This window comes from Diabrotica virgifera, chromosome 5 (assembly GCF_917563875.1).
Source record: "Diabrotica virgifera virgifera chromosome 5, PGI_DIABVI_V3a".
Taxonomy (NCBI): domain Eukaryota; kingdom Metazoa; phylum Arthropoda; class Insecta; order Coleoptera; family Chrysomelidae; genus Diabrotica; species Diabrotica virgifera.
In genome coordinates this window covers 100,434,517-100,578,695 of record NC_065447.1, presented here as the reverse complement: position 1 = coordinate 100,578,695, position 144,179 = coordinate 100,434,517, and the positions used below count along the sequence as shown (strand labels likewise).

At 32.5% G+C, this 144,179-nt stretch overlaps 1 protein-coding gene across 1 annotated transcript; it reads left to right on the top strand.

The window, feature by feature from the left end:
• The first annotated feature begins 69,090 nt into the window (after nt 1–69,090).
• On the top strand, nt 69,091–127,171 carry LOC126885071 (uncharacterized). The gene is made up of 4 exons (XM_050651502.1): nt 69,091–69,186; nt 94,071–94,169; nt 110,206–110,361; nt 126,780–127,171. Exons 1-4 carry the CDS (start codon nt 69,178–69,180, stop codon nt 126,828–126,830), a joined length of 315 nt encoding a protein of 104 aa, XP_050507459.1. The 5' UTR covers nt 69,091–69,177; the 3' UTR covers nt 126,831–127,171.
• Nucleotides 127,172–144,179: the final 17,008 nt, after the last annotated feature.

The following is a 144,179-nucleotide window of genomic DNA, read 5'->3' as shown; positions in this document are numbered from 1 at the left end:
GTCAACCATCCATTTTGGTCCAAGGGTGTAGATTTTACGGCCCTTCATATTTAGGGTCTGTTTTTCGTTCTCGTCCCCAAAACTCCCAAAAACTTTAAAAATTAAGTACAACCTTTATGGCTTCTAATAGAACTAATTATTACCTTTCCAACGCATGTCTAATTTTCAAAATCGGTTATACCATTCAAAAGTTATAGAGCTTAGAAATGTGACTCAATTTTTATTTAAAAAAGGGAAAATGTTTTTGGATATGTATGTATGTGTGTTTGAAAGTTAAACCGATTTGATATTTTTTCTCTGTGTTTGAAGAGGGGGTCAGGGCCGATTTAGAACCGGTGTAGTTTGTGACTTTTGACCACCCTTAAGCCAGCTATAGGACTTGGTAGGTACAAAACGGCATATTTTTTGGGGGTATATATATTCGGACCAAGACGAGGCAGGAGAACTGCAAATACATCAAATCAATAGTGTTGACTTAAGCTTTCAAATGGTGTTTAAGCTGTCAGGATCAGACATACACACAGCTCAGTATAGCCGAATAACTAAAAAACTAAACTTTGAAAATTTTGGTTTTTCGACAATTACTTAACATTTCAACCTACGAATTGCGCCAATAACTAAGAGTTTGTAGAAGGACTCAAGAGAAATCTAACGGTGTATACCTTATATCCGGAAAAGTTCGACTTTTTAGGTTATAGGCTTCATAAATATGATAAAATCTATTTCCTGTGGGAAAAACGGTTACTCAAGCTCTATAATTCCTGTAATAACTTCAGTTATTAACGATTATTCTCGATATATTTCGAATGGAAAAAAATCTAGTGTACATTCGATGGACACTAGATCATTTGGGATATAATGCAACAAAGGTGACCATTTATAAAGCTTGAAGTCTAATAGGGGAACATTGCGTTCAACTTCATACATTTAGTTTATAAATAACTTTGAAAAACTCCTGATACAAGAATAAAAACCGCTAAACGCCGTAAAAATGAGTGGCGCATAAAATATTCCAGCTACAAAAGCAATTTGATGCAAAACAAAATTCTAGTTTTATTTTAAAAGATTTTTCCATAATATTTGCTAAATTTGAAGTAAACGCGCCACAAAAGAGTTTCAAAATTCAAACTGTATCAAAGTTACTCTTTTGTGGCGCGTTTACTTCAAATTTAGCAAATATTATGGAAAACTCTTTTAAAATAAAACTAGAATTTTATTTTTCATCAAATGAAAATCCATTTTCGCGCCACCTAATATTCATATCAGATCTTTTGTAGCTGGAATATTTTATGCGCCACTCATTTTTACGGCGTTTAGCGGTTTTTTTATTCTTGTTTGTATAAAAATCAGAAATTTGGTAATATAGACTAAATTAATTAGGTAAAGAGTGTTCACCACCGAGTGTAGCTCCCACTGTGTCATTTCTTATATCTGTCATATTGTTATAATGATAAAAGATTGCAATAAATAAAGTTAAAAAAAGTTAAATTAATAAGTATTAAAGAAGTTCATAAAAATATTTAAGTGCTTAAATATTTTTTAGATAAAATATACATAAAAGTTATTGTTAAAAACTAACACAAAATATTAAAAATATTTGATTAGGCATGAGTGAAAAAGTCACTCTTAACCAATAAAAATTTGTCATTAAAATTAATATACTTAATTGATTATAATATGAATGTGTTCATGTAAGAGATTCATATAATAATTTCCATTTGACTAAAGAGACGTAAGCTGGAATACTTATGTCAGAAATACTTAGATATGAAACACCCTAAAAAATATGAACTTTTGCCTCTGATAATTCAGGGAAAGATCCAAGGCAAATGTGGTTCTGGTAGAATGAGAACATCATGCTGAACAATCTAAGACCATAGTATGGAAAATCGACTCCATCATCATTAGTTAGAGCTGCTGTCAATAAAGTCACAATAGAGAATATGGTAGCCAACATGATATCCAAAAATTGATAACAGTCATGGAACTAAAAAATAAAGAAATGTTTCATTAAAAACAGAGTTACATATAAATTGCTTGTGACAAAAAATGTATTATTAAAAGTGTTTATGTGTTAAATAGTAAGAGTGATTACATGATACATAACAAAAATATGATTCCTATCATCCAATATTACTTGGATGATAGGAAACAACTGGTTAGAACAAATGATACAGACTCTAGTATCAAAAACATTGTATGTGGGGTACCTCAAGGATCAGTATTGGGTCCTCTACTTTTCCTTATCTTTATTAATGACATCACTAGTTTAAAAATCGATGGAGGAATCTTTTTTTTTGCTGATGATATCAGTATCACTTGGAGCAACTAAAATATTGCAACTCTTCATGCTACTATAACGTCTGATCTACTTACAAAAAAACCTGGTCTGACTCTAATTTACGGTCGTATAACGTAGATAAAAGAGTAGCATTATCTTATAAAGGAGCTCTCTAACCTTTACCTCTTAATAACAGCCAGATCAGTACTGTTGATTCTGTAAAATTTCTCGGTATTTTTTTAGACAGCAACCTTAAATGGTCCCTCCATATTAATTTATTAAGGAAGAAACTATCTTCAGCTTGCTATGCTATAAGATCTGTTTCGAATGAACTCAATTGAGCATCTTCCAAAATAACATATTTTTCTTTGTTCGAGTCACATCTTCGTTACGGTCGTCCTTTTTGGGATTCTGGTACAGTTGCCCAATTCGATGTTATTTTCAAATTAAAAAAAAGAGCAATAAGATATCTGTTTGGCCTCAGAAGAACAACACATTGTAGAAGTTACTTCAAAGATCACAGAATTTTAACCCTTTCATCTTTATATATTTTAGAAACTGTTTGCCTAATTCGTAAACATCTATATTTATGTCTTTCCACCAAGACCTAATCATGACTACTTCACTAGAAATTCTACCTTTGACATCTATTTACCGACCCCGTCATCTGAGTTAGTAAAGAAATCTATATAATATTCCGCAAAAAAACTTTACAACCATCTCCCTCTACAACTTAAATCTGCAGCATCTTTCCCCAAATTCCGTGAACTGACAAAAGCCTACCTATCCGAAAGACCATATTATGCAGTAGAAGGTTTTCCTAATCAATAACTAAGAAATTACAGTACCCTTTGCACAAGTAGTATTTTATTGTTATTTTTCATCTGTATTTGGGTGTCACATGCAGCAGCTTAACTTTTAAACTTAATTACTAGGAAGACTATGCAATTTGAAATTTATTTAAATTTTTAAATTTTGCAATTGATTAACTGTTTAACTTCATTATTATTATTATTTTTTAATTTATACTGACGATTTATGTAATTTTAGTAAATTGAATTGTTATTGTTTTGTTTTCTTGACTTTTTGTAAGCTTTGTCGATAAAATTGTACAATTTTTCATAACAATAAAGCATATTTCTATTCTATTCTATGAAGATTTAACATAAAGCTTGTAATCCTATTATACTAAACTCAAAATAAAGATGCACTAGAAATAAACAAACCAAGATACGTTGAATGTTACAAATGGCACTCCCGAATCATGATTTATAATGTATAAACTTTGTAAATCATGATATTATGTGAGTGCTCCTCATAACATTCAATGTGTCTTGGTTTGTTTATTTCTAGTGCATCTTTTTTGTGATTGTAGTATTATAATTATTATATTACTATTTTTATAATAGAAAGATTATAATTTATAAAATGTGATGCTGTATATGATTTCAAATCTTAATTTTTTTATTACCATACAAAAAAGATATTGCTTTTATTCAAAAATATTTTTTCTACAACCGTGTTAAAAATGCAATTTTTAGCACTAAATATGAGCGTTAGAAATGTTACTTTTTTAAAAAAATTTTAAGGCACTGCAGGTCGTATTGACCGTATATGCAATTTTGATGTAATGTCAAAAAAATATAAAATTGAAATGTCAGTGAAGTTCAAGTAAAAGTTTTTGTAGATATTGTCCTGTAATTACGTTTGTAGAAAAAATATTGTATGATATGCGTGTTAAAAATAAGGCACTCATGTGAATTGCAGAACTCGCTTTCGCTCATTCTGCAAACTTACACATGCGTGCCTTAAACGTGTACTTTTAACACTTATATTATAAATAATTATTATTTATCATAAAATTTTTAAAAATACATATATTTTAAAAGTTCATATGGGCCATTCCACGAACATACGCCTGTTTTGGATTACTTCGACAACGAATTTTTACTGTGCAACATAAGAAGTACGAAAGTAAATGGCGCTAATAATTATTCCAATAAACAACAATGTAATTTGCAATTTACTTTCGTTCTTCTTATTTTGCACAGTAAAATATTCGTTGTCGAAGTAATCCAAAACAGGCGTATGTTCGTGGAATAGGGTATAAATAGGTATTAAGTAATATTAATTGAAACAAAAACATTAAATATTTTAGTTTTACTGGTTTATTATGGGTGTAAGGCGTCTCTGAATATTTTTCACTCTTTTATAAATAAGATTAAAATGTTTCGAAAATTGAAATATCTCTGAAAGTTTTTAATATTTAAAATCAGTTGTCATACATTTATCATCAGTTAATATGAGTATTAGAGATCTTAGGTTCACAGTGGCACAAACAACTAAAAATATCTTCTGCAAATAGAAGAAGAATAATAGCCATTTTACATACCAATGTATTAAATGCTTTTATTTAGTTGGTTGGATCTATCTATGTGTACTCAAACTTTGGCTACCTTCGTTGTAAGAATTGATTATTTCTTTGATAGTTGCTTCTTCTCCTTGAGGAATGATTGTCTTATACAGTGCCACTTATTCTTCAAACATGTTTGGTATATAAGGAAGCCTTTGTCTTCTTCTAAAAGGTTCATCAACTCACCCTGTTTAAATATTATAGTTGAATCACTTGCTCACCCACCGTATAGTTGACTAACAAAAATTATGTCAGCTGTTGGCACACTTGATATTATTTTTAAAATTTTTGCCCCTTTGTAGTAGGTAAGTTTTTTCTTAATTTTTCTCTTGATTGCCAAGGACTGAACACTTTCAAACTTTCACTTAAAGCTGGAATAATTTCTGTAAATATGAATGTACCACGTGAAGTTGATACACAATTAAAAATGATATAAAAAAAAAGCATAAATTGCCCGTTTTTCTTCAGTTTTTCATGGTTAAAAAATATTTATTATCTATTTTTTGGCCAAATTATGGTAAATTGTCACGTCTTTGGAATCCTTTCGTCTGGAATCCTACTTTATGATAGTAAGAAGTACATGATCAAGTGTTTTCATAACAAGTTTATCCCTTTCGAATCCCTATGTAGTAGCTATATTGACACTTTCAACAATCACATTTAGAAGTTCAAAGGATTCTATTTTTGTACCTCTACTTAATTCAGCATTGTTTTTAATTAGATCCATACATTTCATTGGTTAGGTAAAAAATTTGTTTCATTCAAAGATGACACATTCACAAATATAATATTTATCTACAGTCGGAAAAATGAAAGAATACCCATGAACGATCACATCAATCATATGTTTTGTATTTGCTATTTTTTTTTCATAAATAACAAACTAGAGAGGTAGATTATTAATAATCTGAATAATATGTGATTGATGTGATCGTTCATAGGTATTCTTTCATTTTTCCGACTGTATATGGCTTTGAGTTTCACTTTAATTACAAATTTGCATGCAACTTGCTTCACTTAAAACAGAATTTTTTTTGAAGATAATCTGGTTTTTACTCAAAATTTCGTAAGAATCGTTTTTACAACAATTCAAACAGGAATTCCATTTCCAATATCCTGGCTTTCTTTACATTCTCTAGTTTTTTCTGTTGTTGTATATTTTCATATCTTTTGAGATCTTTTTATTCTATTTTCATTAACTGTACTGGTAGTTTTTTTATAACTTTAGCGAAGGAATTGCATTTGGTTTAATCATGCATCTACAGTAGATAGACAACGTATGTTCTGGCGCAACCCCTAAATCGCAACCCTTAAATATTAATAAATGCCAAACGCCTTAACGTAGGATGACGTGTGACGTATCGTTGGAAAGGGGATGAAAAATGGGGTTGAACGTAGTATGTGGCGTGCGCATCAGAGTATGCCAAAAGGGCATTACATCATATCTTCGTTTATATTGATCCGATCGTGACGTAAGAGGGCTCGTTGGAACGGGGAGGGAATAATACGTTGAGACTAAAACAAAGATGGCGGCAGTGCTAAAACGGCATTACAGCATATCTTTGTTGCTATTGGCCCGATTTTGACGGCCCCGAAAAAGAAGAAGATTTGTCGGTGACAGACCGCAAAGAAGAAGAATTGACAGCATCATGACAAACTAAAAGAAGAGGAAGAATTGACCTCATACGTCACAATCGAACCGATAAAAGGTCACGTTTAATGTTTCACGTCAAATGTCACGTCCTTCGTCAACCGACACGTCCTGCGTCGAATGTCACGTTCTGCGACGAATTTCACGTCATTCACGTCATGTCATTCACGTCCTGCGTCAAATGTCACGTCCTACGTCAAATGTCATTCTTCTTTTCTATTGGTCCGATTTTGACGTAAGAGGGCTCGTCGGAACGGGGAGGGGGTAAAGAACACACAAAAAACAAAGATGGCGGCAGTGCCAAAAGGGCATTACGTCATATCTTCTTTTCTATTGGTCCGATTTTGACGTAAGAGGGCTCGTCGGAACGTGGAGGGGGTAACGAATAAGTTGAGACAAAAAACAAAGATGGCGCCAGTGCCAAAAGGGCATTACGTCATATCTTCTTTTCTATTGGTCCGATTTTGACGTAAGAGGGCTCGTCGGAACGGGGAGGGGGTAACGAATAAGTTGAGACAAAAAACAAAGATGGCGGCAGTGCCAAAACGGCATTACAGCATATCTTTGTTGCTATTGGTCCGATTTTGACGTATGGGGTGTCAAATAAAAGCGGTGGTGACACAGAAGCCAACTGTCAATTCTTCTTCTTCTTTTCGTTTGTCAATTCTTCTTCTTTTCCGTATAGTGCCTAACAGAACGTGACATTCGACATCTTTGTTGTCATTGGTCCGATTTTGACGTATGGGGTGTCAAATGAAAGCGGTAACGACACAGAAGCCAACTGTCAATTCTTCTTCTGTCAACGTTCAATATTAACTGTCAATTCTTCTTCTTTTCCGTATAGTGCCTAATAGAACGTGACATTTGACGTATGACGTGACATTTATGTGTGACGTGGCAAAGCGCTGACATTCGACGCAGAACGTGACATTTGACGTAGATATGTGACATTGTTCAGTTTTCCGTCCGACATTTGACGCAGAACGTGGCATTTATGAGACATTGTGACACTGAACATGTTCAGTATTGATATGAATCCCACCGAGTACATACATAGGGTTATGGAATTTCAAACTAAACTTAATCAGTTAAATAAAGATATTAAATCATATGAGGATATAAAACAAATTAAAAGACATTTCGATAGTCTGCATATTGAGGACAAAACGTGGAAGCCTGAAGAGTTGAATTTACAGCAGCAGCAGCAAGGTCTTTACGCTTTTAGAAAACTACCACAAGCTACATATCCATTGAGACGTATTCAGCCTACACCATGGGTGCCAGCAACAACACCAGCGAGTATGTGAAAAGTGAAATAGACAATGTCTTTGCAATGTCTTGTGTAATATTGCATCTATATTTATCTTAATTTTAAAAATTATGTTTGAAATTGTAAAGGGAAAATTTGAATCTTCATGTAATATAAGACTTGATCAGTAAATAAGGTGTTTAAATAAAAAAGCAAAAACCTCTATCTAAAAATATTTATTTATACATAGAAAAATTACAATGGTAATATTGTATAAGAAAACCAGTGACGTAGACGATCCACATTTCTTTCTGTACACGAAAATAGTCCAACGGCGTGACAGGGGTTTGTAGCAGGACCAACGTTTCCAGTAGCAAGAGGCGTGCCATCAAACTTGCAAACATCAATAATAAGGGGAAAAACTCCAAAAATGTGACATTTCTTGCTTAAAAATTCTGCTTTTTGTTCTCCTCGAACGTATATGTAATCGACTGCATACAACAACTTGGTTTCTAGTATTTCACTTATTTTGGACAATTCTACTGCTCCATCAGAATATCGAATGCCAAGCAGTTTTTTCTCCACGTATGATGCTGTCTTCTTATCATCATTACTTAGCGCATTGAATGGTTTCGGAGGTAAAAAGATGTAATGACTTCGTTTAAAACCTATTTCGATGGTAAGTTCTTTGGGAACAAACCACCCGTCCACAGCGAATCCCTGAATATCTACGAATGCTACTCTCATGATGACTGCTCTTGTACTACTGACACTTTATGCGTCTAATTTAGACTTTTTACAATTTCGGTAAGTGGGTAGTACTCCATTACGCAGTCGTGAATTATAATGCAGTAGGCCTTGGTATTTTCGGGAAAACCATTATGTGCTTCAATATCGAGTTTTACGTCAACAGTGGATGCTTTCATGCTTTCTTCTTGTTTTGAACAGTCGATGACGAACAATGCACGATTCTTGAAAGCTGAGAAATCGAGTAGAGGTCGCTTTTGTTGGGAATGTACGTAGCTGGGATAAAATTCGGTATAGTGGAAATAGGCCTCGTTGTAGTCAGTTTTGCTGAAATCCAACTGCATTCTCTCGTTTGGCCAATATTCTCCATTTAAGGATAATCTAATACTTTGGATGCTAACATTGCCAAATAAGGTAGGATCAGCTGTAATCGTGTTACGTTTGCCTGTTTGAAAGAAAACAATGACATAACGTGGTCTTTCAACTGATGTGCTAGTTTTAACGGCCCAAATTTCACGCCTAGCACCTTTGGTAATGGTAGGCAATTCGTGCAATTCCCACTTTCTAAATGGAATAACTATAGGTTGATCTTGTTGAATGGACTTCATTAGTTCTAATTTAATTTCGTCATTTGGAAATATGTGCTTCACTCTGAGTTCAATGTTGGTGATGTTAATCTTTGCTTTTGTAGTTTCATCAGTAATAATTAAACAATCGTTGTCGTTTCGAGCTCGAACTAGTCTTATTGTTTGACGACCACACGTAATCATTGGATAATCGTTGAAAATGTTAAAAATATGCTTAAGAGGTATCTGTGTGTTGAATGAATTATCTGCATCGTGTAGAATGGGATCATTAGGGTAATTCCAACCCGCCATAACCATATAATGGGAATCTTCTTGATTGTAACACGTCATGGCACGTACAGCACTTACGATACCAGGATCCCGCACTGTTTCCATCTCCCGTGCGCTTTCGCTGTACGTACACGAATCGAAAAGAAAAGCACCCACATTGTTGGCTAGTTTGACTACGCCAGATCCTTCTTTATCGACGAGTGATCCTTTAATGCACAACAAGGTTTCGCTCATTGCAAAAAACAAGTCAACTTGATTAATGCTAAATTCTACAATATCATTGCAGTTGAATGATTTGATGAATGGTGCATATGTTCGGTATTCGGCCTTTCGAATCGACTCATCAAACATTGGCTTACGATAAATATCGAATATTGAAGGCATTACGATGTTGTCTGAACATTCTTGTTTTTCATACATTGTTGTAATTTTTTAGTTTAAAACCAAGTGATTGCAAAAACAATTTTTTTGCGAACGTAAGAGGTTTCCGCTTCGACACAACTAATGGTGTTATTTTATTACGATGTTGTCGCTTGGACGGCTGCACAACTAATGGTGTCCTTCGAGCAGTAGATGACCTTATTACTAGTCCCATTTCCCTCTTGATCTAAGTTCCAGCACCAATGTGCTCTCTTCTCCTCTAAAGTTTACAGGTCGTCCTTCTTGATCGAGAGCCAAGACAGTGATATTGGTAAGTTCACGCTGCGACACAACGGGTAAATACAACAAATTGTGAGGAGTTTCGTCAATTGTGTACCCAGGATTTGATTGTATGACAAATTCGTAGATCGTATGAGCAGGTCTGTTACCGTCGAAGGCTCCAGTACTAATGTTACATTCAAAGCGTATGCTAGATACTTTAATAATCCTAACAGGTAGATTCGAAGAATGTATCCGTCCAGGATTGAGTATTGCCGGAGAAAATCCCAATACTGTACCAAGGCTATCAGGTTGCTTAAACGAAATCCTATATTTGCTAAATATTTGACACTGCAACGTGTTGTGGTTAGGTTTTAGACTAAATATCGATTCTGGTTTAAGCTCATTGTCAGCACCCAGTTTCTTTTGTATGTATTCTTCAATATCGGCAATTTCATAACATCCATCGGGAAAAGCAAAGTTTTGCCATTTGTTTTTGTCATTGCAGTAATAAAACTTGTTATTTTCAATGTTTGGTATACTGTTGTAGGAATGGAAGGCACGAAGAGCTATTTCGTAATCTTTTTTCGGATCCAACACGATTGGTGTGGGTGGTTGAAATGAAAATGTATAAGTGGTACTAACTACTCTCAACAACTGCGACATGATGACTGATTCAAGTCGATAGATTAATAGATTTATATATATAGGTGAATAAACACCATTTTTTTTTCACATATTTTTTATTTGTTCTAAAGCAAGTTTACATAAATGACAAGATGCTTGAGAATCGGGTGGTCCATCCCAGTGAGTCCTCCAATCTGGTCTGTTGTAATGTACGAAGCACGGAAGTAGTATCTGCAAGTTAAATTCTCCTCGATATTCCCCAGGCAATTTATGCCATACACTTAACAATTCTGAAGGTCTAACAGTCCGTATAATATACTCTAGCGGTATGTGTTTTAGTTCTTCTTCACTATATTCTGTAAAACATTTTTCGCGAAACATATGGGACATAAGCAATCTACTACTGTCCATTATATAAAAACTTTAAGCATAAATGCCCACAAACGATTTGATTGTAAGTTTGATACTGGTGATTATTGTAGAAAATTCTGGCACGTGCACCCAGATATTTCACAAGTTCTTTGGTCGGCTTCAAATTACCAAATGAATCGAAATATTCCACGTCGTTGTTTATCTTTCTATATGCTACCCAATGTGTTCCGTTATGCGCGGACACATCCAAGTTAACTATTGCACATTCTCGTTGTCGAGGACCGTCTCTAGGCAGAGCGTCATTCATGAAAACTCCTCGAAAATGTGGTATGTTAAGTATTTTCGCGTAATGTGCAATGTCCAAGTCATACAGCGGACGATTGGGCAGCTTTATTGGAAGTTTTTTTTCAAATACAAGCCGAATCCGCCTCTGGGTTTCTTACGTAGGTACAGGCCTGAACCGATATGTTCCATTGCCTTATTATGACGTATATCCTCTTCCAATTTCTTTTGGGCATTTTTTGCGTCGACCACAGTTTTTGCCACCCCCGCAGCACCACCCGCTAAAGCCCCCAATGCCGAAAGACCAGCAAAGAGAGGTATGAGTGGTAGGAAACCTCCAGATTTTAGTGGTAATACGCGAGGAACGTCAATTTCTTTTCGGCCGCCAAGTCTTTTGATTATGGATTTTGCAATTCGTACAGCAGTCAAAGCAGTATTGTGTAACGATGCTCCTCTCTTCATGGACTTTGCAATTTTTGAGACAACATCGCGATTGAAAGAGTAACGCCCCTTTCTTCCACGACGTAACTGACATCCCATTCCCAATTTTCTTTTCGTCTTCATTCCACCGGTTACAAGTAAGGCAGCAGTTTTTTCACCAAAGCTAGCGTCTTTCGACTTGAATCGCTCCCAGGCTCTATTTTCCAATTCCTTATCGGCCTTGTGACGTTCTTCGAGAGATGAATGTTGCGAGTAAGCGATATCGTGTTGTTTACAAGCTGCGTCTAATGGATTAATGCCTGGATCTCCACGTGCAAGACGTTTTTGTAGTTTTGTTCCAGCTATAAAGAACGTATTTTTTTTACTTATAAAACACAACAAAATTGTCGCAAAGTTACTTACGTCCACAGTACTGATAACCGCCAGGAATATGTAACTCAAATGGCAGTTTATTAATTAAAGAGTTCACGAGACCTCCTCCTTCGACGACCAACATTGGACTGATGCCATGCAAGTGATCACATCTATAATATATTGCCGTACTTATGTACTACACTTGCCACACGATGAAGATCGTTCAACAAGAGCAGACGTTGCCAATTGATAATCTGGACATTGTCCAGAAAGTGACAGTCAGTAAACATGGTAAATTGCTACCAAACTCATTTAGAGCCATTATTTGCGGTCCAAGTGGGTGCGGAAAAACGAATGTCATGCTATCACTTTTATTTAATCCGAATGGCGCCAAATTCAAAAATGTCTATGTTTATTCGAAATCCCTCTTTCAACCGAAATACCAACTACTGCAAGATGTAATAGCCCAAGTCAAAGGTGTTGGGTACTTTCCATACAAAGACAATGAAGAAATTATCAGTCCAGATGAAGCACAACCAAACTCAATTTTTTTATTTGACGATGTTGCATGTGATGGCCAACAGAAGATTCGCGAGTATTATTCCATGTGCAGACATAAAGATATTGATGCCGCTTATTTATGTCAAACATATTCAAAAATACCGAAGCAGCTAATAAGAGACAATTGTAACATGATTGTATTATTCAAGCAGGACGAGATAAATTTGAAGCATATATTTGATGAACACGTATCGCCAGACATGTCGTTTGATGAATTTAAAAAACTCTGTTCAGAATGTTGGACGACAGACCGCTATAGTACTTTGGACATTATGAAAGATTTTCCCCTTAACAATGGCCGATACCGCAAAGGATTTGATAAATATATAAAATTGTAAGTTGATGTATTGTTTAGTCGTCAACAAGATGTCTTATGATGCGGTCGCCATTGCCATGCGCAAAAAGAAAATTGCCGAATTGGCTAGATCAATTCGCAAAAAATATTTGGCATTGAAATTAGGCAAGACAGAACAAGATGAGTCACTAAATAAACTTTTTAAACCAATCTCGAAACCTCTCAAGGATATTGCGCAATCATCAAAAACGTTGCATCATGCTATCGATAACAAGTTTAGACAAGTTAAAAAAGAAGAAGATGTGAAAAAAGAAGAAGTAGGACTAAAAAAAGAGCCGAATATAGCAGAAAATCGTACACCAACACCACCAGTATCATTTATTAGTGATGGAGATGTGTTTGAAAACAACGATGAAGAAGATGAAGAATATGAAGATAGCATAGAAACGCACCAATCGCAAGATAACGAAACCGAACAAGTAATGTTTGATCCTGATAATATTTCTGAAGATGCTTTCAACGAATATATGGAGCAATATCCTCCGATGAGTCATGAGTATATAAAAGAATTTTGGATGAAGTCTGATAAAATCGATAAAAACTATGGACCTATTTACAATGATTTGTTGGGCTGGACGTGGGGTAAACGACGAATAAAGTTTAACAAAGACGGTGCCATAGAGGTTATGGATGACGCCAAAAATGGTCAAGGAGGATCGGTGCAGGAGACGCCTGGACTATATCACCTTATTTTCTATGATAATCCTGATCCTGAATACTACAATGAAGAAGATAAAAATTTATACAAAACGTTATTAGAGAAAACCGAAGTTCATCTGAATTCAATAGGCCGCCTTAAAGGTTCAAGTGGAGACAAATATCATTATATTATTAAGCCATTGTTTAGACCTGCATCTACATCAACGGTAGCAAAGAAACCGTCACAGTCTACATCAACGATAGTTCAGAATCTGTCACAGTCTACATTAACGGTATCACAGAATCCGTCACAGATAAATACTCGATCTACATCATCAGCACTAAAGCAACCACCACATAGTCGTTTACCAACTCGTTCAACATCATCTCAATCAGCGTCTCCACAGCTACCTTCGCCAGCTGCATCCTCCAAAGGATCAGGGCTTATCGATGACTCTCGTTTGATTTACAGTGAAACACCTAGGGAATATATTTACTGGGACGACCCAAATGAATTGGTGGAGCGTCTTCAACTCTTGGTGGCTTCGAAAGACGCCGGCAACACATCTCTCGACAACGAAATTGTAGCCATCATCAATGAACTAAAAGAAGCTAATATAATAGAGTAACTGGGAATGACAATATCATTTCCATTATGAGTGTGGACAAATTCGGTCATCATTCTCGTGGTGGTGGTGGTAGCGCTCAAAAGGTGACGCGAGTTACATTTCCACATACTTCTGACGGAAATATTAATGCCGAAAATGTGAAAATTTGCAATGTCAAGGACCCATTAGAAAATGGTGATGCTGCAACGAAAAAATACGTCGATGCACAAATAAATGAGTTGCGTAACATACAGTCACCGTTAATTCAAACACATGGTGAGTTGTTGATGAAAAAAACTGGGGAGATAGAAGGCTTAGCCATCGGACTAAATGAAGCAAGAGAAGAGCTCCATAAAACCACAGTTCCACTTCTCGAGCAAAAGTTGCAGAAAATAATGAAAAATGATTTGAATACACTAAAAAAGGATACGGAGAATATTGTAAATAAGTTGTTGAAGCAAAAAATTCGTGATATAAAGAATTTAACCATGGAACTAAACGAAGTAAGAAAAGAGCTTCATAAAACCACAGTTCCACTTCTCGAGCAAAAGTTGCAAAAAATATTCAAAGATGATTTGAATACACTAAAAAAGGATACGGATAAGAATATAAAATCGGCTGCAGAAACCATTGCACATCATGCGATATACGATATGAAGATGGAAAAGAAGATAAAAGAAATGAACCCGGCATTGCAGGATGTAGTAGACAACCTTCATTCGATGAATATAGATACCCGCCTAACAGCAATTGAAAGTCGTTTATAAAAATGTCTAAAGAAAAGGAACAGGTGGTGTATGAGTTGCATAAACCAGCACGAAAAAATTATCCTCGTCGACGAACAATAATCAAAGGAATCGATGACTTGTGGCAGATGGATTTGGCTGAAATGCGTCCTTATGCGCATCAAAATAAAAATTACAAACTAATACTAGTTGTAATTGATTGTTTTTCAAAATTTGTTTGGACACGCCCTCTAAAGAACAAAACAGGTGAGGAAATTACTCGGCCATTTTCGGATCTTCTCGCCCATACTCAACGAGTTCCGAAAAACCTACAATCTGATAAGGGAACCGAATTTTACAACAGAAAATTTCAAAATTTAATGAAAAAACACGAAATTAATCATTACAGCACCTACACGGTTAAGAAGGCTGCCATTTGTGAAAGAGTTATTAGAACGTTGAAATCAAAGTTGTACAAGTATTTCAGTTTACATGGATCATACAAATGGCTAGATGCACTACCTACAGTCACTGAGGAATACAACAATACAAAGCACCGTAAAACAGGATACAAGCCATCTCATGTCAACAAATCCAACGAAAAAGCCATTTTAAACAAAAGTTATAGTCATTTAAAGATTGCTGGTCCACGAAGATTTAAACTTGGCGACATTGTACGTATATCAAAGGCAAAACATTTCTTTGAAAAGGCCTACACGCCCAATTGGACTACAGAATTATTTAGAATTGTACAAGTTAAGATAACGAATCCTATAACGTATTTGCTCGAAGACATGCAAGGTACACTGATTAGCGGCGGGTTTTACGAAGAAGAATTACAGAAAACAAAAAATCCCGACATTTACTTGGTTGAAAAAGTACTTAGACGAAAAGGCAATAAGATGTATGTTAAATGGTTAGGATTGGATAGCAAACACAACAGCTGGATTACTAGTTCAGATGTAGTTTAAGAATCTATATTTCGATACGCCGCGTAGACATACATTTTTTGGAAAATGCTGACAATTACACGCAAAGAGTGGGGGATTGAAAAAGTATAAATTCTCTCAGCAACCATCCGTCACATTCAGTTTGAGTTTCTCCAACCGACTTGTGTATTCAGTTGCAACAGCAGTAATATGGCTTCTCAAGATAGCGGATACGAAAGTGAAGAGACAATTATCTACGACGCTGAATTAGATCGAGTACTGGAAAAATATGAAGAAGCTGCCAAAGATGAGCCATATTATCTATTGGAAACTATCTATCCAATAGGATGTTTTCACATAAAAATTGGTCTATCTCCAGCTCGACAGTTTTTTCCATCCATTATTCTGTACCAACATGGTAAATGTACAAGAATCAGTTTAAACACATTCGAGTGGACTACCCTAATTGAGATGTTTATACAAATTATGGAAGAATTTTTCATACCACCTTTGCCGACCTATGCCGATGAGTATGATCCAATCGAATTTGAGTGTGGTGATTTCTGCAAACTAAGACAATTGGTAATGGAAAATGTAAAGTTCCTGACTATCGAGAAACATGGAATCGGATATTATTTATGTGAAGATGATGTAAGCCAGATCCTGAGAGCAAACATTGATTTAGTGTCTCAACGAGTGTCGTTATTGGACAATTTACAGTTTTTCTCGTATTATAGAAATGTTGTATACTTTATTCAGCAAAATTGTCATAAGAGTAACAGTTTATATAGTCGACTTCACGCCTTAACTGCGTTTTGTGGAATTTTTCCAGATACTTTGTTAAGTCAAGCTTTGAATGAATATGTATGGTATTATAGCAATAAAGTTGTAAATGATTTGGATAATTGTTAATAAATAATATTAATAAAATATGTTGTCTTTTATTTTTTGACTTTAGAGAGTGTAACAGAGGTTATCAGAGGTCAGCAGAGGGTACCAGAGACGTACAGACGTCATCAGAGACAAGCTAACAGAAGGCACAGACGATCACAGAGCGGTATAAGGGGTCAGCAGAGTGTAGCAGAGCGGAGCAGAAGGTAATAGAGATTAGCTGTCATTCACGTCCTACGTCGAATGTCACATATCTACGTCAAATGTCACGTTCTGCTTCGAATTTCACGTCATTCACGTCACGTCATTTACGTCCTACGTCACATGTCACGTCATTCACGTTCTGCGTCGAATTTCACGTCATTCACGTCTTACGTCAAATGTCACATATCTACGTCACGTCATTCACGTTCTGCGTCTAATGTAACGTCATTCACGTCCTACGTCAAATGTCACGTTCTGCGTCAAATGTCACGTCGTTCATGTCACGTCCTATGCCAAATGACACGTCATACGTCAAATGTCACGTTCTCTTAGGCACTATACGGAAAAGAAGAAGAATTGACAGTTAATATTGAACGTTGACAGAAGAAGAATTGACAGTTGGCTTCTGTGTCGTTACCGCTTTCATTTGACACCCCATACGTCAAAATCGGACCAATGACAACAAAGATGTCGAATGTCACGTTCTGTTAGGCACTATCCGGAAAAGAAGAAGAATTGACAAACGAAAAGAAGAAGAAGAATTGACAGTTGGCTTCTGTGTCACCACCGCTTTTATTTGACACCCCATACGTCAAAATCGGACCAATAGAAAAGAAGATATGACATAATGCCCTTTTGGCACTGCCGCCATCTTTGTTTTTTTGTCTCAACTTATTCGTTACCCCCTCCCCGTTCCGACGAGCCCTCTTACGTCAAAATCGGACCAATAGAAAAGAAGATATGACGTAATGCCCTTTTGGCACTGCCGCCATCTTTGTTTTTTGTGTGTTCTTTACCCCCTCCCCGTTCCGACGAGCCCTCTTACGTCAAAATCGGACCAATAGAAAAGAAGATATGACGTAATGCCCTTTTGGCATATTCCGATGCGCACGCCACATACTGCGTTCAACCCCCTTTTTCATCCCCTTTCCAACGATACGTCACACGTCATCCTACGTTAAGCCGTTTGGCATTTATTAATATTTAAGGGTTGCGATTTAGGGGATGCGCCAGAACATACGTTGTCTATCTACTATCTACTGTTGTAAATCTAATTAATACAGAGGTTACATTTAATCATAAGCTTTTAAAACATATCAAAAGTACCTAGCAGTATAAAAATGTCTATTATATTATAATAATAATCTTTCTTAAAATGAAGTGAAGTCGTGTGTTAGGATAAACATGTTTTAATTGTAATACTTACAGTTACCCAGTCGTTTAATTGATAACTTTCCTTTTATTTTCAAAATAAGCAGTTAAAACCACATAACCACACAGGGCCCCCGTAACCGGGCGTGCAACGCGTGTAAAGGGGCGCCAAACCGAAGGTTTGGTGAAAAAGAAATATTTATTTTAAATGAGATAATCATTTTTTATATATAATTTTAATTATTTCATGAACAGCTAGAGTAATCTCAAAAATCAAATATTGTGTTATTACTGAAAAAATAATTATTCCCGTCCTGAAATGTTGAACTTACTCCGTCAAAAACATATTTTGTTGTTCCTTCCTAATCTTTTTCTTTGAAGTAGATTGAATTACGCTTGGCATACAATTAAATCAACTTTATGTTGTAATGTAAATTAACACGACACTCAAAATAGTCAACTAAACATCAAATCACACTCCTTGACGAGTAGAAACATAAATCATTAACACCCATAAAACTCAACTATCAGTTTACTCCATCAAAAACTCAACTTGCTGGATCAAGCAGTTTTACTCATATAAAGTGAATCTTTTACTCGAATTTATGATAATTACCCTTAAGTAAACCAATACTCTATGAATTATAATTATGTATTTGATTATTTCATTCATAGGCGATGCTGAACAATAGAAAGCTACAGAAATATAAATTAAATTGATAATTTTTGATAATTTCCCGTCGTCAATTATATTACGTCAGATGCGCTTCGTTACTACGAAAAAATACATTCAGTGACACTAATGACAATTAATGTTTTAAAAATTATAAAAGTGATGACCTTCAACCGTAAAATATTTATAAAAACTGCGTGTTTAATTGTACTAATTTTGTACTTACATAAATAAATTACAATAAAATTTTGGTTTTGATCAGTTTTATTCATGAAATAATCGCAATAAATTGCACTCGATGTCTAAAATAAATATAGAATGTTTGCCCTCGTGACACTTTGACATAATTTCACTCGCCTTCGGCTCGTGAAATTAAAACTGTCAAAGTGTCACTCGGGAAAAATTCAATAATTTTAGAGCTCTTGTGCAATTACTACTGATTATTTCATTCATAGGAGATTCTGACCAATAGAAAGCTACAGAAATCTAAATTAAATTATAATTTTTGATAGTTTCCCGTCGCCAAGTATATTACGTCAGATGTCCTTCGTTGCTACGAAAAAATACATTCAGTGACATTAATGACAATTAATGTTTTAAAAATTATAAAAGTGATGACCTTCAACCGTAAAATATTTATAACTGTGTGTTTAATTGTAGTAATTTATACTTACATAAATAAATTACAATAAAATTTTGGTTTTGAACAGTTTTATTCATGAAATATCGCAACAAATTGCACTCGATCTCTAAAATTAATATAGAATTTTTGCACTCGTGACACTTTGGACATAATTTCATTCGCCTTCGTCTCGTGAAATTAAAACTGTCAAAGTGTCACTCTGGAAAATTTCAATAATTTTAGAGCTCTTGTGCAATTACTACTGATAATACCTTTTCCCTTCTCGTCTATTAAGCACAAACATTATTTACTCTTACTGGTGAACGGGTGATTTCCTGCAGTGAAAGTTTTAAAATTTTATTTTATATTGAAGTTAATAATTACGACTATTATTGCAGTATCCGTTGGGTTTATTCTCCCCTGATTTTAAACTTTTGTTTTCGTGTAAAAAATATTGGACAAAATTTTTATTTGTTGTTATTTTAAATGGCGTGGAAATTAAATTAATAATTGTGAAAATGATAAGTATCACAATCATTACATAGACTAATAATAATTCATTTTAAATATTATCGGGTTTCCTCTAATAAAATCCACAATTTACAATTTATTTTGAAACAGAGAAAATTAATACATTTTGCTGCGTAACTTGGAACCATATGGGAAACTTTTTTATTTCAGTGGAACCTCGATAAGTCGGATCAATGGGGACCGCAGTCGATCCGGGTTATCGAATATCCGGGTTATCCGGAGAATATAGCAAAAATTAATACAATATGGTATACTTGCAAATAAACTCCATTATAATTGCAAAAACATGAAGTACAATATGCACAGTACATCTAAATTAGGTAAAGTTGTATACCCTGTATAAATAAAGTTGTATTCTTTATAAAAAGCTTTGCATGATCTAAAATTTAAAATGCAACCATCAAATCCTATCAAATTTTATCAATTTTATATGAGATATGTGTAAAAAAATATGAGTTTCGATCAAGAGTAAAGTGCCTTTCTAGATCACAATATTTTAATTAGAACGATGTATTTGCATATTATAGAAACATAGTTTTAATGCTGAACAACTTTTCATAACAACTTTTCAATATTGTGAAAACTAAACGTACTTTGCTCTTGAACGAAACTCATATTTTTTGACGTACCTCGTATAAGATTCCTAAAATTTGATATTTGATGGTTGTATTCTGAGTTCTAGACAATGCAGATCTTTTTATGAAGAATAAGTTTTTCTCGTAAAATTAATAATAAAACAGTTTCTCATATCGATGGCTTAGTGTGAAAACCTCGTATCTCAATTTTTTTCGAAAATGATATTTTTGTGGTTTTAGTTTGAAAACTTTGTCTCTCACAGTTTACAGCTGTTAGAAAAACTCCAAATACACCATGTTTTTTCTAGAGCCATAAAAAGAAAATACGTATATCAGGTGATTTCTTGATTTAGTGTGAAGACCACGTATATAGTCAAGAATGTGGTACTTAATTTGGAGTGTTTGTTTGAGAGTTTTGACTTGGAGAAGCGTTTTTTGTGAACAATGATAAGTTGTCATGCAAGTAGAAACATTTTATTTATTAATTCAAAAGATTTGTACTGTATTAACGTAGTATTTGGAGGTGTCCACTAGGATATTATAAATGAAAACCTCGTAAATAATCATGAACACACCATAACTATCTACGAAAAACACGTATATCAAGATATACGAGGATATCATAGTTACTTGAACAACGTCTATATGTACTGCAAGGATAATAATTACGAGTTTTTCATAGTTAATATTTGTGTCTTTTTAAAAGCAATATTTGAACCATATAACAAAATATTATCCTCAATATACCAATTTTTACAGCGCCTAAAAAACGCTAGAGGTCTAAGCGCAGCTGAAATTGACAACGGACCATATAACAATATTTTTCTGTAATAGAACGCTTTTTACGGTACCTAATAAACCCTAGAAATTTAAACGCATTTATTGTAATTAAATATTAACCGACCAGAAAGAAATAAAATTTAATTTGGATGGTTCATATGTTGACAAAACAATTATATTCTTCAAACACAACCGGAAACTAAATATAATACAGTAATATAAAAACCATCACCAATTCGATATAATTCAATACCTAAGCTAAATCTCCGACCCTATAGACGGAGAGCTAGAGGCGAGAAATCATCATCATAAGTAATATGGAGTTTGGCATGTGAAATATGTCTATTGTATATTGATAACTATGACCCCTTTCAGGCTGACACCTCAGTGGATACAGGAAGTAGCAATAAGGGATGAAAATGGAAAGTTGGTGCAGTCATTAAATGTTTTCACCTTCTATTTTGTTAAACCTCCATCGATTTGCATGAAAATTGGTGAGTAGTTAGAGCATAACTCAAGAAACAAAACTGATATGGTGCCAACGTGCGCTTTTACCCTGGGGTGGATGCCACCCCCTCTCGGGGGTGAAAACTATTTTATTAAAAATAACCCCACTAATCGATAGAGGTACAAATTTTAAGCAAAATTTGTCACTTCTAATTATTAAAATAAATCAATACTTTTTGAGTTATTAAAGATCAAAGATTTGAATTTTTCGTGAAATAAATGCATGATGTAAAGCGGTTTTTCGTGAATAATTCAAAAGCTGTAAGTTTTATCAAAATAGTTATGATTACCAAAATTGAATATAATAAAAAATAAAAGAGATTTTTCATTTGAAAAACCTTTGAGAATTAATAAAAAGTGAGTTATAGGTGATGGAATGTATATTTTTTTCGGCTAGTACCCAAATCTAAGTATTCAAGCTCAAATAACGGGAAAACGGTACATTTTATAAAATATATTTACTGAACACTTGTCAAAGTACTCAAGAATACTTATCAAGTGAGCTCCAGATGAAGTTTATAACATCAAAGCTAAGCAAGTGATGATGAAAATAAGAGAACCCTTTCGAGTTTTTAGGAAAAAGTGAAAATTAAAACATACGCTATTTATATATTTATTTTGAAATTTGTTAACAGGATAATTTTTAAAGGAATTTCGGGAATGAAGTTAGGATTATAATTTATTATCAAGTTCGTTTTATTACAATTTAAATATAACAAGTTAAAAATGCGAGCATTTTAATAACCAAAAACTTTGTTTTTTATGTATTTAAATTCCTAATATGGAAAATTGCTTTTATGAAAAGTTGTTTAGAATTAAAAATTATGTTTAATGTGCAATTATATCCTACTATTTAAATATTGTGAGCTATAAAGGCACTTTACTGAGCGAATTTCTTGAGCGAAATTCATATTTTTACACATCGACTAAAATCGATACAATTTTATATAATCTTATGTTTATGATTGCATCTTGGATTTTAGACCGTGCAGAGCTTTTTATTAAGAATAATTTTTGTTCGTAAAATTAATAATAAAAGAGTTATAAATGAAAATGATGATTGGTAGGTATCTCTAATTTGAGAAAAAAATTAAATATTTTCTTTTTATTAGAAGAATGTAGATAATAGTTACATTATTATAATAATTATTAATTATTTAATTATAATAATAACAACTATTGCATATATTAGAACACAGTTTTTAATTCCAAACAATTTTTCGTAGTAACAATAATTTACAACGGTGTGAAAAAAAGGTACTTTAATCTTGAGCGAAATTCATATTTTTTAAAATACCTCCTATAATATAGATACAATTTGCTACCTGATGATTGGATCGTAGGTTTTAGACGATGCAGAACTTTTTATGAATTTAGAATTATAACTTTATTTCGTAAAATTAAAAATAAAAAGTGTCCCATAATATATGTGTCCAACTTAAGTAGACACACTGTATATTATACAATATAATATACATAATACATAAATCATTGGGTAGACAGCACCAAAAATTTGTAACCTGCCATTTAACATTACTTACATTAAAATTAATAAGCAATATTTATTTATTTGATATTTCAATTCTTTTACAGTTTATATGAAGTAATATATTTTTGAAATAATATGAAATTTTCAGTAGTAATTGCACAAGAGCTCTGAAATTATTGAATTTCTCTCGAGTGACACTTTGACAGTTTTAATTTCACGAGCCGAAGGCGAGTGAAATTATGTCAAAGTGTCACGAGAGCAAAAATTCTATATTAATTTCAGAGGTCGAGTTCAATTTGTTGCGATTATTTCATGAATAAAACTGTTCAAAACCAAAATTTTATTGTAATTTATTTATGTAAGTAACATTAAACACACAGTTTTTATAAATATTTGACGATTGAATGTCATTACTTTTATAATTTTTAAAACATTAATTGTCATTAATGTCACTGAATGTATTTTTTCGTAGCAACGAAGGGCATCTGACCTAATATACTTAACGACGGGAGATTATCAAAAATTATCGATTTAATTCAGATTTCTGTAGCTTTCTATTGGTCAGAATCTCCTATGAATGAAATAATCATTAACATTTTTAAGTACAGTGTCTCCATGGTAGAATAATCTCGCTATTTAAAATTGCTAAAAAATCATAAATTGCTGTCCCGAGATGCAACTTGTCTTTGAGGTCGGTTATCTCGAAGATGGTGTGAGATATCGAAATGCCGTTTAAAGATTTGGATTCAGGAGACAAAACTACATTGACATCGGTACATAAGCTCCAGATATTGCAGGGGTGGCAACGCAGAAACGAACGAACGGACTTTGCGAATTTATAAACGAAATCAAAATTTTCGTTGAAAATACTATTTATTTTTCACTTTCGCTGTCACATTCACTAAAATCGCTATCATAATTATTTTCATCACTTTGGCTATTATGAATGTCATCATCAGCTTGCTCATCATCCATCTCATCGTCTGTTTCATTCTCAAAAATAATATCTCTAAAAATCTCTGGCATTTAAAGCCCTTCAAACCATTTGAATTTATATGTGTTATCTTCAGCAAGTTCCCAACCATTTTGTTCAATAACCAAATCTGTTGGATTTTTTTTATAGGCGTTCAACCAAATACTTGTAATGTATCGTGCTCGTAAGAGATGTTGATATAGCTCAGACTGAGATGGATATATTCAATACAAACGCCGACTCCGAAATGACAGTAGCAAGTACCTATACAATAGCGTCAATTTAAGAGCACATGCGTGAAGTTACGAATGATAAAAAGAACATATTATTATTAATTAAATGTATGTTACTAAAATATTCTTTTTATATTATTCGATAATTAATTGAATATTTTCTATCGACATAAATTTAGTGGCGGTTCTAGCCAGGGGCAGGGGGGCAGCTGCCCCCTCCCCTTCAGTTTTTACAGTACTTTTGTACTATAATTCTCGTTAAAAAGGCACGTTATCTTGTTTATTCAGCGGTTGTGTTCCCTTGCCCCCCACTTTTTTTGGTCTAGAACCGCCCCTGTATAAACTGAATATATACAGAAACTGAGGGTGTCCAATAATGGGCACATTTGACATAATATTCAAATACATTTTTGCTATATTTTATATAAATGTCTTAAAACAATTTTAAAAACTTATAAAAATAATATAATAATTAAGCTCCAAATTTTTGGAGCCTAAACTTTGAAAAATGTTTGTAGCATAATGTTTAATGGTATCAACTTTTCCGAGAGCTCATTTGATACATATTTCTAAGTACTTTGACAAGTGTTCAGTAAATATATTTTATAAAATGCACCGTTTTCCCGTTATTTGATCGAATACATAGATTTGGGTACTAGCCGAAAAAAAATATACATTCCATCACCTATAACTCACTTTTTATTAATTCTCAAAGGCTTTTCGAATAAGAAATCTCTTTAATTTTTTATTATTTTCAATTTTGGTAATCATAGCTATTTTGATAAAACTTACAGTTTTTGAATTATTTACGAAAAACCGCTTTACATCATGCATTTATTTCACGAAAAATTCAAATCTTTGATCTTTAATAACTCAAAAAGTATCGATTTATTTTAATAATTAGAGGTAATAAATTTTGCTTAAAATTTGTCCCTCTATAGATTAGTGGAGTTATTTTCAATAAAATTGTTTTCACCTCTGAGAAGGGGTGGCATCCACCCCCAGGGTAAAAGCGCACGTTGGCACCATATCAGTTTTATTTCTTGAGGTATGCTCTAACTGCTCACCCATTTTCATGTAAATCGATGGAGGTTTAACAAAATAGGAGGTGAAAACCTGTAATTACTGCGTTAACTTTCCCCTTTCATCCCTTATTGCTACTCCCTGTATCCACTGAGGTGTCAGCCTGAAAGGGGTCATAATTATCATCATACAATAGACACATTTCACATGCCAAAGTCCATATTACTTATGACGATGATTTCTCGCCTCTAGCTCTTAGACTACTATAATACCATCCTTTTCACAATAATCCCATTTCACAATCATTGGAACATTTTTAAAACGTAAGCTCTATCTCAGTATCGATAGTACCTGATTAAGAATATGGGAGCTGTGTCAATTGACTTGTGTTCGTTCAGAAAAATTAGATTAATTTATAGCCTAGATTTAGGATGGAGTAATAATGAAGGTATGTTATTTGTTACCAGAAAAATCTATATGCTCTAATCTAATATATTTGTCTTATAGCTAATAATGTCAAGAAAAAGTTTAATAAACCTTGCCCTCAAAGGGAAAACAGTTAACGCAGATCGTGTTCGTAGCAGTTCTAATACATTCCAGTTAACAAAAAGTTTACTCAAGGTAAGTTACAAACTAATAGGCCCAGTACTAAGCCTACTTATACACTAAATGTGTATGATGTTATCAAAAAAATCATAGGCCATTTTGCTACATCTTAACCTTCCGATGACCAAGAGGGTGAATTTTGACCCCAATGCATGTTTTTATTTAATTAATTCAGACATTTTCAATTTTAAACTCATTATTTTTTTATCTGACTTTAATATCATTCTAGGTGCCCTCATATTTTGTAATAAAAAATATTTTCCATATTTTACGAAAAAAAAAATATTTTCAGAATTTGAGGGGAACGGACTCCTTTGGCCTTCCATGTTTCAATTTTATATTAAGTAAATACCACCTATTATGTGGAATTCTATGTAAGAAACATTCCAGTATTGAAAAAAATTGTTTGTTAAACCTGTGGCAACGTAAATTAGTGTATATTTTAAAACACTTTAGTTATTAGTTCAGAATGACGATTCCTGTTTTTCTTCAATTGTAATTAAAAATATGTTTTACTAATGTTTATTTATGATTTATTTATACAATAGTAACATAAAAATTACGAATACATACATTATTTTATTTTTTAAGACAACTTAATTTTTTTGTCAAATGTCATTTTTTTACTTGGGTCATTTTTCCCCCGTTGGTCACCCGTATAACAAAAAAGGTTGGTCATTGGAAGGTTAACTGAATAATTATATTCCTTATTATTATTACTATAGTTTTTTAATTGTTTCAGACGAAGAAAGTCAATCCTACTATGTAGGGCTAAAAAAAATAATGAGTGCGCCTGTATTCTTCAGGTAAGAGTGGACTCTAAACAAAGTACAGACTGACATAATTAAGAAATAATTAAAAGACTGAGATAATTAAGACATTTTGTTATAGCATTGAGTTTGTTATTTAGAATAAAATTCAATGATTTTATTGTTTCAAAAATCAATATATAATAATTTCGTCGTTTAATGTTAATTTTGTAAAATATGTCAATAAACTAAATAAATAACTTTTTTATATAACCCTTTTAGTATTCAAAATTATGTTAGACAGATATACATGAATCAATAATTAATTTGAAAAAATCGTATATTTTAAATATCTAATATGAAAACCACTTATATATAGAACTTAAGAATGGATACCTCGTAGGTCAGGTAAAAAATTAAATAATAATTACTTAGAATAAATAAAAAGTTTGTTTTGAATTAAATATTTACAATTAACCCGGGAACAGTCGTGCCCTTTTCTGTCACGTAATCGGTGGCGCGTTAGATTTTATCTAGCAAAACGAATTTAAATACAAATTTACAACAAATTTTTAGTTTATAGTATTTTTATTTACTTGTTACGCTAGAAATGTTATTTCTAACATGTATTTTCTACAAATGTATTTTCTATATGTAAACATTGTAAATGTCAGTACAATAGGTCACGACGGCCGCTATGACACTTTGGCAATGTGGAGGGGGTACGATTACGGTTTATCCCAATAGGTACGTATTGATCAAGAAATATATTCCAGGTTTTGGTTAAGTGTTTTTTACTTACATAAATGCACCGTCCCATTATTGGGACGATGAATTAAAAATATAAAATAAATATTATTATTAAATATATATTAACCCGCCATTACACGCGCTATGAGGGAATCCCTCACCATATTTGTTTATAAGCAATGAAATTGTGTAAACTAATACGATAACCTTAAGCACCCAGGAATGCCTTTAGCATGGTTCATGAGAGGGTATGAAAAAGTTAATGAATATTTCAGGCGGTGAGTGTGCTGTGTGATAGTTGAAAGAAGAGACATCCCTCTTCAGGTGAGGGAATTCCTCACTGCGCGTGCAATCACGGTGAAATCACGTTTCTGTTATCTCAAAGAAACTTTTAGGTTTTTATTTAATATTTAGGTAGGTTTAATTAAAATATTATTGTTTGGATTAGGTTAGGAACAGTGGCACACCGAGGGGGGGGAGTTTTGGGGGTTAAAATCCCACCCAGAGCATATAGAAATATATATAAAAGAAGGTAGGAAAATGTAACTTGTCTTTCACAAATAAGACAAAAAACTTTCGGTGCCCAAGCAAACCCCCCTCCCCCCCAAAGGAAAATTCTAGGTGCGCCACTGGTTAAGAACCCATTTTTAAATTTACCTATTCTAATTGGGAAATAAGCCACAATTTAACTTGAAAAATTAATTTTATTGACGTTTCGAATTCCACCTCGGACGTCGTTGTCAAAATACAAAATATTAATAGTTAATTACATAAATGCCACAAAGAAATAGCTTCAGAACAGTTGTTAATTTTAATTTGTATTTTTAGTAAAATCAATTCGCGTAAAAAACGTTAATTTCTTCAGTGGCTTGCTGAAATTGAAAATTAAGAAAACTTGTTTTTGATCTATATTATTTTTACTTTTATTTTGTTAAACTAATAAAAAAAAATTGGTTTACGAGTCTTTCTATAATATGTGAGTACAACCCATTTTATATTTATACATGTTGACATCCATTCTTTCTCGAAATAAGTCGAATTGATGTAGGTGAGGGCGACGCTCATACGCGTGCAACCACGTCACAATAGAAGACGCGTGTAACGGCGGGTTAAAAATATTTTTTTAAAAATATTTTTTAAACATATGTTCACAGGAGTTTTTAACAATTTCTGAAATTACGGCTATTGTAAAAGACGAAAATGTTTGGAATGAACAACAAAACAAACACAAAACAAAATTTCTGATTTAGATTAATTTGGAGATCATATTTTTCATAGGCCTGGACCCCGCAAAAAGTTTATTAATAGCAAGCTGAAAATTTGTTAATAGCTTAACGGAGTCTAGTCGTACAAACTTTGATGTACGAGAACACTGGAACAGAAAAAGTTTCAATTGTGCAACAGTTTACAGGTTTCAAACCTAATACTACGAAACGTCCCATCTATTTTGTCGGACATAACTTCCAACTAATGTGTTACCCTTTCATTAAACTCTCATGCAAAAATCAGACTGCTATTTACCACCGATATAATTCCTGTCATTTGATATTTATGTTCTAGGTTACGGATTTATTAAAATGGCCAGCATATTTGTTGGAAAAACATTTTTTTACATATTATATTATAAGGACTGTTATTAAATAAACTTAAAAACAGCCTGCTACCTTCCCAATCATAAACATGTCAGGATGACACGTTCCACAATTAAAACTTCCCAAGTTTCAGTGTTCTCATACATCAAAATTTGTCCGACTAGACATAGTTAATCTAATAACAAATTTTCAGCTTGCTATTAATCAACTTTGTTTTGGTACGCGGGATCCAGGCCTATTAGAATTGTACTTTTATGAGCCTTGATAAAGAATAAGCAGGCATAGAAAAATCAGTATTAACATATTTTACAGTTCAAGTTGATTTTAACTGACTATGCCTAGTTCGAGTCAACTCCAACTAAAACGAGCAGTTAGAGTGGATTTGAATAATTTTATTCATAGTCTAGTAAAATAAAATTACACTACATGTAAATCAAAATGTAATTTCGTACAGGTTGAAACAAATTTTATATCAAAGTTTAGGTGGGTACAAAAGATATTTTCACAAAAGTATCCAAATCATACAAGGGGATCACAAAAAAAATTACTTTTTTAACTGCTGAGGTCATTCAATTACTAATGAAGGTCTATAGGATTGTTTTCTGTAAAGCTGAAGGGTAAATTTTTCACATAAGTCTTACTAAATTAAATTTGACCCCCTATTTATATAAATAATTATACATAAAACTTTAAAAACAAATTTGCAAAAAATTATTTTTAGCGTTTTAAATAAGCACTATAAGATATCTTATTTTACAGGATAATCTGTGCTATGTTATCAGCATTAAGCAAAAAAAATTGGTCGAAAAATATTTAATATTTTTTGAGATATGGAATTTGATTACTAAATGTTACTATATTTTCAATTGCAAAAACGCGGTTGTTGTCAAAGAAATATTCACCTGTAGTAAATCTTATTATTTTTATTTTTATGTTTATTTTTGATAAATGTATGGATAAATTTAAATTTCAATTAAACTGCCCCCTGAAATTGCATTTGAAAATAATTCAAATTTGTTTATAATTTGTTGTTTTAATAACGTCGCGGTGATTAAATATTTTAAAATGCCGTTTCGATAATTGGGTTCCTGGGAATTTTTCACTAATTAACAAATTTTTTTGTCTTTTTTTCCTCTTCTTTTTTTTTTCTTGGCATTGTATTACTACGGGCCCTTTTTGGGTTGTTTCATTAAGAATGTCGAATCTCTAAGTTGTAGATTCTAGACCTAAAAATATCAAGATTGGTCTAAGATCACTTAAATAAAATGTGGCTACTTACTGAGTTACAGGGTGTTTTATTTAAAAATTTAAAAATTATTTCCACCAAGTACTTTCAAACTATTTGACGTATCCTTATCATACTTTACACAAAGTGTGGGTATTATACAGTCTACTAAATTGTGATAAATAAAAGTTTCTAGCTACCACCAGAGGCGTACAACAGGGGCCAGTTAATGGTTGACCCTTCCCAAATTCTACGCCACTGAGGGAATTACTATTTTAGTGAAATTTTTCGATTCTCCAATACTTTCTATGTAAATAATATACTCTTTACTGTTAATGATTAAGTCATTAGTTTTCGAGATATTGGACGTTAAACATGAAACAGCATAGTTATTTTGATTCATCCATTCATTCATTCATTTCAAAACTTCCAATATCTCTCAAACTGATGACTTTATCAATACCAATAAAGTTATTTACATACAAAGTATTGGAGAATCAAAAAATTTCGCTACAATAGTAATTCACTCAGTGGCGTAGAATTTGGGAAGGGTCAATCATCCACTATCCCCTGTCGTACGTCTCTGGCACTAGCTAGAAAGGTTTATTAATAACAATTTAATAGGGTGTATAATAGCCACACTTTCTGCCAAGTATGATAAGGATACGTCAAATAGTTTTAAAGTACTTGGTAGCAATATTTATTAAATTTTTAAATAAAACACCCCGTAACTCAGTAAGTAGTCACATTTTATTTAAAAGATTTTAGTTAAATCTTAATATTTTTAGGTCTAGAATCTACAACTCAGAGATTCTACATTCTTAATAAAATTAACCCTAAAAGGGCCCGTATTAATATAACTCCAAGAAGAAAAAGAAGAAGAAAAAACGACAAAAAATTTTGTTAATTAGCAAAAAAATCTGAGGAACCCAATGATAGAAACGGCATTTCAAAATACTTAATCCCTGCGACGTTATTAAAAAAACAAATTATAAACAAATTTGAATAATTTTCAAATGCCATTATAGGGGGAGTTTAACTGAAATTTGAATTTATCAATACATTTATCGAAAACATACATAAAAATAAAAATATTGAGATCTTAAGCAGGTGATTATTTCTTTGGCAACAACCGCGTTTTTGCAATTGAAAATATAGTAACATTTAATAAACAAATTCAATATCTCAAAAATTATTAAATATTTTTCGACCAATTTTTTTTTGCTTGATACTGGTAACATAGCGCAACTTAGTCTGTAAAATAAGATATTTTATATTGCTTATTTAAAACGCTAAAAATAATTTTTTGCAAATTTGTTTTTAAAGATTTATATATAATTATTTAAATAAATAGGGGGTCAAATTTAATTTAGTATGTCTTATGAGAAATATTTGCTCTTCAACTTTGCAGAAAAAAATCCTATAGACCTTCGTTGCTAATTGAATGACCTCAGGAGTTAAAAAAGTAATTTTTTTGCAAAAATGACCCCTTTTTTTTAATTATTTATACAATGATCCCCTTGTATGATTTGGATACTTTCTTGAAAATATCTTTTGTACCCACCTAAACTTTGATATAAAGTTTGTTTTAACCTGTACGAATTTACATATTGACTTTTTTTTATTTTATTAGGCTATCAACTTACTAGTTTGAGTTGACTATTCCTGAATCGATTCAGTAAATGTTGATTATACGAGTATAATCTCACGTGATTTTTTGATGAGTGTGCGTCTCTTGGTTTTGACCGTTTTAACTACTTATCATGATTTGAACATAATATAGGCCAGGAAATGAAGCTGAAAAAATGGCAAAACATCGCAATTTTTTCGTCCAGCATCGATTTGTACAAATACCTTGGGATTAGGCTCATTTTACCCTTTAGTTAATTTTCTCTATTGAGCCGTTGCACGTTTGTGGTTTTTTAAGGGTGATAACTACCCGTAATTGTAAAAAATTATAATATAAGACTTTTTTCTGAACATTATATGGACCATATAGAACAATTTGGTGTTGGAGGAGAACTTTCACATGTTCTGGGTTATGCCATCTTTTGGATCAATCTTATCATACTACACGTATATTTTAGTTTTTCGATTTGACGTTAATTTCTCGAAATATTCGCTTTTTCTTGTGAAATTTTGTGATTCCCCCATTTCCTGACGCCCCGCTCAAATCGTCAGATTTTTGAAATATACACTCTTGTGCATGTACTTAACTTACCTTATCTTAATCTGACAATTTCGAGTTTTTCTAAGGATAGCTTCATTTTTCGGAACCCCCTTAACGAACTCCCCTGTGTTAAGAGCCAATATATGGTGGAGGTACATCTGTATGATACAAGCCCCATATGATAATCTGACGCGCTCGAGTAACTGCAAAAATCCCCGCTTGGGCTCCCCTACCATAATAAATTCTTGCCATCAACCAATTTGTCCAGAATATTTTTGTTAAATTTTTGTAAAGTGCGGTGCCGTAAATTATGAAGTTACGGAGATTCATTAATATTGGTTTAATTCCGATCATTTTTTTTTGTATCTTATCATATTATTATGTATATTATGTTTGGGAGATTATGTATATTCTGTTATATTATTATGTTCTTATTAGTAGTTAATAATAAAAAAAGTTTAAAATCTGTTTTAAAAATTTGTTTTGTAAAAAAGGCAAAAGTTGGATGTGTGAGAGAAAATCTCACGCGCGACCACTCGCGTACAGACCTACTTAGCGACCAAAGCTGGGTTAAATAATTATTGCTTTAGTAATAATTGTTTAGTAATAATGCTTTAGTATATAATATAATCATAATATTTCAACTCCTAAAACCACCCTTGTTGGAGCTATATATAAAAAATTTATTTATTTTGCATAGATTTATTTATTGCATCCATTTATTTGCATAGATGATAATTTGTGATTAGGATCATCTCAACCTGTACTTCATTTTCTATATTATGCTGAAGGGCGTTGATTTATTTTTAGGGATGTAAACTATCCCTGATTTTCAAAAATTATATAAAATCATTGTAAACCTTAATATGGGTAAAATTTGGTTTTGATTGGTTAATAATAAATGATTGTTTTATGCTTTAATATAATATCATAATATTTCAACCCTTAAAAGTTACCCTTAATAACATTGCAATTTTTATAAGTAATTTAATTGATATAGACAGAAAAAAAGGAGAATTACGTACAAAAACATTTTTATTTACACGAAAATACGAATTTACAAATACAAATACAAATAGTTCTTTAGTCATATTCATAGAGATCGGTGTCATCTTAGTCATATTTTATAACTAATTTGTACGTGGGCTACTGTTGCAATTGTCCCCCGAGCACCCAGAACAAGTGGGATTGCAGTATAACTGCAATTTCAAAGAAAACAACCAATTATTTATTTCCAACTGTAAAAACAAAGCAAGGGACAGAACAGAATTGCGGAAAATCCTAGAACAAGCCAGGACCCAGAAAGGGTTGTCGAGCTACTGATTATGATGATGAACCAATTTATTTACTATAATTCAATTGAATAATTCTACAAAAATTGTCAGAGCACATGATATTTCCTTCGAGCTGTAGAACACACTGACAAGGAATCAACGAAATACACACACAGGAGCAGTGAGCAGATGTTTCTTATTTTCTGTCTTTCGATTTGAATGGAGAAGGTGGAATATAATTTAAAGTATTACTGCCAAAGAACCCGGTTCTGTGGTATTATATACATTGAAAATGCTCTATTACACTCTCAATCGGACTATTCGAATTTTCGAAAAAAAATTCGTTTTATAACATAGCTCCTTCATTTTTGATAATAAAAAGTAAAAAAAATGATTTTGTAGGGTTTTTGGAGAGATATAAGACAATGTAAATTCAATTCCGGCTATGTAAATTATAAGATTCCTTAGTTTTTAAGTAAGATGAATTTAAAGGGCTCGAATAAGGAGGAGTTTGCTTGTAAATAGAGGTTTTAAACAGCTATACCTCGCTAAATATTCACTGTAAAGAAAATCTATGCACAGGTTAATTGTTATTAGAAGAGATACAATTTAGTACTCTATCATTTTTTTCGCATCTCTTATATTTTTGAAGATTTTGAAAAAAAAATGGGTGAAAATTACGAACTTGTAAAAAATCATTTTATCTTTAAACTACAATTTTTTTTAAATTTTAAATAGCTCAAACTTCTTGGGTGTATTGATAATACATATTATATAAAAAAAAATATAGAAGGGTGAAGATCAATTTTAATTACGGGTGTAGTTAGGGGGTTATTCTCACTGATTTTTTCGTAGAAAAAGTCAATTTTTAAGTCGCTCAATTTTTAACCCGCGAGTAGTCGCGCGGTGAGATAGAATCTCAATTTTTATCCTTTTTCGCTTGATGAAAAATTTTGCAATTTTGAAAAAAATTCGTAAGTGCCTCGAGGAAGGGTGTAGTAATGCGTAGGAATTTTATTTCTACTTCTTCTTTTTGTGGAATTTATGGCTTTGGGGAGGGCCAATTAGTTTTAACCCGCGAGTAGTCGCGCTCTTAGATAGAATCTCACATTTCATCCTTTTTCGTAATACAGTTAAACCTGTCAGTAACGGCCACTAAAAATAAAAGAACTATTGGTCGATATAGAAAGGTGGCCGCTATTGCCAGTTTTTGTAATCTACATATAATTGGTTTGGGAAATTTTTAAACTGGCCGTTAGGACTGGTTGCCGATGTTGGAAGGTGGCCGTTAACACAGGTTTTACTGTACAGTAAAATTTGTCAGTAACGGCCACTAAAAATGAAAGAACTATTGGCCGATATAGAAAGGTGGATGGTATTGCCAGTTTTTGTAGTCTACATTTGGTTTGGGAAAATTTTTAAACTGGCCGTTAAGACAGGTGGCCGTTAACACAGGTTTTTTAATAAAATTGTTAGAAATATATATTTTCAATATAAAAAGTAGATAAAAATTGTACAAAATAAAAATTTGTTTTAAATTCCTATTTTGAGATAGAACTGACACGCGACTATTGACGTTACAGAAGTGAGCGCGACTACTCCCGGGTTAAGCTTCAAATTTGTTCCTTGGGCTACTGCCCACCTTTTATGAAAAGTAATTGCATGCTGGACGACAAAATTGCGAACCAAAATGCTTCATTTCCTGGCTTAATATCCAGTAAACTTTTAATTTCTAGAAAATCGGTTGTTTATGTAAATTAACTCTTATTAAATGGCATTAGGAAGGAAATAATTTTTCTAGTTGGAGTCTAATTATACTAGTAAATGCTGAATAAAAATCTTCATTTTATATTTATAATCAATACTAAATCCAGCCGTTTGAGTTGACTCGAACTAGAAATAGTCAAATCCAACTGGATAATCAACTTGAACTGTAATATATACATATAAGGTGTCAATTTGAAAAGTTGCCACCTCCTTTAATTTGATCCCTATAGAAAATCTAAAAATATACAAAAACACGTCAAAGGACATCGCACACATCTTATGGAAAATATAATGTCACTCAAATTCAATAAAATTTATACGAGTAGATTCGTTTTAAATTAACGATCAAATCTTATCATTGCGCCAACTCTTAATTATGATTAATTACGGCGCAAATTGCAATTAAAGTTTATCAAAATCATATTTTGGGAGTTCATAAAAATGTCAGTTACAATTACTATTACTCAGGGTGCTATTCAAAGCAGCTTAAACCCAGCGGGTCCTAAAAGCGGATTAGTGAAACTATTTATACTTTCCTACTTCTCACCAAATATTTAATTATTACATAGGCGTTCGTTAAAAATTATCAATGGTGAGTGGTTCGTCTGTTTAAATGTTGTGGAATACTAATCAATTTTCTATTATTTATGTATGGTAAGTATACATAAAATCTGTAACTAATTTCGATTAAATAATGCATTCATTAGTGAGTGGTTCGTCTGTGTAAATGTTGTGCAATACTAATCATTTTTTATTATTTATGTATGGTAAGTATACATAAAATCTGTAGCTAATTTCGATTAAATAATGCATTCATTTCTCCACCACCATTGAGGTAAAATTCAAGGCGCGTTTTTTTGCATGGTTTCCCCATTAGACCTAATCCATGTTGTAATTAATTATTAAAAATATATATAAACAAATTAAAAACCAAGTTGTGGTATTCAAAAAGTCAACAATTACTGATTCAAATGCACGTCTCTATTAGGAGCGTCTAAGACAGAATGTAATAACTGTGTTGATGGATACCTTACATTTGCGTCATGCCTTGCATACCCTAGATACCATAATACACTTGCAACATGAGCACAGCATCCAACAGTTCGTGCACCAGTTTTGCAAGTGCAATAGTAGCCGTCGATTGGTATATTGTCACCGTCATTTTCTAGATGGAGTGGTTGAAAAGCTATCCATAATTGATGTTTAGTCGCCTGACGAAATCTAGAGTAAACTCGAGCTGTAAGAAGACCCTGTTCTTCTAAAAGTGCTTGAAATGTAAAATGTTCAATGTTTTCTCTCTGTAATTTATCTTGAATGTAACTGGGTGCAAGTTTTACTTGGTAGATTCCAATAGTCAAATCTCTAATCTCTTGTAACGACAAAATGGGCAATTTTGGTCAAATAAGTTCATCTAAATTCACCCATGCATCGTCTTGAATACGTTGTAAGTCCAAACGGTCAACTTCAACACGAGCTTTTGCGACATTTTCATATGCAGCCAATTCCTGCATTGTTTCTGCCAATTCTGCAGTTGCACCTTGCATTTGAATAGGTGGAAAATATTTATTAATTAAACTGCACCCAATTTTTAAAAACATTCTAATATTAGGCACATGATGAACCGGTATTAATCCACAAAACAATTTAAAAATACTTTTTAAATGTCCATTCCGAGCTTCAACTATCCATCTTGTTTTAGTAATTAATCGCGCTTTATTAGCATCTTCAGTAGACAACTGTCTTTGTCCTCTTGGTAGAAGTGGTGGCATATGACATTCTAGGCCTAAATAATTTAATAAATGAATAGAATCACGATAGCCTCTATCTACAATTACAATATCATTTGGTTGCAGCCAGTTACGCAAGTTATTTACTTCGTCTTGTTCCTCATCTTCAAGGTTATGTTGTAAAATTGCAGCATCGTTATTTCTTAAATCAGAAAAATAGGGGCCTTGTACGTCCAAAATATATCCGTCAGGTCCGACTATTAAAAAAGGTTTGATTAAATGATAACCCTTATGTAGACAGTAAGTTTGGCGAAGACTTCGAGAATTAGACGATTTGGGAATTTTGATTCATCTATGTAAATAATGGCTTGAGGATTGTCAGGATTCGGATTGTACAAAGAGTTAGCAAAATCTGTAACATGGGTTCTAATAAATTCTTGGCGACCAATTGCTTCTAAACCCAGATTTTCTCTAACAAATCGTTGACAAAGACTTGTACGTACTGCAGTTATTGTCAGACTAACGTTGGATCTGCTAGAATATGAGCACAAAATTTTTAATAAATCGTCACTTAAATTGTATTTTAATTTCATAAGAAATGTAATTAAATCCTTTTTAGTAATAACTCTAGTTCTATCATAAACTACGACCTCATCGCAATAAGTATAAAGATCTTGAAAATTATTTTTGCTTAAGTTTTTCAATGCTTTGAAGTCGTCCTCTTGAATACCCGTGTCTGTCTCGAAACGATTAGTAGTATTTTCAATTGCTGTCAGACGTAACGCTTGAAACCACTCTGAAACTTCTTTCGGGCTTAACCCTTAAACGCCCAACCTTTTTTAGGTTCCATGTACGCCCAAGGGTGGATAAAAAATGTCCACCTCGAAAATAGCTAATATATTTATTGAGAGTTGTAAGAAATGGATTAAACTTAAGAATCGAATGCTTAATAAACACAGCATCTTCTAAAATATTAATATAAACAATTTACAAACCTTACAACAAAATTACAATGTACATCAAAATTAACATACCAGTAAAAGCCAGCAATCCTGATTTGTCGATTTTCTCCACATTCTTCCTTTCAACCTCCTCATTGGAGGATAATTGTGTAGATTATTTAATTAAACGTCGATAATTATATGGATTATCTTCCTGCCAACCAGAAATTATATAGAAACCTTTAGTAACAAGTTTTACCAAGGGTGGACTTTTTATGCCTATCCATAATTTAACTCAAGATGCTACTTTTGTTTTCAAAAATATCGGTAGAACCAAATTAACATTCGTCTTTTTAACAATAAATAATTTTTTAAAAATTGTTAAACCCGTAATAAATATTTTACAAGGGAACACGCATTAGGTGGACATTTTTTACTTACCCTTGGGCGTTTAAGGGTTAAGTTAACATTACGCATATTACCACGCAAATTCTCTATTATATTATGATCTAACATACTGTCATCATTTATGTGATCACTGCAATATAAAGCACCCTTTCCTACAAAAATATCTCGTTTCATGTAGATATCTACTCTAGCTTCTAATGACAAACGTTCAAGATTTCTAGCTCTATCACATACAAAATATAAATTATTTCTTTGTAATACACACTTGAATCTACAAGCATTCACATTATCATCATTACCTTTTTCAATTTCTTCAATGATGTATCTGTAGCAGTTTATGTGGATCACAATCCCAATATCAAAATTGGCTTCCGGTAGATTGTTGTTCATGCGGCGACCCAATTCAATCTCCTGAAATCTTGGTGGAAGATTATCTAAGTTCTCAACTCGACGAAAACCTCTAGCACGAACTCGAACATCACAAATATAACACTGCATTTTCACTAATTAAAATAGTTAATAGTAGAACAACAGTTCGACAAAAACTAACCATTTGGCGGAACGTAACGACCCTTTATAATAATTACTAGTTTACAATAATTACCAGATAAAGTTGACTAGTGACAAAAACTTTTGATTCTTTCTAAAGCAAACGATTTGCCTAATTTTCTTTTAATTGATCGATAATGTTAAAACACAGTAGAATGCAATTTAAGTCGTAATTCGATAGTGTTAATTAAATAAAATTCTGTTAAATTCTCATTAGTGCGTTAAATACCATTGTGCGTCACTGGAAGTGCGTTGTCATTTATGATTTACAAGGTAAGAGGCTTAATAATCTTAGAAGATTTATGAAGTCCAGATAATTTGAATATCTTAAAATATTTTTTCTCTCTCTAACTTATGTACCTACCCATATGATTTCAGATTAATTTATATCAATTCCTGCTCTTATTACTGAAAATTCAGAGTTGGCGCAGTGATAATAAATGACCGTTACATTGAAACGAATCTATTCATGGTTTTATTGAATTTGAGTGACATTATATTTTCCATAAGATGTGTGCGATGTCCTTTATTTGTGATGGGTTCATTTTGTACACAAATTTTCAACTAAATTACATTAACCCTCTAGCGGGGGCGGATACAATCCCCAAAATCTTTAATGGAAAGGGGGGTTGAGTGATACCTCATTTTAAAGATTGTTCGATTACCTTTTCAAAAAGACCACATACATTATATTTATTTTCAGTACTTTTGGAAAAATCAAGTAAAACCGTATAGATATTAAGTATCAACTTCAGAACTCCAAAACTTTTTTTGGAGTATTGAACTCCAAATTGAATTTTTTTGGGTATTTAGAGTATTTTTTTAAGTATTTTTGGAAAAATAAAGTAAAACCGTAAAGATATTAAGTATCGAGTTCAGAACTCCAAAATTTTTTAGAGCATTGAGTCCAAGATTTTTCCAAAAGTAGGTACTAAAAAGAAATATAAGGTATGTGGTATTTTTGAAAAGGTAATTGAATGACCTCCAAAATGAGGTATCACTCAACCCCCATTTTCATTATATATTTTGGGGGTTGTGTCCGCCCCCGCTAGAGGGTTGATGTAATTTCGTTGAAAACTGGCCTACAAAATGTCCCCCTTACAAATAAATTTGACGTGTTTTTGCATATTCTGCATATATTGACCAAATTTTATTGCATGGCAACTTTTCAAATTGACACACTGTATAAATACCACTTTTGTTTTAGAAGACCCATTAAAGAAGATGAGAATTCTTTTAGGCCTAAACTTCGTTAGTAAACGGTGGGCTAAAGTTATGTCATTGACCTTGGTTACTGTACACTGCTTAATAAACTGGGTAGGATTTCAAGTATTAAGGATGGAGTCTAGTTTATTGCTTATTTTTATTGGATTGCCCGTAAGTTCGCTTAATATATTTATAAAAATATGTTTTTCGTTCGCAGAAATATTGTTCATAGATTTATAGGCCTGGATCCCGCGTACCAAAAAAAAGTTGATTAATAGCAAGCTGAAAATTTGTTAAAAGCTTAAAGGTGTCTAGTCAGACAAACTTTGATGAACGGGAACACTGGAACAGGGGAAGTTTTAATATTGTAGAACAGGTTAAAAATTTGGAACGTCAAACTACGAAAACGTCGCATGTATTTTGTCAGACAGAACTTCCAATTGACTTGTTGACCTTTCATTAAACTCTCATGCAAAAATCGCACTGCTATTTATCACCAACATAATTCCTGTCATTTAATATGTTCTACGTGTTGGACTTATTAAAATTCCCAGTTGGTCTTAAATACCAGTCTGATTTTTGGGTAAAAATTTAATGAAAGGGTAACAAATCAACTGGAAGTTCTGTCCGACAAAGTACATGTGACATTTTCGTAGTCTGATGTTTCAAATTTTAACCCTGTTCCACAATTAAAACTTCCCCTATTCCAGTGTTCCCATACATCAAAGTTTGTCCGACTAGACACCGTTAAAATATTAACAAATTTTCAGCTTGCTATTAATCAACTATTTTTTGGTACGCGGGATCCAGGCCTATTAATTGGTCGTAAGCGACCGCGTCCTCTTAACAAGGGAAGAGTCCCGCACGTTTCTGTCACACGATCAGTCGCGCGTTAGTTTATAATATCTACCAATATGTATTTAAAACCAATTTTTCTTTTATGGTATTTTTCTTTACTTGTTATGTTGATAAAATCTGTTTCTATATTAAAAGAATGTAAATTTAAATGAAAATTCAAGGCATACACGAAAGCGGAACAAAAGCTAAAATAAAAATATAACATAAAGAAATGAAACAAATACTAACATACAACCACAGTATGTAATTCCGCTGATATTCGGGCTAATTTTTCCGCAAAGATTAAAAATACAGAGACTGTTTTGATAATCCTATACAGAGTTCGGATAAAGTATGGAACAAAGCAAATATCTTTGACACGAAAAGAACAATATTTATGAAACTCTGCATGAAAGTACAGTGACGCAAAAGGCATATGATCCCATATTTTTTGTTACTACTCCACTTCCAGTTTCACCGAAAATACCCTTAACTTATTTACTTTAAACGGGATACCCTGTATATTTTTGCAGATTTTAAAAGAACTTGTTATTTTTAATTCATACATACCAAGTTTGGAAGAAAAAACTATTAAAACAAGAAATAAATCTCTTTGCAGTTTAAAAATAGGTTAATTTATTTAGGTTAGACCAATGATATTAAAAATAAAAAAAAATAATTTCAAATGTTGAAAATGTTTGCTGTTCACCTCCTGACAACGTGCAAGCCTATAAATAAATTCGTGAGTCACTTTTTGCAAGATTTTTCCACGTATTAGTTCACATTCATCAATTATTCTTTGTCTCATATCCTGTAAGCATGTTGGTCGCCTAACGTAAACACGTGATCTTAGATAACCCCAAAAAAAAATCTAACGGGTTGAGATCCTGAGAACGAGCGGGCTACTCTATGAACCCTCTACGCCCAATCCAACGATTTGGAAAATTCACTTCCAAAAAATGAAAATTCACCGTAACCGATTATCATTAATATTTCAATACGACATTTTTCACTTAAATGAACCATTTTTAATACAACGTATTTTGGTCAATTTAGTTCAGTAACAGCTTTACCTACTATACTAAATTCAAATAAGTCACGCAGTGCATGTAAACAACAATTTTAGTCTACAGTCTACAGTATAGATTAGATGGTACTCGTTTATTTCCTACTACGTTGTATTAACACAAAAAACTATCTACAGACACTTTTTAACAAATTTTTTCTACCAAATTTGGTATGTGTAAATTAAAAATAACAAGTTCTTTTAAAATCCGCAAAAATATACAGGGTGTCCCATTTAAATTAAGTAAGTTAAGGGTATTTCCGGTGAAACCGGAAGTAGAGTAGTAACAAAAAATATGGCGACAGATGCCTTTTGCATCACTGTACTTGCGTGCAAACTTTAATAAATATTGTTCTTTTCGTTTCAAAGATATTTACTTGGTCCCATACTTTATCCCAACCCAGTATAGATAACTTAGACACAGTACTAGAAATTTTATACTTGAAAATTTTTGACCTATGTTTTCAGCCACGTCGTTAGATTTTATCTATAGTCGATTCGCTAATTTGAGACCCAGTTTTCTACACTACAATCAGAATAAAGATTCACTAGAAATAAACAAGCATGATGAGCAATACCACATCATGATATGGGAGTGCTCCTCAAAGATTCAACATGTCCTGGTTTGTTTATTTCTATATAGTGCATTTTTATTGAGATTATAATGTAGACAAGACAGCTGTGTCTCAGATTAACGAATCTACTATAACAAACGTCATTTGTACTCCTATTTAATTACGCTGTCCTGTATCCTCGTACATGGATATTATTACACTCTTCTTCGAGGTTCTTACTAGTGGAAAGATATTTGTTGCCAAATTTTTCATCGACTTATCAGGGAAAAGGATAAAATGTTATATGTTTTCTAACAGCGCGATCGATTCCGGGTTAATTATTATCAGATAATGTTTATAACCCTTTCACTAGGGCTTTTCATCGATTGTCATTTGTTTAGCCCTATTGCAAATGCAAAGCATTATTTATACTAATCAATACAGGATATAATTATTTTCTGTATACATTCCTTGAGGTAACGCTCTCGAGATATTTTTTGTTTTATGCTTATTATTTGTTCAACAATAATAAATATACGTCCATTTTCTGTTGGAATTTACCAGCTGAACAGACGGGGTCGTGAATTGTAAGTTTTTTAAATTCCCTTTTGTCTTCTTCGCTTCAGCATCCATTTGGCTTGCAAATTTTAGAAGCCTTGGAGGTGTTACCAAGGAAATGGACCAATAAGTTTTCAATTTAAAAATCTTTTAGTAATATTTTAATATTTTCTAAATATTATTAATAATGCTATTAGGATTGAAAACTTCATCTTTTAATTGCCAGATGACGCTAATCACCTAATATTTTCACTTCAGTTGTAATAGGTGAGAAAACCTCTCAGTGCTGATCAATTGGGGTATGGAGAACAAGCCTACGTTCTCACCGATGAGGCTCCAATAAGAGCCGAAAATCGCGATTCAGAGGACTGGACTGCGCTCCGTATTCTAATTGAAATGTAGGATTGTAAATTTTTATTTTATTTTTAATAATAAATATGTTGATGTTCACCCTTTTTTGAAAACAAATTCGTTGTTTTGGCTTCCGAGTAATATCTAAAAATCAAAAGTCGATAAAACTAAAAAAATTCGACAGATTTAGGATTAGTGTTGTTCCTAAAATTGTTATTTTTAAGCGATAAAACAAAGTTATAAATTGTGAATTTATGCATAATTATAGTCAATAACTGTAAGTGTAAAAGATTAAATTAATTTACTTGTAAAAACGTTATGAATTTAATATATTGGGACAGTTTATTAATTCTATTATAAACAATTTCTCGATATCAGTGGTTTCACCTTAAATACACCTGTCGTGGTACAGACCCATATACCTGTTTTTGCAGGTGGTCAGGGTCGGATCCTTTTTATTGACAAAGAGTGTTTAATGAAATTAATTAACCATGGAAAATAATGTTACCACAATGCAATCCAATATCCAAAATCAACAAAATGTCTCACAAAAATATTCTTCAGCAACATCAAGTTCAGTTTCTATCAAAATTTCAGGCAATCATTTTTCATGTACTAGACAATACCAAACTCCAAGACTATCTTATCCCATTGAAAAATATAATTCAACCCAAAAATATTATATTCTGTTCTCGACTGTCTAAGAATCGCATCTGTATATACGTATCTAGCAAACAACTGGTGGAAAATTTTATAACCAACAGTGGATACATTGAAATTCAAGGTGAAATTGTTCGAGCTTGGAAATTAATAACAGCAACAGAGAGGATTGTTCTCTCCAACGTATGCCCTACCATACCCATGAAATAATAATCAACGAATTACAAAATATGGGTATAGTACCGGCTGCACCTATGACATTCCTTAAAATTAGTGCCAGCTTATCTGAATATAACCATATTCTCAGCTTTACAGGACAAATATAATATCAGTCCCCATAATTTAACACTTCCGGAATCATTTCTAAATGAGTTTGATAATACGTCCTATAGGATTTTTATATCACAAGGTGGTTTGGTCTGCTACAACTGCAAGAAGCCTGGCTACAAAGCATCTCAGTATTCCGGATCAACAGTTCTAGAAGATCAATATTCAAATAATGAAAAATCTTTACCCAGCCTTGATAATGCAGTTTCAAAACAAACACATACACTATCAGAAGAAATGTAGATCTCCCACGTTTCCAGCAATGCAGATTTTCAACTTGTACATCAACTATTAGAAGAACTAATGTTAGCAGCATCCCACGATTCAAACAGAACAACCACGATAACAAACATTGCTTAAGAATCCAACTCTCATAAGCGCACCGTTGATGATATAACTTTACCTGAAATCGAGTCTCCTTCAGCAGAATGCAAGTTGTTCCTTGTGCCTAAAATTCTGCCAAAAATCAGGAAAACTCAAACTGTTTCAACGGAAAGTATTTGTAACTCTGTATCACTGCTATTAGAACCCGCAAAAACGTTTAATGAAAATCATTCTCCATCTTTCGCTCTTGATTACAACCAACTGGATATGCTTCTAACTAGCATTACCGGTTCTGCTGATCCCTTGAGTATCATTTAACCCGCGAGTAGTCGCGCGGTGAGATAGAATCTCAATTTTTATCCTTTTTCGCGATAACTTGATGAAAAATTTTGCAATTTTGAAAAAATTTCGTATGTGCCTCGAGGAAGGGTGTAGTAAGGCGTAGGAATTTTTTTTCTTCTTCTGCTTCTTCTTCTTTTTGTGGAATTAATGGCTTTGGGGAGAGCCAATTAGCTTTAACCCGCGAGTAGCCGCGCCGTTAGATAGAATCTCACATTTCATCCTTTTTCGTAATACAGTAAAACCTGTCAGTAACGGCCACTAAAAATGAAAGAACCATTGGCCGATATAGAAAGGTGGCCGCTATTGCCAGTTTTTGTAGTCTACATATAATTGGTTTGGGAAATTTTTAAACTGGCCGTTAGGACAGGTGGCCGATGTTGGCAGGTGGCCGTTAACACAGGTTTTACTGTACAGTATAATTTGTCAGTAACGGTCACTAAAAATGAAAGAACTATTGGCCGATATAGAAAGGTGGACGGTATTGCCAATTTTTGTATTCTACATATAATTGGTTTGGGAAATTTTTAAACTGGCCGTTAGGACAGGTGGCCGATGTTGGCAGGTGACCGTTAAGACAGGTTTTTTTAATAAAATTGTTAGAAATACATATTTTCAATATAAAAAGTAGATAAAAATAGTACAAAATAAAAATTTGTTTTAAATTCGTATTTTGAGATAGAATCTCACACGCGACTATCGACGTTACAGAAGTGAGCGCGACTACTCCCGGGTTAAGAATACACAAGAGATTACGTCGCGTCGGTCTAACTGATATGTTCACAAACGTATAATATGCTCACATAAAAGATAGAAGTATAAAGCTCAAATTAACGTCTATTAAGATGAAAATGTATGCTCAACTTGGTATAGTATATTGTGCAACAAGTGCTGCACGTGTTACACATTATACTTTTTCTACAACCACAGTTCTTGCTAAAAATTAAAATCACAATTTCTAAACGAAGATTATTACTATAATATATTATATATATATAACAGCCCTACAGGCCTTAGAGGCCCTTGGCTTCGATAGTCTTGACTAATTTCTTCCACTTTTTGCGGTCCTGTACTTGTCCTCTCCAGTCTCTTGTACCCATTTCTTCTAGGTCAGTCCGGACGGCATCAAATCACTTCCTTCGTGGTCTCCCTCTTCTTTTCTTCCCTTGTTCTCCTGCTGATAAAACTCTTAGGAAGTTTCTTTCTTGTGGCACTCGCAAAACATGGCCCAACCATCTAACTCTCTGTGCCTTGATTTTCTGAGTTATTTTAGGTTTCTTATACATCTCCATTAGCTCCTGGTTTGTTCTTCTGCGCCATTCCCCGTTCTCCTCCTTTATACCACCAAAAACTTTTCTCAATATTTTTCTCTCCCAAATCTCTAGCTTCTTTTCTACTTTCTGGTTCATTGTCCAAGTTTCACATGCATACAGCACCGTTGGTCTCACTATTGCTTCATACGCTCGGATCTTGGCTGCCCTGGACACGTTTTTTGCCTTCAACAGTGCGTTTAATGAACCTACTGCTTTGCTACCTTTTAACAACCGTTTATCTATCTCTCTCTCTCTCTTCGTCTCTTCTACTTGTAACTGTGACTCCAAGGTACTCAAATTCAGTTACCTTCTCAAATTTAAAATCTTTGTCATTTGTCCTTAGAGTAATCCACTTATTTTCTTCAGCATTTTCTCCTCTCATTTCCATATACTTGGTTTTTCCTTGGTTTATAGTCAGGCCATATTTTTTTACTTCTTCTTCAAATTGCTTGAACATTTTTTGAAGTTCTATTCTTGAATGCGTCAGAAACACCAAGTCATCTGCAAAACCTATACACTGTTGTCTTCTGTTAAGAATCGTGCCGCTTGTCTGGATATTAGCTCCTCTAATTATATTTTCTAGTACTAGATTGAATAAGTCTGTTGACAGGGGGTCCCCTTGTTTTAATCCTCTGTTGACGTTAAACTGATTTGAAAAAATGCCTTCTATTATGACTTTATTGACTGTGTTGGTTAATGTCATTTTAACTAATCGTGTCAGTTTCTCTGATATTCCTAGTGCTCTCATTGCTTCGTATAGCCCGTTTCGTGAGATTGAGTCGTAAGCCTGTTTAAAATCGACAAAGAGCATATGCAATCCTAGATTTTGTTCATAACTATTGTTTTGCAATAACTTTAGCAAAAAAATTTGATCGGTTGTTCCTCTTCCCTGTCTGAAACCAGCCTGGTATTCTCCTATTATCTCTGATTCATAAGCTTTCAATCTAGTTCTTATAATTTTTGGTAATACCTTATACACCACTTCTAACAGTGCGATTCCTCTGTAATTTTCACATATGGTCTTATCACCTTTCTTGTGAATTGGGCAGATGAGTGCTGTGTTCCATTGCTCCGGCATTTTTTCGTTGTCCCATATTTTCTTTATAAGTCCAGCTATTTTTTGCTGCAGTATATTTCCTCCTACCTTTAATATCTCTGCTGGAACTCCGCTTTCTCCGGCACTTTTATTATTTTTTAGGTCCTTTATTACTGTTATTATCTCCCTTTCTGTCGGTGCTTGTGTTTGTTGTGGTTACGCTTCTTGTATTTTTTGTTGTTCGATTTCTTGCCCTCACTGTTGCATTTCTGTTTCTGTTTGGGATTTATCGTTTAATAATTCTCCGAAGTATTCTGCCCATCTATTCAATTTTTCTGTCTTGTCTCCCAGCAACATACCATCTTTATTTCTGCAAAACATTATGCATTTATTTTGAGTCCCTCGTGTTTTTTTACTCCTTGATAAAAATTTTTAACTTCTTTTTGGACATAGTTTTCTTCTCTTATTTCTAGTTGCTTTTCCAGTGCTTTTCTCTTCTTTTGCCTACATAATCGCTTAGCTTCTCTTCTCTTTTCTTTATAATACTCGTTACTTTTTTCTGTATTGTTTCTAATATTTTCCATTTTTGCGTTGTTTCTCTGCTCTAGAATTCTTTTGCAGTCCTCATCAAACCATTGTTCTCTATTTTCTTTTTCTGCTTTCCCAATGCTAAGGTCTGCCGCGTCTATCACAGCTGCTTGTATTTGTTCCCATTCCTCTTCTAGGTTCCCGGTCGTGATTCTTTCCAATCTCTTGTTTATCTCTTCCTCTGTTCTTTTTGCTACCTCTTTATCTTGGAGTCGCTCTAATTGGTATTTTTTCCGTTGTGTTCCTTTTCTGGTTAGCTTGGGAATTTCTTGCTTAAGTTTGACTATAGTCAATATATGATCGCTATCCGCGTCTGCTCCTCTGTAACTTCTACAATCAGTCACATATTTGTTGTGTTTTCTTTCAATGAGGACATGGTCTATTTGGTTTCTCGTTTTTCCATCAGGAGGGATCCAGGTTATTTTGTGTATATCTTTATGATCAAGTTGTGTACTTACTATCTTAAGGTTATGTTCCATTGAAAGTTCTATTAGTTTTTTGCCATTGTCATTACTCTCTTTATGTAGGCTTTTACCTCCTGTTATATTCATATAAATTTCTTCTCTTCCTAGTTTCGCATTCATATCTCCCACAATTATTTTTATATCATATTTTGGTATTTTTCCAATTAGCTCACCGAATTGTTCATAGAACTCATTTTTTGTTTCCATGTCTTTCTCTTCTGTAGGAGCATGTGCATTAATTATGCTAATTTTTCTATACTTTCCGCGAAATCTTAAATAGCACAGTCTTTCTGATATTGCTTGGAAATCAGTTACTACTCGTCTTATTCTGTCTGATACTATAAAACCAGTCCCCAATTATCCCCCATTTTCAATTTGTTTATTTCCTTTCTTATCTTCTTTTCCTTTTTCCGAATTCATCGTCCTTATTGTAGCCATGTCGTTACCATTTTCTCATGTTGATTATTATTTTTTACTTTTTTGACCCCCCTGGTGCAGCTTCTCCTTTTTTTTTATTTCGTATAGCTGCTCCTTCTCTTCATCCCATCTCCATTCTCTACCGTCTACTATTAACTTTTTGTATCCAATTCTTGCCATTTTTCCTTTTTCTCTTTCTTCTTTCGCCACCTTGCTTAATTGTTTCTGTATTTCTTTTTCTTTCATCGTTAGGTCACTGTTTATGTAAATGCGTTCGTTGTGGTTTTTTATCTTTCTCTTGTTATTCAATATCTCCATTTTTTCAGTCATTGTTTCCGTTTCTATAACACAAAGATTCTCTCCAATTTTTGTGGCGTTCCTTAATTTCACTTTAACTTGCAGTTCTCTGACTAGGAAATTTTCCATTTCTTCTCTAATGTTTCTATCGTCGTTTGTGTCCATTTTTAATCCTGATATTATCAGGTTTTTCCTCTTACTGTATTTTTTTATGTATTCGATTCTTTCCTGTAGTTGCTTTACTTCTCTTTTCAAGTTCTGATTCTCTTGCCTCATTTCCATTAATTGCTTATTGTTTTCGGCTTGTTCCTTCCTGACCTGTTTTATTTCATTCATCATTTCTTCATTTTTCTCCATAAGTTCTTTCATCATTCTAATCATGACTGCATTTGTATCTTTGTCTGCTTCATTTTTCTGTTGTGTTCTCTTTGCTTTTTTACTTCTTTCAAAACTGTCATCGTTTCCTTCCGTTCTTTTCCGTTTAGTTTCTTCGTCTGTTTCTACCTCGCTTCCAGTTTCGCTTCTATGCTCACTCATTGTGTTTTTATTTAGAGACCTATTTCTGTATTTACTTATTACTATGTATTAATATTATTGTTATTTTATTTATTAATTATTTAATTTTTAAATTTTTATTTTACTTTTAAAATTATTTAAAAATTGTTTAATTATCGGTTATTTATTTATATCAACAATAATATTTCGACTCTGTATTCCGACTTTCCCACTTATTCCACCATAAATACTCATCAGAACGTTTTGCTTAGAGTGTTATTCTTTCCGATTGCCTCTCTACAATTAAACATTTTGCAAAATCTCTACCCGAAATATCCCATAGGGAAAATGGTAAAATTGGAACTTCAGAGAGCTCAAGAAAATCTCAGAACAGTAAGCTTTATGTGGATACCTTTGCCCATTGTTATCGAAGGCTATGAATTGGCAGATGTAAGTGCTCGCGATGCTATTGGTAATGACGAATCGGAGGTCGAACATCGGAGTGTGGCAAGTGATTTAAAAGCCTTTTTTAAAAATAAAGTGTTGAGTCCGTGGAACCGGGAAGGGCAAAATTCTGTTTCGAAACTAAAACTGGGTAAAAGTGACATTTCTCCGTGTCAACCGACAGCAATATGCAGAGAATCCCAAATAATCTCAACACGTCTATGACTGGGCCATACTACATAGGTATACACACGGATACCTATTTACAAACAGCGAAGCGTTCCGTTTATAATGTAGCAGAGAGTATAGATCATTTCTTAATTGATTTTTCTAAATACATCATTGAAAGATGTCTATATGGCATCCCAAACAGCTTGCAAACGTTACTGTGAAAGAATTTGATTACAGACAACTAATTGGATATTTATCTTGTACCAATATGTTGTACACAATTTAATCATGTAAGTACTAGATATTACTGATATTTCTATACATTGTAAATTGTAACCGTTATGTCGCTAATATCCTTCGGGAGGATGCGGCTTCGTTTTGAATAAAAAAAAAATTTCATCCGGCAAGCAGATGGGTACAGATCGACCTATATTCGGATCTTAGACTAGGTAGATAAAATATTAGAAAATAATTTGGTAAGTACAAATTTTATTGGATAAAGCTAGGAAGAAAATTAGGCGACAAAAGTTCTATAGTCTGTCCCACCTTGACTTTACAGTAAAGGAAACATACCAGACAATTCAGCCTTATGAGAGTTCTTAGCGTGGTGATGCCGATTTTATCAAAAATAATTTACAATCGAACATTAGAGAGATTAAACTAAAACTGAAAGATTTCTTAGTACTCAACAGGAGTAGTACTCAACAGTAAAGGACACAGCTTGGTAATCGGTCTAATGAAAATAACTTCCTTGGTTCGCAACTTTACTGCGCGAACCTTACCATCTAATCCTGGTATAACGTCAATTACGCGTGCGAGAGGCCACCGCAAGGGCGGAACGTTGTCCTCTTTCAATATCACTAAGTCATCAATTTGCAGGTTTTTGGAAGCATATTTCCATTTTTGTCTGGTTTGGAGGCGGCTCAAGTACTCAACAGACCAACGCCAAATGAAAGTCGGTTTTCAAGAATCTCAGCGAGATTGTGTTCAGAATAAGCAGTCAGGCTACGCCCAATTAAGAAATGGCCAGGAGTAAGGGATTCGAAGTCAGTAGGGTCATTTGGCAGTGGACAAAGGGGTCGAGAATTTAATATGGCTTCAATGCGGGCGAGAACGGTGCTCCGCTCCTCAAAGGTAAGCTTTGCATTGCCCATTAACCTATACAGATGGTATTTGGTGCTTTTGACGGCTGCTTCCGAAATACCACCCTAGTGAGGACTACGTGGGGGAATTAGTTTCCATAGGAAATTGTTTTCGGAAGCAAATATCTTTACTTGGTCAGCGACCGTAGAGTTTCGAAGAAAGTCTCTTAGTTCCTTTAATTGGTTTCGAGCTCCAAGGAAGTTGGATCCATTGTCGCTATAAAGAGTAGAGGGTGTTCCTCTACAAGAAATAAATCGGTTTAATGTTAGAAAAAATGCCTCGCTTGTCAGAAAGGAAACACCAATTCAATGTGCGTTGCCTTAGTGGCCATGCACACGAATATTGTCATGTAACACTTAGTGACACGTGCCTTTCGGAGTCTGGAAGCTTTGATGAAAATCGAGACCAACATTTTCAAAAGGACGGGAAATAGAAACTCTGTCCTTAGGCAGATCGGACATAATTTGATGAGCGCGTTGCGCTGAAAACCGGAAGCAGGTTTTACAATTATAAATTATTCCTTTAATACATCTTAGCCCATTAAGTGGCCAATATCGCAAACGGAAATTAGAAAACACACATTGAGCACCGGCGTGACCTAGTCGGATGTGCTCTGGCTTCAATAGAAGGGAAACTACAGGGTGTTTAGAAGGAAGCAATATCGGATGCTTTTGGCTATAGCTAACATTTGCGTAATGTAAACGTCCACCAACAAAAAGAAAGCCTTCATCATTTATGAACGGATTCAGGGACAGGATGTGTTTTTCAGAAATAGTTTTGTTAGGTCTTATCTCGTCTATCTCCTTTGAAAAGGTTTGTGATTGAATTTGTCGAAGAACCAGCCCTAGCGCAGAATTGGTTTCGTGGATAATTATTGGGCCTGTAGATTTGTTACCCACTCGTTTCGAATTAGAAATGAATCTTAGTATATACGCTAAATAAGAAGTAACCTAATAATTTGGGAACATTTGTTAAACAATTTTGTACAAAACTCATTTGACGGACTTACCTCGGAAATCAGTACATTGGGAGTCGAAGACATTTGTTCTGGTACGATTTTAGGAAGAGTAGCTTCAAAGTTGAAATCGGATAAGTTCAAGTCTATCTGGGAAAGGAAATTTGGACCATGCCACCATAACTCAGAGCTTATCAGTTGAGGGGCCAACACCCCTCTGGATAGGAGGTCTGCGGGATTTTTTTAGGAAGTGACATGCCGCCACGCTGCCTTAAATGTACAACCTCGAATCGATGCGACTCTATTGGCTACGAAAATCTGCCAACGAGATGGATGAGAATTTATTCAGTATAGGGCCACCTGAGAGTCAGTCCACAAGTTTATGGAATCGAAATTTATTTTATTTTGAAATATTTCAAGAACCCTGTGCGTGAGTTTCGCCAAAAAAAAACATGGCGCAGAGTGCGAGTCTGGGAAGGGAGGTAGTTTTAAGAGGAGTCACTCTGCATTTGGAAGTTATTAAGTTACATGAAATTGTAGTATCTGAATAAGCGGCTCTTAAGTATATACATGCGCCAAAAGCTTTTTGACTGCTGTCTGCGAATCTGTGGATTTGGACTGAGGTCATTGTACCCTTTTAAAAAGGAAATCTAGGAACCCTTAACTCTCTAAGGGATGATATCAAATTAGCAAATGCTCTCCATTCCTTTGCTAGATCTGCAGTAAGTGGGTCGTCCCATGACAATTTGGATTGCCACAATTTTTGTAAAAATATTTTACCTATCACTACGAAAGGTCCAAGGAATCCCAAAGGATCATACATTTGAGCAATGGTACTCAGCGCCTTGCGTTTAGAAATATTATCGTTGGAAGGAGATTTTGGTAACGATATTGAGAAGTTGTCGTTTGCTGGATTTCAAGAAAGGTTTAAGACCTTGTTGGGAATATTTTCTAAGTCGATTTCAATGGAAGTCGGATGCGTTTGTTCGCAAAATAATTGTCTAAAATGGGAGGAGTTAGAGAACCACTTATGCAAGTGGAAACCAGCCGAGCTTAGAAGTTGTGTTAACTCATAATAGGAATTTTTTAACTCTGACAGCGTGGAGCAACCATACAGAATATCATCCACGTATGTTTGATATAATAGAGCATCGCTCGCGAGAGGATATTTCTCGTGGGAAGACGAAGCTAATTCTTTCAGAACTCTGGTGGAGAGAAATGCATAACAATTAACACCGTACGTCACGGTGGAAAGCTGAATACATTGAAGGGATTCTTCTGGAGAATTTCACAATAGAATATTTTGAAGGTGCCTCTGATTGGGATTGATTTGAACCTGACGATACATGTCCTCGGTATCGCAAGTAGGAACATATGGATGCAACCGGAATCTACAAAGGATATCGTACAGGTCAAACTGAACTTGATAACCCTTGTGAAGAATGTCATTTAACGAAGTATTAGTAGATGGAAAAAGACTAAGTTTTCACTCTAATGGCATATAGAACATCCCACCAGAATGAAAACAATGGGAACCTTCTCTGGTTACACCTCCGAGGCTTCTACAATTTGCAAGCCATACGGATGCTGAGACTAAGGAAGATGAGGGAATTCTACAATTTAAAATTCACGTCCCATCTGCTCAGCGCGGTAAAGTTCCAACGAGAATGGTTCCCTTCATACTCCACACAGAGTAAATGTAAATAAAAAATGAATAACCATTTTCAATTTCGTTGCAAAACGAAAATACAGCCGAACCATATTCTAGTCCAATCAGAGAGTGCTGCAAGCACCTCTACCGGTTTCGAAACTTATTAGTCTCTCATCAGGAGGCACATATGCTGCTCTCCCTTATCCAGCCAAAACAAACCCAAGCGTGCAGTCCCGAATTGCAACGAACGAAATGGCATAGATGCCCTAGCGGCAACTGCTAGCAAAAAGACTAAGTTTTCACTCTAATGGCATATAGAATATCCCAGCAGAATGAAAACAATGGGAACCTTCTCTGGTTACACCCCCGAGGCTTCTACAATTTGCAAGCCATACGGATGCTGAGACTAAGGAAGATGAGGGAATTCTACAATTTACAATTCACGTCCCATCTGCTCAGCGCGGTAAAGTTCCAACGAGAATGGTTCCCTTCATACTCCACACAGAGTAAATGTAAATAAAAAATGAATAACCATTTTCAATTTCGTTGCAAAACGAACATACAGCCGAACCATATTCTAGTCCAATCAGAGAGTGCTGCAAGCACATCTACCGGTTTCGAAACTTATTAGTCTCTCATCAGGAGGCACATATGCTGCTCTCCCTGATCCAACCAAAACAAACCCCAGCGTGCAGTCCCGAATTGCAACGAACGAAATGGCATAGATGCCCTAGCGGTAACTGCTAGCAAAAATATGGTGGGTTCATTCTGGTGGGATGTTCTATGTTCCATTAGAGTGAAAACTTAGTCTTTTTGTTAGCAGCTGGGGTTTGTTTTGGTTGGATCAGGGAGAGCAGCATATGTGCCTCCAGATGAGAGACTAATAAGTTTCGAAACCGGTAGAGGTGCTTGCAGCACTCTCTGATTGGACTAGAATATGGTTCGGCTGTATTTTCGTTTTGCAACGAAATTGAAAATGGTTATTCATTTTTTATTAGTAGATGTTTTGCAGGAGCCATCGAACACTACTCTAAGCTTGGTAGTTTCACTGGATTCTTTTATCACACAGTGATGAGGAAGAAAATATTTAAAATCAGAATTATGATTGTGGGAATTAACCGCGACAATTGAAGCATGGTTTAAGGACAAATATTCTTCTATGAACCTTCCGTATTCGGAAAACAACTTAAGATCGGAACACAATATTTTTTCTAGGTGTAGGAATCATCTTTTAGCAACATGGAAAGAATCACCAAGTTCATTTTGACCGTGGGAGACTTTCAGTGAAACCTGAAAGACTCCATTTTCTAGGCGTTTGTGCGACTGTAGGAAATGATTTTCAGCTTGCTCTGCTTCTAAGGAATGAATGCGATCTTCGGGAATATTTTAGATTTCCCAGAATTTTGGAAGGAAACTCTGCAAGATATCGTCGGTAGTTTGATTTTGACAAAACAACGTAGTCCTTTCACTCGAAATGACAGTAAATTGCGAAGGCATGTGACCTCCGATGATCCAACCGAGCTGCTTCAATTGCAGCGTGGGAGGGTTTTTGCCTAACCGGTATATATTTGGAAGGATTATTTCATAAAATCCATCTGCACCAGTAAGTAAATCGATTTCAGCTGGAATGTGGAATTCAGGATCGGCTAGGCTAAATTCAGAAGGAATATTTAAGTACTGTGGATTTATCGAAATTCTAGGTAAATTGGAGGTGATCGTGGGGAGGATAGCACAAGATAGTTTGAGCTGGAAATTTTGTACAGTGTTGGAATTAATGACAACTTCTACCATTTTATTGGACGTAACTGGGATGCGTTCTATACCGCAAAATCTCTACGATTTTCGATAAGGCTTTGCATTGAGGAAGGATAGTAGACGTTCAGAGATGAAGGATAACTGTGAACCATTATCTATCACAGCTCTAACCTTTATAAATTGGCTAGAAGCGAAAATAATTGTAACGACCGCTGTCGACAACAACACTTCAGGGTTTCCTTTGCCTACAAATAGGGATGATGCTAAGAAGTCGGAATCTGGAGTGGCCGTGGGAATATTTGTTTTATTATGGAAAGTTTGGCGATCATTGTTAGGATGTCTTCAGTTTTGATTAGAAGAAGAGTTATCTTGGTCAGAGTGATGACCTCGTGTCCCTGGAGGATTATGAGAAACCTTGGGTTTGGTGCCCGTAGCATTATGTACATGAGAAGAGTAATGATTCACTTCAGAATTTTGAAATTGAGGACTTGTAGTATTTGTAGCGTTAGCTCCCTTACTATCAGGAGCCGTTGAAATATTTTCCCTGTTAGAATTAAAACTATTTGGATATCTATGGATAAGCGTGTGGTGTCTTCTCCCACACACAGAACAACTTTTAGACTTACATTCAGACGACGAATGCTTGCCACCAATGCAATTGAAACATAGTGTACGTGATTTTAAGAAATTATGTTATTCATCAATTGACATTTTAGAAAATATATGACATCTGTAAATGTCATGCTCTGGAGTTCTGCAATACCAACATTGTCTAGTATTACCTTTGGTATTGTTTGGAGAATTACTTCTGACATGAAGGGATGTGTCGTTGTGCCTGTGACTAACTTTCTCCTTTTTAATCTCACCCACAGAAATAGTGGGTACATTCAAATATTCTAAAGTGTTACATCTTAATTCAATTATTTTGTAAAACTCTCCCAAAGTAGGAGTTTGATCAATTTTTCTACTAATTTGGTATTCCTTTTTGGAACCATAATCTAATTTTCTTAAAAGAATATTTATGATGATTAAATCCCAATGTTGTGTAGGACATTTGAGGTTGTTTAATGACTCTAAATTCTTTTTGATATTGACTATGAAGTCTCTGAGGGAGGTGGAAGTGCAATTTGTAATGTTTGGAATATCCAGTATTGCGTTTAAGTGTGCATTGATGATGGCTAGATTGCTTTCGTATCTCTTTTCTAGTATAGTTATGCCAATCGGCAAATTCCCATGACTTATGTCTAGGGACTCTATGAGTGATAAGGGTTCTCCCTTTAAGTAGGATTTTAGATAAATGAATATTTGGACATCGATTAGTTCCGGCTTATCTTTTATTAGGGCACTAAAGAGTTGACAGAAGGAAGTCCATTTTTGGTAGTCTCCAACGAATGTGGGTAGCGATCAGGGGAAGCTTAACTCCTGTTCTTGGAGTGACGGGAATAATTGAAGTATTTTGGGTTTCACTGTTATTTGGCGGAGAAGCGGGTAGCGGTGACGCGGAGAGCTGATGGATTTTCTTTTTGATTGCGCCTACTAACTCGTGATAGTTATCCTCTACCTCACCCCTGTTCTCCTAATCCTTACCCTCGGAATCTAAATGCTCTATGTTATTCTGTAGGTCTGAATACGTATTAAATTTTTCAATAAGTGACTCTAATTGTGATTCAAGAATGAAAAAATTGGTTTCTATATCAATTTTACTTGTTACTGAATTGCGAATTCGCGTTATGGCCGCTTTAGCTTGTGTGGGCGATTTTTTTAAATCCACCTTATTGTTTGTGTGTTTGTGGAGCGCACAAATCTGTTAAAATCTTATAATGGTTTACAAGTATTTTAGGAAATATTTAAACAAAATATTTAAACAATTTAAATATTACTAAACAAAACCCTATTAATATATTTAATATAAAATATATATTTAAAAATGTTTAAACAAATGCCCGAATGAAATATTACTAAACAAAACCCTATTAATATATTTAATATAAAATAAACATTTAAAAATGTTTAAACAAATTCCTGAATGAAATATTACTAAACAAAAACCTAATATAGCATGGAAAATAGAAAAATAATAAAACACTCATACAATTGGTGCACCACTGGAACTCAAAAGGGCATAAAAAGCAGGTTCTGAAATTAACTATAGTCAAACTTGAACTGTCAAAACGGGTTCCGGAATTCTGAACCGTCTCGGAAATGGGAACTGGAACTCGTTGGATTTGAAGCGTGTTACATGAATATTAAAATGCAGTATTTGCACTTTAAGGAAATAGAAAATGCACAAAAAGTACTGTTCTTACATCCAGCTCGATGGAACAATGAATAAAGAGGTATGCCGTTGAGACATCCTACTTCTTCTCGGAGTATTATCTATTTGTTTGTTCTTCTTCTTCGACGTGGACCTGCACTAGCTGGCCATTGATTAAGAACAGGTATCTTTAAACATCTATTAGAACTAAATGTACCTATATACCTTGTGTGACATGTAATGCACTTACGCTAATATTGCGCCCTCCACATACACTTAAAACTGATTATTTTTGAACTCACTTTGAAAACTTTCTCATAATGACCAGGTCGTCCCGCTTAATCTTAGGTAATTAAAAAAAGGGTTTATTACGCAACGCAAACCAAAGCATTTGGCGCGCGACAAGAAAGGCATGCATTTCAGTTAAAAAAGGGACAACAGTGGCGTAGCAGAAAAACAAAAAATAGAATTTGAGCAAAATACTACGAATATCTACGATATCACCAAAAACCGAAACAAACACGTTTTAATTTTTTGTGGGGTTATGGGTAAAGCTAGGTGTCTAATTTTTTTTTTCTGTCGATTACTCTTTGATTTATAACAACATGGTATTTTTTTTGGAATATAGCTGCTTTTAATTTACGTAATAAAATGCACGAGTAAATAATATATAATAATTAATATATAATTAAATTTAGAAATTTGAGACGCAATAAGTACACTGTAAATGAGAAATAGGAAGTCCCAGATCTAAACAATAAATCTGAAACTTGTCGTGGCACCACATTCTGGTAATATCCTTAATCTCCGCTTTTTACAATTTGGAAAAAAGTCAAGAAATTGTAAAAGGCACAGATTAAGGATATTATCAAACTATCGTTCCACGAGGAGTTGCAGATTTATTGTTTAGATCTTGGACTTTTCATTTCTCTTTAACATATGTCGCTACAGAGCGTCTGACACGCTTTGAACCAAAATGAAACATAACAAGCTGTTTTTAATAAACTGTATATGTTGGAAGGTTAATTTTGGCAAGACGTTTTTTGTTATTTTTTGTTCTAGCCAATGGTTGTTGCTGTAATAAATACTTTACAAAATTTGTCTCAGTTTCCAAATCTCGTCTACAAATACTGTATGTCCTTTAGAAGCCTCAACCAAAGATTAAAAATTAATATAGAGAGAGAAAGTGAGGCAACTATTTACATTGCAATTACAAACACACTCATATTACAGTTTTCTGTGGCTTCTATCTTCTGGATATTCTCTCGAAAAGATTTTGAAGTGATTGATATGAAAGTTTATGCCAAGTTTCAAAATTGTTTGGGAAGATATGTGATCTTATTTTTAGATGTCGCTACAATAGTGTATCTTCAAGCGGCCGCTTGGGCTCTAGCACAAATAGCCAATGGGACTGTTTATATATATAAACAAATAAAATTTCAAACACTTGCATTAATTTCCTGGATGGACGATCTACATCAGTGTGATAATAAGATTGTAGATCCCTATAATGAGACATATCAAAAGAAAGTAAACTCCACTCTAAACAAAATTATTTTGAGATATTTAGAAATAATAAAGTAAGTCATAATTTGTTTTTACTAGTATTAATTTTTTTTATTGTTACCCCACTTTTCTTATTTAAATTACGTCTTAGCGTATTTTTATTCAATTTTCAAAAAGGCTCCTATTTTAAATTTTACAATGGCGCAGCATCAACGGTTTTAAATATTGATCTGACTTGCCTGGGGTACATAGATTGTACTCAGCTTTATTAAAATATTTGAAAATCTTACTCTTTTAAAAGAATGAGCCAAGTACAGTTGGTATTCTGTTTTTTAAATCAGAGGAAATACTGTTCAAGTTAATACTATCGACATTTTCGGAAGCCAATGAGGTTGTACTTCGATTAATGTCATTCCCAATAATATTTGAAATATAATGGCACTCCCAACAAGTTTGAGAAAAAGTGGAGCATTAATTTTTTATTTATTATCACTGTCGTGTGATTTTCGTAAGGTTATTTTTAAAACTTACGTATAAAATTCAAGGCTTGGTATAAAAACATTCAGTGACATTGATTCCAATTAATGTGACACACATTTTTCAACTTGTCAAAGTGAACACCACACTTTAGCAAATATTTAGACGAATATATTAATAAAAAACTTGTTAAAATTATTTATAAATAGGTAACGGGTACAGTGATTGGCCACTTAAGGGATTTCAAATTGAATTAAAATTGTAAATTGGTATATTTTAATGTGAGATATTTTGTAAGGGTTTTTCAATCACAATGAAACATCAAATTTTATAAAAGCTCAGGTTATTTTAGTAAAAATAATGATGTACATAAAAATTAACACAAATTTAAAAACATACAAAATTACAAAGTTATTGGCCATTCAAACATAGTTATTGGCATATAGAATTACAGTTATTGGCCACTCATAAAATTCCTAATTTTCTTTTTTTGTTTGTGCAGTTAGGGCACACAAAACTATTTAGATTTTCAATTTCTTGTTGTTTTTTAACACAACTACACATATGAGAGCCTCTGACACAAAATAAACATTTTATTCCAACTTTTGATTTAGAAATATTTTAGGAACAAGAATAGCACAATCCTGTATACAAAAGATTATTATTTACAGATATGTTAGTGTTGTCTGATTGTTTTACCAATATATCTGAGAGAATTTGTATTTTTTCATGTTCTGGATATCCCTCTGTTTCGAAAAACAACTTTCTTTTAGCCGACTCACCAGCACGTTTTTCTTTGCAGGTTTCCAAATTTGTACATTTGCTTTGGGAAGTATTCCTCAAATTTGATGAATTCTTATTGTTGGAGACATCAAAAGATACGTTATCAATTGAGGGCAGAATAGCGTTTTCCTCTACAGAATCAGGAAATTGGTTTCGTGGCAGTTCGTGGTTTTCTTTGGCGTTAATCACTTCTGGTATATGTACTCTAACTCCACTTCTCAAGGTAGTGCTTTTAATTGTATGACCAAGAAGTGTGTCTGATTTAAAAGTATTTGTATCTACAATATCACCTGTATTTAGTGTAACATTTTCTTTATTCTTCACAACATTTTGACATTTTTTGCTCTCGGAATTGGCTCTTGTGGCAATTTTTTTTATTACTTTCTTCTTGGTTTCTTTATTTTGTTTACCTTTATTGTTTGCTTTTGCGTCAATTCGCTTTTGTTTTCGTTCTAATTTTATTTTTTCTTGTTCGTCTTTCTCTTCAATTTTACGCGTCTCTGCATTTTGACGATCTGAAGAAGTGAGCACGAAAGGCAAGAGTTCGGTTTGCTTTTTACCCTTTCTTTCTGGGGTTTTTGGCCAAAAAAGAATTTGTCAATTGAGGTGTCAATTTCTTTATATAATGAGTTGTCTTGATTTACTAAAGGTAGATTATCGGATGTTGATTGAATATCTAAAGTCATTGTATCTTCTGTGACAATAGTATCTTTTTGTTTGGGTTTTCTCGTCTAAACCTTAATACTGCCCGGTTCCAATTTTCCTTTAATGGTTTAAATGCAGCAACATCTGCAGACTGTATAATTCTGGTCGTATTGGGATATAATGCCACTAAAATAATTTGTAACTTTGAGCATAATTCACTGGTTTGAATGGTTAAGTGAGTTTTATGTCCATCAACGAACAAAATAACTGGAAATTTAGTATTTTTTGCAACTAGGCACTTATATAAGACGTTTCCTATGTATTCATAGAAGTTTTCATTCTTCATCCATCCCGTATCGCTACAGCCTATGCCCCATTCTCGAGGAACTGAATTTATAACATTGCTAGGAAGTCGTTTGTATGGGTAAATAATCATCGGTGCTGTTATTTCTTCAGATGCTGCAAACCTAAACATAACCGTCAAATTAACTTTTGGAGTGATGTTCTATTTGATATACATTTTTGCTTCCCTTTACAGCCAACACTCGTTTATTTTTGGGACACAAGAGGAAGCAGGTTTCATCCCCATTAAAAACACGTGAAGGGTCTTGAAGAATATCAATGTAACGTTTACGGTGTAAATATTCTTGAACACCGGTGAACCATTTTCTTATATCTTTTTCAGACACAACTGAACTTGCTGCTGTTACCGCTTCTGGAGTTCGCTTGCTTAAATATGGATGTCTCTTTAAAAAGGATCTATACCAACCTCTTCCGGGCCGATTGTCAGTAAAAGGATTAGCACGTGGATTTGCATCAAGAAAACCTTTAACCGAGTCTTGTATATTTTCCACTCTTACTGGAAAACCTTTGTCTTGGCATGTTACGATCCAATTCTTTAAACGATTCTCTTCCTCCAAAGAAAGAATAGGATTCGGACCAAGGTTAGTTTTTTCATTAAATTTTTCGCTTGCTCTAGACTGCAGTGTTGCTCTTGACACATTAAATTGTTCAGCGGCTTTCCGTTGGCTCATGCCATTTTCTATGGCCTGAAAAGCAGACTGAAGGTCTTGTTCTGTATATTTTTTGTGATACGTTTTATCTTTCCGGATATTTGGCATTTTTTATTCTAAAAATAAAAATTATTTAATAGTATCTAATAATGTTATCTACAATACGGACGTTTCAATTTGATTCAGATTGCCCGCATTGGCATTAATTTTATAACAACTAAAATAATTGTTTATAAAAACGAATCCGGACAAAAAATATATTCTTATTACACATTACAGTTATTGGCCACTCTGTGGTTTAGTGATTGGCACTCGGCCAACCACTAGTTATTGCCATAAAAAATAAAAAAAATGCTTGAAATATGTTGTGTTGGGCCAAACTAAGCTAAAAGAGCCTAAATTATAATAAATAATTTAATTTAAAGTAGGTACAGTAATTGGCCGGTAGGCCAATCATTATAATGCGGACATATTTAAGATACAGTGCTTGGCCACTAAAATTTACCGCCAAAAAATTATAACCTTACTATTAAAACCACCGATAACGTAAGATGTACCCCACTAAATCAGCACAAAACATTAATATAAGCAGATACACAATATTATTAGCCAAGATAACTCACCTCATGAATGCCTTCCTTAACAAATTCTTTAAAAAACTCTTAAAACTGGACCCGTGTTGAGCTGCCCCCCCCCCACTTGCAAAAATTAAAAAAAAATAGCCCTGATTTATGAGCTATTTATGAGCTCTCATATTCCGCAAACTAAAAATTTTGAGCTCGTTCCACTGAGCAGGAATTTAATACCTTAGTGGGGGGGGGCTGAGTCAGCCCCCCCTTACTACTTAAAAATAGGAATATTGAATCGGTTTTTGCGGCAGAATTACGAGCTATTTATGAGCTCTTGAAATTATATACTTTCGATTTTTGAGCTCAACCCCTTCACCCCCAATCAACCCTTTAATTGATTTAACTTAAGAGAAAGATGCTGAGAAAACTTAAAATATATCGTATTGCGGATATAATTCATAGAGCTTGTATACTCTAAGAATAAACTATTAAATCAAGAGCATTTCGATTATTGAGCTACAACCTTTCCGCAAGAAAACCACCCTATTTTCCCGGCTTAAGAGGAAGTTGTACTTAAAATGCATTAAACTATTTATTTGGCGACTACATATCATTTAATAATTTATAACCTTCCAAATTACGCGCATTTAGATCAGTAAATTGCAATTTATTTTGTATAGTGCAGTCACTGAAGGTAAAAATCAACGATTACCTTCAATTTCGGTGAACCTTCATCGATTTTCACGAAAATTGGTCAGTAGTTAGAGGATACGTCAAGAAACAAAGGTGACATGGTACCACCTTGCGCCTTTACCCTGAGGGTGGATACCGCCCCTTCTCGGGGGTGAAAATTATTTTATAAAAAATAAATGCACAAATCAATAAAAGAACAAATTAAAAGCAAAATTTATTATATAAAGTTAATAAAATAAGTCAATACTTTTTAAGTTTTTAAAGATCAAAGATTTTAATTATTTGTGAAAAAAATGCATGTTTGAAGAGGTTTTTTGTAAATCACTGAAAAACTTTAAGTTTTTACAAAAAAGTTAATAGTAGTTTAATTCGTATAGCTTATATTCTAAGTTGTTCTTAAAATAATTTAAATTAATTATTTGGCGACTACATATCGTTTAATAATTTATGAGCTTGCAAAGTATACGCATCTCAATTATTGAATTGCCATTTTCTTTCTATAGTGCAGTCACTGAAGGTAAAAATCAACTATTACCTTCGATTTCGGTAAATCGCCATTTATTTTCACGAATTGACAATAACAAGTTGGGGTTTTAGCCTGGGGTATATGTCACCCCTTCTCGGGAGTGAAAATTACTTTATTAAAAATAACCCCACAAATCGAGAGAGGGACAAATTGTAAGCAAAATTTGTTATATAATGTGATTAAAATTAATCAATACTTTTTGAGTTATTAAAGATCAAATATTTTAATTTTTGGAAAGAAAATGCATGCTTTAGGGCGATTTTTCATAAATGACTCAAAAACTGTAAGTTTGTACAAAAAAGTTTTCATCACTAAAATTGAAGCTAATAAAAAATATAATAAATTGCTTACTTGAAAAACCCTTTAATGTTAATTTAAAGTAAGTTATTGGAAATTAAATGTATATTTTTTTCCGCGACTGTTCAAATCTAAGGGTTCAAGCTTAAGTAACGGGAAAGAGATGCCTTTTATAACACTTAGGTACTAAATAATTGTCAAAGTACTTAGAAATACCTATGAAAAATAAGGTCCAGAAAAAGTTGATAGTATCAAAATCCGCTCACCAATTTTCGTGAAAATGAATGTAGATTTACCGAAATCGAAGGTCATAGTTGATTTTTACCTTCAGAGACTGCACTATGGAAAGAAAATGGCAATTCAATAATTGAGATGCGTATATTTTGCGAGCTCATAAATTATTAAACAATATATTATAGTCGACAAATAATTAATTTAATTTGTTTTAAGTACAACCCTCTCTTAAGCCGGGAATATGGGATGGTTTTCTTGCGAAGGGGTTGTAGTTCAATAATCGAAAGGCGCGTGATTTTAGAGTTTATTCTTAGAATATAAGCTATACGAATTAAACTACTATTAACTTTTTTGTAAAAACTTACAGTTTTTCAGTGATTTACAAAAAACCTCTTCAAAACATACATTTTTTTCACAAATAATTAAAATATTTGATCTTTAATAACTTAAAAAGTATTTACTTATTTTATTAACTTTATATAATAAATTTTGCTTTTAATTTGTTCTTTTATTGATTTGTGAATTTATTTTTTATAAAATAATTTTCACCCCCGAGAAGGGGCGGTATCCACCCTCAGGGTAAAGGCGCAAGGTGGTACCATGTCACCTTTGTTTCTTGACGTATCCTCTAACCACTGACCAATTTTCGTGAAAATCGATGAAGGTTCACCAAAATTGAAGGTAATCGTTTATTTTTACCTTCAGTGACTGCACTATACAAAATAAATTGCAATTTACTGATCTTAATGCGCGTAATTTGGAAGCTTATAAATTATTAAATGATATGTAGTCGCCAAATAATTAGTTTAACGCATTTTAAGTACAACTTTTTCTCAAGCCGGGAAGATAGGGTGGTTTTCTGGCGAAGGGGTTGTAGCTCAATAATCGAAATGCTCTTGATTTAATAGTTTATTCTTAGAGTATACAAGCTCTATGAATTATATCCGCAATACGATATATTTTAAGTTTTCTCAGCATCTTTCTCTTAACTTAAATCAATTAAAGGGTTGATTGGGGGTGAAGGGGTTGAGCTCAAAAATCGAAAGTATATAATTTCAAGAGCTCATAAATAGCTCGTAATTCTGCCGCAAAAACCGATTCAATATTCCTATTTTTAAGTAGTGGGGGGGGCTGACTCAGCCCCCCGCCCCCACTAGGGTATTAAATTCCTGCTCAGTGGAACGAGCTCAAAATTTTTAGTTTGCAGAATATGAGGGCTCATAAATAGCTCATAAATCAGGGCTATTTGTTTTTTAATTTTTGCAAGTGGGGGGGGGGGGCAGCTCAACACGGGTTAAAACTGGATGCACCTGTTAAGCTTCGAACAACACACGCTGTCACAACTAGACAATATTAACTGAGAGAGATAATGGCTAGACCAAATATATAGCAATGTTGCCGAATTGCAATGCAAATACATTTATATATATATATCGGGTGTTCTACAGCATTCGCCGTTTCCCGCATCCTATTCGCCATGCTTTTCGGTCACGAATATCTTCCTCGTTGAGTTGTCTACTGTTCATTGCTTTCTCTACATCTTGTATCCATGTTCTCTTCGGTCTGCCTCTTTTTCTTCTCTCGGGTGGTACATACTGGATCATTTTCTTGGGCCATCTTGTTGGTCCCATTCTCTGGACATGCCCGTACCATATTAATCTTTTTTGTTCTATTCTGTCTATAATATCCTTTTCTACTTCCATTCTTTCTTTTATTTCTTCGTTTGGGATATGCTGCAGTTTAGATATTCTGCAGCTTCTTCTAAGCGCGTCCATTTCTAAAGCTTGAAGTCTTTTATTTTGTCGGTCTTTTACTTCCCACACTTCCGAGTTGTACAGGACAATTCCTTCCACGATAGTTTGGTAGATTTTTTTCTTTGTCTGATTTTGCAGTCCTGTACTCCACCAAATGCCATTTAGCTGTTTTATAGCTTTTCTTCCTTGGCTTATTCGATATTCTATATCTTGATCGCATGTGGAGTTTTTGTCAAAAATTGAACCTAGATATTTAAATTCATCACATCCTTTTATGTATTCCCCTTCTAATTCTAAGTCTTCAGTATCACCTCCGACTACAAGGTATTCAGTTTTCTCCATGCTCATTTCCAAACCCCATTTTTGGTACTCCTCTTTCAATTTTCTAATCATGTAACTGGCGTCATCTTTATCAGCAGCAATCACAACTTGGTCGTCAGCAAATAGCAACGTATACAAATAAGAATCTCCTACTGGTATCCCCATTGTTTGGCATTTCCTAGTCCAATATTTTAACACATGTGTAAGGTAAATTTTAAATAAAGTGGGCGACAGACAGCATCCCTGCAAAAGGCCTTTCGAAGTTTCAAAGGTATTTGAAAGTTTCGTTCCAATTTTAATTGCTGTTGTTGCATTAGCATAGAGATCTTTTATTGTTTGGATGTATTTTCTATTTAAAGTGGTTTGTTGTAATACCTCAAACATTTTTCCTCTGGGAACGGTATCGTATGCTTTTTTTAAGTCTACAAATACCATGTGAGTTTCTAGATTTCTAGCAGAACGTTTTTCTAGTAATTGCCTTATGCAGAAAATGTTATCTGTGCATGATCTACCTGCCCTAAATCCACTTTGTTCTTCGGAATCTTGCCACTCCTTTTCTATCCGTTTCTTTATTATTCGTCCGTACAGTCTTCCAACTGAGCTGGTCACACTAATGCCTCTGTAATTATTACAATTTTTTCTACCACCCTTTTTGTATATAGGGGTAGTTATGGAGTTTTTCCACTCAGAGGGCACGCCACTATTGCCTGAAAGGCATCCGTTGAATATTTCAACTAAAATTTCTTTTGCCTGTGTCGTGCTGTGCTTAATGAGTTCAATTGGAATACCTCCGGGACCAGGAGCTTTATTGTTTTTCATTTCTCTTAACGTTAGTTCTAGTTCTCGAATAGTTATATCTTCTAGTTTAGTTCATTTATTTCCTTATATTTTCTAAAAATCTTAATATTTCGGATTTTTGTGAAAGTGACCAATCACTAGTGACCTGCCAACAACTGTACCCGTTACCCTACACTTTTATTCATGAAATAATCTTACAGAAGTAAACCCGAGCGCTTAAATTCGCCGATTTTTGTTCTACTCGGAACAATTTGACATTGGATGCAGAACTAAAAGTTTATTATGAGCAAACAGTAGCGATCAACTGGTACCAACAAACGCGTTCCAATATTGCGGTTTTAATTTTGCATATTTTGTCGATATAATTGGCACACATATTCGTAATATAATAAAGAATGGCGGTACAGAGCCAAATTTCAGAAATATGTTAGTATGTGGAAATTACTCTATAACTAAATAAAATATTGAAAAAAGGAGCCTGTACCGCCATAAGGAAAGACAAAAAATACACTTTCTTCAAATAAACTTTTTTATCCCGTCCCTAGATTTTGTGTCACATTGGAACTACTAAAAATCGACTTTTTTATAACAAGAAATCGAACTTTACTGACTTGGCAACATTTCGCGCCTATGTGTGTAAAAATTATTGTTTTTGATAGTATAAACGTCACTGTCAGTTTCGAATTACCGACACACTGTTACCTCACTTTTGAAAGTTCGCAGAACTTTCGCAATCTTGGACCGCGTTTGTTGCTACCTGTTGATTGCTACTGTGTGTTCTTATAGATATTTTCTTAAATGTGACAGTTGTCAAAACTAGAAAACTGGTTGCAATTAAACAGAAATAATCTACTTAAAACAATTCCCCCCATAATTTTGTACAGTAGAAAATTACCGATGTAATAATAATCTAACTGGACAGAATTAAACACGCGATTAAAATTTTTACTACGCGATTGGAAGTTAAAATCATTAAAAAATAATCGCTTTAATTTTTATTTATGTAGATTTTTATTGGCCTATGAGACCTATTCTATAGATTCCCCTATGAATGAAATAATCATCAAGAAATTACTTTCTACGTAATCATACTCTTGTCCGTTACATTTTTTTAATTATTTTAGATATTATAAGGATATAAATAACTCACAACACATACTTATATATGGTCTTCTCAGTTCTGGATTTGCCGCTTTGATATCTGGAATTGTAATTATGTTACTCGTAAGTACAAAAAATTTAATATAAATTTTGTTATTATTATAATAATATGCTAAAAAATAAATAAATTATTAAATATTCCATTTTTTAACGTAACTGCAATTAAAATTAGAGGTTATAATATATGTATAATGTTACAAAAACTACTGAAACTGTAAAAAACTAAAATTAGAGATTATAATATATGTATAATGTTACAAAAACTATTAAAACATTATGTTACAATAGATTTTTTAAATTCAATATTTTTGCAATTTGTCCTACTACAAACAAGAAGTTTCTAAAATTAAAGACACAATTTAATAAATATAGACCAATAGCACTGGTAATACATATGAGTATTTTGTTTTATTGTAGGTTTTTGAAATGATAAATAATCTCACAATCGTTTGCAATTTTTTATTCCAAATAAATTAGGGCAGTCGATGAGGGTATTTGGCTCCGAATTCCATCCTACTACATCGATTTACTTGATATTTTCAGAGTAAGTAGGGAATAGCACAAAAAACAAAGTCTACCCTATGCCGATGTGCGCTTCTCTCTTAAGGGTGGTTCCCACCCCTTCTCGGGGATGGAAAATTTTTTGGTTAAAATAACCCCGGAAGTGACTAGAGAACCCAACTCTAAGCCAAAAATTTTCTATATATTTTTTTGAGAACTCCATACCTTTTGAGTTATTCGTGGTTGAAAATTAGCCATTTTCATTGAAAAATGACACCTCTTCGCACGGTTTTTTTGCGAGTACCTTAAAAACTATGCCTCTAATAAAAAAAACTGTATAAAATATTTTTGTGGCTCATAAAAAAACAAAGAGGTTCTTTCCTTCACAAATCTTCTAGTGATAATACAAAAAGAGATATGTTAGGTGAGAAGAGGTTGTTTTTTTGGTGCATGATCAAATCGGTGTATTTAACTTGAAATAACAGAGCAACGGTCGATTTTATGTGTGTGATGCAATGGCTTTTGTAGCGCTTAAAATGACCATTAAAATGAGCTATATAAAATGTCGATTCCATTCAAACTAAGCGAGATATGCTTCAAAAAACATGGATGACTAATGTATTTTAAGAAAAAATGAGAAGTGTATTTAACCCCTCAACCATTAGAATTTAAATAATTTTCCTTCTACCATACTTTTTAATATAGTGTTATTTCTATGTTCAAAATATTGGACGGGTTTATAATGAATGGGTTTTGAAAAAAATAAGTTCAAATAATTATAGAGCGCACTTTTGTGTTTTATTAGAAATCTTCATTTTTCTCCATGTAACTCGAAAATGATAAGATATCCGAAAAAAGGTACCTCGCAGAACTGTATGGTTGTTTTAGATATATTTTTTTTACTTTTCATTACTGTATCTCTCATCATTTTTGAGTTACATGGAGAGAAAGAAGATTTTTAAGAAAATTTAAAATTGCGCTCTATAATTTGATTTTTTTTCAAAAATCATTCGCTTTAAACCCATCGAAATTTTTGAACACATAAATAACACTATAATAAAAATCCACAAGGAAAAAGTTTTCCTGTAGTTGGCTGTATACCATGTGATACAAAAAACAGTAAATCCTGTATAAAAGGTATATTTAAAGAACCCTAAAAAGGGCCACATCAAATTCACATAACTAGTTTTCGACTGGTTTACCAGTCATCATCAGTGCTTACGTGCAATATACCGGGTGTCCCAATAATCTCTCGGCCATATCTCAGGAACCGTTTATACTACAGCTTTGGGAAAAAAAAATTATAACAAAAGTTGCCTCGAGAATAGCCTGGAAATTATTTTCATAATTTTAAGTCCACCGCTAGAGGGCGTAATTGAATATCAAAAATTAAAAAAATCGAAATTTTACAAAATTTGCCAAATGAAAGGGCACTGTAAATCCGATTATCGTATTCTTCATAAAATCCTGCGCATATTTTATTTCACAAGTTTAAATCTACCTGTCCAAATAAGAGGTGGGGGTGAGTGGGAACCTTGTTATGAAAAAATCGCTGTAAGTCCGGTTCTGCTTAATCGATTTTTGCAAACTTGGTCTTGTTGAAAAGAGTTCTTTTTAATCAATGTAACAGTTATAATTTGGTAACAGCCTATTACGTAATATGCCGGCTAGTAGGCGCTATTTATTTTCTTTTTAGAAATCTAGTGTTGTTTTTAAAATATTAAATACAAGTATGTATTTTTTCCATGTATTACAAAATTAGACTAAATTAGCAACAGAATACCGAAAACCGCATGTCCGTACCTTTTTTGTATCTTAAGATATCTTAAGAAACGTGTAAATTTTAAACATAACTGTTGCTGTGATATAAGTGGAAATATATAGAAGCACGTAGTGTGCTATGGAAAAAAAACCAAGGAACATTGACCAGATGTCACCGTATATAATGAATCAAAACAACAATAAGACAATCAACACTATAAAATATAACAAAAAAAGAGTGTGTGTACTTTGTACGCGAGTAAGAAGTTATACCTCTATTATTATGATTTTAACGAAATAAATATATTTTAAACAGTTTAATTTTATTTTTATTTAAATATTACACTAATTTTAATACTTAAAATAATACCAAAAAAAATAGCGTTAATATGTAAAATTTTATGAATTGTTGCCACCGCGCATTTGCTTTTCTCTCGATGAATCGTAGAAAATGTAAAAACGTCAGATTTTCTACACAAATTTTTAATGTTTATTTCATTATATTTTAATATCAATTATCCTATTTCCCACTAAGATAAATACATAACTGTTATTGTCACCGGTAAACTAAGTTAAGGAAGTCAAAGTGGAAACAAGTAGTGTGCTATGGAAAAAATAGAACTATTAGAAGTATTAACTTCAAAAAGTCATCATGTGTCAAATTATGTGTCAAATCAGCAAAATATAAAAATTTATTCATTGGTGGGTTGTTGCGGTTTGTTTCTATTAAAGTTTATATAAAATTTATACAGAGTGAAATTCAAGATGATTATTACAAACGAAGACGCATTTGACATGATAGCCACATTCTTTGAATGCATAAGAAATGCAACTGCTGCGGCTAGAATATATGCAATGAAATATCCCCAAAGACGTCACCCCAGTAGTAGAGATTTTCATATTTTGTTTTGATTTATTATATACGGTGACATCTGGAAAATGTTTCTTTGTTTTTTCCATAGCCCACTAATTGCTGCTATATATTTCCACTTATATCACAGCAACAGTTATGTTTAAAATTTACACGTTTCTTAAGATATCTCGAGATAGAAAAAATGAATATGTGTGTACTTTGTACGCACGTTAGAAGTTATACTTCTACCACATATTATGTGATTTTAAGACAATACCAAAAATTTAAAAAAATAAAAGAATAAAACGCACACAAACACATTGAAAAATGCCACAAAGAAAAAATTATTTCTGAACGATAATAATTGTTGGCAAAAATTTTAAATACGCATTTTCTGAAAAAAAAAAATTATATAACAAATATACTTACAATCATAAAATTCATAAAAAAATAAAAAAATAAAAACTTGCATCGGAAATCGAACCCGTGAATTTCTGGGCGCTTTGATTCGTAATCGAAGCCTAGACTCACTCGTCCAATTCCACATTATTTGTCATGTGGGAAAATAGGGTAACTGAACGTTTACTGTTTGACAGTTGTTTTGAATATAATTATGTAGTTTAAATTTTGTGGAAGAAAATATTAAAATATAACAAAACAGTAAGAAAACAATATATTAGATGAAGATTGGTAGAACTTTTGTTGGTAATCAAATTAAGTATGTAAATCAAAGCATTACATACCTACTAGATAAATAAATCTACGCCAAAAAATCATAATTTAAAAATAAAAATCGGACCTAATTTGGGATTTCCCTCTAAAATCCCCATTCTTGAGAAAATAAATGTACAGTAGAGCGTCGATTATCCGAGCAAGCGTTAGTAATTGACGCTTAAAATATCTTCAATTTTCTTCAATATTGTATCCAAAAATAATTAGGTTGTTTCAAAGACTGCACTTTTTTGTTTAGTTGCTAGTTGACATTATCAAGATATAAATAAATATGTAGGTATATAAATATGGCTTTTATTCACTTGTGGATAAATATGTATGACTATAAATATGTACCAATGTATTGTAGTTCGATTATCCGAACAAATCGGTTTTCCGAACACATATGTCCCCCAATTAGTTCGGATAATCGACGCTCTACTGTATTTCAACCTAATCCAAATGTATAATTACACTATGATTATAATAAAAGCTACATACCAAATTAGAATGAGTTTTCATTGTCCAAAATAGTCCAAAAGTCCAAAAATATAGGTATATGAAAACTATTTAAAAAGGCAGTATAACTATTAACTAACTTTTGTTTGTTGTTTCTTTTCACACAAATTTTAAAACGCAACAACCATAAATAATCTAACTACAGCTGTGCCACAGCCGCCAGATTGAATAATTTTTGACATGTCATTTGAACATCCAATCAGAACAAAGTTATAATGCGCATGCGCCGGGATCATAGGTTTTCACATATAAAAATTCACCCTCATATCGCCGGTAAAGAAGTATAACTTCAAAAAGGCGTCGACATGAGGTTTTCGGGATTCTGTTGCTAATTTGATCTAATTTTGTAATACAGGAAAAAAATACATACTTGTATTTAGTATTTTCCAAAGAAAGCTAGATTTCTAAAAAGAAAACAAATGGCGCCTACTAGCCGGCATATTACGTAATAGGCTGTTTCCAAATTATAACTATTACATTGACGAAAAGGAGCTGTTTTAAACAAGACCAAGATTGCAAAAATCGATTAAGCAGAACCGGACTTACAGCGATTTTTTCGTAACAAGGTTCCCACTCACCCCCACCTCTTATTTGCACAGGTAGACTTAAACTTGTGAAATAAAATATGCGCAGAATTTTATGAAGAATACGATAATCGGATTTACAGTGCCCTTTCATTAGGCAAATTTTGTAAAATTTCGATTTTTTAATTTTTGATATTCAATTACGCCCTCTAGTGGTGGACTTACAATTATGAAAAGGCTTTTCTCGAGGCAACTTTTGTTATAAAAATTTTTTTCCCAAAGCTGTACTATAAACGGTTCCTGAGAAATGGCCGAGCGCCATTCTTATTGGGACACCCGGTACATGCTAACCACCAAGATAGTATTATACAAAAATATGTGAATCAAAGCCCAGTAAAAGTAGTCCGTCAAGGAAACATAGGTATAAAATGCTACCTTAAGCCTGGATGTCTAAAATATTGTCTAATTTGCCCTAGATAACATCTGAGATCTAGATATGACTTGTTCACATGTTGGAAGTGAAGTTTTTTTTTACTATAATAAAAGGTACTGCAGAAGGAAAACGATGAATTTAAATTCTGGTGGATAAGGGGTTAACTACACTTCTAATTTTTTTCTTAAAATACATTAGTCATCATTTTTTTTGCAGCATATCTCACTTAGTTTCAATGTAATCGACATTTAATATTGCTCATTTTAAAGGTCTTTTTAAGAACTACAAAAGGTATTGGCAACATTATACACCCAAAATCAACAGTCTCTCTGACATTTTAAGTTAAATACACCGATTTGAGCATGCACCAAAAAACAAACTCCTCTCATCTATCATATATTCTCTTTTTGTGTTATAACTAGAAGATTTACGAGGGAACGAATCTCTTTGTTTTTTTTTAAAGCTACAAAAATGTTTTATATAGTTTTTGTATTTAGCTACATAGTTTTTAAAGTATTGGAAAAAAAACCGCTCGAAAAGATGTTATGTCTCAATGAAAATGGCCAATTTTCAACCACGAATAACTCAAAAATATTGAGTTTTCAAAAAAAATTATAGAACATTTTTTGCTTAGAATAAGATTCTCTAGCTACTTCCATGGATATTTAAACAAAAAATTTTCCACCTTCGAGAAGGGGTGGGAACCACCCCCAAGATAAAAGCACACATCGGCATAGGGTAGACTTTGAATTGGGAGATAAGTAGAGGCTATTCCCAAAATTTCATTAAAATTCATGCAGTAGGATATAATTCGGAGGAAATATCGTATTCTTGCTCCCATTGAATGGTTAGTCCAGAGAAATAATGTTTTTGTCTGGGCATTTGAGCAGAAAGGTTGCAAATGGATATTTTGGGTTCTATACATTCCTAAATCATTATTATTTTCTGAACAATAACATTGCGAAAAAAAAGCTCTTTGGGATAAACAAATTGAATAAAATTTAAACTAATTGACAAATCGACTTAAAATTTTTTGTGCATTATATGGACAGTTTGACTCAACTTCTCGTGCAATATGAAAATCTTATGATCATTTTTAAAAAAGATATAGCAATTTTTTTATTTTAGAAATTTTAGTTTTATTTTGCATTTTCCGAAGCAACAAATGATGGGACCAAAATTAACAAACTGCCATTTTATACCTTGGATCATCAACTAAAAGGAGAATACTAGAAGTAAGACATTTAATTACCCTATTTTTACCTGCAGCGATTTAAACGAAAAAACTGCCATTTTTGACCCTTACTTGTTAATAACTAGAGCTCGGGAAATATGCAAAATGCATATTAAGTGCATATTTGCATATTTTGGATAAATTGTATAAATGCATATGCATTTATTAAAAGTGCATATTTTCAGATATATCACAATATTGACAAACATCTGAGGACATAAGTAATGCAATGTAGCGAGGTATCTGTGTTAACTCTAGATGGGTAACATGGTCAAAATTCTGTAAATTTCATAACCGATAATTTTGAGGGAATTGTGCTCTAAAAAAATGTGCGGTTATTAAAAAAAACCGTTATTAAAAAGTATTTTGGCACATATTCAAACCATTTTTGTAAATATTGCTGAATCAATTACTAAATTAGAAAAGCAAAAAATTTCATTAGACGAAAGTATTCAAATTACTAATTCATTAGGTGAAAAGCCTAAATGCCTTGGGGAAACCAACAAAGGATGCCTATCAAAAATTTTGCACGGTCTTAAAGAAAAATGAGGAATATCAAACAATAATTCAAATAAAAATATTATTAAGGAGAAAGGCGCAAAATGTCGCCTGTCAAAATTTTCAATGTGTTTTAAATGTATTCATTTTTTTCGAATCCAGAGAAAAATAATAAATATTTTTGGAAAATTGAAACGCAGAATGGAAGATTACCTTATTACCGAAGAAATAAAGTTCCTTAGAATAAATAAAAAGGTTCTGTTGAAGGAAATATTTGCAACTAAAAATCACACTAAATTTTCTCTTTTATTTTCACCCCTGTAACTTATTTAAAATAAACATTATAAAAGCATTCAGGAACTTTCTGGCTTGAGTAATAATGTAATCTTTCATTCTAAGTTTAAAATTTTTAAAAATGTGTGTCAGTCTTCTCAGGATTCGAAAAAAATTAATTCATTTAAAACACATTAAACATTTTGACAGGCGAAATTTTGCGCCTAAGTGCTTAAGATGGGGAATTATGAAGATTATTTCATTCATAGGAGATTCTGACCAATAGACAGCTACAGAAATAAAAATTAAAGTGATAATTTTTGATAATATCTCGTCGTCAATTATATTACGTCAGACGCTCTTCGTTACTACGAAAAAATACATTCAGTGACATAATGACAATTAATGTTTTAAAAGTTATAAAAGTGATGACTTCCAACCGTCAAATATTTATAGCAACTGTGTGTTTAATTGTACTAATTTGTACGTACATAAATAAATTACAATAAAATTTCAAACAGTTTTATTCATGAAATAATCGCAACAAATTGCACTCGATCTCTAAAATTATTATCAAATTTTTGCCCTCGTGACACTTTGATATAATTTCACTGTCAAAGTGTCACTCGGGAAAACTTCGATAATTTTAGAGCTTTTGTGCAATTACTATCTACTGATAATTTAATTTTTCAGGTAGAACTTCCAATTATACAATATTTTATGTTTGCTCCTTTAACGTCATTTGAAGTAGAAAGTTTTTCCACATAAAAAAATTATTATCTGAAAGACGGCACAGTTTTTCCCTAGAAAATTTAGAAAAACGTTTAATAATATAATAGTTTTAACTGTAATGGATAATAATATAATAAATGACCGCATATGAAATGCCTCCCGAAATAGGATTTCTTACCTGTCGCTAAAATGGTCACATACGAATTGCCTCCCAAGCTTTAAATAAATTACACGCTTCTAATCTTTATGTGAAGGTGAGACGTTGTCACATCTTCGTCCCTTTGTAAATTTTTGGCAAAATTGGTATTTTGTTATTTAATTTATTTTATTTTCAACCTTTATGTATTAAACATTATTGACACTAGGCGGTATTTATATATTATTATTTCAACTAACTTATACATAATATATAATTAGTTTTATAACCATTATAATATATATTTTATAATAACCATTATTTTTTATTATTAATAATTTAACAAAAAATAAAGAACATACTAAGTATTTTATAGGTTTATTAAAAATAACATCACAAAAAAACTTAATTTGGAAAATATTACAAAATTTGTAGAAATATAAAATTACAAATAGTCCATAAAGCCACTGCGCATCCGCTAGGAAAAATATTCTAATTCTGATTTTTTGCACAATCTTACTCAGAAAGGACTCCTTTTAGCAAATTTACATGTTGCCAGGACCAAAAGGTGGTCAAAAATTTTTTAAACGTTTTTTTTTTTGTTTTTTTCCTAAAATTATTTTTTTTGCATGGAAAAAAGTTTTTTTAGGTTTTTTGGATCATTCCAAACAGAAAAGGTCTTTAGTGACTTTTCTCTAAAAATGATAGTTTTTGACATATAAGCGATTAAAAATTGAAAAATTGCGAAATCGGCCATTTTTAACCCTCAAAAACTATGTGAAAATCTGAAAATTTTAATATTGCCAAGGTAGGTACATATTCTTTAAACATCGATTGATGAAATCCCGAAGAGTCTTCTGCAACACAATATTCAAAACTCCTTTGTTTTTTAATTGCTAATCAAGCGTGCGCGACACTATTTTCCTCCGACAGTATGGTGCAAATGAAAGGAATAAATTCGTTATTTCGTAAACCGGCGACTTTAAGGAAAAATCACGAAACAGGTCGATTTTTATTTTTAAGTTACGATATTGTGGCATATATGGTATACTAGTGACGTCATCCATCTGGACGTGATGACGTAATCGATGATTTTTTAAATGAGAATAGGGGTCGTGTGCTAGCTCATTTGAAAGGTTCTTCAATTTTCTATTCAGTAATATAAACATTTATATAATTATTTATACAGGGTGTCCAAAAATTATTATTAAATTAAATTATTTGACAAAAAAAAGAAGTACAAGGACACCCTGTATAAATAATTATGTAAATGTTTACATTACTGAATAGAGAATTGAAGAACCTTTCAAATGAGCTACCACACGGCCCCTATTATTATTTAAAAAAATCATCGATTACGTCATCACGCCCAGACGGATGACGTCACTAGTATACCATATATGCCACAATATCACAACATAAAAATAAAAATCGACCTGTTTCGGGACTTTTCCTTAAAGTCGGCGGTTTACGAAATAACGAATTTATTCCTTTCATTTGCACCATACTGTCGGTGGAAAATAGTGTCGCGCACGCTTGATTAGCAATTAAAAAAAAACAAAAAAAAACAAAAAAAAACGTTTAAAAAATTTTTGACCACCTTTTGGTCCTGGCAACATGCAAATTTGTTAAAAGGAGTCCTTTTTGAGTAAGATTGTGCAAAAAATCCGAATTAGAATATTTTTCCTAGCGGATGCGCAGTGGCTTTCTGGACTAAAAATATTTTTCCTAAATTTATATGATACTACTTTGACAAATTCTAATCTATTTATTTTACATTCTCTTAATTCTAAAATTTTTTCATTTAGAAAATTTATTTTTGCTGTACTTTCAGCAACATTTTTTTTTGTGTAAAATTATATCAATAAAATTATTAATGTTAGGATAAGGCAGTAGAAAAAAGCATTATACCTACTTGAAATGAAAACTTTCGCATGGGTTTGTGGTTCTTTGTAAGGATCATAGTGCTAAGCCCTAAGATGTGGAGGAAATGTCGAATTTTCAGATATGTAACTATCAACAAAGTAAATACCAAAACTGGGTTACTCTTTCATCGACTGGTTTAATTTCTGCCAAATCTATAGCAAAAAAATCACTAACATCTTCAGGATGTAATAATGAAAAACCAAAAATATAAATAAGAACATGCGTAATATCGGTTGAGTCAACACCTTTTTTCTGGTATTCTGGAGCTAATCCCAGAGTGCTTGACCTTTCTATACCATGCCTGACCCAAATGAAAACGACATCCATGAAGATCTGCTTCAGGTAATGCCATACGAATACCATTATGAATGGAAATTTCAAAGTCTATTACTTTAGGGGATACAGGACAATTAATTTTAAAACATCTTCTATGATATATTTAAAAGCGAGATAAATATGAAGATGACATTTTATCTTGAATTATACAAAAGACAAGAGGAATATAATGTCCATTTTTCAAGACATGTATACTAAACAATAGGGTGGAACGAAAAAATTGTTTTTATAATATCAATGTATAATAGTAATAAAAAGTTGCCTATAGCCATTGTTAAGCCACAAATAAAATATTTTTCCAAACAAAATATTTTTAGAGGTGCCGCAAAAGGGTTGAATATTAGAATTTTTAGTTAAATTTTGCAAATTTTGATGATTTTGGTTTGGTAAAAAATAGCTATTGTAATGTCTTAATTCCTATTTTAAATGATAAATACACACTCTAAACCTACTCTTTTAAGATAATTTTAGTTTTAACTTTCAACAATCCAATATTTCTTTTTACTAAAACTGGCAAAGTTTGAACTTGAATTTCACATTTAAAGAAATATTTAATAGTAAATATTTACTTCATTCATTAATATAATTTAACATTATATCTATAGTAGAAGAGCAAATTTCAATAGTAGAGGAACCTGAATCAACTTTCCTGGTGCATATAACTCCTGCTTCCGGAACGGGTGATGCTATAAAACAGGGGTGGGCAAACTTTTTTTAGTAAGGGCCACAAAATGTTTTTGGTCTATTACCGAGGGCCGCAATATTAAATTTGTTACCTTAGCATGTTCGAATTCTTAACTCTTTACTAATTTTGTTTAAGGGGGGAGGATATGGTTTGAAATCAACATTTCAAGCACATTTTTGTGAATTTTGTTTGAAACTATGGTAGAATTATTTTATTTTTAAATGAAATAAGCATATTCGGTACAATTCAAAGAATATTCAAAAAAATTCAAGACTAAATATTGAAAAGCAAGTTAACGTTGGCAAATTTTTACAGACACCTAAAAAAAGGATTTTGCAGCAGACATCAACAAAAAATTCAAAAATATTTTATTAGCTTATGAGTTTATCGAGGTAACGCTGTCAAGTTTTTTTAGTTTTAATGATTTTTGAGTTTTTGATATCACTCAGAAGTCAAAATAAGACAATTTTTTGTAAAAAAGGGGTGCAAAACAAACTTATTTGTTATTGTTAAAGAAAAAATATCTCGACAGCATTACCTCACGAAATGTCTAAAAAAATCTATAAAAAATTTCAGGTGGATTTATCAAGTAGCTTTTGAGTTGCAATGTCCACCGCCTTAGAAAAAAGCAGATTTGAGAAAAACGCGTTTAAAGTTTTGACAACTTTTAGTTTCAATTTCTTTTTTGTCTGTCAAATCGTAAAGTGATGAACACCTAAATATGTTTTTGAATCGCTTTGTGTGTTTTTATTTTTATAACGATTTCCGAAGTGGAAATCGAAACGTCCAATAAATTTAATATCAAACTTAAATTGTGGTTTATTTTCCGGCTGAATGTAGACTGGTACCGAATCAATTTGAACTGAAAAATGATTTCTTAGAAATGGCAATGAAAAATTTATCTTCAAAATCTTTGAAATAATTTTCAAATTCCGTCAGAAAATTACAAAGTTTTTCTTCATAAATTTTAAACTTATTTTATGGTACATTATTTAATGATTTTAATGAGCGAAATAATTGGACGAATTCTTGCTCTTTGGATGATCAATGAATAGTTTGAGTTTCATTTTAAAAGTTTCATTTTGCGTTCAAAACTTATAAATTTAGCAAATTGTTCGCAGTTTTTTATTTCTAAGAATAATGCAATTTCCTCCCCTAATTCACAGCATATTTTAAGAACCTTTTCTAAACTTTAACCATCAAATATGATTGTGGTATAAGACATCAGTATGTTCTGTTTCTATAACTCTTCAAAAATGCTATGAATGCACGATGCTTTATTCCTCTTGAACGAATAAATCCAAAAATATTAGCTATAATTGAAATGAAATGTCTACTTGCAAAACATTTTTGAACAATACCTGCTGATGGATTATCAGTGACAAAATAATAAATCATATTCTGGAGATTGTTCATGAACGTAATCTTTAAGTTTACAAAATTTGCTTCTGTTTTTGGTGATCCATCAGGTGTTACACTTACTAGGTGGTTACGAGTTAGTTTAAAAATTTCCAAACAGTTTCTGACTACTTCAAAAATATCGTTTCCATTTGTTCAAATTTCATGGATTTCATTGAGAGAGCCGACAAAACTGTGCCGGAAACCCAAATAATTTCCCGCGTTATTTTGAAAGTTTGCGCAAAAATCATCCGCTGCGAAAGTGTTAATAGCTGTGTTATTTATATTTAATTATTAATAATTAAAAAAAAATTTTAAATGAAAATAATTCACTTGTTTTCGCGGGCCGCAAAAAGATGTCTAAAGGGCCGCATGCGGCTCACGGGCCGCACTTTGCCCACCCCTGCTATAAAAGATAGCATAATAGAGAATTTTAAAGGTGACAATCCTTTGAGCATTTTAAATATAACAGCTGTTGACTGTGATGGAACTGTCACTAACACCGGTGTTAATAATGATGTAATTGCTTTAATAGAACAAAGCCTAAATCGCTGAAGTGGCTGATTTGTTTGTTCTATGCCAATGAATTGCCTTTGCGCCATTTGTTTTGCATACTGGATGGAAAAACTAAAGGCCCTAATGAATTTGGAGGGCTTTTAGGCAAAGAACTTGAAATCAGCTTCCTGTGGTTAATTTCGCTCCCATACAAAACAATCTCCCTATTTTAGTGATTAAGTGTGATCTAAGCACACATAAAAAATATTTACTTGAAATGTGGAAATAAATCTCCAGTGGTGCATGTCTTTCTGATCTTTCTTTTAAAGGGAAATTAGCTTATTCACGATGGCTTACGTTAGGCAATCGCCTTCTTCCGTTATATGTTGCAGCAGAGAATCCTTCAAACAGTCTGGTTTCAGATAAAACTGAAACCATTTTGCATAAATATATCAAAAGATCTATGCAGGCTCATCAAATTTTCACGTTATTTTTGTGAGGAATGTCTCCAAATAATTGATCCAGTAATTCAAAGGAATGATTACTTCTCTCGCCCACAAAATTTGCTTTTCTTCATGTTATGTGACAAGAGAAAACACATAAGGGAGCTATGTCTGCGGCGACTTTTGAAGGCAAGATCGTAACTCATAACTGGTGTAAGGAAGTTTGCTTTTTCCGAAGCTTAACTTTAATGCCAATGACTACATTGATATAATTAACTGAACGAAAGGAGAAATTACTGAGCCTCCTGTGACAAAACAGATAACTGACGAGGGCTTAAAAAAGTATATAAGTGAAGCAAGAGACCATAGTTGTCAGGTGCAGTGTGTGGATTTTCCGTATTTTCCCTGTCATACACAGGCAGTGAAAAGACTCATAAAGCTTGTGTCTGAGTCATCTCTTAGTTTGTGTGGTCTTGAAGCAAAAATAGAGCAAATATTGCTTCCCAAAAATTATGCCCAAATTTGAGACAAAAAAACAATTTATTTAAGTATTGATATGAATATTGTAACTAAAGAAATATTATAGCAATGTATACATATAGCAATGATAGCAATGTTAATTGTTATTATAAACAATATTTGACTAAGATATGATAGCTAAGGCACCAGGTTAAATATATAAAATATTTTAAATTTTCTGTTAAAAACCTATCTCTTCAGAGCTCTTGCGGCACCTCAAGATGTAAACCTAGAACAAAAATATTTTGTAGTTTTATTGTAGACATGATAAGGCAACTTTCGAGTGCTATTAGAAAGTTCTTTGAAAAAGAAATTGTTTTTTCCTATCTTTTCGTTCCACCCTACTAAACAATTCAGTGAAAAAACGAGGACAGTATTCAAAAGTTCCGTCAACATACCAATTGGAAACAGTCGAAAGAAAACGAAGATTTGAAAAACATGTTAATATAACAATATGATTTTCTTTGTCATTTTTAATTATAAAATTTTCATTTCTATTTGTAATAATAGAAGATGAATCGAGAGCCTTATGAAATTCAGATATATTTTTGCGAAGTTTAATTAAAGAATTTGTGGTTCTAGCATAATATAAATTTTGTCTCACCCTATTAATATCATTGATAGTAAATGTCTCTATATTTATCTTCTTAAGTTCTTTACAGATGAGTTTCATTGGTTTTTCACTGAGATCTTCCACGGCTGCTCTTTTTATTGAATTGCTTACGACTTTTCTATTGTAAACTTCGGCAGACAACTTCTCGTGGTTATGATCTAATATTGATTCAATTATCGTATTTTCACATCCCCGTGTTTTCACAAATACTTTGCAGATTTTTTTAGCACATGTTCACCGTTTTACTGTACCTTTGGCCAACATTTTTTGAAAACCGAATGTAAAACCATCAATTGATACATAGTAAAGGTTTACCCTTTTGACTGACACTTATCGTTGATTCCATTATTTCGGATGTTATAACTTAAACACAATTTGATCTTGAAATCGACGAACTGACAAGCTTGAAATAGACAAACTGACTGATGCAGGAACTAATCTTTCAAGTATTTTTACATTTAGCCCATTACCACAATTTACAAAAGAGAATATAAACAAATAAAAAGATTAAGGTAAAAGTACCTATTCATGGAATCGTGAAGAAGAGATTAGAATCGCAATTGGAATTACCCAGAAAAGCTGGATATTAGATTGTCGGGTAACAACTTTCTTTTCTAAAAAGAAATATGTATGTCGTACTATGAATTATTTATGTGAAACAAATTTTATGAACACTGCATTAAGAATTAGAAAAATCAAAATAAATAGATACTACCTATTTAAATTATGATTTGGCAACATTTTGTCATTATACAGAGATTAAATATACAAAATATCAGCTTAAATGATTAACAAAACGGAGGCATTTCGATTGTACCTGGGAGGCATTTCATGTATGAAAATATTTACCTGAAAAAGTGGGAGGCATTTCGATAACGCCGTAATAAATACCGATGATGATGATGAATATAAAGAAAAAATGAATATATTGATGTAGGAAGTAGGTAACGTATGTAATAGAAATTTCAATAAACCTCTTTTGTGACTTTAGTATAAAGTAAATGAAATACTTTATAAAAGGATTACTGCTGGGTTTTTATTTATATGCATTAAATTCATAAAAGCATATTTTAGTGCATATTTCAACTGTTTTTGGTGCATATTTGCATGCATATTTTACGGTTTTTTAAGTGCATATTTCCCGAGCTCTATTGATAACTAAGTTTCTCGTCCGAACCTTGACGGGAATTTTTGTATTTATAATGTATTAGGTATGTAGTACCCAAAAAACCCATTTGCAACATGGCTGCTCAAGTGTCCCGAACATGGTATATTTTTGCCTTATTTCCCTGGCGTAGGTGTAAATTGGCTTTATCCAAATGCGTTAAAATATTAGCTAATGCGGTATGCGACAAAATAAACAGTACTAAAATGCGTATGCCTCAAACTTGTATATGTTATGCGTCGAAACGCACTGAGTTGTTCTCGAACGTTGTTATAACGTATATGAATGTTGTGTTAATATTAGGCGCGTCAGTATAATATTCAGTTTTTCAGAAAAAAATTTTATCGTGGAGTACCTACTATTTTCGGTCATACGGAAAATGTTGCAAAAATGGTTCAAACTTTTAATCAACAATGATTTCAGAGGGATGGGGCAACCTGTCACACAGCCAATGAGTCTCTTCAAATACTGCTCAATCATTTTGGAGATCGTCGTATTTCGCGTGACAGCGATTTTATATAAAACCTGATGCTTACATGTATATGGAGTACGCTAAAGAGGCAGACCTATCCACCGACTGACATTCGAGTATGTATTGCGGACTAGAATTAAAGATTTTTTCGTGACAAAGGGTGCCTTTAACATCTGTTTTATCGGCAACGTCCTCCTGAATATTGTTTGCAAGGTTATATCATGACTGTATACTAAATAAATTATCAAATTCAGTACTGTTTCCTTTACCGCATACTGAATACTGATGCCAATATCTTAAAACGGAAAGAGGTATGATTATAGTTTTGCGTTTTTTATATACTTCAAATAGCTAGAAATTTTCTTGGCCAATTGTGCACATAAAATTTTGCTAACTTTAAAGCATCGACGATATAGAGCGCGCTACACCCAATTTCACAAAGAGTTACTTTTGCCATTACGTTACGGCTTATTTAACACAGCTGCAAATGACACCAAATATAAAATATATATTTTTTCTACGAGCGTGCAAAAATGTCTACTTTCGCGCACGCATTTTAGTTTTGAAAGTTTTACTTTTCCGCACGCGTGTTACTTTTCCGCACGCGTTTTACTTTTCCGCACGCGTTTTAATTTAGTATTGTTAATATGGCCTTAAAGTAATTATAATACATGCAATAAACTAATATTTAGATATTATTTATTAATTTATTTCAAATATATCTTATTGTGTTCATGTTTTAATGAAATTAACGCGAGAATTCGATGAAATAAAATAATTTTGACATAATATTCCAAAGTCAAATCAGTAGACAATAGCAGTGGTTTTGAATCGTCGTCATGGAAACCAAGATTATCGTCATGTTAACCAATTATGCTGAAACTTTGGTTTTGACAACCTTGTCAAAGAATTAATTTGTGTATGTATTTTCATATTAATTAAATTAATTGATTAAGATTTGGTCATTAACAGCCGGTTTCCGAAACGTTATTCAAATCTCCGATCATCTAATCGGCTGTCAGATTTGATCAACTGTTAACCTGTGTTGGGTTTCTCAAACGCCAATTATTGTAAAATTGCATGATCATAGATCATGTAATCGATGATCTGACATACGATTTGTTAGCGATACTGTCACAATTGGCTGTTATCCTTCAAAATTTCAATTATATTAACCTCTAAATCCAAACTTGTATCTTTAGATTCTAAAGGTGCATTCTCTCTTACGTACTGTCACTTTTGTTTGGAGCAAGAATTGAACAAGAGCCTTTTAAAAATGAGGCTATGTAATGTGACGAGAGTTGGAGATATAAAACAGTTTATTTATGATCTATAATATTTTATAATCGTATTTTTATTTTTGGTCTATATATTTACTTTTTATATTTATTTTTAATGTATTTACCGTTTTCACAAGTTTTCACAAGTTTTCCCTCTTATTTACATCGCTATAATCATTATGTTCTGCTTTTTAGAGCTCTGGCCTCTCAAAAAATAGCTCTATGAGTCTAGCATCCTTGTTATCTCACATTTTTAAAAGAAAAAAATATAAATTATATAATCAAATATAAAAAAGTCCGAGATATCCATGTTCTGCAAGTTAAATAAATATTTTAAATTATTTCTTCCATAAAAAAATCTTATTTTTATTGAATAATATGATTTATATAATTTATATAAATATGTGTTATTTGACAATTTTTTCCCGGTATTTGTTAATTACAGTTATTAAAAAACTAAAAAAAAACTCTTAACAGCCAGTTAATCGACGGGTAGTCGCAGATTAGGTAACAGTCCATTTTTACCGCCGTTTGACAAGCGAAACTGGTTAATCGACCTTTCGGAGACTTAAAACACTCATGATCGGCTGTTAACTAGCGATTAATCTTTTGTCAGGTGATCGACTGTTGTTAAAACTAGTTTGGTTGACGTTTCTGACGCATTTAATCTATTTTAATTGTCGATTACATAATTTTTGAGATGATCATCCTTTCGGAAACCGGGCGTAAGACTCGTAGAAAAAATATTGTTCCTAACGCATGCAGAAAGTCTCTTTTCCGCACTCGACTGCTTGCCGAACTCTCGTTTCGCGTCGTTCGGCAAACTGCAGTCGCATGCGGAAAAGTATGACTTTCTGCACTTGTTAGGAAAATAACTATATAAGCAATACTATATTATCCATAGGTATTGCGCTACTGTGTGTATTATCCTCATTATCCTAGAAAATTCATAAAATTAGTTAAAATAATATTACCAGCAATAACAAATAAAAGGACTTAATAACAAATAAAGGGACTGATTAATAAAATTTAGTGATTACCCTATAAATTTTTAAAACTTACTGTTGTAGAATATTTTTTAATATTGTTTACCAAATTTATGCCTTATTCAAAGTACTTAATAAAAAAAGATAAGTAGGTAGGCACAAAATTTGCTTGCAATGCTTAAATGCATTCATTGTTTTTCGAATTCTGAGAAAGCTAATTAGTATTTTTGAAAAATTCAAACGCAGAATAAAAGACTACATTTTTACCGAGGGCAGAAAGTTTCTGAAAACTAATATAATGTTTATTTGACTAAGTTACAGGGGTGAAAAAAAAAGAGAAAGTTGAGTGTAATTTTTAGTTTCAAATATCCTATTCATATAAGAAACCTTCTGTTTATTCTAAGAGACTTTGGGCCCTCGGTAATAATGTAATCTTTTAATCTGCGTTTAAAATTTTCAAAAATATGTATTAGTTTTTTCAGTATTCGAAAGATATGAATGCATTTAAACAGCATTTCACGCAAATTTTATGCCTATGATCTTGAAACACAATACTTTCTTCAAATAAATAAACAAAATAATGGATACAATACCGTACTCGATGTATAAAAAATTGCATTTTGAATACCACAATTTTGTTCTATTATGGCACAAATCAAATTCACCTATTCATCTAGTATGTGGAATCACCAAATGGTTGAGTTTTCGTCTAGAAACTGTTCGCGACTCTTATAGCTTATCGATTATTTTCTGACTTAACAAGCTGTATAAATTCATTATCAAAGAAAAGGGAAAATTATTGAAGGCGACTATTAGGATAACATTCGTAAAATTCTGCAGCAATGATTTTTCTTTCCTTTAATCTCATTATCTTCTTTAATCTAGTGATTCTTTCCCCTACTTTTTATTCTAAACGGTAATAATGGAATGTTATCTTGATAATCAGGTAATAATGTGTCGTTGTAATCATTTTACATAATAATTTCAGCAGCAGCTTGTAATTGTTGCCAGGTCAAATATCTATCGCCAGTGTCTTCGTCATGTAGGATATCACATGCATTTGACAGGGGCACCAAAGTAATACTGTCTACAATTGCTTCAAAGCTTGTTTATGGTGTATCTACAATTTATGTTAAAACTTCTATTTTCCCGACAGTAATTTTGAGTACCACCAAATTAGGGTACCCTTATATCCCAAGTGTTGACGTAGATTTTTATGAGAATGTTGTGTTAAATATCATTTATTATTTAACAGCTGATGTTTATTACTTCAAGTATCATTCAAACGATTTCGTGTTAAAAACTCAATAAGATATATATGTAGATACTCAAAATACTCATATTATTTATAGGTACTCAAAAGGGTCATTAAAAAAAAACTACGATTTTAGCTTATTTTAAAAAGTTGTAACCGAAACAAGTAATTGGACTTCGTAATCCAAGATTTTCACCCAAAGTAATCGAAAGTAGAACTGGAAGTCAATATTTGAACCCTTCGTGTATCTTTACGTCGATTTATATAAGATTTTACTAATTTTGAGTAATTTTTACAAAATTTTGATTATTCTGATTTGATTTGATTTTCATTACAATTTGATTGATGTGTTGCATGTACTATTTCTGCGACTATAACGGCACTTCTGGTTAGAACTTTTTAACCGGAAATTATATTAAAACAAAATTTTACATTTTTTCTCATCTTGCTAAGGCACGCCGAATGGTATATCACTTATACTATTTCGGTGACTCTAAAACAGTACTTTTGGTAGCTTTTCTAAAACCAGGAGTCTTCGGTCAAATTTATCACCTTTTGTACCGTTCTTGGATTATAAGCTATTTGTTATTCTACCTGGTATAATAACGGAGGAGTTATATTCGCGGTCGGACGGACAGACGAACAGACAACCTTGGTCAAATTTCTCACCTTTATTACCATCCTTGGATTATAAGCTTTCATTTGACACCTCATTTGTCATTCTACGTGGTATAATGACGGAGGAGTTGTGTTCACAGACAGACAGATAGACAGACAGACAGACGGACGGACAGACTGACGTGGATAATTCTGAGTTTTCACATTTTTTCAAAATTGGGTGAAAACAAAAATAAGGCGGACTTAACAGTACTGTGGGTAAGTAACTGTCAAAAAAAATTTAACGTAGTGAGAGACTAAGGGTTAAGTCAGGCGAATCTAGGTTGAAAGCATTTCTTTTGGTATAAGGTTGTATGTACCTAGCATGTTTCGTTTTGTAGATATTTTTAAAAAAAAACTATAGATTTTATGTTTTTGCGGATTTTTTATTAAAAAATTGTTTAAAAAAAAAGAATAATTATAATCTGTTTTTAGAAACATACACTAAAATATCAAATATGAAAATAAAAATGTAATTAAAGAATAAAATAAATCGTATGCTAGTATTTTTTGTACAATTCAATTGAATTTAATAACTATAAATTATTTTACAAAAAATATTTTACTATACTAATGAATGCACAAATTAGTTACTAAATTAAATAAATAACCAAATTTTAAATCTACCTTAGTAATTTTTCTATCACAGCAACTTTCCTGTACCAAATTAATTGTTAGTTATATTGTACTTACGAGTAAGATCAGTTAAAATTTTAATTTGCCTTTTTTACTTACATTTTGAGAACATAATAATTATAAAGTAAGCTTTGAAATAAATGAATGTTAAATGTATCAGCCCAATTATTTATTAATATAAATAGTATTTACTGGTGTCAAAAAAGCTGGTAATATTTTGTAGTTGAAATTTTTCTAACAATTTTTTTTATTTTAAATTTTAATTTTTCAACCGAACAATTGGTTGATATGACATTATTTATTTTGGGCGAAACCATTTGAAATTATTACCAGCTTTTGTGACACGAGTAGGTACATAGGTACTATTTATTTCTTAATAAATATACTTCCATAACGTTCATTTGTTTCAAAGCATATTTTATACGTTCTCAAGATGTAGGTAAATTAAAAAGTTATTAACTGATCTTACTCGTAATTACACTATAACTAACAATTAATTTGGTACAGGAAAGTTGCTGCGGTAGAAAAATTACTAGGGTAGATTTAAAATTTGGTTGTTTATTTAAGTTAGTAACTAATTTATGCATTCATTAGTATAGTAATAGCTATTTGTATAACAAGCGAGGAAAGTGCTACTTTTCCTCCCGAGAATGAAGTTTACTGCCCGACGCGTAGCGGAGGGCAGTAATCATTCAAGGGAGGAAAAGGCACTTTACTCCCATGTTATACATATGCTTTTTCCACCTTCCTCAAATAACAAGTCACTTTTTCCTTTTTACTTAATTTATTTATGTTTAGCTAATCAACAAAATGTATTAGAACTAAAACTAACAAGTATGTACAATATAACTGTCAACTGTCAAATATAAGTCAAATTATTAATGTAAACATTGTTAAATCAAAATAAAAATTTACTGTTTTTTACCATTCTGCGCAATACAGGGTGGTTATAAATAAACGTTAAAATGTAAAAATACTTACGTAATAGAAAGTAGATATTGTACAGGGCGCCAATAAGTTATATTTCATGAATGAAATACCATGACGTCACTTTTACTTTTCCTCCCTAGAGAGGAAAAATATTTTCCTCTCTAGGGACGAAAAGTACAACTTTGCTCCCTACAATCAGGTCCGGATAAGTATACTTTCGGTAGAGGTAGGTGGAAAAATATTTTTTGTAAAATAATTTAAAGTTATTAAATTCAATTGAATTGTACTAGCATACGATTTATTTTAATCTTTAATTACGTTTTTATTTTCATATTTTATATTTTAATGTATGTTTCTAAAACCAGATTATAATTACTTTTTTGCAAAAAAATTTTTAAATAAAAAATCCGCGAAAACGTAAAATCTATAGTTTTTTTTAAAATATCTACAAAACGAAACATGCTAGGTACATACAACCTTATACCAAAAGAAAGGTTGTAATATTTGCTAAAAATTGCAAGACTAATATAGAGGGTGTCCCATTTAAAAAAAATGAGATAATTTTGTATCTGCAAATAGTGATCACACTGTATGTTTTATGGCTAAAAGTAAAAGATATTAAATTATTTAAAAATAAAGTTATATTATAAAAACTTTGTTATGTCACTTAAATTTTTATTACCTTGGGAACATAATCAACAACCCTATAAATATTACCATTTTCCTCAATAAAAATGTAAATATTTCGAAAATTATTAACTTTAGGCCTATAATACCTCATATACAAATACCCCCATACAAATTTTTCATATTTTTAAATAATGTATTCAAAAATGATTTAATATATAGGGTGTTCTATTTAAAAAAATAAAACCTTGGCTCATATCGTCGTTCTGACTCACCCTGTATAATCGAAAATAATTTTAAATTATAGACGTTTGTGATACACATTAGTTTTGTTATAAACATTTTTTTGTATATCTCATAGTTTAGCCGTAATCAAAGAAAACCAGAGGTTTGGCGCACCCTGTATATCCACTAATTCGAGCTCTTACCCAAATTTTCACTCCTCATTTTGTAGGATTGTTTGGTAAGTATTGATTTATACCTAATTTTCCTTTTAGTGAAATAATTTGCTCATCAACTAATTGGTATTCCTCTGTATCTGTGGCACCTAAGAAGTTTTTCTAAATTTTATCCAAAAATGGTCGGATTTTTCGCAATTTATCTGTGTCATTTTGATTTACATTATTGTTATTTACGAAATGTAAAAACCTCAAAATAGATTTAAATCTATTAACAGGCATAGCATCTGTAATAAGGTCCATCCTCAGGCTATGATCACATTGATCACTTGACCAGGAAAACCGTATTTTGGGATATCTGATATACGCCATCACTAAATTTATGCCCAAGAAAGCAGATAACTCATATTTTGTAAAACCAAAATTTAATTTATTGTTTTGGCCAGCATATAAATTGGTCTGAAAGACGATATCATCCATTATGTCTGCGGTGAACAGTGATACAAAATAATCAATGAGATTGTGAACATGAATATTTTCTGTTCCTCTAAACCATGGAAAGATGCTGGCCCCTACAATATGTCATTATTACACCATTTCCAGTATTTTTTCGCAGACTTTTATGGTTTTTCTCTTGATTTTTATGTTTTGATAAAAATGCCAAAATACGCTGACTTAATGGAATGTCATCTTCACTCATATTATCGTCACTGTTTTCTGGCTGTATTTCTTCAAAGTCACTTTCAACAATTTGGTCTTCAGCCTTTACAAGTTCGAGCGAATACGTCTCTTCGTCATTGTAATCAGATTCCAAATCTGAACCTTCTGACAAATCATAGATAATGTCATCATTGTCAATAACTATCAATTCTTAATTTTCTGGTAAACATAAAAGTGTTTCATCCCTATTGTCGTCTTCATCGGAAAAAAGTACTTTCTCAAATAGAATAAAATTTCCCAATAAAGAAGTAATATTATGTCAATAATTAAAATTTATTTATTTCCACTAAAATAATATAGCAAGTACATAAAAAAATACTCTCGAAAATCCCAAGTAAATAATAAATATTTGACAAGAAAGTAACAAAAAACATGTGAAAAACTACTACCCCTCTGAAAATTATACTCATAAAACATACCACAAGATTGTAATTCTAAGTTACATATTGCATGATGTCCACTCTACTGGACATGTCTTCAAGGTGATATTTTCAGTGAGTTTTTCAATTATTTTGAAATTATAACAGAGGCATTATATATTCTAAAATACATAATTCTATAAGAAAAATATTTTCTTACCTTTTTTCTGCTTTTCCATAGAAACTACAAGCACTTTTTCTGGCAATTCACAGGCGGCCATCGCGGTCAGGTGATTTATAGATACTAACTAACCAACTTTGACTTTATATAATAAATATTGTAGATGGCGGTAGTAGTTACTTGATTAAAATCCACTGAAAGGGATTTCATGCATTTTGCACAAGTTTCATAGAAGTAAAATATATTTTTTGGAGTTAATAAATCTGTCCACTGGAGTGGACAGATGCACGACTCTCAATGCATGAAAGGGTTATTTAATCTTTGTAGGTCATCTTAATTTTCGGCTGTTATTATGGCGTCGTCGGCGTAGCATATTATCTTTATTTTTTTTTTCTCGTATTCTACATCTTCTTCTTTTTTTAACATTTTTTATGATTTGATCCATTATCAGATTAAATATTAATGGACTCAGCGAAAATATTAAAAGCGTATTAAGCAACAAATTGAAAAATGTTTAATTTTTTCTTAAAAACGACAATTGTTTCATTAAATAGAAATGAAGTTTAAATCTACCGAAGCTAATATTCCATAATATAACTAAACACATCTTTTCCGTGGGGTTAAATTATTAATTGAGACCTCTTAATTTCATTTTAATGCATCATCTTACATTTTATAATTTTCATTTTAGGAAGGTCCAAATGGTATATTCGCCACTTTACCAATAACTGTTATGGTAGTTTTTATGTTAATGCAAACGTGTTTAATCGGAGAAGATATAGAAGCAGCTGTAAGTATTTATTTTGGTAGATTTTAAAAATGAAAATTTGGCCACAAAAATATATTTGACAGTAAAGTTATTATTGGAACGGTGTCAAAAAAGGTATAAAATATTCTAAAGTATTAAATACTTACAATACAATCCCCTCGGCGAATATAATATGGTTAACCATTTTCAATGTTGTTCTGAAGCTATTTTCTTGTGGCATTTTTATAATCAAGTATATTCAAATGGGAAATAAGCCACAACTTTACCTAAAAATGATTTTATTAACGTTTCGACGCACAAGTCGGGTGTCGTTTTCAAAATACAAAATAATACTAAATTTATTATTATTTTGTATTTTGACAACGACACCCGACTTGGGCGTCGAAACGTTAATAAAATCATTTTTAGGTAAAATTGTGGCTTATTTCCCATTTGAATATACTTAACCATTTTCAAAATCTGGTTTGTTTTACGTAGCTAAATATTTAGAACTGTTAAACAATAAAAATTGTTTTTAAATCATTGATGCCCAAAAATGTTTCCAAATCACTAAATAACTATGAATTTGATTTTTGATTATACCATCGTGCATATGAAAAGATCAAGAAAATTAACCAATAAATAATATATTTTTTATAGCGGCAAAGACAAACAAGGACATAATGGACGAAGTTTATATAAATCAAAAATTCTAAAATAAAATAACAAAATTTAATCCTATAAATGGAAAAATCGCTACCGGGACGTTAAAACCAAAGGATAAGTCTGCTACATTTATACATATTGTACATATTATAATATAAACATAATATTATAAGCACAACAGTTTAACAGGGTGTGCAACGAAATCCTAAAAAGAAATTTTCCTACGATATTAGTTGATATAAAAAAGGAAAAGACAACCATTTTCAACGTTTTTTGAAGTTCGGAAAAATAAGAGTGAGATTTCATTGTTTCGGCATTTCTTCCCTTTGCCAAATTTCTAATACCAAGCTGAATACATATCCACTATTTCAGTATTTCGCCACCTTCGTTAAAATTTCAGTGGGATATCACTCATCCTTATTAAATTTTATCTTCAACATTTACATCATTTTATCTATAGATTTAATGACATCATACCACCAGCACAAATTTGACGACAAACAAATTCAACACGCTTTAGCAGGAAAGCGCTGTTGCCGAATAAAAACATATATGTATTTACCAAAACAGCTACCTGCTACACTGTTTCTCTTTGTTTTTAACCCTCAACTGGTATGGTGATTTAATTAACCATCTAAGGTATGTTGGGTCAAGGGTGACCCGCGACTATAAATCCTGCAGGTTTTTTACTTATGTGCGAAATAATTAATGTTGTAATTAGTTAAATTTATTAATAAAACGTTGAGGAAAAATATAAACAAGAAAATAAATGGATATAGATATTATGTACTTTAATTATTATGAATTAAACATAATATAATTGCATTGCATTTTTTGCACATTGACACAAAAACTAACGAAATAACTAATGATAGAAATATTTCAAAAACGCAAATTTGATTAAATACGTGTTTTACAACCTATTTATGTTCGTCCTGTAAAACCGAAATACAAAATTAAGAATTTTAGTCACAATATCAAAGAGTCAAGAGCATTGTGTACCTTGAAATTATTTGAAAATTTAAGTTTTCAAAAAAGCAGTCCCCTGAGGGACTAGGCTAGGTCAACTGAGATTATTGTAGAAAATACAGGAATTCATAGCTACCACCGATTGCAATATTTATTAAATTGTCAAACTAGTCGCAGGATTTTTTAATTATTTGTGAAAAATCGGTTAAAAACATGCATTTTTTTCACGAGAAATTAAAATCTTTCATCTTTAATAACTCAAAAAGTTTTGATTTATTTTAATACCTTTATCTTACAAATTTTGCGTCGAATTTGCCCTTCTATCGAATTATGGGGTTATTCTTAATAAAATAATTTTCACCCCCGAGAAGGGGTGACAACCACTCCCAAGGGTAAAAGCGCAAGTTCACACCATGTCACCTTTGTTCCTTGAGATATCCTCTAACTACTCACCAATTTTCATGCAAATCGATGGAGGTTAAACGAAATCGGAGGCAATAGCTCATATCCACCTTCAGTAACTACTGCACTAAAAGGGGAAAATTACGTGCATTACTTATTGTATGACTTTTCCTTTAGATAATAAGTACAATAAAATAATATAGTTAAAGCTGTGGAGTTACGGGTTAAAAGTCGCTAAGCTACTAGAAACGATTTTGATAAATCAGATTGTCATAATTTTTTATTGACACAAGTACTGGCCTAAATATTTATAAAAATCAAGCTTCTATGTATATTGTCTTGAATATTAGCTGCTATCAAGTCATTTTTAAGTGCGAAATCATATAGGAAATCAGGTATGAAGTAGGCTTTAGGTATAAATTGCTACCTGGCTAGTAAGTGTAACCTCTTTGTCTTTACCTGTCTAGTGTCATATCTTGTTCACTTTTGATTTACACTTCATGAGGACAAGTGTTGTCCTATGAAACTCTCTGTGGATGTTTAATCAGAAGTCATGCAGATAATTAATTAAGGAATATTAAATTTTATGAAGTTGTTGATTACCTTGCTCAGCAAAGATTTACAATTCCTGGATATTTAGGTCCTCAAGACCTTTCTTTTTGGCCACACACTATCTTTAAGGTAAGCTCTGTTTTTTTAATACCTGATTCGTAGTCTAAATGGAAACCTTTAGTAGTTTTAATTTATACCTTCTGCTATTCTTGCATGCTGATGTATACACGGTGTTTCATTGGGAAAGTAACATACGTTAACTGTAGAAAGAGGACACTTAGGCGATCTCAAAAATACCATACTTAATGGATCTTACTCCATTAATAACAAAGATACTGGGTGTTTTATCCATTTTGCCATTTTCTTAATTGGTTTATAACTTTTTAACCACACTGTATATTTATTTTATATTTGGCATGCAAATATCATTTAAGGCGTACAATAAACTAATTTATTTACAATTGTAAAAAATCCAGGTCCGGCTTAAAATATATTGGAAAAATTTTCCGACCCCAAAACAACACCCTGTACATTAAATTTTTTTAAAATGGATTTTTCAGTTGAAAAGAGGATGAAAAACTAAACTCAGTGGTATAATTTGAATTTTCGGCAAAATGATTTTTCTGGTGAAATTTTGAATTTGAATTCGGAAATTAAGTGAATTGCGAGAGCTCTAAGTAGAAAAAAAATTGAAATACAGCTTACAACTTGTCAACCTCACTGTATATTGATTTTATATTTAACAAGCGAATATTCTTTTAGGTGTCCAATCAATTAATTTATTTACAATTATAAAAAATCCAGGTTCGGTTTAAAAAATATTGTGTAAATATTCCGACCCAAAAAACACCTTGAATATTATTTTTTTTTTAAATAGATTTCGCACTTGAAAAGAGGATGAAAAACCAAATTAGTGGTATACTTTGAATTTTCGACAAAATGATTTTTCTGGAAAAATTTTGAATTTGAATTCTGAAATTATGTCAATTGCGAGAGCTCTTGTAGAAAAAATTAAAATGCGACTTAATTTTAATTAATACCATTATTTAATCTAAATTGGCAAAATGTTAATATTTTAGTGTTTTTTATTATGTGTGAGAAATAGTTCTTGGCGAATATTCTTCTTTAAATAATAAATAAATAATAAAGGGCCAATAAAGAATACATCACTTTAATCAACATAATAGCTAAAAATTATAACAAAACAGCGAAAATTTGCAGCATAATCACTATTCAAAACTAAAGTACTTATTCAAAATTACTACCATCAAAAATTTTTTTTATACGTAGGTACGGTAAATTTTTGTAGTTAGGTACCTAGCGTCATGTGTACTGTGTACTGTGTGTGTTGAGTAAGTGTCTTGTTACATTGCAAAGTCGACGTCATTGTCTTTGCAAAGAGACGCTAATTGTATCAGAACGTCTGCGGTCCCTCCGGTGAGTACCGATCTCTCAAGGACAGAAACTATTTTCATTTATTAATTTATAATAAACTAAAAATTTCTGACCCTGGTGAGATTCGAACTCACGACCATTCGGACCTTTCGATCCAAAGGTAGGCGCTCTTACCACTGAGCCACAAAGGGGGCCAAAAATTATTGTTATGTGTGCAAATGTTAATATTTTACCAATTTAAATTAAATAATGGTTTTTATTAAAATTAAGTCATATTTTAATTTATTTTACTTTGAGCTTCGCAATTCACATAATTTCAGAACTTAAATTCAAATTTTTACCAGAAAAATCATTTTGCCGAAAATTCAAAGTATACCACTAATTTTGTTTTTCATCCTCTATTGAAATGCAAAATCCATTTTAAAAAAATTTAATATACAAGGTGTTTTTTTTTTCGTTGGAACATTTATACAATATTTTTTAATCCGGACCTGGATTTTTTATAATTGTAATTAAATTATTTGACTGGACACCTAAAAGAATATTCGCGTGTTAAATATAAAATCAATATACAGTGTGGTTGACAAGTTGTAAGCTGTATTTCAATTTTTTTCTACTTAGAGCTCTCGCAATTCACTTAATTTCAGAATGAAAAATGTTATAATATTTTTCCCCAAAAAGTGCATTATTTTTTAGTTATTTCACTTTGAAATAATTCACTTTGAAATTTTGACGGATATGAACCTATTTTTCATTAGCTAGGTATAACTTTGTTTCTGCTGGGTCTAGAGAGTTCATGCATACACCTCTTTTTTTCAATTTTCAATGTGCTATATTTTTGTTAAGAATGTTTTTTTCAATATACATAGTGCTTACTTTTTGAGTCATTTGCCAAAAGCCTCCTTAAAATGTGTTTTTTTGTTGAAAAATAAAGGTATTTACTTGCAAATAACTCGAAAAGTATTAACTTAGTGAAAAAATACTACAGAACAAAAGGTGCTTAGAATTAGACATTTTATCCATTTCCGTACTTATTTTGAACGTATATTTTTTCACGCCTTATAAAAGATCTTATAAAAGATGAAACTCACCCCAGGGCAAAATCACAAAGAGGCCCAATATCATTTTTATTTTTTGACCTGTTATCTATGTGTTTGCTAAATTTCATGTCAATCCAAGCGGTGCTTTAAAATTTGGAGCAAAAACCGTGATTCAATGTATTATAACGTGCTAACCGTTGCTAAGGGCAACCGACACAATAAATCACATTCGCAAAGAAAAATAAATCTCCACTACACTTTAAAAATCATTTTTAATAATTAAACGTAATTTTCGTTTATAATAATTTTTATTTTAAGATAATTAAGTCTTTCTCTAGGCAATCACTGTGAAATAGTTTCTTAATTGTTATAAATAAAGCCACTACGATTTAAGAAAAACAAAAAAAATTATCTCGGCTTCAGTTGGTCATAGAAAATTTTTATTTTGTTTTGGATCTTTATTGTGTCTTTAGGAACAATAATCTGCAAATTAGAAACTCATAGGATGTATAGTAGTCCAGGGCGCATCTGTTTTGAGATGGACGTTGAGAGGTGACTCAAATTTTTTTGCAGAAATTGCTTGAAACTAAATCAAATAATAATATTTGAGTTATCCTCCCTCTCAAAAAGGTCCGGAACATTGTTTAAATAATCAAAATGTCAAAAATTTAAGGAAAAATTCGATTTTTTTCTTCGTTTTTTGATTATAACTTTAAAAGTATTCATTTTCGAGAAAAGTTGTACTAACATAAAAGTTGCGTAAATAAATTTCCTACAATATAGAATTGGCTAAAAATTTTAAAAATAGTCACCCCAGTTGCAAAATAGCAATAATTGCGAAAAAACCATACAAAAACAAGTATTCGCATTTTACGTTTTTCAACCATTTATGCTACACTAAGGACCTTCATATTTCACCCAGAAAAACTTTATGATACAGTAAAACAATGCTGTAAATTTTATTAAGTTCGGTTTTATATATTTTGCAAAATAAATTTTGCAATCCAGCTTTCGTAAAAAAAAATTCATTTTTTCAAAATGTTACAGGACTGAAAATAAAGTAGATAGCAAGTTGATTTTTTTTACTTATAGAAGTGTACTGTACCTTTCATTTGCAATTTCCAAAATTAAAATCGATTAATTACCACGGCATCAGAAAATTTTTTAAATAAACAATAATTTTTGGTGCTACGGGCAGGACAGGCGCTGTTCGATTCACACAAGTTGATTTCCACCAAAATTTCTTCCAATCTTTATCCAATATATTATTTTCTTACTCTATATTACTCTATATTCCGCAAAAATCAAAATAATTTTATTATTGTTTGTGAAATATTGTTTAAACAATTGCATATGTTTAAAAATAATTAACTTTTATTATTTAAGTTAAAATATATTAACAAAGAAAATTTTTGCTAATAAAAGTGTTATTTCAAAGGATAGAGTATGTGTTTTTATTTTGCAATAAACAATTTATTTATTTATATCGAAATGTAATAAAAATTAAAATGTATCAATCATTATCAAAGGTCATTGGAATGCCCAATCAAAACAAACTATCCGCTGTCCTGCGCGTAGAACCAATAATTAATGTTTATTTAAAAAAATTCCTGACGCCGTGATGTTAATCGATTTTAATTTTGCAAAATTGCAAATGAAAGGTACAGTACACTTCTATACGCAAAAAAAATTTCAACTTGCTATCTGCCTTATTTTCGGTCCTGTAACATTTTGAAAAAATGATTTTTTTACGAAAGCTGGATTGCAAAACTTATTTTGCAAAATCTATTAAACCGATCTTAATGAAATATACAGTATTGTTTTACTGTATCATATAGTTTTTGAGGGTGAAATATGTAGGTCCTAAGTGTAGCATAAATGGTTGAAAAACGTATAATGCAAATACTTGTTTTTGTATGTTTTTTTTTCACAATTATTGCTATTTTGCAACAAGGGTGACTATTTTAAAAATTTTTAACCAATTCTATATTGTAGAAAATTTAATTACGCAATTTTTATGTCAGTACAACTTTTCTCGAAAATGAATACTTTTAAAGTTATAATCAAAAAACCAAGAAAAAAATCGAATTTTTTCTTAATTTTTTGACATTTTGATTATTTAAACAATGTTCCGGACCTTTTTGAGAGGGAGGATAACTCAAATATTATTATTTGAATTATTTTCAAGCAATTTCTGCAAAAAACTTTGAGTCACCTCTCAACGTCTAAATGTACCAATATTTTTACAGATGCGCCCTGGTCTATAGGGGCTGCTTCAGTTCTAAATGTTTATACCGAAATTTGCCCCCTTAATTTCAAACCAGAAATAAGAGGTTGACAAATGTTTCACGCATTTATTTTCATCAGAATATGAAAATATAAGTCCCTAGAAAGAGAGTGGATCTAGGATTAACGCTCTACGATTTTTTTTTTCAAAAACTTATAGCCTTCGACCTTTGACCCCTTGGGATAAACAAGTTATAATATCTAAGCAACAAGTTCACCAATCAGGCTCTTCAAATTTTTTTATGTTCAAAATTGAAAGATCTTCACTTTAAAGCCTTAAAAAATACATAAAATTTATTTTTACAATAAATAATTCAATTGCAAAAACGTCCATTTTGGATCTTTCGCAGGCTGTTGTGCAATAACATATTAACGAAATTAAACTTGACATAGGTCAAATTGTATATTTTTTAATTTACTACAATTTTCTATTTAAAAATTTTTCTCTAAAATGAATATCCTAAGCTGCAAAATTAAAAATCTTAAAAAATTTCAATTTTTTTTCTCTGATTCTGGCCTTGGTTTAGAACTAGAACCTTTATCCACGTAATTGTATAACTTATCACTAACTCAGGTGTAACGTGTAGTGTGTGTGTTGAGCAAGTGTCTTGTTACTTTGCAAAGTCGACGTTATTTTCTTTGCAATTGCAAATTTAACAAATGAAAAACGTCATAAATAAAAAACCCCAAAAAGATTTTGGTTACATTTTAGTAGAAGTTATTCCTGCCATCGTCCTTTACAACACGTGATAGGTTTGAAAGATTACTGAATTATATCACCTTTTTCACCCACAGCCTGTGCTAATATTAAATAACATTAGTTTATTTATAACATTAGTTTACAAAATAGTTATTTATGATTATGATATATTTATGTAAGTGTTAAAAGTACAATTTTAAGGCACGCATGTGAAGGTTTGCAGAATGAGCGAAGCGAACTCTGCAATTCACATGAATGCCTTAAAAATGTACTTTCAACACGTATATCATACAATATTTTTTCTACAAACGTGTTAAAAATACAATAATACAGTTTAAATTAAATTTTAAAGAACTTTTTAAAAAACTTTTAATACATTGAAAGGAGACAGTTTTAAATTGCATTGTATATTACGGACCTTAGCAACCATCGTTGACTTAATGGTTTACGCAAGTTTTAAAGAATCTGTCAGACGTCTGTTAGTTTTTTAAAAACGCGGCTGTGGATTTTTCGTTAAAATTCAATAAAAAATTGTAGAAAAAGGTCAATTTCAAGATATGGAGGTAGCGGCCAGTTGAGCTATCCTGGATTTGTTACCGAGGAAATCCAGAATGCAATATGATATTATCGTTTATAATAAGTTTGGGAAATGGTGTGAAGCGAAAGGCGTTTCTGGGAAATATACTGAAAATATATTTCTGGCGTACTTTGAGTAGTCCAGAGAAATAAGGATTTTCTCAGTAAACTCAAAGATCCAGGTAGCTGACTACTTTTTTAATTATTGTAGACCTATAGGAAGAAATCCTACCTCTTTTCTACCTAGAGTTTGCGTCCGTTTCTTAATAATTATTAACAATTTAGTGCAAAAAACCCGATTTTTTCGTTTTTTTGCACCCTATTATAAAGCTAAATAGTTGACATAAAATTACAAAATTTGACTTTATACAACATTAAAAAAAGTTTCAAAATACCGATTTTTGAATGTTAAAATGTCAATTTGTTGCTTGGAAAATTGCAAAATAAATGAAAATCGATTTTTGTTAATAACTTTTAATAAATTTAACCTAGAATTTTAGGGTTTCACCCAAAGTTGGGATTTTTTGTGGTTAACAAACGCTTAAAATTTGGGACCGATCCATTAATTAGTTTAAAAGTTATTATATTTGTTTATCCCAGAGACCTTTATTTTGCAATGATATAAGACAGAGAATAATGAACATAGGGCAATTATGAGTATGCCATATGAAAGTAGAAGAACGGTAGTATCAAAAGATATTTAAAAGATAAAAAAAATAATTAATATAGCCAAAACTCCTAATGCCAAATTTTTGAAACTTTGTAGTTCATAAACATGTACAATATCTTTAAAACTGTTATCGGTAGAAACAATCTTTTATATATTCGAAAAGCTAATATTTTACGAATTTTCAAATAAAGAAATTAAGCCTGGGTTCATTAGGGACAAAGTTAGCATGTGTTTTTTTTTAATTCACAGCTAATTTGTTTATAATAATTAAGGAATCTCATAATGCCATTTTAAAGAATGAGATTTGTATTTTTTGTTAAAAAATTTGCACAAACATTGTACGTTCACAGCACCCTCTACGATTTTTCAAAAATGTTGTTCAAACGGTTACTAGCGGGGACGTACAAATCCACCTAGTTAAAATACCGAAAAAGCAATTTCAAGTTAATAAAATTTTCTGTATCTCCGGATCAACTCAATGGATTTTGATCTTTTTTTTAAATTCGATTTCTACGTACATTACAAATATGAAATTTGTTGATAAATTTATTAATTAAGAAACAGTATAATTTGTTTAAACAATTTTTGAAAAAAAATATATTTTTTTAAAATCTATTTTTTTAATCATAGTGTCATTAATGATTATAGAAAAAATAAAGTACACTATAATAAATAATTTATTTTTATTAGATAATTATTTTTATTAAAGATAATTTATTTATAAAAGTATACCTTAACTTTTTCTATGATTAATAATGATAGTATGATTAAAAACATGGATAATTGGGAAAAAGTTATTTTCTTAAAAATTGTTTAAACACATTAGACTGTTTATTAATTAATAAATGTCTAGACACATTGAAAATTTGTAATGTATAGAAAAATTACATACACATTAAAAAAGAAAGATTACAATTAAAAAAGAAAGATGAAAAGATTAAAAAAAGAAAGATTCAGTAGATCCCGAGATATAGAAAATGCTAGTAGTTTTAAGTTGCCTTTTTAGTTTTTGAACTCGTGCATTTGTCGGCTCCCAGCTCCCCCTTCACTTACCGGCTAGTCACCAATTTGACCTGCATTTTTAAAAAATTGTGTAAAATACCAGAATTTTGAATATGTAAAATGATTTTTTGCACGATTGATCATTTTTGGATGTTTACCGTGACAGATTTTACGTCAGTAGGTGACATTTACTAGCAACTCGACGGTAAGTAATCCAACTCGACGGTAAGTACTCCAACTCGACGGTAAGTAATTCACTTACCGCCTAGTTAAAAAATCTCTTAATTTTAACCCGGCACCTGCCACGTGGGGTGCTACCAGCACCCCATAACACATTTTTATCAAATATTTGGTATTTCAAGTTTGGTAACCGAGCTGTGCGTCATAGTAGCTTTCTATAATATTATATAGCATATACTGCCGTGCTTAGCGAAAACGCCGTATCTGCAAAAATCTGAAAAAATTAGATTTATACATTTTTCTAACCCAAATGTGCATATCTATCTTATTTGCTTACTAAAAATGACGTAAGTTAAGCCAAAATACATTAAACACAACGCATTTTATGCCGTATCTGCAAAAATGTTCATGGATACTTAGAATAAATGCGTCATCTGAAACATACTTAGAAAAAACGCCGTAATTAAAGGTCACTTGCCGCGTTTATCCTAAGCAGGCACTAGATGCGGCGTTCTGCCTAAGCATTTGACTGATTTTTACAGCATGTGTAAAATTTTTAATAAGGTTAGTTTGTTGCCATTTTTCAACGTGAACGGTTGTTTGATATAATTTTTTAAATAAGTCAAATAGAAAATAGAACAAAGTTAATACTGCAGAACGCTATTCATTCTTTATCAATAGAAAATCTAAACACATATGTTTGAGTTGTTGGTGATCAAGAAATAATGTGAGGTATAGCGGAGTTTCCTATGTGTATGAATATTGTTGTTGATGTGACATTGTATTATTACGTTACATCAGGCATTTTAAACACTGCAAATTTTATAAACTTTGTTCGAAATAGGAATTTTGGTACCAAGTATTTTGATCGCCGTACGTCGTAGAATTTCCAAATAAAAAATGTGTTATAAAAGTACATAATTAAATCAATGTATAATAATTAATAATTAAAAATAAACTTGATCGTAAATGATAATCGTTTCTGGAATGTTTTTAATTTTAAAATTCAAGAAACGCCCCTTATTAAAGCGCAAACTTATTAATTCCAAAATTATTTCCAACATTTTTTTTATCCATTTTCATGACACACTTTTATAAAAAATGTTTTTTATTCTCCTTTTTCATCGTTATACATATTGTATTTATTATACAGTAGACTCCCTCTATAACGAGAACTGAAATGACAGACTAATTACCTCGTTATACGCGGATCTCGTTACATCAGACAACAATTATATTGTGCATACATACCTATTTCGTTGTCTAAAATATTAACTTTCTATTATATAGTGATGCCATTCGGAGCAATATAAGTTGCTAAATATTGTTTCTTCCACAATAAGGCTTCGCCATCATAAATTATAAATTTTTTTACAATATTCAGTATCGGCCAATAAATAAGCAGAACAGGAAGAACTTTATTATAGGTAGGCGTGGATTTTTATTAAAGCACTACCCTCGATATCTTCAGTGGAGTCGGCCTCAACAGAAAACAGTGGAGGCATGTTGTCGAGTCGGCTAAAACCCACGAAGGGTTGTAACGCCAGGGAGCATAGATGTTGGGAATTTATGTATACAGGTAGGTAGTTGGGTTATTTACTTGTAGCCATTACAGCGCTAAAAATAGATAAAGAATAATAAAGATACCTACATATTTTACGATTTCATTTTTCCTCGTTATAGAAATGTTCAGTTCAATAGGAATTTTATGGGACATCTAGTGTACCTCGTTATAAGCGAAACCTCGTAATAACCGTATTCGTTATAGAGAGAGCCTACTGTATTATAAAATAAGAAAATGCTTAGCGCAAACGCAGTACTACATTCTTCCTAAGGAGGAAGAAGTTAATTTTTATGTAGTATACTTAGAAAGAACGCAGTAACATGAGTTTTTAGAGTAAATAAAATATATTTTGTCAATCTTATGAATAAATATGAATTCTATGATATTTATTATGTATATAAAGTAGAAAACAAAAAAAAATCTAAATAGTTTTTAACGGCTAGACATTTAAACAAAAACCGATTTTACTCAAATGCGATCTCTCTGCAGATACGGCGTTTTTCCTAAGGACGGCAGTATATGTGTTAGTGTTTGAAGTGGTTATTTAGTGTCATTCTGAACTTATAGCTCTAAAGTCGAATTAGTGTGTCATCATCTGGCACTTTAAGTTTGAAATTTTTTTTGTATTTTTGATAAACAGGTCAAATTTACATTTTTTATTGAAATAACTGATTTAAATTATTAATATAGACTCTATACTCACTAAATCTTAATTTTTTTAGTTATTTTACTAAACTTCATTTATTATGGCTTGGTACTTGCTAATTTGCTTATAACACCTTTTTCATTTTATTTTTTTAACTTTTATGACATATTAGTGGCTAATAAGTTAATAAAACATGTTTATTTATATTCTTTTGTTACTCAACGCATTATTTTGTTTTTTAAACAAGTAGATCACAGAAAATTTTTAAGGGGTGCTGTGAGCACCCCACGTGGCAGTTGGCGCCTTGCAAAGCCACGTGGCAGGTGCCGGGTTAATTTATTTTTTGAAAGAATAAAGAAAACTAACGAATTATTTATTAATATTGAAACTTATGGTACAATTTGTTAAATTGTTTAATGAAATCCCACTTGTTTGGGCTGTGGTTTCACTTCTAACAGAAACTCCTGCAGAATCGCATACATTAGTAGTATTACTAGTATTGCAAAATATTTTTTCGGCAAAATCTATTTTATTTTGAAGAGAATCTTCTACATATCTTTCAGCCACTGTCTATGAACGCCAAATTCCATGACGCTTTAATCCGAGGACATCAACACCTTTATTAGCCAGAAGCGTTGCTGATGTCCTCCTGAACGAATGGCCAGTATAGTTCTCGGGATCAGGCAAATTTAAGAATTTGGCAATTTGAGAAGACCAGCCCCCGATTGTCCCTTTCCCTATTAATTGAGCACAACATTTTCCTTTGGCGTATCTTAAGAACAAATGATTTGATTTTACTTGTAATGGACGAAGTTTTATATACTTTTGCAGAATTTCTAAATATGGAATTTTATCGTCTGGTTTATTAACGACTGTAAAAGTACGCTGGATGTTCGTTTTTGTATTGGGTACTTTTACAATCATTAAACCATCGGTTTGTTGGATGTCATTCATAGTAATATTATATAATTCTCCTCTTCTACAGGCACCAGATATTCCCAATATTATTGCGACCTACAAATTATGAAAAAATCTTCATTAGAGTATTTCTTTTACCTAAACTAGCTTATATTACCTTGTGAACTAGAAATTCTTCATCCGGTACTTCCATCAGAAATTTTTCAAATTGCTCCCGTGTAAAAATGCTTGCTTTCTTAGGCCTATAGCCAACATTTTTTCTCTTAAAATACGCGATCAAAGTTGAAAACTTGGAAATATCAATGCCATCATAAAGAAAAACGGTGGATTTAATCATTGAATATTCTGCCCAGAGGCTTCCAGGAGCTTTCAACTGCATATGTCTTTGAACGAAATATGCCAATAGAGTCTTTTCTTTGATTCTTAAATTCTTGCCTTCGCACCATTTTTTAAAACTTTGGTAGGTATTTTGATAACGGATTTTGGACTTTTCGGGAATAATTGCGGAACACCCTTCTTCCCAAACCCGTTCAATTTCTTCAAATTCACTTTTGCTCATATTTTAATTTATAATAATCAAAATTGTACTTAAAATTATTGACAACTAAATAAAAACTCAATTCTCCATTGTTGTTATGCACCCTAGTTACTACCTAACAACCAAAGTATCTATCTTGATAAAATGAATGAAACTAGTCAATATGACGAAAATGTTTAATTTTATAATTTATAATGGTATCAGTCGTGCAAAAAACGTTATAAGCATGTCGAACGTTAAGGGTAACCGATCTCAGACAATAAATTGGACATTTGTCTTCGATCGGTATAAAACCCTTACCGTTCTCCATACTTAATATACTATTTTCTACGGACAATATTTTTAAAGTCATTCAAAATGTTTATAAACTACAAAATTTCAAAAATTTGGCATTAAGATTTTTAAGTATATTAGATAATGTTTTTATCTTTTTTTAGTACATTTTGATAGTAGCACGTTTCTACTATCATTTGACATATTCAGAATTGCCCTATCTTCATTATTGTCTATCTTGTTTTATTGCAAAATAAAGATCTCTGGGATAAACAAATAGAATAACTGTTAAACTAATTAATAGATCGGTCTCAAATTTTAAGGGTGTGTTAAGCACGCCAATACCCAACTTTGGTTGAAACACTACAGTTTTAAGGTAGTTTTAGTAAAAGTTATTAACAAATAACGATTTTCACTTATTTTGCAGTTTGCGTAGCAACAAATAAACTTTTTAATTTTCAAAAATCGCAGTTTTTCAATGTTCTAAAAAATTAAATTTTGTAATTTTATGATAATTATTTAGCTTTTGAAAAAGGTGCAAAAAAAAAAGAAAAAATCGCAATTTTGCACTAACTTGTTAATAACTAAAAAACGGACGTGAAATCTAGGCAGGAAACAGATAGGTTTTCTTCCTATAGGTCTACAATAACTAAAACAGTATTCAGCTACCTGGATCTTTGAGTGTTCCGAACATGGTCTATTTCTAGCTTATTTCCCTGGAGTCATCATCTTTGTTGTCGAATTATTCGATGATCAAATCTGTGCTACGTATAAATAGCGACGTAGATATCAGCAAATATTTTAAGCTTATCGTTTATTTAAAGCGTCAAGCAGAAGGTTACCGGCCAAAAAAATAAAAATCTTGACTAGAGACTAAATTGACCAGTTTTTGAAATGTACATTAGATGATGAATATCTTCTGATTAAATTAGCTGTGATTGTAGGAATATTTGGTGCCTGCCGAAGGGAAGAGCTTTGTCATTTGACTATTGATGATGTGAAAGATACGGGTACTTCATTACTGATTAAAATACTAGATACTAAAACCAATGTTTCACGAAGTTTCACTATTATTGAAAAAATATATTTGGATATTTATCGAAAATATGCGTCTCTTCGACCAGCAAATAATGTCGGACATTGGCGATTTTTTCTGAAATACGTGAAAGGTAATAAAAGTACCAGAAATCCAATTTGAATTAATTCGTTTGGAAAAATCCCTGCAACTATAGCAAGGAACTTCCAAATCCGATACTTTATACGGGGCATTGTTTTCGTCGCTCTTCAGCGATCTTCAAGCGCACTTGCCGATTCTGGCGCAAATTTGACGAAAATTAAGCATCATGTGTGGTGGAGATCTTCTACCGTTGTTGAAAATATGAATTTGATTGCCCGAAAACTGCTGCCGGGGCAGCGAACATCACCAACAACATCCAACAACATTCAATTATTTCTACTCATTCCGCCATAGCCATGGATAATGGTAAAACTGCAGTGCAAGAAATTCATTATTCAAATTGCGCAAATTGTACTTTTAATATTAATGTTAATAAATGAAATATAATTATTTTGACGTTTGCTTTAAAAATTTGACATTTCACTTTTAACTGCAGTGCCTTAAAATTTTTAAAGCAACCAGTGTTCTAAATTTTTAACACGTTTGTAGAAACAACAAATATTTAAATCACAATATATTTTCAGTCTAACAAATTTAACGAAAGCATGTACAATGCAGATTGGATGTATTGGAATCAAAGTAATAAGAAAATGCTCTTAATTTTACTCGTTTCCACAACCAAACCGATGGCATTAACAATATCTGGTGTTGGCACAATAAATTTGCAATTCGTGAAAGAGGTAGGTGTCTTAAAAAGTTTATAATGTAGTTATATTCTAATTATTGTCCTACGTCTTACATACTACATATACTGAGAAAGTATAACCAGAATGTAGAAAAAAATATGAGTTCTGAAAAGTCTAAGGCTAGCCAATAGGCTATTGATTATGTTCAAAATAAGAGAGCTAAAAGGAACTACAATTTTAATGGGATTTTATTGTCTCTTATGGTCAATGGACCTCTATATTTGAAAAAACCTCGGAGTGCTACCATTTAAATGGGTGCGTTTCTGAGGAAGTAGTGAAATAGTCCCTAGGCACAGGGTGAATTAGGGAGAGTTCTATGCGCTTTTGTTACAAACACGTTTACAGGAAAAAATATCACATCCTAAAGTCAAAAATATTTTTTTTTACAAAAATATGGTCAAAAAAAGCCAGAAAATAACAAGAAAGAAACAATTTGGTGTTTGCCCCATAACTCTTTTCCACATGGATATTGGTATAGACATTGCTTTAGCGAAAAATAACTTCCATCCTTCCTCTTTAAAATGGAGTTTGGTAAAAGTCTCCAGGATTTATAGTTTCCAAAATATGATTTTTCAAATTTCGCCGCTCACAGCATTTTTGGGCCATTTTCCCCATTATTTCGCAAACATTGTTCTGTAACTTTTTTCTACGCATTTATAGGTATACGTTATGGTACATTTAGTAGAAAGAGAAGTCAATTACCTTTAAAATGGTTTATTTTACAAGGTTGTACGGCTCTTTTTAAGTAAGTTATGCTTTTTCAAGGTTTTATACTTTTAATAATTTTTTATGATTTTCAATAATAATTTTTTAAGTTTCTCATTATGACTTTTTCTTGCACATTTAGGTATACACATTGTGCAGTAAAAAAGACTGTTTTCTTAACTTTAAAATGGTGTATTGCAAAAAATTTTAGGACTATTTTTAAACAAGATATCCGTAGGATACCCAAGTGTATCCGTAATTTGAGAAAAATTTAAATTTTTTTAAATGTTTTCAAATAAGTATATAATTGAATATTATAACATAATTTTTAATTCCAAATAACTTTTCTTAATAACACTTCTCGATATTGTGAAATATAAAGGTACTTTACTCTTGAGCGAAATTCGTATTTTTTAACATACTGCGTACACTATTGATAAAATTTTGATGATTGCATCTTAGGTTTTAGACTATGCAGAGCATTTTATAAGGAATCATTTTTTTTTTCATAAAGTTAATAATAAAAAAGTTTTCCATATGGTTCCGACTTAGTGGAACCTAATACATGTGTATACTTCACATTTATGAAAAAATCATATCTTATTTAAAAATGGTCCTAGAATTTTTTACAATACACCATTTTAAAGTAAAGAAAATAAGCTTTCTTTTTTTATTGTACAATGTATATGCTTAATTATACAATGAAAAAGTTATAATGAGAAATTTAAAAATAATCGTAAAATATATCAAAAATCATTAAAAGTATAAAACTTTGAACAACCATAAACCATATCTTGCTTAAAATAGTCATACAGTAGACCATTTAGTAGACCTTCTACAATAGACCATTTTAAAGATAATTGACTTAGTCCAGAAAGCCACTGCGTATCCGCTAGGAAAAATATTCTAATTCGGATTTTTTGCATAATCTTACTCAAAAAGGACCTCTTTTAACAAATTTGCATGTTGCCACGACCAAAATTTGGTCAAAAATTTTTTAAAGGGTTTTGAAGTTATACTTCTTTAGTCGCGATTGGGAGGGAATTTTTATTATTCTGTGCGCATGCGCACACCACACCAACAGTATGGAGTTCATTGCTAAATGATTTAAGTTATGTACAGGGTTATTTACTATATTTTGACCCCCTGTAAACTGTTTTATTTACAGAATTAGAAAAAAATGTGAAATACCAAAGTTATTCAATTTTTAAATTATGACTTTTTGACATATATATCATACTAGTGACGTCCTCCATCTGGGCGTGATGACGTAATCGACTATTTTTTTAAATGAGAGTATACAAAGAGAATGAGAATGAGAATGAGAAATTACAAATGAAGAAGTAATACGCAAAATAAATAACGAGCCAGAAGTTCTACTGAATATAAAAAAGAGAAAACTTGAATACTTAGGCCACCTGATGAGGGGACAAAAGTACACATTCCTACAAAATATAATGCAAGGAAAAATCCAAGGACGAAGAAATCCAGGCCGTAGAAGAATGTCCTGGATGAGAAATTTGAGGGAGTGGTTTGGCTGTACCACTAAAGAATTGTTCAAAACAGCAGTAAATAAAATTAGAATCGCCCTAATGGTATCCAATCTCCGATAGGAGAGGCACTCAAAGAAGAAGGAGTCGTGTGCTAGCTCATTTGAAAGGTTATTCAATTCTTTATTCAGTAATTATTAAAGATAATTATTTATACAGGGTGTCCAAAAAATGTTTTAATTAAAATAATTGACACAAAAAGAAGAATGTATGTAATTTATTGAATTCAAAATATCTTCTATTGCTGTTAGAAAAGAGAAATAAAAGTTTATTGCACAAATAAACATTGCTTTTTGCTTAAATTCAATGTTCAAACTGGCAAGAGGCAGATGGTTGGCAGCTTGAACATTGAATTTAAGTGAAAAGTAATGTTTATTTCTTCAAGAAACATTTATTTCTGTTTTCTGACAGCAGTAGAATGTATTTTGAAATAAAATTACATACATTCTTCTTTTTTGTGTCGATTATTTTAATTAATTTTTTTTTCTTGATACCCTGTATAAATAATCATGTTAATGTTTACATTACTGAATTGGGAATTGAATAACCTTTCAAATGAGCTAGCACACGACCCCTATTCTTATTAAAAAAACAGTCGATTATGTCATCACGCCCAGATGGATGACGTCACTAGTACGATATGTATGTCAAAAAATCATAATTTAAAAATCGAATAACAAAATATAGTGAATAACCCTGTACGTATTAGCCCAAAAAAGGTATGTAATGAATAATATATTAGTGTTTTTAGTAAATATATTTATTATAATTTTTGTGACTCTGAATTTGTCTTCCTCGGGAGTAAGATAAGTATTATTAAAACATTTATATTTATTATACTTCACTTCGTCTGTTTGTTACCGTAATTTATCATAATGTCCGAGAAACCGTCAAAACAATGTCTTGGTGGGTCATTGGTAGAGCGTTCGATTAGAGATCGAGAGGTCCCGGGTTCAATTGCTGTCTTTTTTTTATTTTATTTTTTTAATTTTTGGATTTTTGAAAAGTGATAAGTATTGAACTTAGTTAATATTTAAATAAAATACAAATAAACTGTTTAAAGTAGTTTAAATAAAACTGTAAAAACTAAATAAAACTATAAAAGAAGTATAACATCTTACGTGCGTACAAAGTACACACCCATTCTTTTTTTTTTTTTCCTAAAATTATTGTTTTTGCATGGAACATTTTTTTTAGGTTTCTTGGATCATTCCAAACAGAAAAGGTCTTTAGTGACTTTTCTCTAAAGTTGATAGTTTTTGACATATAAGCGATTAAAAATTGAAAAATTGCGAATCGGCCATTTTTAACCCTTAAAAACTATCTGAAAAACTGAAAATTTGAATATTGCCAAGGTAGGTAGATATTCTTTAAACATCGGTTGATGAAATCCCGAAGAGTTTTTTGCCATACAATATCAAAAACCCCTTTGCTTTTTAATTGCCAATCAAGCGTGCGCGACACTATTTTCCACCGTTGCATGTGTATCGAGTATGGTGCAAAAATGAAAGGAATAAATTCGTTATTTCGTAAACCGGTGACTTTAAGGAAAAATCCCAAAACAGGTCGGTTTTTATTTTTAAGTTATGATATTGTGGCATATATAGTATACTAGTGACGTCATCCATCTGGGCGTGATGACGTAATCGGTGATTTTTTAAATGAGAATATGGGTCGTGTGCTGGCTCATTTGAAAGGTTCTTCAATTCTCTATTCAGTAATATAAACATTTACATAATTATTTATACAGGGTGTCCAGAAAATTTTTATTAAATTAAATAATTTTACAAATTGAAAAAAAAATTAAATTATTTGACACCTTGTATAAATAATTATGTAAGTGTTTATATTACTGAATAGAGAATTGAAGAACCTTTCAAATGAGCTAGCACACGACCCCTATTCTCATTTAAAAAAATCATCGATTACGTCATGACGCCCAGATGGATAACGTCACTAGTATACCATATATGTCACAATATCATAACTTAAAAATAAACATCGACCTATTTCGGAATTTTTCCATAAAGTCGCCGGTTTACGAAATAACGAATTTATTCCTTTCATTTGCACCATACTGCATACACATGCAACGGTGGAAAATAGTGTCGCGCACGCTTGATTATATATATATAACAGCCCTACAGGCCTTAGAGGCCCTTGGCTTCGATAGTCTTGACTAATTTCTTCCACTTTTTGCGGTCCTGTACTTGTCCTCTCCAGTCTCTTGTACCCATTTCTTCTAGTTCAGTCCGGACGGCATCAAACCACTTCCTTCGTGGTCTCCCTCTTCTTTTCTTCCCTTGTTCTCCTGCTGATAAAACTCTTAGAACGTTTCTTTCTTGTGGCATTCGTAAAACATGGCCCAACCATCTAACTCTCTGTGCCTTGATTTTCTGAGTTATTATAGGTTTCTTATATATCTCCATTAGCTCCTGGTTTGTTCTTCTGCGCCATTCCCCGTTATCCTCCTTTATACCACCAAAAACTTTTCTCAATATTTTTCTCTCCCAAATCTCTAGCTTCTTTTCTACTTTCTTGTTCATTGTCCAAGTTTCACATGCATACAGCACCGTTGGTCTCACTATTGCTTCATAAGCTCGGATCATGGCTGCCCTGGACACGTTTTTTGCCTTTAACAGTGCGGTTAATGAACCTACTGCTCTGCTACCTTTTAACAACCGTTTATCTATCTCTCTCTCTTCGTCTCCTCTATTTGTAACTGTGACTCCAAGGTACTCAAATTCAGTTACCTTTTCAAATTTATAATCTTTGTAATTTTTCCTTAGAGTAATCCACTTGTTTTCTTCAGCATTTTCTCCTCTCATTTCCATATACTTGGTTTTTCCTTGGTTTATAGTCAGGCCATATTTTTTTGCTTCTTCTTCAAATTGCTTTTGAAAATTGAAGTTCTAGTCTTGAACGCGTCAGAAACACCAAGTCATCTGCAAAACCTATACACTGTTGTCTTCTGTTAAGAATCGTGCCGCTTGTCTGGATATTGGCTCCTCTAATTATATTTTCTAGTACTAGATTGAATAAGTCTGTTGACAGGGGGTCCCCTTGTTTTAATCTTCTGTTGACGTTAAACTGATTTGAAAAACTGCCTTCTATCATGACTTTATTGACTGTGTTGGTTAACGTCATTTTAACTAATCGTATCAGTTTCTCTGATATTCCTAGTGCTCTCATTGCTTCGTATAGCCCGTTTCGTGAGATTGAGTCGTAAGCCTGTTTAAAATCGATAAAGAGCATATGTAAGCCTAGATTTTGTTCATAACTATTGTTTTGCAATAACTTTAGCAAAAAAATTTGATCGGTTGTTCCTCTTCCCTGTCTGAAACCAGCCTGGTATTCTCCTATTATCTCTGATTCATAAGCTTTCAATCTAGTTCTTACAATTTTTGCTAATACCTTATACACCACTTCTAACAGTGCGATTCCTCTGTAATTTTCCCATATGGTCTTATTACCTTTCTTGTGAATTGGGCAGATGAGTGCTGTGTTCCATTGCTCCGGCATTTTTTCGTTGTCCCATATTTTCTTTATAAGTCCAGCTATTTTTTGCTGCAGTATATTTCCTCCTACCTTTAATATCTCTGCTGGAACTCCGCTTTCTCCGGCACTTTTATTATTTTTTAGGTCCTTTATTACTGTTATTATCTCCCTTTCTGTCGGTGCTTGTGTTTGTTGTGGTTCCGCTTCTTGTATTTGTTGTTGTTCGATTTCTTGCCCTCGCTGTTGCATTTCTGTTTCTGGCTGGGCTTTATCGTTTAATAATTCTCCGAAGTATTCTGCCCATCTATTCAATTTTTCTGTCTTGTCTCCCAGCAACATACCATCTTTATTTCTGCAAAACATTGTGCATTTATTTTGAGTCCCTCGTGTTTTTTTACTCCTTGATAAAAATTTTTAACTTCTTTTTGGACATAGTTTTCTTCTATTATTTCTAGTTGCTTTTCCAGTGCTTTTCTCTTCTTTTGCCTACATAATCGCTTAGCTTCTCTTCTCTTTTCTTTATAATACTCGTAACTTTTTTCTGTGTTGTTTCTAATATTGTTTCTCTGCTCTAGAATTCTTTTGCAGTCCTCATCAAACCATTGTTCTCTATTTTCTTTTTCTGCTTTCCCAATGCTAAGGTCTGCCGCTTCTATCACAGCTGCTTGTATTTGTTCCCATTCCTCTTCTAGGTTCCCGGTCGTGATTCTTTCCAATCTCTTGTTTATCTCTTCCTCTGTTCTTTTTGCTACCTCTTTATCTTAGAGTCGCTCTAATTGGTATTTTTTCCGTTGTGTTGCTTTTCTTGTTAGCTTGGGAATTTCTTGCTTAAGTTTGACTATTGTCAATATATGATCGCTATCCGCGTCTGCTCCTCTGTAACTTCTACAATCAGTCACAGATTTGTTGTGTTTTCTTTCAATGAGGAAATGGTCTATTTGGTTTCTCGTTTTTCCGTCAGGAGAGATCCAGGTTATTTTGTGTATATCTTTATGATCAAATTGTGTACTTACTATCTTAAGGTTATGTTCCATTGAAAGTTCTATTAGTTTTTTGCCATTGTCATTAATTTCTTTATGTAGGCTTTTACCTCCTGTTATATTCATATAAATTTCTTCTCTTCCTACTTTCGCATTCATATCTGCCATAATTATTTTTATGTCATATTTTGGTATTTTCCCAATTAGCTCACCGAGTTGTTCATAGAACTCATTTTTTGTTTCCATGTCTTTCTCTTCCCGGTCGTGATTCTTTCCAATCTCTTGTTTATCTCTTCCTCTGGTCTTTTTGCTACCTGTTTATCTTAGAGTCGCTCTAATTGGTATTTTTTCCGTTGTGTTGCTTTTCTTGTTAGCTTGGGAATTTCTTGCTTAAGTTTGACTATTGTCAATATATGATCGCTATCCGCGTCTGCTCCTCTGTAACTTCTACAATCAGTCACAGATTTGTTGTGTTTTCTTTCAATGAGGACATGGTCTATTTGGTTTCTCGTTTTTCCTTCAGGAGAGATCCAGGTTATTTTGTGTATATCTTTATGATCAAATTGTGTACTTACTATCTTAAGGTTATGTTCCATTGAAAGTTCTATTAGTTTTTTGCCATTGTCATTAATTTCTTTATGTAGGCTTTTACCTCCTGTTATATTCATATAAATTTCTTCTCTTCCTACTTTCGCATTCATATCTCCCATAATTATTTTTATGTCATATTTTGGTATTTTCCCAATTAGCTCACCGAGTTGTTCATAGAACTCATTTTTTGTTTCCATGTCTTTCTCTTCTGTAGGAGCATGTGCATTAATTATGCTAATTTTTCTATACTTCCCGCGAAATCTTAAATAGCACAGTCTTTCTGATATTGCTTGGAAGTCAGTTACTACTCGTCTTATTCTGTCTGATACTGTAAAACTAGTCCCCAGGTATCTATTTGGCCCGCCGCTTTTAAAAAGGGTACTTTTCCCAACTTTTACTATCTCACTTCCTAGTTGCTTGGTCTCTTGCAAGGCCATTATTTCGATTCTGTATTTCTCTCGTATTTTATCTAAATTTCTTAATGCTCCTTCATCGTAGGTCCCTCTTACATTCCATGTGCCCACTTTCAGTACATTTTCAATTTGTTTATTTCCTTTCTTATCTTCTTTTCCTTTCTCCGAATTCATCGTCCTTATTATAGCAATGTCGTTACCATTTTTCTCATGTTGATTATTATTTTTTACTTTTTTGACCCCCTGGTGCAGCTTCTCCTTTTTTTATTTCGTATAGCTGCTCCTTGTCTTTATCCCATCTCCATTCTCTACCGTCTACTATTAATTTTTGTATCCAATTCTTGCCATTTTTCCTTTTTCTCTTTCTTCTTTCGCCACCTTGCTTAATTGTTTTTGTATTTCTTTTTCTTTCATCGTTAGGTCACTGTTTATGTAAATGCGTTCGTTGTGATTTTTTAACTTTCCCTTGTTTTTCAATATCTCCATTTTTTCAGTCATTGTTTCCGTTTCTATAACACAGAGATTCTCTCCAATTTTTGTGGCGTTCCTTAATTTGACTTTAACTTGCAGTTCTCTGATTAGGAAATTTTCCATTTCTTCTCTAATGTTTCTATCGTCGTTCGTGTCCATTTTTAATCCTGATATTATCAGGTTTTTCTTCTTACTGTATTTTTCTATGTATTCGATTCTTTTCTGTAGTTGCTTTACTTCTCTTTTCAAGTTCTGATTCTCTTGCTTCATTTCCATTAATTGCTTATTGTTTTCGGCTTGTTCCTTCCTGACCTGTTTTATTTCATTCGTCATTTCTTAATTTTTCTCCATAAGTCCTTTCATCATTCTAATCATGACTGCATTTGTATCTTTGTCTGCTTCATTTTTCTGTTGTGTTCTCTTTGCTTTTTTACTTCTTTCAAAAGTGTCATCGTTTCCTTCCGTTCTCTTCCGTTTAGTTTCTTCGTCTGTTTCTACCTCGCATCCAGTTTCGCTTCTATGCTCACTCATTGTGTTTTTATTTAGAGACCTAATTCTGTATTTACTTATTACTATGTATTAATATTATTGTTATTTTATTTATTAATTATTTAATTTTTAAGTTTTTATTTTACTTTTAAAATTATTTAAAAATTGTTTAATTATCGGTTATTTATTTATATCAACAATAATATTTGGACTCTGTATTTTTCGATAGGTGCAAAAAACTTGAATTTATCTATTAGTCATTAACACTGCGAGAAGAAGCAACGGCTAGTCGCCCCAGCGGACCGTGACTTCTTATCAGTGCCAAAAAACTTAATGATAATTATTGTTTTACTGTTAGTAATTTAAAATATATTTTTATTAAAACTAGGTTAGATTAATAATGGTTGGATCTTACTTTTAAAATTCTTGTTTAGTTTACACTCTAAATTACTTAATTCACTTATTTACACTTTGTAAGACTTTGGTGATTTATCTGTTCGCAATACCTCAGTAATTTTGAAGCTAAATTGCGGAACAGATTCAAATCGACCTCACTGTCTCTTTACCAGGACCGTGCACGCTTGATTAGCAATTTAAAAACAGAATATTGTATTGCAAAAAACGCTTCGGGATTTCATCAATCGATGTTTAAAGAATATCTACCTACCTTGGCAACATTCAAATTTTCAGTTTTTCACATAATTTTTGAGGGTTAAAAATGACCGATTTCACAATTTTTCAATTTTTAATCGCTTATATGTCAAAAACTATCAACTTTAGAGAAAAGTCAGTAAGACCTTTTCTGTTTGGAATGATCCAAAAAAACCTAAAAAAATTTTGTTCCATGCAAAAAAATACCTTTAGGAAAAAAACAAAAAAAAACTTTCAAAAAATTTTTTGACCAACTTTTGTTCCTGGCAACATGCAAATTTTTTAAAAGGGGTCCTTTTTGAGTAATATTGTGCACAAAATCGAAATTAGAATATTTTTCCTAGCGGATGCGCAGTGGCTTTCTGGACTAACTTTTCTTCCTATTAAATGTAATATTACGTATACCTAAAGCTACGTAGAAAAAAGTTACAGAACAATGTTTGAGAAGTAACAAGGAAAATGGGCCAAAATCGCTGTGAGTGGCGAAGTTTGAAAAATCATATTTTGAAAACTGTAAATCACAGAGACTTCTACTACACGTCATTTTAAAGAGGAAGGATGGAAGTTCTTTTTAGATGAAGAAATGTCTATAACTATATCTCAGTGGAAAAAAATTATAGGGAAAAAAACAAAATTGCTATCTTTCGTATTTTTTTCTAGCTTTTCTTTTGAATATATTTTTGTAAAAGTAAATATTTTTGACTTTAAAATATAACGTTTCGGTAGTAAATTTAACGTGGAACAATTTTCCTGTAGACGTGTTTGTACCAAAAGTGCATAGGACTCACCCTATTTCGCCCTGTGCCTAGGGACTAATTCACCCCTTTCTCAAAAGCGCACCACTTTAAATGGTAGCACTCCGCAGGTTTTTCTTATTTAGAGGTCCATTGACTATATGAAATAATAAAACTCCGTTAACGTTGTAGTTCCTTTCTAAAATACATAATTAATAGCCTACAAGTGGGATACAAAAGACCCAATACATTTTCATTTATATTTTTTAAATTAAAGTTATTATTTCACGAAATCCATTTAATATTTATTTCTTCGATTGTAGTCGTTTATTGTCTTAGTCATTTGCTGTAGATATACAGGGTGTAAAAAAGGCAGGTCATAAATTATATCACATATTATCTTAGCACAAATATGCACAAAAAACGTTCCAGCTCTTTGAATTTACAAAAAGAAAATCGATTTTTTTTATTATATTAAAAACTATGAGAGATTTTTGATTGAAAAGGGACATGTGGCATTCGTATAACAGGAACATCTTGAAAGAAGTAAGCGTGATATTTTTTGTGCACTCCTCCAATTAAATTATTATTGTGGTCTCTCCCTCTCTCTCTTTTCGTTTCCTCATTACTGAGGATCGTGATTTCTTCCAATATTCCTAACAGTGTTTCTCCATTGGTCTCTATCTTCAGCTGCTCTAAGAGCTTCGCAGAATGAGTTTCCAGCTGAATTCTTTATTTGGTCGGACCATCTAGTTGGTGATCGTCCCCTTGATCTTCTCCCCGGATCGTTTCCAGAAACAATTAATCTCTCCAAACTGTTTTCACCTCTGCGAACCACGTGACCAAAGAATTGCTGTATTCGTTGCAGACATATTGTGGACAGACTTTTTTAATCTTGAGTTGGTTTAGAATGGAAACGTTTGTCCTATGAGCTGTCCAAGGTATGCACAGCATTCTTCTCCAGCACCACATCTCAAAGGCATCAATTTTTTGGCGCTCGCATGCGCGAAGAGTCCAAATCTCTGCTCCTTATATAAATATTGAGAATACAAGAGCATTCACCAGTCTCATCTTGATATTTTGAGAGATAGATCTATCTTTTCAAACTTTAGTTAGGCGACTCATCGCATTTTTTGCCATACCAAAACGTCTCCGACTTCTGTTTCACAATTACCATCATTAATTATACTAGAGCCGAGATAGACAAAAGTGTTTATTATCTGGTATTCCTGTGACATGTTAGTCAGTTAAATAGTGTCGAATCTGTCGATCACCATTATTTTTGTCTTAGCTTTATTGATTTTCAGACCAACTTTATGGCTTTCGTACTCAACTCTTCGCAGGAGATCAACCATTTCTTGCTCATTTGCTGCTATAAGTGTAGTGTCATCAGCAAATCTTAAATTGGAGATTTTCCTACCAGCTACTGTTACTCCACCGGCCCATCCTTCTAAAACCATCCTCATAACATGTTCACCATAAATGTTAAAAATAAGTCAGGTGACAACACGCATCCTTGTCTAACACCTCTCTCGGTCTTGAATTCGTTTGACAACTTATGATCTAGTCGTACTGTCGCTATATTGGACTGGTACATATTTTTAATAAATGTCACCAGGTGGATTGGTGCACCCATTTCTATTAAAATTGACCACAGATTTATCTAGTTTACACAATCCAATGCCTTTTGGTAGTCAACGAAGCATATAATCATAGGTACTTGAAATTCTCTAGACTTTTCAATGAGTTATCTCAGGTTCAGGATGTGTTCCTTTGTACCTTTACCCTTTACAAGCCCCGCTTGTTCCTGAGGTGTTTGGTAATGTAGATAGGTTTTTAATCTGTTTTTGATGATGTGTAACAAGATTTTACTAGCGTGTGTTATTAGTGACAGTGTGCGGTAGTTTTCACATCTGGTAGTAGTTCCTTTTTTGTGTAGCGGGATATAAATTGAGGTACACCAATGAGATGGCCATTTTCCTGAAATCCAAACAGCGACACAGATAGAATGTACTTAGAATATGTAATACTTTGTCACCTAGTAACTGTAGTATTTCACATGGCATTGAATAAATGCGTGGGGATTTATTTCTCTTTAGTGATTTAATTGCATATTTGACTTTAGCGAGTAAGACAGTAGGTTCTCTAGGATAGTCAGAGGGCCACTGATTTTCTGCTGATACCTCGTTATTTCTATATAGCTCGCGACAGTAGTTTCGCCATGTTTCCAATATTTCGTCAGTATCGGTCTTTAGATTACCTTAGGTATATATTACAGACCATGTTTGAAGTTTAAATTCTCTGGTAAGGAGTTTGATCTTCTGGAATAAATCCCTCGGATCATGCCATGTTCCTCCATCATTCTGCATATTTGAGATGTAATCAGCTTTGTCTTTGCGGCACTGTTTTCTGATTTCTTTCGGTAACGCTCTGTATTCATCGTTAGTTCCGTATCTAGTTTTATGTTCTTTTCTGCATTGAATCACAGTCCACGTATTATCAGATATCCATGGCTTACGGCCAGTGGAAACCGCTGCCTCACAGTTTTTTGCAGCCTCGATTACCTTATCTTTGAGATAAATCCAAGTGATCTCAGGGTCACTATCTACTTTGTCTAAAGAAAGAGCTTCTTCTAGGTTTTGTTGGAAGTCACTGATTATTGGTAGATTTAGAGACATGACTTTTCTCTGGGGTTTTAAGAAGCAAATTATTATTGCTGGGATGGAGACTGCCAAACGGCCTTTGAAACTTTGATGAGGCATTTAATTACAGCGCTAATACTAGGGTATCCACTGCCAGAAGGAGAGTTCATCTTAGATACGAATACAAGTAATGTGGGAATTGGAGGAGTGCTGTCTCAGACTGAAGGAGGACAGGAGCGAGTTCTGGGATATTTTAGTAAAGTGCTTTCAAAACCTGAACGAAATTACTGCCTCACGAGAAGAGAACTTCTAGCAGTAGTAAAATCAGTGGAACACTTCTATCAATACCTCTATGGAAGGAAGTTTCTAATCCGAACCGACCATGCCGCCCAGAGGGTCAGATAACCAGATGGATTGAACGACTTCAAGAATACGATTTCAAGATCGAGCATCGGGTTGGAGTTAGCCACAGGAACGCTTATTCTCTATCTAGAAGGCCGTGCCCAGCAGAGTGTTCCCATTGGAACAAAACAGAGTCAAAGGAAGCAGCAGTACTAAGAACAACAGTCGTCAACGACGAGTGGACGCCTATCAAGATCAAGGAAGCAAAAGAAAGATCCAGTTTTACAGGAGATCGAAAATGGAAAGAAGAAAATCGTCGACCATCTTGGCAAGAAATATCAAGCTGAGGCTCAGTAGTTAAGACGTATTGGGCCCAGTGGTATGTAGTTTATTTGATTTCTTGTTCGCCCATCTGGGCTGTGCCATGTGTATAATATTCGTGGATGATGTGTTACTATTGGTTAAACAGAATGGTTTTAGAACTTTTTGCTTCTTAGTACTTTTTAGATAAGCCAGTTTTTATTAAGGTATTTTGGACATTTGTATAATTCACCACATATTTGAAAACAGTTAGGAAAGATTATGTAAGATTACATACACCTGGAATAATATTATGGAAGTAATAATAACTGTACACATCACCAGCCTTGAAATATTCAGCATACCTAGTTATTAAAAATTCTGTTGTTGCAAGATAGACAAAAAAGAAGGAAAAACTTACATCATCTTGTGGATTTCTTTAGGTATACTTACCTACTGCTAAATAGCTATTTAGCAGTGGGTAAGTATACCTAAAGAAATCCACAAGATGATGTACCCACTGCTATTTAGCAGTGGGTAAGTATACCTAAAGAAATCCACAAGATGATGTAAGTTTTTCCTTCTTTTACCCACTGCTAAATAGCAGTGGGTAAGTATACCTAAAGAAATCCACAAGATGATGTAAGTTTTTCCTTCTTTTTTGTCTATCTTGCAACAACAGAATTTTTAATAACTAGGTATACTGAATATTTCAAGGCTGGTGATGTGTACAGTTATTATTACTTCCATAATATTATTCCAGGTTTATGTAATCGTACATAATCTTTCCTAACTGTTTTCAAATATGTGGTGAATTTTACAAATGTCCAAAATACCTTAATAAAAACTGGCTTATCTAAAAAGTACTAAGAAGCAAAAAGTTCTAAAACCATTCTGTTTAACCAATAGTAACACATCATCCACGGATATTATACACATGGCGCAGCCCAGATGGGCGAACAAGAAATCAAATAGACTACATACCACTGGGCCCAATACGTCTTAACTACTGAGCCTAAGCTTGATATTTCTTGCCAAGATGGTCGACGATTTTCTTCTTTCCATTTTCGATCTTCTGTAAAACTGGATCTTTCTTTTGCTTCCTTGATCTTGATAGGCGTCCACTCGTCGTGGACGACTGTTGTTCTTAGTACTGCTGCTTCCTTTGACTCTGTTTTGTTCCAATGGGAATACTCTGCTGGGCACGGCCTTCTAGATAGGGAATAAGCGTTCCTGTGGCTAACTCCAACCCGATGCTCGATCTTGAAATCGTATTCTTGAAGTCGTTCAATCCATCTGGTTATCTGAGCCTCTGGGAGGCATGGTCGGTTCGGATTAGAAACTTCCTTCCATAGAGGTATTGATAGAAGTGTTCCACTGATTTTACTACTGCTAGAAGTTCTCTTCTCGTGAGGCAGTAATTTCGTTCAGGTTTTGAAAGCACTTTACTAAAATATCCCAGAACTCGCTCCTGTCCTCCTTCAGTCTGAGACAGCACTCCTCCAATTCCCACATTACTTGCATTCGTATCCAAGATGAACTCTCCTTCTGGCAGTGGATACCCTAGTATTAGCGCTGTAATTAAATGCCTCTTCAAAGTTTCAAAGGCCGTTTGGCAGTCTCCATCCCAGCAATAATAATTTGCTTCCTAAGACCCCAGAGAAAAGTGGGTATATTGTTAACCCATTTTGCACTAAATTAATTTCTACATCTTTTTAACCTCATACTATTTTATTGACTAAATATATTATTAAGCTACACCACTACTAAAGGAATATTTATATATTTATTTTTAAACCTGAAAGAAAAAAATTGGAAATTTATGAATTGTTGATACTGGAACCCTGAGCCCTTCAAAATCCAAACCCGGCATAAATCAAAAAAAAATTGTCTTTTTGATCTAATTCACACAACCTAATCTCCAACCACGTCCGCTTTCCATTATTATAAATAATTGGATGGATTTTGTTTATCAAATCGAGGCTATTAAGATTTAAGACGCCCTTACAAAACAACGATATTAGTAGAATACATATACAGTGATGAGCGCGCTAATAACCGCCAAAGTATCGCAAAAGATGGAAAACATATTAAGTTGTGAGATAAATCGACATAAAACTAGTAGAGGTGCGAAATTTAGCAATAAAAACCTATAAATATACATTATATTTATTGTCTCCCACCTTTAGACGTATCGGACGAGTTTGGCAACTGCCACTCTAACAGTGAAAGTTTTAGTTGACATACTCCTCTGATACGTCTAAAGGTGGGAAACAATAAATAAAATGTAAATTTATAGGTTTTTATTTCACAATTTAATATGTTTTCCATCTTTTGCGTTATTTTGTCGGTTATTAGCACGCTCATTACTGTAGACTGATATTTTTTCAAATTACAAAAATTTGAACAAAATACATGACAATGTCATTGTCAACTAATGTTTATATGTAAAGCTTCCATACCCGTGAAAATTTACTACATGTCTCAAGTTTGCCGTGTAAAGAAAGAAAAAGTAGAGATAGTCGACTCGCTCCATCAAACATTTGCGCCTACGGTCTTAAATGCATTATTTTTTTTTAATCCTGAGAAAACTAATAAGTATTTTTGGAAAATGGAAACGCAGAATGAAATATTACATTATTCCCGAGGGCCGAAAATCCCTTAAAATCACCAAAAATTTTCTTTTGAATCAGATATTTTAATTTGAAAATCAGACTAAATTTTCTCTTTTTTTTCACCCCTGTAACCTATTAAAATAAACATTATGGAAGTCTTCAGGGACTTTTGGCCCACGGTGATAAGGCAATATTTCATTCTGCGTTTAAATTAAAATAAAAATACTTATTAGTTTTCTCAGGATTCGAAAAAATAAATGCATTTAAAACACATTGAGGCGACATTTTGCGCCTTTACCCTTAGTTTAGATGCTTGTAGAATATTTAGATAATAAAATTTATTTTTGTATTTGATAAAACCACATTGCACTTAATAATATAAGCTTAGGGTTTTCGGTTTAAATGAAACTAATTGTCTCTTATTATTTTAGTTTGCTTTCTGGACCTATAAAGTGACATCAGTCTTCGTAAGGATTAAATAGTACCATTAATACAAATGACTATAAATATATTACTTAGAATAATAAATTTTATTAGTGTAAAATCATGTAATAATTTATTTAAATTTATTGTAGCTATAAAAAAGAGATCTGTGAATTATAACATTATGTAAGTTATTTGATATTGTTAAGTTTGTAATAAAAAGCAACGAAATAATAAAAAAGATTGTGTTTGTGTACTTTGTACGCATGTAAGTAGGCAAGGCGAAAACGGCGGGTCCGTTGGGAAAAATATTCCCATGAGATTTTTTTGCATAATCACATTGGTGAGATATCCCAGAATAAGGTTCAAGTAGTCGTCCACGTAAAAAGTGGTTCAATTATTTTTTAACAATTTTGCTTAATCAAATTGCAAAAATCAATATTTTTGGCTAGGATAATTTTTTTAGATTTTTTGGACCATTCTGGACAAAAAATGTTTCCTATAATTTTTCTCTAAAGTTGATCTTTTTCGAGTTATAAGCAATTTAAAATTTGAAAAACGCGAAAATGACCCGTTTTACGAATTAATAACTCGGTTAAAAATTATCACTATGAAAGTCAGAAAGTGATTAAATCAAAATTTAAAGCCTCCGCTACATGATCCTAAAGAAATCTGTGTTATACATTTACTACTAAGCTGTTATTTTTAATTAATAGCAATGGGCGATTAGATCGTATTGACCTGGCTCTAAATGTGAGTGCAAGTAAGATGCACAATTGGACTGCCGGAATGGCATCTCTCTCGCACTCAGCATTTACGGCAGCCTAACACGTGCATGGCGCTCATTATTATTACTTAAAAATAACAGCTTAGTAAAAAAATAAGGACAAACATTTTTTCAGGATCTTGTGGGGGGCATTAAACTTTGGTTTAGTCACTTTCTGACTTTCATAATAATAAATTTTAACCGAGTTATTAAGCCTTAAAAATCGCCATTATTCGTTTTTTTCAATTTTAAATTGCTTGTAACTCGAAAACGATCAACTTTAGAGAAAAATTTTAAGAGAACTTTTTTTATCCAGAATTGTCCAAAAAACCTATAAAAAAATTGTCCGGGCCAAAAATATTGATTTTTGCATTTTGACTAAAAAAATTGATAAAAAAAATTGGACCACTTTTCACGTGGGCGACTTCTTGAACCTTATTTTGGGATGTCTCACGAATGTGATTATACAAAAAAATCTCAGGGGAATATTTTTCTCAACGAACCCGCCGTTTTCGTCTTGTCTAAAGAAGTTATACTTCTATTTTTATGATCTCAACGAAACAAAAATTTATTTTAAACAATTTAATTGTATTTTTATTTAAATACTAAACTAATTTTATTACTTAAAATAATACCAAAAATTAAAAATAACGTTAATACGTAATTGCTTTTCCCTTGTGGAATCGTAGAAAATTATTTTTCCACCTACCTCTACCGAAAGTATACTTTTCCGGACCTGATTTTAGGGAGCAAAGTTGTACTTTTCCTCCCTAGGGAGGAAAATATTTTTCCTCCCTAGGGAGGAAAAGTAAAAGTGACGTCATGATATGTCAATCATGAAATATTACTTATTGACGCCCTGTACAATATCTATTTTCTAATACGTAAGTATCTATACATTTTAACGTTTATTTAAAAACACTCTGTATTTTGCAGAATGGTAAAAAACAGTAAATTGTTATTCTAATTTAACAATGTTTACATTAATAATTTGACTTATATTTGACAGTTGACAGTTATATTGTACCTACGTGTTAGTTTAAGTTCTAATAAATTTTGTTGGTTAGTTATAAATAAATTAAGTAAAAATGAAAAAATGACTTGTTATTTGAGGAAGGTGGAAAAACTATATGTATAACGTGGGAGTAAAGTGCCTTTTCCTCCCTTGAATGATTACTGCCCTCCGCTACGCGTCGGGCAGTAAACTTCATTCTCGGGAGGAAAAGTAGCACTTTCCTCCCTTGTTATACAAATAGCTATTTTTTACGGCCGAGCTAAAAGAGCTACTTTCCCGCACGGCGTGCGGGAAAGTAAAATACCTTGTAATATGGCATTATAATATATTATAATACATGCAATAAACTAATATTTAGATATTATTTACTAATTTATTTCAAATTTATCTTATTGTGTTCATGTTTTAATGAAATTAGCGCGATGATTCGATGAAATAAAATTATTTTGACATAATATTTAAAAGTCAGATCAGTAGAAAATTGCAATGATTTTGAATAGTCGTCAGGGAAACCAATATCGTCGTCTTGGTAACCCATCATATTGAAAGTTTGGTTTTGACAACCTTGTCAAAGAACTAATTTGTGTATTTTCACTTCTAATTAAAAATTGATATTACTTTATTTTTTGTGGCTTTTTTCCAAACGTACAGCCCCAGAAAATATATTGTTCCTAACTCATGCGGAAAGTGTCTTCCCCGCACTCGACTGCTTGCCCGAACTCCGCTATCGCGACGTTCGGGTCAACGGCAGTCTCGTGCGTGAAATTATCACTTTCCGCACTAGTTAGGAAAATAACTATATTATTAAAACATTAGATTTTCTACACAATTTTTTTACAGAAGTATAACTTATAACGTGCATACAAAGTACACACACATTCTTTTTTTTCGATATTAATAAGTCCAAAAATATATATAAAAACTATTTAAAAAGTCAATACAACTCTAAACTCACTTTTGTCTCTGTTCTCACAACTAACACAACTTAACAATCATAACTAGACTTAGGCAAATATGCAAATAAAAAAGTATGAAATATGCGCATAAATATGCAGTATTTTATGCAAAAATATGCAGTATTTTATGCCAAATATGCATATTTATCTAGAAAATATGCAAGTAATAAAAAATATTTACAATATTTTTTTATTTATAAAAATACAATATTATAAATACATAACATATACTTGTTATGTTAACTAGTGGACATTTTTTTCTTACTTCCTCCGCAACTCTGTTTATTCCATGCGCTAAACAAGTGATATGTATTAAGTTTGGATAATATATTTTTAAATTTTGTCCTGCTTTCACCATATATGGTGCGGCATCAGATAAAATAACCAATAATTTATCATTAGGCACAGCAGCAGGAAGAAAAAAGTTTGCTAATGCTTCTTGTAGAAACCGTGATATTGTTAGAGCGTTGGATTTTTCCACTTGTTTACAGGAAATTAAATACGATTTTGGAAAGGTTTCGTCGCTAAGTACACCAATTAATAAGTGCACAATGTATCTTCCTGACGAGTTAGTGGTCTCGTCCACACATATGTAAAAGTAATTATTACCTATTTCGGCTTTTGTGTTGTGGACAACTAAGTAGTATAACAAATTGACATTATTTCTCTTTAGAGTTCGTTCACTGGGAATGTTTTGTTTGCAATATTTTTTTAAAGAAGGACTAAAGTTTTCATTAGATAATGTTGAAAGCGGTCACTAATGCACGACACAAGTCTTCGTTAAAAGTTTCTTGTTCGGTTTGTTTTTTGGAACTTGACTGAAAGCACTTGGACACTGAAAGTTGATATTTTTCACCGGATGTGGTTTTTACTTTTTTAGCTAAATGTTTCGCGGTTCTGACATGCTTATTTGAAATTTTTTTTTCCGGTGAAATCTAAAAAATAATATAAATATTCTATAGTTGTACCCATTTTTAAAATCTAAGATTGTAGAAATAAACTAAAAATGAACCGTTTTTGCATAACAATTAAAATATTTAAATTCAATCAAATAAAAATCGGTGTAATAATCTTGAAAATGTCAAGAAATGACTGTGCAAGAAGGAAGAACCCCCAAATATTTAAAAGAGGCTCTTGGTCTGTTCTGTTTACATTTAAAGAAAAAATACTGTGAGCATAAATTAAAAGCACTTAATTAATTAAGTCCAATATATGATATGTTTTTGTTTTTAGCAAAATTAAAGCAAACTATGCTATTGTTAGAAAAAAAATGTTAGCGACCTTTCAGTAGACTATTGAATGATTTGAATTTTAAATAGGTATCCTATTTTTTATCGCAAGGAGTTTAAAAAATGCTTGAAAAAAGCAAAAATACATCGATTTATTGCAACATTATCTCCAATTTTAAAATCTTTATTTGTACCACCGTGTAAATTTTTAAAATAAAATAAAAAAATAATACGTATGTACTTACGGTTTTGCCACAACATGAGCAATAAACTTTATCCATATCCATAGATAGCTCTTTGTAAGGTTTTATCCAAGTTGAAACATTGCTTATTTTCGGCATTTTCAAAGCACAATAATTATTCACAATTAGAAATACACGTTGTTTACGCCTCCAATTTTACAACAAAAATGAAACCAAATAAAACTGACCGTCAAAATAAAAATTTTTACCTACGGACATAAACTGGCAAACACAAACCCTTAATTCCAGGACAAAACGTGACAAAACTATAAGCCGCTGTCTTTTATTAGTAACTGTACCAAGAATTTGATTATAAAACAAAATTAAATATTGGCATTTTCATGCTATCTGTGAGTTTGAATATAAAAAGATATAGTAACACCAAATTCTCAAATTATACGCACTTTATGCTCATTTTTATAAAAATATGCAAAATTTGACATTTTTGCATTTTTTATGCATTATATGCAAAATATGCAATTTGCATATTTGCCTAAGTCTAATCATAACCGTAATAATAAAAATGGCAACACATTATTTAACCGCAGCCGCCATATTGGATAATTTTGACATGTCATTGAAATACCCAATCAAAGCAAACGTATAAGGTATCTGCGCGTGGAACCAACAATTTTGATGAATTTGAGCACATTTACATTCACTCCCAATCGCGCCTAAACAACTATAACTTTAAAGAACAAATAAATGATATACAAGGCAACAATATGAACTAAGAAACTGACTCTAGTCTCAAAAACATTGTCTGTGGAGTACCACAATGTTCATTATTGGGTCCTCAACTGTTCCTTATCTGTATAAATGACATCACTAATTTAAAAAAAGGATGGGAACATTTTTCTTTTTGCTGATGATTCTAGTATCACTTGGAGCAACTCAACTGTTGCATCTCTTCACGCAACTATAACTTCTGATTTGCTTACAATAAAAACCTGGCCTGGCTCTAATTTACTCTCTTTTAACGTGGACAAGACAGTGGCATTATCCTATAAAAGTGCTCTTCAATCCCTGCTTGTTAATAACAGCCAGATCTCTACCGTTGATTCTGTAAAATTTCTTGGTATTTTTTTAGACAGCAACCTCCAATGGTCCCTTTATATCGATTTGTTAAGTAAGAAACTCGCCTCAGCCTGCTATGCTACAAGATCTGTTTCGAAAGAACTCAATTTAGCATCTTCTAAACTAACATATTATTAAATAAATAAAATGTTTTCCTTGTTCGAGTCTCATCTTCGATATGGTCTTCCTTTTTGGGGTTCTAGTACAGCTGCCCAATTAGATGTTATTTTTAAATTACAAAAAAGAGCAATAAGGTATTCCTTTTGCCTCAGAAGAACAACACATTGCAGAAGTTACTTCAAAGATCACGGAATTTTAACCCCTCCATCTTTATATATTTTAGAAACTGTTTGCTTAATTCGTAAACATATGCATGTCTTTCCAGCAAGGCCTCATCATGACTACTCCACCAGAAATTCAACTTTTGATGTCTATTTACCGATCCCGTCCTCTGAGTTAGTAAAGAAATCTATATTATATTCCGCAAAAAAACTATACAACCATCTCCCTTTACAACTCAAATCTGCAACATCTTTCTCCAAGTTCCGTAAAATGACAAAAGCTCATCAATCTAGAAGACCATATTATTCAGTAGAAGAGTTTCTTAATGACTAACGAAGAAATTAAAGTAATGTACAAGTAACCAAACTCAACGGCGTAACCAGGATGATCCTAAGGGACTACAACTTCAAAATGGCTTGATTTTTCAACAACACATATTGGTGTTAAGCGTATAGAGCTCAAATTAGATCCCAATGGGGGGGGTTATAACCCCCAAAACCACCCCCTGGTTACGCCTATGACCAAACTTATCTATATTTGGGTCTCACATGCAGCAGCTTATACCTATTAGTTCCTACATATGTCTGTATTTTACTTTTAGACCAGTAAGGATCTGTTTTTAGGTGGATGTGAGAGGTGGCATTCAGATTTTTGCGGATAAAGTTAGGTGATAACTTCGTTAATAATAATTGATTTATGCTCCTTCTCAAATATGCCCGGAACATTAATAAAAAAAAATAAAATATTTAAAAATTTCAAAAAATTTCGTTTTTTTTCTATTTTTTTGCTTACAACTTTAAAACGATCCATTTTGGAGCAAAGTCGTATAAGAATAAAACAAAGATAATTAAATTTTCTATCAGACGCGATTGTCTAAAAATGTTTCGATTTATTACCCTTGCTGAAAAATAGCAATAAATATAAAATAAGGGGGCAAAACAAGCCTGTCTTTATTCAATGATTTTACATCACTTAGGTTCCTTCCTAATTCGCTTAGAAAATTTTTGTATTGTGCTAAAACCATACACCAAATTTCATTAAATTTGACTTACTAGATTTTGAGTAATAATTTTGCAATCTAAACTTTTTTTAAAAATTAAAATTTTTTAAAATCTTGCACAACAAAAACTAGAACATACAAAGATTTGTCAATATTTTTACACATAAAGAAGCACTCCACCTATCTAATGCACTTTACAGAATTGAAATCGGATTATTTAAGCAGCCTCAGCAATGTTTTAAAGTTATAAACAATTTTTTGGCTTATAAACAAATTAGTGCTGTGGCCAGGAGGGGGTGCTACGGGCTCCTTTATTTAGATGGACTTACCCAAGATTTTTATGTATTTTTTTACCCGTAGAACACGAATTTTTTGGGTAACAGTTGATCCGGTGTCGATAAGATTGTTATAAACAAAGAACTTGAGGAATTACATAACATCGATTTTTCGGAAAATAAAACATTTTTTTGTATTTCTTTCAAAAAATGTCCTTACAAGTTTTTTCGTAGGATGCATAGTTTTCGAGATAAACGCAGTGGAACTTTCAAAAAATCGAAAAATTGCAATTTTTGAACGCGAATAAATTTGATCAAAAAATAAAATAGCAATTCTGCCGACAGCATTTGAAAGTTTAAGTCAAATTATACCGGTTTTATTTATTTGCATTGCTAAAAATAATTTTTTTTTTTTATTATTAAACAAAGCTATTTGTTTATAAGCCAAAAAACTAGATCAATCTTCAACCGTATTTGGGCGTTTTTCAAGAGCCACAACCTTTCTCTTGGTATAAAAGTAAGAATGCTGAGACGTTACGTCTTCCCTGTCCTTTTTTATGGTGTTGAATCATGGACCTTGAACGAGGATATGTGTCGAAAATTGTAAGAATTTGAGATGTGGCTATATCGAAGAATTCTTAAAATCCCATGGACTGATCGGGTCACAAATACGGAGGTTCTTAGGAGAATGGGGAAGAACCGAGAAGTACTAACCACCATCAAATCTCGAAAGTTGGAACACTTTGGACACATTATGCGAAATGAATCCAGATATACACTCCTACAAGCCATCCTGCAAGGAAAAATATTTGAAAAGTGAGGTCCAGGAGGAAGAAGAACATCCTGGTTAAAGAACCCCAGAACCTGGTACAACACAATATCTGTGCAGCTTTTCGGCGTTGCTGCAGATAAAGTGAAGATTACCATGATGATCGCCAACACTCGTCACGGATAGGCACATCAAGAAGAAGAAGAAGTGGAGCCCAAGCGGGGATTTTCGCAGTTACTCGAGCGCGTCAAATTACCATATGGGGAGAAACCTTGTACCCTGTAGATGTACCTCTACATTGCCTCTTAATTCTTAATACAGGGGAGTTGGTTAAGGCGGGGCCGAAAAAGAAATCTATCCTTAGAAAAACTCGAAATCGTCAGATTAAGATAAGGTAAGTTAAGTACATGCAAAACAGTGTTTATTTCAAAAATCTAACGATTTGAGCGGGGCGTAAGGAAATGGGTGAGTCACAAAATTTCACAAGAAAAAAGCGAATATTTCGCGAAATGAACGACAGATCGAAAAACTAAAAAATATGTGCTCAATATTTTTCAAAAATCTATCGAATGATACCAAACACGACTCACCAAGGAGAGGGGTGGGGGTAAATTTAAAATTTTAATTACAATCCCGCGATATTTCGCGAAATTAACATCAGATAAAAAAAACTGAAAAATACACTTATTCAGTATTTTTGAAAAATCTATCGAATGGAACTAAATACACGGAGGTGGGGTAGAAATTACTTTAAAATCTTAAATGGGAGCCCCCATTTTTTGTTGCAGACTTGGATTCATTACGTAGAAATAAGTAACTTTCATTCGAGACATTTTTCGAATTATTGATAGGTGGCGATATAGTCGAAAAAAGCGATTGTTGGAAATATAAAATTAAATTGAAAAATGGAAAGTCCCCACCAAAATAGAAAACTTTACTTAACTTTCTTTAGTTTTAGGTCCTACTCTTCACAACCCAATAGGTCCCCATAACGCTCGAGTGACTGCACATTTAGCATACTTTCCTCCCCTACTATAAACGTTGCTGCGCAATTTCTGTTTTAAAGTGTAGATGTCTTCAACATATCCATAAGATCGAGGTACTTGATTAGCATTATTAACAGTTAGTGTAGGAAACAGAGGTTGAACCTTGCAAAATGAACAAAAGTCCGGCTTTATTTTTTTTTCTGGTATACCGAGGGGTGCTTATTATGGGACTAACTTTTTCTTAAAAAATTTTCGCTCCGGAACCCCCCTTTTTACCCCTTTAAAGGTTCGAGTTTGGCAGGCAAAGCGAGAGGTTGTGGGGCCGGTGTGTTTGGCGATAAGGTAAATTCGGAATCGAGACCTATCACAATAAAAACACCAGTTTTAAAAAGACCTATCGTTATCGATAATCGTTAAAGATAAAAAGTGTACTTGTGCGAAACAAAAAATAGACTTTAAAGTATATTAGTGCAGTCACTGAAGGTGGATATGAGTTATTACCTCCGATTTCGTTGAACCTCCATTGATTTGCATGAAAATTGGTGAGTGGTTAGAGAATATCTCAAGGAACAAAGGTGACATGGTACCTCGAACTTGCGCTTTTACCCTGGGGGTGGATGCCACTTCTCCTCGGGGCTGAAAATTATTTTATAAAAAATAACCGCACAATTCGATAGAGGGAAAAATTAAGTAAAATTTTTTGTATAAAGTTATTAAAATAGATCAAAACTTTTTTAGCTATTAAAGATCAAATATTTTAATTTTTCGTGAGAAAATGCATGTTTTTAATCGGTTTTTTATAAATAACTCAAAAACTATTTATATATAAAAAAAAGTTTTTACAAAAAAGTTATTATTATCAAAATTGAGGCTAATAAAAAATCAAATAAATTCCTTACTAGAAAAACCTTTCTATGTTAACTAAAAGTAAGTTATAGGTAATTGAATGTATATTTCTTTCGTCGAGTACCCAAATCTAAGTATTCAAGCTTAAATACCGGCAAAATGATGCATTTTGTAGCATAAACTTATTTAACATTTGTCAAAGTTCATAGAAATATCTATTAAATAAGCCCTCAAACAAGTTGATAGCATTAAAATTTATACACCAAAAATGTTTCAAAATTTTTTAAAAATTTTTCCAAAAAATGTTATTGTTTTTTTTTGTAAATAACTCCGTTAATGTTTAAGATATCAGGTTCACCTAAAAACTATTTAAAATCTGATTGGAAGGACTATTAAAAAATGTCGAAATTAGTCTTTTAAACCTCTCACTTTTTTAACAATAAAAGGTTAAATGGCCCCGGTTACATGGTTCTCGCAGCATAATTGAAATTTTAAACGTTTATATCTCGGTTAATTTTTACTCTACGGAAAAAGTAAAAAGGGTAAAGTATTTGGAACAGAAAAAACTAAAATTTAGTTTTATAATATTTTTTACCTATATTGAGTATTTTTGGAGTTATTATCAAAAGAAAATGAAAAGTACGATAATTTTAAAAATTCTGATTTTTTTAAATTGTACCTTTTTTTCAAAAATATGCATTCTACACCGGCGAACATTGTTGAAATTATTACCTATGTTAACCCAAAAGAAATTTTTGTGAGGATTATTACAAATTTTAATTTTTGTGGAAATGGCGTATGTTTTATTTTTCACTTTTTCCTAAAAAAATCGAAAAGGTTCTCTTATTCTCATCATAACTTGCTTATTTTTGATGTTATTAACTTCTACTGGTGCTCATTTGATAGATACTCCGAAGTACTTACAAGTGTTTTACAAGCATATTCTATAAAATGCATCGTTTTCCCGTTATGTAAGCTTGAATACTTAGATTTAAGTACTCGTCGGAAAAAATATAAATTCAATTACCCATAACCCACTTTGAAATAAGATTAGTTCAGTTCTTTAAGTGGGGAGTGTAATAAATTTTTTATTATTTTTAATTTTGTTAATAATAGTTTTTTTACAAAAGCTTATAGTTTTTGAGTAATACGTGAAAAACAGCTTTAAAACATGCATTTCTTTTAAGAAAAAATAAATTTTTTGATATTTAGTACCTCAAAAAGTATTGATTTACGTTAATAACTTTATATAACAAATTTTGCTTAGAAGTGGCCGCTATATCGATTTCTAGTATTTTTTATTAAAAAATTTCACCCCCGAGAAGGGGTCGCATCCACCCCCAGGGTAAAAGCGAAAGTTGGCATCATGTCACCTTTGTTCCTTGAAGTATCTTCTAACTACTCACCAATTTCCATGAAAATCGATGAAGGTTCAACGAAATCGGAGGTGAAAACCTTCATTGACTTCACTATATATAATAATATTTATATTAGTGCTGATGATAACATACTGCTAATTTAATTTAAAATGGCCAGTGGCGGAACAATTCGAAAGGAAACCAATAGAAGGAACGAATATAGTAGCGACGAAGAATCTAAGAATAAAAAATATAAAGGGGGTGCATTGTATTTTGAAAAGAGTAATATGACGAGACGAACACCGAATAAAAGCAACGATACAAATGAAGAGGTGATAAAAATTATGCGGGAAGTTATGTGGAAAAATGATAAAATGATGGCAGAAATAAGAACCATACGGAAAGACCAAAAGGAAACGATGGAATATATTAAAGAGCTAAAAGAAAAAAACAAAAAATTGGAAGAAGGTTTGAAAATGGCAAACAAAAGAATAGAACAATTGGAAAAAAATAGACGAAGAAATAATATAGTTTTAAAGGGCCTAACACTAGATCCTAACGCTAGAAAACCAGTAAAGGAGTCAGTAGAACATTTCATAGGAAGAAATCTGAAATTACAGGTCAAAATGGTAGGAGTGGTGAAGATCGGAGACCAAATTTTTGTAGCAGAAATGGAAAACCTAACGGATAAGCTAAGTGTACTAAAAAACAAAGGAAAACTGAAGAATCTACAGGGACAAAAGGTGTATATAGAATCAGATTTAACAAGAAAGGAAAGGGAAATACAAGCAAAAATTATAAAAATGGCAAAAGAAGAAAAAGACAAAGGTAATACTATGAAGATAGGATATATGAAACTGGAGATTGGAGTGGAAATGGGACCATAATAATGAGAAAATTATACAAATTCACAGAAACATTCGGGAAACGACTCCAAAAAAGTAATAAAAAATAATGAGACCGGACACATAACAATGACGACCAAGGCAATGAATGGGAAAAGCGATAGGGAAAAAGATGATGCACAGGTAAACAAGGATGAAAATAAAAAGAAGGGGAAAACTAGATTGCAGAAAAAAGGAGAGATAAAAATGGGAACATGGAATGTGAGAATAATCAACGGAAAAGAGGAGGAATTGGTAGAAGAAATGATAAAACAAAAAATAGAAATACTTGGAATAACGGAAATGAAGATGAAAGGAAAAGGTCTGAAGAAAATACACAAAGGATATTGTTTACTTTGCGTAGGAGCGGATACAAAAGAGAGAGCAAAAGAAGGAGTCGGGATAATAATTGCACCGAATAGACTATAACACGTTATAAAAGAAACATATGTTAACCAGAGAATATTATCGGTGGAAATAAAACTGATGGACAAAGAAATATGGACAATAATAACAGCCTACGGAGTAAATGAAGATGCAAGAAAGGAAGAGAAAGATAAATTTTTCGAGAAGCTCCAAATGCAAATTGATAATGGGGAAGAAAACATAATTGTAATGGGAGATCTAAACGGTAGAGTCGGAAACAATAACAGCGAAATAGAGGAGTGCATGGGAAAAAAGGAGAAGAAATACTAAACAGAAATGGTGAAAGAATAATAGAAATATGTATGGAGAACAAACTAGTTATAACAAATACAAAATTTAAACATAAAGAAGTACACCAATACACGAGAGTACAAGACAGCAGAAACGAAAAATCAATCTTAGATTAGGAGTAATAAAGGATATGTACAAAAATAATACAAATACAATAAGAACCAATAACGAGGAATCCAGAGAATTTACTACAAGTCAAGGCGTCAAACAGGGATGCGTGCTGAGTCCACTGCTATTCTCGGTGGTACTGGATGAAGCGATAAAGAAAGCCAAGAGAAGAATGAGAAAACTAACACTAGGATACTGGCAAATGAAACGGACTCAACTATCGGAGCTACTATTCGCAGACGACATGGTATTGATAGCAGAAAACAGAGAAGACCTACAGAACAATCTTGAAATCCCAGAAGAAAAACTATCAAACATAAATATGAAAATTAACACAGAGAAAACAAAAACAATGATAATTTCAAATACGAAGAAGACACACGCAATAGAAGTAGACGGGAAACAACTAGAGCAAGTGGAATATTTTAAATACCTAGAAGTAATAATCGAAGCAAATGGTAAACAAGACATGGAAATAAACGAGAGAATGGGACGAACAGAAAGCTTATTTAACGCTATGAAAACAACATTTTTGGGGAAAAAAGAGATACCGGAGAAAGTAAAAACGGCAGTCGTTAAATCAGTAGTTAGACCAACAATCATGTATAACTACGAGATATGGACATTGACGGGGAGACAAAATTCCATTTTCAATGCTATGGAAATGAGGTTCCTGAGTAAAATAGCAAACAGAAAGAGGACAGACAAAATACGAAACGAAACAATTAGACAAAACCTAAAACTGGAACCAATCAATGAAAAAATAGTGGAAGGACAACTTAGATGGCTCGGGCATGTGTGTAGAATGTCGAACGAGAGGCTCACAAAACGAATGTTTGAAACGAGAGTGCATGGGAAAAACAAAAGAGGAAGATCAAGAGTTATGTGGGTAGATGAAATCAGGAAAGAAGTCGAGAAGAAGGGATTGACATTGGAAAGTGCAAGAAACCTAACGCAAGATCGGAGAGCATGGAGACTACAATGCCAAACTCAACTCCACACCAGCCTTACACCTAAAGGTAGAAAGGCTTAGGACTAAGTGAGTAAGTAAGTAAAGGGGGTAATTTGTGGTTTTTGCGTAACGTAGGCCTTGGTGTACCTTTTGCAAAAAATTTCTTTTACAGAAATATGAAGGGGACTATATTTTCTACGATTTATTTCCCAACAGCATATGTCTATCACCCACCTTTTAGTGAGGGTGGGGCCGTAAAGTTGAAAAGTTTTTAAAAAAGATGTTTTAAAAAAAATATTTTTCCCTAACTGTAATGGAAATTAAGAAAAAATCCTGCGGTGATTATTCACAAATAAGTGACTCATTTTTTGGTAGTATAGGTTTCACTTAAGGGTAATGGCCCTTTTTTTAATTACAGGATGTTACATTTTAAAAAACCCCTTTTTATACCATCTGAACCGTTTATGATCGAGTAAAAAGACTTTCAGCGATTACCCATGTACTAGTGCTATTTACAAATTGGTATAATGCACCCCCATTTTTCCCCGGAACCATCCAAAAAAAGAAGAAGTAATAAAGAAAGTGATTTTCTTGGAATCTTTCACACACAATGCCCTTTATTAATATACTTCATATATCATTTTGTGTACGTTATTATTACCATGCATGGACACCAAAAGCGATTTACTAGTGCAACCCCTGTAGCAAAAAAAATATATAAAATGGGGGGTTGAAAAAAAAATTTGTTGTTTGTTTTTTGATCCATATGGGCATATGCTTCATTATTAGTGTTTTTCAAAAATATATATGGTTATTGCAACATCCCTGCGGAAATCACCCCTATCCTTGAAAATATACTGCAGAAACTACCCCTATCCCTTGGCGAGCATATTTTTACGATTTTCTTATTACCTATGCATTCTTTTTAAACAAAACAATACAAGGTTAAAGACCACTATTTCCTTTAAAAATTTGGTCCTATTCATTTTTTCGTATAAGCAACAGTTACGGCACAGTGGCGCCGTAAACCTCAGATATCCTTTGGCAGGCTTCAGTTTTTGTTTTTTTTTCGTCACCTGTTCGTTTTATTGATAAAGTACTTATGTAAAATAATACAACATAGTGTAACCTACAAATTATGGCCTGTGCACATTTTACATTTTTTGCGCCCCAAAGCCACAGTGGTGGCGCAAAATCAATTTTTGCATATTTTCGCCACATACACGCATTTTAGTGCATTAATGCTACCTAAATAGCACAATATTCACCCCCTAAGTGGTCGCTAAGGAGTGGAGGATCCAGGGAGGAAAACTCGCGTTGTATTTTACGTTACATTATTATTTTACGTTACACACATTAGTTCCACCAGCTGATAAAAAGGCTGAAAACAAAATTATGGCAATAAAAATTATAACAAAAGACAATGCAATATTTTTTTTGATAGTCTAATTAAATGGTCAATTTTCTGACTTTTTGCGAGGCTTAAGAAACTTTAATGGTCGGATATTTTTCTTTGAACAAGTGGAACATTTTGTAATATTCAAACTCTCTGGTAAATACTTTTTCTTAGATTCCAGTAAATTGTAATGGGATAATCTAGTTTTAAGAGACTTTGTGGTTATATATTGCTTCACGTGATTCCGGATGCAACTTTCTCTGTTGGGAACTATGCTTCCCATGTTTGTCTTCTCCAGAAGTTCCCTTAACTTTTAAATTTTTTTGTAGGTGGTGTTCAAATTTGCCCTTAGTTACACCAGGTATTGACATGCATGCTTTACAACACACATTCATTTCTTGGGAAACTTCATTACGCTTAACTCTAACTTTATTGGCCGTGTCGTTTCTAACACTTCAGGATTTTGAGCTATGGTTGTACAGAAGGACCCTGAAGATACCATGAATAGACAAAGTCACCAATGAAGAAGTACTACGGCTACGGAGGATGAACACAACCGCAGATTTAGCCAACATCGTGAAAGGTCGTACTTGGGACTTGAGAAATCACAGCAGATACGAGCTACTCCAATGCAGTTTACAAGGTAAAATTGAAGAAAAAAGAGCCCCAGAACGAAGAAGAATATCCTGCCTTGCTAACCTGAGAGCAAGGTATAGAAAGATCTCAACACAACTATCCCGTATAGCAACCAACAAAGTCATCATCTCGAGGATGATCGTCAACGTTCTGAACGGACAGGCACCCAAAGAAGAAGAAGAAGAAGAAAAATAAGTTTCTGACAAACATAAACAAAGGAAACTAAACGATTAAACTGAAAATAAAAACGTAGTTAATTTTTGTTTTTTTCAAGTGGACTCTCCTTGTTTTTACCTTTCACTCGTGGACATTTCCAGTTTTTATCCTTCACAGCACTATTTTAAATAGGCATATTTATCGGACGGTCCAAGTTACTATCTACCAGTCTTCTGTAAATAGTAAATACATAAAATATCTGTTAGAAAGTGTCACTATCTCAATTTCCTATAAAGTGTGACATTCCCTGTTTTTTCCTTCACCCTTCGTATATTAGTGTAAAGTTCCGTACACTATGGACAGCATGCGTATTTAATAGGACTCTCTATATAAACGGAACCACATTATCTCGTACAGGAGGTACCTTAGACTCTAGATATGAGCAGTTATTCCGATAGATAACATATTAGCAAAAATATCGTGAATCTGTATGCAAGGGGGAGTCTTGTCTGTGTATGCTTTCTTTTTCTGATCATGGATGAGCTGATATCTAGACTCAGCAACGACTGGAATCATGTCCTCAGCTATGCGGATTATCTGGTCATCTTAGCCTATGACTAATTTTATATAATATTCAGACAGACAATGCAAGAGGCTCTGTGGTAAGAGGCTCTGCTTAGTTACAGATTGGAGTAAATCTAGTGCTTAATACATAGAGGGATTTATAAGCCCCAAGATGGACTCGTAATACGGAGAGAAAGTCGAGAGACTAGCCAAGCATAATAGTATCACACTGGTCATTGATTCCAAATCACCAGAGATTATACGCCAATAAACGAGATGATGAACTTGCCATAAGAGAATAAGCTACACAACACTTATAGGGTGGTCGGAAAGTCCCTTTACACTAAAAATAATAATGTTTCAACACCGCGCTCTTTGTTGGCCATCAGGTGCATGGGAATCGTCGAGGTCATCTGACTGTTCATGCAGAGAGACAACAATCTCACAATAAAACACTGAAAAACGTTTGTTTTCTATACTTCCACAAAATTTATTACAACTATGTTATTACTACAGCTGTTTCGGCAAAGTGCCTTTCTCAAGTGATATATTTTACAATGGGTTTGCCTTTTTAAGTCTTTAACTGAAGAGGTTGAGGAGTGGGGAGCTGTTTGTCTCGAGTGGGTCATTCAGAATTATATCTGTATTTTTCAATTTATTAATTTCCATTGATTCTAAAAGTGATAGCTTAAGGCCTTTATTTTGAATATGTAGAATTTGAAACTCTTCATTGAAAGAATGATTATGATCTAAAAGGTGAAGTGCGTATGTAGAAGTGTCTGTTTTTCTATTGTTGAAAGCCCATTTGTGTTCTGCTATCCGTTTGTCAAAAGTTCTGCCAGTTTGACCTATGTAAGTTTTCGGACAATCACCACAAGTTAGTTTGTACACACCACTCTGCAGTTGCTTTTTCTTTCGGCATTTATTGTTTTTAATATGTTTGCTTAAGTTGTTGGTAGTTCTGAAAGCTGGTGTTATTCCTTTCTTTTTTATGTATCTGGCTATTTTTGTTGTTATTTTTCCAGTATATGTGAGAGAGCAGAAGGTACTGGGTTCTTTCTGTGGTGGTGGATACACTAATTTCAAGGCTTTCTTATGGAGTTTTTGGTTTAAAATGTTGTTAACTGTTTGTTCGTTATGGCCATTGTTTACTGCTATTTGTCTAATGATATTTAGTTCTGTCTCGAAGTTCAT

Coding starts and splice junctions, on each gene's coding strand:
- LOC126885071 (XM_050651502.1), top strand. Junction 94,170..110,205: donor GAGAAGATATAGAAGCAGCT/GTAAGTATTTAT, acceptor ATATATTTTCAG/TCTAACAAATTTAACGAAAG. Junction 110,362..126,779: donor ATTTGCAATTCGTGAAAGAG/GTAGGTGTCTTA, acceptor TTATTATTTTAG/TTTGCTTTCTGGACCTATAA.